General features: G+C 38.0%; 1 pseudogene; it reads right to left on the bottom strand.

Moving 5' to 3' along the window:
- Positions 1–36,789: 36,789 nt before the first annotated feature.
- LOC130873034 (heterogeneous nuclear ribonucleoprotein F-like) lies at positions 36,790–38,259 on the bottom strand (annotated as a pseudogene).
- Between the last annotated feature and the right edge of the window lie 105,920 nt (positions 38,260–144,179).

Below are 144,179 nucleotides of genomic sequence, written 5' to 3'. Positions count from 1 at the left end.
TGGGACCAGGTCCTTCAAGGTTTTCTACTTCTTGGGTGTCTTTCTTTCTCTCCTTTGTTCCTGAACACTCTTCCATGTTCTCCCTTAAAAGCCTACTAAAATCTCTGAAGGTGTAGGTGAATCCTTTATGTAACTTGTTTCGTTAGGCACTTTATCATAGTGCCAAAAAAACATGACCAATAATAAAATGTACTAGGATTAGAGCTAGGATTGAGGTTTCTGCTTTGACTTTTCCTGGTGGTGTGACTGTGAAGCCTTTGGAATCAGTTTAAATGAAGAATATGAACACATTTGACAATATAGCCTAGACAATAACTAGAATGTTGTAGGCAAAATAATGGCTATTGGTGGTTGGAAATCAGGATAACTATCATTATCTTAGGATTATGGTTTCTACAGTTGTGAAGAGACACCATGACCATAGTATCTTATAACCCTTATAAAGGAAACTTTTATAAAGGAAAATCTTTTATTGGAATGGCTTACAGTGTCAGAGGTTTAGACCATTATCATCATGGTGAGACATTGTGGAAAACAGGCAGACACAGTGCTAAAGAAAAAGCTGAGAGTTCTACATATTGATCAGTAGGCAATAGGAAGCAAACTGGGACAATGGGTATGGCTTGAACATATATGAAACTTCAGAGCCTATCCCTACAGAGACACACATCCTTCAATGAGGCCACACCTAAAACAACAAAGTCACACCTCATAAAGTACCACTCCCTATGAGCTTATGGGAGCCAATTACATTCAAATTAGCACAATGTTTTCATATATGCATATATACATATATATACATATATAATTAAAATTCTTAATCATAAGGTTGCAGATGGCAATGATGACTTCTAAGATCTGGTCTATGCCAGTGGCTTGGCAGTTGTCCCCTTTTTCAATTTCTATAAGAGAAAAATTTGGTATTTTCTTGATGCCCCACTGTACCTGCATATTTTGTTTTATTTTCTTAGTTTGTATATTCTTTGTTTATATGGTACACTACTCGGGAGAAAAACATATTTTCTACATAAACCATTCTACCTCCATATTTTTCTCCTGAGTTTTCTAACTGGGTTATTGAATTTTTCATTTCATCTTTCTATCATTTCATTAAATTCAGTTTTTAAATTATGATTTGTCTTTATTATTTATTTATGTGAAGGTTTTGGTTTTCTTGGTCATCACTATGCAATTTTGTTGAACTACTTGCTCATGTCTTCTTTAAACACTTTGAATCCTTTCATGGGGTTTATTATTATTCATTTAAGTTTTGTATCTTGAGGTTTATCTAGGTAATTCTCATTGGTAAACATTTATGTAGAACTAATCCATTCGGAAGAGACATATTATATAGGCCTTTCTTATTATTTGTATTTTTTAAGGAGACCAGGGCATGTGGATCCTTGTTGGTTGTTTTCTTCTCTTTAGCTATTTAGGCTGCTTGTTCTTTGGGGGTCCTGCCATTCAGCTACCAAATAAATCACAAGGAAGCTTATTCTTGTTTATAAATGCCTGGCCTTGACTTGGCTTGTTTCTTGCCAGCTTTTCTTAAATTATCCAGTCCACCTTTTGCCTCTGGGCTTTTATCTTTTTCTATTTCTGTTTCTTTCCTTCTTATTCCATTTCTTATTGTGTGGCAAGGTGTCTGGCCCTTGGCATTCTCCTCTCCTTGTTCTTGCCCCTCCTTCGTTCTTCCCAGATTTCTCCTATCTTTATTCTCTTTACCTGCCAGCCCTGCCTATTCTTTCTCCTGCCTTGCTATTAAGCATTTAGCTCTTTATTAGATCATTCAGGTATTTTAGACAGGCACAGTAACACAGTTCCACAGAGTAATGTGGAACAAATGTAACATAAAAAAAATGCAACACATCTTTGCATCATTAAACAAGTGTTCCACAGCATAAACAAATGTAACATATCTTAAATTAATATTCCACAACAGTGGACTTCTTTCTTTGTTGTATGTATGACCTGACATGTTACATTGGCTCCATTTAGTGCTAGTTTGCCGGTGGATTAATTTTTTAAATACTGTATTGATTTTGGAATGCAGGAATAGGGTATTCCAATTCTGTAGTAAGAAAAAAAAATGAGCATGGAACCAATGACTAGATATGCTTGGACTGGAGTTCAAGCTGTGTTACCTGAACTGTGCCTTGGAGTGTGAGGATGCCAGAGGTGAAATGAACTCTCAGTCACTCAACTGGTTAGGATACTACCTGGGCTTCTAGGCTGGGTAACTGCAACTTGGTCTACGAGTTTGGGATTTTGCAGGTAGGTGAAGTTTCTGGACTCACTAGCAGAGGCCAGAGTACCTATGACCTGAGCAGGGCCTGAAGATTGGGTATGGCACAGGTGGGTTATGTTCTGGAAGACTCACTACACTGGCCTGGCAAACAAGGGCAAGTCTTTAGGTTTGTAATGGCACAGCCAGGGTAGTATCTCCTGGCCTCACCATACTTGACAGTGTACAGGGTGTGGGACCCTGATTAGGTCTGAGTATTGTGGAGTGTACAGTTGGTCTAAGGCTCAGAAACTCAACATCCCACATCAAAGGTTCAAGGATATGAATATTTTTAACTTATTCAAAGCACTTTAATTTGAGAAAATAGGTTCATGGTTCTCTGTTTGCAGAAAACCACACATAAAAGTACTTTCCTGAGTATAACCACCAAAGCAATGCCAAAGGGCTATGGAGTCCTAATCCAGTGACTCAGATCTTCCTTGGACTAGTAGATGACGTTGGTGTCACATAAATTATTATATTCTTTAAGAATATAGAAAGCAAGAATTATGGAAACATGGATGCCTATGCACAGATATCTAAATATGGCTTAAGAATATATCTAATTTACAACATAACTCCTTAGTTAGCTTCAGCTGCCTAATTGACACAGTTGTAAGAACCATCAATTGAAGGATTACACCCCCTCAACTGTATTGTTGTGTCTGTGGGACATTGTTTTGATTTATAGTCAATGTGGATGTGCCCAACCCAATGTGAGTAGCACTGTCATAGTCAAATGGACTGGGGTTATACAAGAAAGATGGCAGAACAAAGGCCAGGGAGAACAGTTAAGTAAGTAGTGCTCCTTCACAGTTTCTCCTTTGGTTTTTGCCTCAATTTCCTACCTGATATCCCTTGAAAATGAACTATGACCTTGAAGTATAAGAGGAAATGCACCCCTTACTCTTCAAGTTTCTTGTGGTCATAGTGTTTATCGCAACAAGAGACAGAAGCAAACTAATACCCATTAGAAGGATCCATTCATCCAGCTTATTTCAGAGTAGTGACTGAAGATGTGAGGGTGATGTTAGTGACACCAAGAAACAAAGATATCAAGAATGTCAGCCAAGGAAAACTGCAACAAGAGCATAGCCAGACCCAGAAGGCAGTCATTTCACCCTTGTGGATCTTGATCTTGTTCCTTCATGTGTGTGCAACATTCATCCCCTTCACAGCAGAAATATTGTACACATGCCATTGTATTTAGGGAGTATGTAGCTTTAAAAAATACATAGATCTTCATAGGTAACCGTTTTCCCAAAGTTTCATACGACATAATGAATTTATACTTCTTAATAAAGTTGAAATTGATAAAATTATGAAAAGTCTTGAAGATGGACTAAGTGGGTTTTTTTTTTTATTATTTCAGTTGGAGATGTGCAAGAGTGTTTTAGGGGTTAGGGATGAAATGCTGTGGTTTGGATATGAAGTTTATCTCCAATGTTCGTATACTGAAGGCTTGGTCTCCACCTAGTGGTGGTGTTAATTTTTATTTCATGGGCACTTAGATGGTAGGTCCTTGCTGGAGAATGTAAGTCACTAAAGACATTCTTTATGAGGTATATGTTGCCCTAGTCCCCTCTTTCTCCCACAATTTCTTGGATAATGCAATGTAAGCATGCCCTTCCTTCCATAGTGACTGAACCCTTTGAAAATCTGAGGTAAAATTCATCATTTCTTTCTTAACATGTTTTGTCAAGCATTCATTGAGATGACAGAAAGTCTGATTAATAAAGATGGGATTACCATTCTTCCCAAAAATTTGACAATAGAAAAAGAAAAAGAAACATAGAATATTTGTTATCATAGTAATCAATTATGAAGCAAGTAATGGAAGTGTGTAGATATAGAATGACTATGTGAGATTTAACAATCTCTATGGTCATTTGCTGTAGGACAATAGTCTGTACCCTGTCACTTGTATTTTAAATAAACACTGATTGGCCAGTAGCCAGGCAATAAATATAGATGGGGTGACCAGGCAGGAAGTAGAGGTAGGGCAACAAGAATTCTGGGGAGAGGGAAGTTTCAGTCTGCAGTCATCACACAGAAACACAGAAAGCCAGACACAGAGCAAGCAAGATGTGACTGCCTTGCTGAAGAAGGTACCAAGCCACATGGCTAACGCAGACAAGAATAACAGGTTAATGTAAGATGTAAGAATTAATTAATAAGCCTGAGTTACTAGGCCAACTAGTTTATGATTAATGTAGACCTCTGTGTGTTTCTTTAGGGCTAAGACAGAAACCTCTGTCAACAGTCATTCTTTTCTTACAAGTTTTATTATTCTTTTTGAATACATCATACACTCTGACCCCACTATTCTCCCTGTTCCCTTGCATCTCTGCCCTTGCAACCTCCATCTATAATCCTCCCTCCCAAAAAAAACCTACAAGATTAAAAAAATAAAGAAGAATCTTGCTGTGGGAACTGTAGCGTAGCCTGATGAGTCAGACATGGCCCATTTGGTGACTACATAGAGCCATTAGGTAAGGCTTACAAAGTGAATCCACTGTGCATTTAGGTTACTATTTTCTTCCATTGCTGTCGAAAATATTTTAAGGTACATACCTCTGTATTCTACATGTTCAGAGAGGCAGTATTTTTCTAGAGTTTAAGGTAAACCTTGTTGAACAAAGCTCTGGTCATTTACAAAAGGAATGTGTATCATGTCTCCATACATGTTATATGATAATAAAGATTTTGCAGAGAGAGTCTATGTTTTCCTAAGGTCTATCTAACTACATCTTAGGTAATGATTATAAACACATTTCTCTTGTGAGTATCAGTGATATATCAGATGTGTGTGTATGTGAGCATGTGTGTGCATACATGTGCACGTGCATGTATGTCTTTCTGTGTATATATGCATTGAAACATAGGACTTGGGGGAGAAAAGGGCAAAATAGCTGACTAGAACTGACCAAGTAGAAAGGAATCTAATAAAAGCAACATTGACTTTACAGTGATGTAGTGGAAAATGTCATATTCCTACACATCTTCTTGCTTTCAGTCCACAGACAGTATCTCGTAGTTTTTTCTCAGTTATTAATACAGAAGTCTTGCTGCTCTTGATTAATTCTGTACCATAAAATGACATATGGATTAAGTAATTCTGTGAAATGATTTACAAAATTATCATGGTAGAATACTTAAATGATGAAGAACATCTTGTTAAAATTTAAAAAAAAATAAGCTTCCTAAAATTATTATATATTTTTATTAAAAGAAATATTAAACATATAAAGAGATATCTTATGCCTATAAATAAATAAACCGAGTAAATTAAACAGAATGATTAAAATATTACAACTTATTTATGTTACTTAAGAAGACCAACACACCTCACAGAGTAAAGGAAAGCCGATGAGTCCTGGGTGGGATTTGACACAAAGTTGCTCACCTGTTCCTAGATGTATCCGGGCACACTTTGTGTTGCGAGGAGATCCAGTGCCTACCAAATAAATGAATTAAGTCAATAGGGGTCCATAGCTCATAAGTATAGTTTTTCAAATTCATGTATTTTGGGGGGAAAATATATCATATCTGAAACCCTAGGTGCCCCAAATCCCATAGCCTGCCTAGAAGTTACTCTCTGTAAGTGATCACATGATAAATAAACCCAGAACTGATGACCTCGTGGTTAGCAGGAAGGTCTTTTATTGTAAATATGACGAAGAAAACAAAACAAAACAGAGGCATCTGTATATGGCTCGAGCAAAGAGAAAAACAAACTAGACATGGCCAGAGTTATAGTGCTGAGGAGGGGGTATATCTAGAAGCCAGAAAATAGTAAGTGGGCGTGAAAGACAATTTGCTGTTGTAAGAGAGTGGAAAAGCTGTGGAGAGGAGAGTAAACTATAATCCGGGACAGCCTGGGAGCTAGCGTAGTAGAGGAGGAGAGCAAGAAAGAAGGACCAGGATGCCAAGGCTAGCATAGGGGTTTGATATTCCTAACAGGTTCATGTTACTAGGGACCAGAGGAGACCAGAGGTTAGTTTTAAGCTTTAATATATGATCTCAGGTATATGTCAATAAAGAGCCATATGTTTGTTTGTCTTTTACAAGAAGCAAGGGAAGATAATGGAAGTGGCACCTTTTAGATGACAGAAACCCATTTCACAGAATTTAGAGGAATGCTTTCCGTAAGTTTTTATTAAATGTGTAGCCCAGGCTGGTCTTGAACTGGTGATCCTCCTGCCTCTGCATCTTTCAGAAAATTCTACCTGCATATGCTACCACAGCCTGTGAGCTTTTAATTTCTTTGCAAGAAGTCCTTCTGTAGTCCAGTTTGAGCTGAATCAAAACTGCCATCTTGGTCCAAGGAAGTGGGCCTGCCATTTTGGAGTGCTTGGGTGTATTCTCTTTGAACTGAAAACTCTCTGTCATGGTACATGTACTACATATTTACTTGGTACTTAGCTTTTGGTCTTTTTTGTTGTTTTATTTTATTTTTTTGTTATTTTTTTGACTTAATAATTCATTTTTTTCTAATATAAGCACTTATTTCTTTGAATTCTTTTCCCAGCACTCTTTGAGCTGAATATTACATATTTTGAGATTGCTTTTAAATGTCACCAAATTACCAGTATTTTTAACCTTCTCTGGGCTTTGGTTTTTGATATGTGCTTATTAAGAAGTGTGGTTTTAATTGCTGTTGGTTAGACATTCTTTTTGTCTTTCTATTAGTGTGTTTTGGTTTTATTCAGTGAACAACTACTGTCATACCAGGTTATAATTTTGTTTAGATTGATAAATCTAAAATTTATGTGGAATAATTTATTCCATTTTATGTACTCAGATTTCTACTGTAAATTTTATCATTTCTTTTCTCTTGAATATTTCCTTGTATCACATTGTCCTTTATTGGAAAAAGAACTGGGTTCAGAATGCACAGACTATTTTCCTGTGATATTTGGAGAATCAGCCATGCAATTCTGCTCATAGTTCATTGGGATCTGACGGAAATCCATAATTCATACTCAAGTTTAATACTGTTTTCTTTCTGGAAGCTTTCAAATCAATTTCCAAAATGTAGGTGCATGTGTTTGAGGGTTGGATTTATGTTTGGTCTTTCATATGCACTGAATCTCTTGGATCTGTTGTTCAATAAAAGCTTTCACCAAATTTGGGAAACTCAACTACTGCTTCTTTGAATATTGTCCTCAGAACTCTTTCTCCTCTTCTCCTCGGGTATAATGATCTGAATGCTAAATCTCCTGCTATTGCACAAAACCTTGATGCCTTGCTCATTTTCTTAGTGTGCTGTGCTTTTCATTTAGGTTATATGAATTCTATTAGTCTCTCCTCAGTGAGTGCATGCAACAGGATGCGGAGATGAGTGGGATCCAGATGTGAAATACACACAGAATCAATAAAAAGTTGTTTTTTTTAAAGGGGGTAGTATTTTGTGCCTATGTTTCCCATATACAATGGGATGATGCCTGATTAAAATTTGCATAGGACTTCTGCATGCTTTCACAGCCACTTAGAGTTCATATGTGACACTGTACTCTTGTGTCTGGAAATACTGTTTCCTTTTAATGACCTACAACTTCTGGCTCTTACAATCTTTCTGGCCCATCTTTTGCAATGATCCCTATCCCCTTGGAGAAGAGGGTGTGATATTGAGATCCTATTTGGGGTTGAGAATTCCATAGTTTCTTATTCTCCCCACACTGACCAGTTGTGGGTCACTGTATTTCATTACCTTCAACTTCAATAAAAGTTTCTCTGATGGCACTTGAGAGATTGACTGTCTTATTTAGAGTTTCTATTGCTTTGAAGAGACATCATGACCACATCAACTCTTATAAAAGAAGGCATTTAATCCAGGTAGTGGCTAACAATTTAGAGGTTCAGTCCATTGGGATCATGGTGGGGAGCATGGCAGCAGTCAGGCAGACATGGTGCTGGCTACCTCTTGTACTGAAGGCAACAGGAAGTGTTTTGAGACACTGGTCAGTATCTTGAACATATATGAGACCTCAAAATCTGCCTCCACAGTAATATACTTCCTCCAAGAACACCAGACCTACTCTAAAAAGTCCATACATTCTAATAGTACCACTCCCTTTGAGACTATGGGGGTCAATTATATTCAAATTACCTTAAACACTAATCTGTGAGGATAATGACAAGTCATTAGGTGCTAGTTTAATACATGAGCTCTCTTGTAACTGTCATCCAATAAGTTCTAGACCTTTAAGTGACATGTGGGCAAAAACTCATAGTAAATCCCACACTCAGGTAGAATTTGATGCTCTTTAGTTAATCACATTGATAGTGTATTTTAACTTCTCATTTTTTGCTGCAACCAGAGAAAACAATATTGCACACATGGACTACATACATTAATAGAACTGGACAGTTTTATTAAACTGTAGAAAAACACTAATCATTTCAAAAGAAGTTATGCTAACTTTCTTGAACTATATGCCAGTTGTGTTATAACTATTTGCTCTAAATTGGAAATTCCTCCTGTAGGGAGGAGGGAAGTTCAGCAAGCAAATATAATTTAAAAGACTCAGAGAAAAAAACAAAACTTTCCAAGATTCAGGAAGCTTCCATAACTATCATGAGCCACAAGGCTTCTGCTTAGGTTTAGCCAGCAATACTTGCTGAGGAGAAGATCTCCCATCAGTCAAGTTGCCAGCGTGCTGTTCAGGAAACTGGTGATGCAACATTTGTGAGTAACAATGCATGCTTAGACATTTTCTGATGCAGCTTTAAATTTCCATGATTCTGAAAATACCACTCACCTATGCTTCTACATGCAACACTTACAAGTGATACCCAAATCTGAACTTTAGTGCAATAAGTTCTTTCATGCTCTACATGGCAACACACTTGTCCACGCCTATTTAGGATAGATAGATAGATGATAGATAGATAGATAGATAGATAGATAGATAGATAGATAGATAGATAGATAGATAGATAGATGAGATATATCTATATATATAAAGGTTCAACATTCTCTTGAAATATAAAAAGTACTTTTAAAATACACTACACTAAGATTTTTGAGTTTGCAGAACTTGACTATTCGATCTCCAACTCTCTAATTAAACAGATTTGAATTTAATAATCCAGGAACAGAAAAATAGTCTAGATGACTTATTTTGGAAGAAATATGGCATATTGCTAAATCTTATTATAAATGAATCAGTACTTCTGAGAAGTACCAAGTGATAAGTATGACTTCTTCTACCTATTATATTTAATATCATGAGGTCAGAGATATAAAATTAGATATTCCTAAAATAGATTTACTAATAATGCAACAGTATCAAAGGATGGTATTTCTAAATGTCATGTGTTAGCAGTTAATTTTGACATTACTAAGCAGCAGATTGCTTTATACTATATTATAGATTTTATGCTGTAGTGATTTCTGTAATTAAATTTATCAAAGCTTGACTGAGAATAAAGTACAAAGCTATATCTATGAACAAAGTCTTGTCATTTTTGTCACATGAAGTATTACATACATAACCTTTAATTCTGAAGACAGAAACCAGAATGTTAAACATTTTTTAAACTATGTTTTAAGAGCTAGGAAAAGTAAGCAGGCAGTTAACTAGTTGACCTAGAATGGAAAAGTACATTCTTCAATAAAATTTGTACTGTAAATATTTACATCAATTAAGTTAGCAAATGGTCAAAGATGCATATCATGTGATCGCCCAACTAAATAGATAAGAGAAATGTTTGGAAAAGTCATCTCATCGGATAAATCCCTCAGCTAAAAATGGAATGGGAGTTTGACACTTCAGTTAAAAGTACCTAAGGAAAACCTACATCAAAAATTGTTTGTAACAGGTCTAAGATTACTCAAGATGACAACCAAAAAAGGGTAGTTATTATTTCCCCTTCAAATAACACTGTATTAGAATTCCTAGTCAGTAAAATAATGGAAAATAAAACAAAGGCATAGATTCTGGAAATAAATTAGGAACTGATTGTAGTCAGGTGTCAAGGCACATATCCTATTCCAGCGAGTTCTTTTCTATAGATCTCCTGCAGCAGATCTCTCTGTCTTCTTTTTCAAGGCATTTAGCTTCTCGGTTCTTCCAATTATATGTGAACTTACTTTCACATTCCATATACTTGCAAATCCCTATTATTTTAGTACCACTTCAAAATGAGTCACTTATGAAAGTCTACTGATCTCTACACATCTCAGAAGAAAGCATCTACCTCATACCATTGACTACCAAGAATAGCCTCATACAATTGCAAATGGCATGCTGTCTTATCAGCTGTGATAGTTTGAATGTAATAGTCCCCCATAAGCTCATAGGGGCTGTCATATTAAGAGGTATGGCCTTGTTGAAATAGATGTGTCCTTTTGGGAGGAAGTGTGTCACTATGGGGGTAGTGTTTGACATCTCCTGTGCTCAAGATACCACCCAGTGTCTTAGCTCACTTCATAATGCCTGCACAAGATGTAGAAATCTCAGCTACCTCTCCAGCACCAAGTTTGCCTGTATATAGCACCATGTTCCACAATAATAATAATGTACTACATCTCTGAAACTGTAAGTCACCCAGTTAAATGTCTTTTTAAAAAAGAGTTACTGTGGTCAGGGTGTCTCTTCACAGCAATATTCACCAGTGTAATTCCATTTTGCTTTTCCATAATCAAATGCATAAATCTGGGTACTTTGCAAATTAAGAAGCAGTATTGCTTTTTGTACTGTTGTGGCAAAAAAAAAAAAAAAACTTTAGGAAGGAAGGTATTATTTTGGATCACAGTGTGATACTATAATCCACCATAGCAGACAAGTCATAGAAGCAAAAGTTTTAGTAAACATCCATGGTTGAAATACAGAGAAAGATGAATGCAGGTTAATAACTCATATTTTTTAAAAAATCTTTACTTATTTGTTTACTTACTTATTTGCTTATTTATTTATGGAGGAGTGTATGTATACCAGAGTGAATGGGTATTGGTCAAAGAAAAGCACGTAGGAGTCTCTCTTTCCACCATGTGTGTCCTGAGAAACAATTTCAGATCATCAGGCTTGACAGAAAGTTCCTTGACCAGTTGATATATCTGACTGTTTTTCTTTTATCTTTTCATTCAGTCCAGACCTCCAGCTCATTGAACAGTTCCAACTATAGTTATGGTGGTTCTTCACACTCCAATAACCTAATCTGACAGTTTCCTCATAGGCATACCCAGAAGTTTTCTTCCTAGAATATTCTAGGTTCTGCTAAGATGACAACAAATTTTAACCATCACAAGTCTACCTCTTGCCAACTTAGCACACAAATTCTCTTAAATCATAGATCTCCACACCTTGTCTCCACAGGCTTATAGATACTTCATAATACAAAACACATACCCAACTTCAAAAGTCCCCATAATTCAAAAGTTCACAGTTGCTTCTGATTTACAGACAGTCTTTTAACAATTAGCCCTTGTGTTACCAAAAAGCAAATCCCGTGCTTAAAACATACAATGTTACAGAGCAAAAACAAAACAAAACAAAAGTCATTCTAAAGGGTAAGGTATAATTGAGTCAAAGCAAGGGAGAAACTCACCAAGACTAACAAAAGCCTATAGCGTCACGATGATCATCTGGAATTTCTGATGAAATCAGGTGGACTCCAAAATGCTTGAATCCTTCCAGTCCTTCCAGTTCTGCTCCTGCAGCACATGGTATCTATCTTAGGCTACCTCTACTACATGGCAGCAACCTTTCTTGCTCACAATCCTGGAATCTCAAATATCCTGAGATCTCCATTGCAAGTTATGTTTCAGCTTTACAGCTTCGCATACTTGACCTCTTAGGACCTCCTTGTACAGACTCTAACTCGATTATACAATTCCTTACCACAGTGATTCCCTGAAACAGCACTGTGAGACTTCACAAAGGGAGACTTCATGTGGGGGAGTCTTCAAAAGCAGTGGGGAAACTCTTCTCTAGGCAGTTGTTTTAATAGAAGAAAACCATTTTGGTAACTTTCAAAGGTCTTTTAATTTTCACTTTTTCAAGCAATGGAACCTTTGATGAGTATGAGTCTTTTCCTTGGGACACCTTTTCTATTGGTCCAGGGCAGACTTAGAGGTTTCTGTTAATGATGCTAGTACCTTAGACAATTAACGCTGAATTCTTAGCACTTGCTGTGTCTGCAACTTTAAAATACTTGATTCCTTGCAAAAGAGCACATTTTTACTATCCATTTGCACTAGCGTTCTCTCTCTCTTCCTCTCTCTCTCTTCTTCACTTTATACCTCTTTCTTTTGCTGTACACTTGTATAAGAGTGGTGCCAGGACATAGCCCTGATCTTATTCTGTCTGAACAGATGGAGTTTCTAATTTCTAAATAGCTATAATTTTTCAGGACACAGGTAGAGTGTAGCTAGATTCTTTGCAAGGCTCTAACAGAAAGGGCTCTATCTGAGATTCCATTATATTCTTGTCCCCTTCTGAAATCTCCTAAGCTGGGCTTCAACTTGCTCCACGTATCTAACTTTCTAATATTCCAAATTCTGATTCAAATCAGCCACTCGTCCTACTTACAGCGTTATAATACTTTCGTAGCACAAAAATTGTCACCTTTTTATATAAGCCCAATCAAAATAAGATATCCAATTTTCACTTTCTTTTCTCTTTCCAAGACCATTATTTTGCAAGCTTACTTCTTTTTTTTAATATCTTTTGAAAGCAGTAATAATAATATACTTATGTTTTTAGTTATTTATTATATTACACAATTTGTTTTAATTGTGTTTTATTAAAGACTAAAAATTGCTATTAATAAATAGTAAAATAGTCAAAAATATTGACTGTATCTGACTGCTGAGCAGTTTATGTTTGAGACAAACTGTTTATTAAAATTGTGTTCTCTTTCGGTCTACTGACGTCTAGATGACAATGACAGCTTCTACACACGAGTAGAATCCCAACTGTATGTAAGATAAATTTCAACAATGTAAAATATTCCAGTCCACTTGGGGATAAAAAACAATAAAAACATGCAAAAGTGTCTTTGTAACCATTTTTCTGCAGAGGGTACTATAAACTATCAATTGTATTCAAACAATGCAATGACTGTATAAAGTATAAAGGCAGGGACCTGATAAAGTGATATGCCTGGAATTATGGCTCTCAAATGCTGCATAAATGCCATATAGCCAGCCGTTTTAGAGAACAAATAAGACCTGAAGACCTGTAAAGAGAAATACAGCAGAGATGCTTAACTTCAAGAAACAATGCCATAAAAGTGATAGAGGCTGACTCAGCACAAATATCCACAAAATCTCTGAGAACAACAGACTTTAAATGTTCCCCACAAACTTCATTCTTTATTATGGGTATTTTGATTGACTACTCAAACCTGAAAATACAACCCTTAGACAGACCTTGGCTGTTTATCACAACTTAAGCAGTTTGACATGAAATTCGGCAAGGAGAAAATATGGAACATCTCGGATGCAGAGTCACCAAGGACACGCTGCATACAATTATTTGATAAGTTCAAAATGGAACAGATTGCCATGGTTATGTCGCAGCACAGACATTGGTGAATGGCACAGAATTGATGCGCTGCAGAAATAGCTGGTAAAAGACTAAAGTGCAGCCAACACCAATCAAGTGCCAGACTGTAATAGCCCAAGGGAATTCAAACTCTCCCAGCTGGCCTAATTCTAGCCAATGCCGCCAGGGTCATTTAGCAGGGCATTCACATGGGAAAGTGTGTCTGCTAGCGGCACTCATAGGCATACAGCATAAATTATACCCTGTCACCCTCAACAGACCCTTTCATATATCAGTGGGAGGACACCCAAAGCAACCATATTAGAACCTGCTTAGAATACCAGGGAACTAATATTTTGATATTTGATTTTTGAAAACAAGCAAAACTTGTTCCTGTTGTTATACGTTATTAACATACATTAGGAAACAAGTAGATGGATTTGGATTTTTTAGTATGAATCAGTCTTCAGTCAGATAATTCTGGGTGGGTCGTTTACTAAGAAAATACACTCTGAAATATCTAGTAGAAATGGAAGGAAGCAGGATAGTGGAGACAGAATCATTCAAGAGCAATGCCTCAGAGTATTGCAGAGTGCTGCTGTCCTGAGCCTTGAAAAGTTACATTTGAGTGACCTCTGGCCTGGATACCTAGGACTGGATACCAAGGAACTCTATCATCCCTTTCAACACTGGCTAAAAGGCGTCTCCTAGGGAATGTGAATGCTGAGCCAGCAGGTTCCTACAATCTGAGCTTGCTTCTGCTGCAGAACATTAGATATCAGAAAGAAAAGAACACCATGGTAAGAGAAGGATGGGTCTGGAAATATTAAATGAATCTAACAAAATCTAAGCAACATCCTGCTGTTCTTTATAGCAGCTTTTCCTTTAGGGCCAAAGCCTGCCTGCCCTGTTTCATTAACACTTGCTGCATATTAATACAGGCTTACGCTGGTTGTTTTAACTTTTCCATTCACTCTAAAGAAGCACTGAAGACAGAACAAAGTGCGATTTCACTAAAGTCCAACTTGGTAAGACCACTGAGTTTTTTTCAGCTTTCTTACAGGATAAAGAAGTGAGGTTACCCTCATCATGGATAAAAAGAAAAAGATAAAGACAAAGAAAAAAATCTCATGGAAAGTGCATGGAAGAGTTTCACTTTCAACTAACCTCATATTGCCTACATACTCTAGAATCTCTAATGACCACTTCAAACCTATGTTACCTAACTTAGGGTCACCATCTGTACCCCAAGAATTCAGGTTCAGTCATTCATCCTTGAGAAGCCAAATGAAGCAGCCAAATTAATAACAAAAAGAAGAAAAATGTTACCTATCCAGTGTGACTGAGAGAAAAGCACAGCTCGCAGACAACCTCTTTCCAGGCTGAATAGCCTCCCCCATTTACATTCCAGCCTGAATCTCAGCCACTCCTTTGGCTATTTCAACATCCCCAGCCAGTTTCCTGAGGACAACATTACTGATACCATCACTAAAGGTCTTAGTTTAGCCATTACCATCATCTGCCTGAAATAGACCTCAGCCCCTATAGCTAATCCTTCTGCCCCATGCAGATAAAACTCCTAGTTCCTTCTGTCTTTTTCTCCTCTCCTGTGGGCAGTCACTACTCTACTTCTGCAGCCTTGCATTCCTTATCTCATTATTCTCCTTGCTCCTCCATCTGACAAACTCCTCCAGCTAACTAGATTGCCCACTTATCACAAATCAGAAAACCAAAGAAGATCCCTTTACTTCCAGGAAGAGGTTCTATTTTTATTTCCCTGCCTTGGGCCCTTCCTTTGCCACTCAAAATCTTCCTCTATTTCCCTGACTCCCACCTCCACCTGCTGTCAAATTCACACACATTACTCCTCCAAACGCCTCTTCCTAAACATCAATGCTGAGCCCTGGAATTACCGTTCCACCTTCAGAGGCAGGCCACCCTTTGTATCCTGTTGAAGTCTAGCTTGTCATTTCTGTTCTCACGATCTCATTCTGCTCCTAATATACTCATCCTGGTCTTAATCATCAGGAGGTACCTGACCTCCATCAGGACATGCCTGACCTCCATCAGGACATATCTGACTCCTCATCGCAATCTTAATGGTTCTGACAGGATAAATATGAGAGTCTCCAGCTCAGGATTAACTTTCACCAGTCAATCTTACTTTCTAAATAGTTACCAGATGGCCTCAAACATGTCACCACTTTGTTCTTAGCAATCCAAGACTAGAAAGACTAGAAAGACTCACTAGCTGCTATTGTTCTTCAGAACCACTCCTGATCCATCTCCTGGTAGATCAGCCAATAGATACATCTGTGCATTTCTAATTGAACATTGCTGCTTCTTTACCAATAAGTCAACTGTGGCAAGATATAGGACACAGGGGCTAAAAGATAGGGATACTGCCCTTCAGTAAGCCTCCAGCTCAGACTTAACCACTTTGTTCTCTTGGTTGCTTTGGCTGCCTCCTTTATTCCTACTGTTCTGGGAATACTCTTTTATTAATCTCTTATAAAAGTTTTTGGCAAACAGAATTATTGAAACCTCCCTAGTGACCTCCTAGGAACACATTAAAACATTTTGTTCTTTTTTATGCCCTAAGAGAAATTGAATAGAGTGCAAGACACCTACAAAATCTCCTCTTCTCCCTGCCTCTTCCCCAAGGAGAAACTCTACTCATCCTATAATTGGGCAGGGTATCTAATAATGGGTCAGGATAAATCTGAGAATTATTCACTTTTAAACAAGCTTTAAAATACCTGAAAGGAAAGGACTGTCTACATTTGCTTTAGAGGGGTCTATAAGTTTATTAAAAATCATGTCAAAACTGAGTCTCATCATATCAAAGGCCAGGACTTGATGCCTGTGGAGATAATCATCCAAGTAGTTTTAGATAAGTTAATGTTACCTGAAGAAATAGTGATGGTCCATGGTATAGGACACCAGAAAAGACATTCTCTGGTGGTCAAGGGAAACGGTGAAAGAAGTTGCCTTCCAAGCAGAAGATGCCAAATTTATCTCTTCCAAGGATGCCAACTTTCACCCCTAGGAAGAACAACTAAATTCTAGTCTCCAGAATCCCAAAGGGAACAAGCTCCTCCACAATGCAAGAGAAGCACTTTCAAAATCTGTAATAAAGGAGGTTTTGACTAACATACCTCAAGGGAGTCATTGGAGTTCATGAATCCGACCCTAAATACCCAAACAACCAAAATGGTCCTATAAACAATGCCTTCCAATGACCCTCCTGAGTTTTGAGTAAATATTCCTCTTTTGGATTGTCCTTTCTGAATCAGTTTCCCGACTTCCCTATATCTGAGATCAAAGATCAATTCTTGTGAAATTATGGCCCTGGTTTGTTTTCTGTTCTATTGTCTCTCAGGTGGAAGGGCTTTCGTATCCACACCTTTCTCCTCGACTTTCCTACATTATCTGCTGAAGCAGAAGCCTATGGCCTGATCAAGTTCTGGAAGGAAAGCCAGTGTGAGATTGTTAGGGAAGGACACAGGTACTAAACTTCTGTGTAGGTGGTAGGAAGTGGTTGGCTCTGTTACATCTGGTTTAAAATGTTGGCCTAGTCAGAACTCATTAAAGAATACAAAGTTGTTCCAGGAGCTTCCCCACCAAATTAACTTCAAGGTAGACGTAGTGCTTGCCCTTCTTTATGGTTCTATTTTGCCCTTAGTGATTAGTGATTTCTAAAGATTGGATAGTAATGCAAGTGGACTACACTATACCATTGTGAAGGGAAGTGGGTCTTACTCAACCCACTTTGCATTAATTGTTATCATTACTAAGTATAAAATAACAAATAAGCTTGATTCTTATTGCGTTAAACCTTGTGTTGATGTCTATTCCCCACCAAGAAAGCTCCAGTGTTTAGGTATCTATTTGCCACAATGTAAAAAAACAAAACAAACATACAAAAAAAACTAGAGCATATTTTAGTAAGTGAAAAAGGTAGCCCCCAAAAGATGAACAGCATGTGATCTCCATTAAATGTGTAAGCTAAAATTAATCCCAAAGAAGTAAAAATTAGGTTGGTGGATTTTTGATCTTGGCAAACTGTGGAGAGGACAGAGCTGGGAGAAAGGTGGTTAATTGCTACAGCAATGAGGTTGTATTCAGAGAAAAGCATCTAATATCCTGTAGCACAGAAAGATAATTTTACGTGACAAACAAATATTTCAAAATAGATAACAGGATTGTGAATGTTTAGAACACAACATTAACAATAGAGAGAAACTAGATTTTTAAGCAATTACCTATTATTATGATCTACCGTTCAAGAAAAATAATTAAATAGTGCTTTGGTGGTGAATTTGAAGGTGATCCAATCCAAATCCTAAGATTATGGTAGATACTTAGAGAAAGGGAATGGAAGAATAGAAACATTGCAGAAGCAAAATGACATCTTTTCTTGAAAAAGAATTAAATGTGATCATGGTACACTTGTGAAAATATAAAATTTGGTAATTAAATCATGTTTGAGAGGATCGGTAGTGCATTCCTTTGTGTATTTGTTTTTACACACACTAGTATTTGTAAGACTGATTTCAATGAGATTATATGTTAGGAAAAAGTAAATTGAAAACTAAGTCTTAGCTTTCATTAATGGGAAAAATGCTTTCATCCAAACACAGAAACACCAAGTAAAAATAGTTTTTAATCATGTGACATTAACTCCAGCTAGTGTCTACTACAGTCATTAGTCAAAGTCTTCTTGCCAGAATAATTTTGATCACTAGACAGTGTATGAATGGCACAAGCTGAAAAGAAAACAAACTGGCTGGGGATCATCTCTAGGGACAGATGCCAAGCACAGAAGACAAGAGCACCATAACACTGAAGCAGTCACATTGACTGGTTGGCTGATAGATATGCATGTATGTCTGTGAAGGTAAACTTTCATATTTTAATAAATGGACCATGATCACATTTAATTCTTTTTCAAGAAAGATGTCAAATTATATTTTGCTTCTGGAATGTTTTAATATTCCATTCCTTATCTCTGAGTACACCATAATTTTAGGATTCAGATTGGATCACCTCTCGGGCCCACCACCCAAACACTATTAGATCATTTTCCCTGAAGTGTAGATTTTAACAGAGTTGGATTGAGAAGGAAGATGAGAAAATTATTACAGGAAAACACACACACACATATACTTTTCAAATAAAGAGCTTCTGCTCTTTATATGGGTTGCAACATTTGTATTAATTCATCAATCTAAAAATTGATTTAAGAATGTGAGAAAATGAATGTGTTACTATTTGTCTTTCTAATCCTCCATGGAAGCAAATAAATTCAAGGGTTGGGTAACCACAAAGCAGAAGCTTGATATCTGGTGCAGCAGTTCAGAGGTAAAGCTTCAGGTTATTAGATTCTAAATGACCTAACTTCACAGGTGAATGAATGCATTAGTTCATGATGTAATAGACAATTCACAGGTAGGTCCTAGATGCAGGGAGTAGAACACTGGAATATAGCTCTGAAGGGTAAATAGTGATATGCTCTTGTTTATTCTCTGAACTCTCTCTCTTCCTTCCTCTATTCACCACCCTCTTTTTTTATGTCTCCATGGTAATGATAAGAGAAGTCTCAAATTCTGATCTCCTTTGGGAAAGGCTCTATTATGAATCAACTGATTACAATGTTTTCCTCCACCTCCTCTTTATCCTCCTCCTCCTCCCATTCCTCCTTCTTTTATTCTGTGAGATTCTCTCCACTCATTTTGTATCAAGTCTCGAGTAGTGCCATGAAAATCTATGATTTCTTTGTATGTCTAGAATAGTTACTTTTTCAAAATTGTCAACAAAAATACCTATAACAAACATTTAGATTAACGATTTTTGACTTCCTGTTTCTGAGCGTATTGTTAGAAATAATGTCATGAGCCGGGCAGTGGTGGCACACGCCTTTAATCCCAGCACTCGGGAGGCAGAGGCAGGCGGATCTCTGTGAGTTCGAGGCCAGCCTGGTCTACAAAGGGAGTTCCAGGACAGGCTCTAAAGATATAGAGAAACCCTGTCTCGAAAAAACCAAAAAAAAAAACAAAAAAGAAAAAAGAAAAGAAAAGAAATAATGTCATGGATGAAGTATATAGAGAAGGAGGCTGCTCACAAAAAAAAAAAATCAAGGAGGGGATTGAGAATCAGATAAAATCCTCAAAATGGTATTCCCAATGACTTATTTCCTACAGCTAGACTCTGCCTCCTGAAGATTTCAGAATCTACTGTAATAAAGCTATTATCTGAGGACCAACTTTCTATAACCTGAACTACTAGGGGATATTTTGTGTTCAAATTACAGAAGTGTATTCTGAGCAAGGTTAAGATTTCAGCTTATGTCCCCTCTACCATTTACCATCTTGAAATGGAAGTCATGAGAGGTAATATTGATTATATTGCTCTTGCCTAACAAAATGTCCCCTTGGGTTTCAAGGTAACAACTTACTCATTCTGTTTTTATACTGCACTAATTCCTGGATTGAATATCATCTCTCAGTAATGGTGTCACATTTCCATTCGCCTTGTGGATAAGATGATGTGTAGTAAGAAGGCCCCTTGTTCATTTCGTGGCTGCCCAGACTCCTGAAATAACCACACAGAAACTGTATTAATTAAATCACTGTTGACCAATTACTTAAGCGTATTGCTAGTTAGCTCTTACATGTAGATTAACCCATCTCCATCATTTTATATTTTACCACAAGGCTCATGGCCTACCAGCAAGGTTTCAGCATATCTGTCTCTGGTGGCAACTCCAAGGCTTCTCCTTGATTCTGCCTCCTTTCTTCTCCTAGCTTTCAGTTTAGTTTTCCCATCCTACCTCTATTCTTTTACCCTATCACAGGCAAAGCATTTCTTTATTAGCCAATGGTATTCACAGCATACAGAGGGGAATCCCGCATCACTGATGCGGTTAAAATTTTTCCATAATTTGGTTAATATTACCATAACCTGCTTATTTCTTTTGTATTGTTATCTTTTAAAAAATTATTCTTTCTGGGTGGTCTTGACACACACTTTTAATCCTAACACTGCAGAGGCAGAGGCAAGTGAATCTCTGTGGGTCTGGGCCAGTCCAATCTATAGATAGAGTTCCAGGATAGCCAGGTGCACACACAGAGTAAACCAGTCTGGGAAAAAAACAAAACAACAAAAAAAGAAACAAGTAAACAAAAAAATGCAAAAAAAAAACTTCCTTGATAATTTCATACATGTATATAATACTGGGTTTTGGTTTTTGGTTTTTTTTTTTTTTTTTTTTTTTTTGGTTTTTCGAGACTGGGTTTCTCTGTAGCTTTGGAGCCTGTCCTCTGCCTCCCGAGTGCTGGGATTAAAGGCGTGCACCACCACCGCCCGGCTAATACTGGGTTTTGATTCTACTGCATGGACGGGATTTGTGGGAGCCTAGTCTATTTGGATGCTCACCTTCCTGGACCTGGGGGGAGCAGGGAGGACCTTGGACTTCCCATAAGGTAAGTAACCTTGACTCCTCCTTGGACTGGAGAGGGAAGGGGAGGGGAGTGGGGAGAGAAGAGGAAAGTGGGAGGAGGGGAAGAGGTGGAAATTTTCAATAAAAAAAATGATAAATAAATAAATAAAATACATTCTAGTCACATTCACAGCTCCACCCTCCTGAAAAACTTTCTGTCCTTTGCTGAATAAACCTTCTTTCTACATTCATGTCTTGGTTTTGATTTTGTTTTGTGATCCACTGATTAACCAGAGCCAGTTCTTGTGCATGTATGTGGAACTATCCACTGGAGCAAGCATAACTCACCAGTGATTAAACAATGGGAAAAAAAAATGACTGGGAGTAGAACTTTGTGGGTCTTGTCTATTCTATTAGCTTCCTGAGTCTTCCAAGGTTCCCTTCTTCCTGAGGCAGGGTATGTTTAGACTATAAGGGAAGAGTTAAGTAACAGACATAAACAGCCAATGCATCTACTTAAGATGAGAGTACTCTGAGACTCGGCTAAGCCATGCTTTTTCACTCACTCAAATAGACAACATTCAGCACAGTGTGAGTTTCTAAAGGACTTCGTGTCATAGAAAAAGATGACATAGTGTTGGTTGTGGTTAAATCACTGAGAAAGAGGCAAACTTCCACTTTAAAATATAGCCACATAGAGACATTCTGGGAGACATTTGATGACACAAGGTGCAAGTGAGTGTGGAAATCCTTCTGTGCAAAGACTGCCACCGGGTCAACCTGTTGCTATGCTTAGTTGGAACTTACTGGGTGCTGAAATGTTCAGGCAGTTCTCTCTGGTTTGCTTTCTAAAAATGTCTGTCAGTATTTTTAATGATTTTAGCTACAGAGAAATTTATTCACTTATCTTATTTTGTATTTCATAATAAAAACTTTACTACTTAGAATTTATTTTTCACCGTTAACAGCGCAAAAGTGGCTATTTCATATTACCTAAAGTAAAATGGTTTAGAGAATTTTAACTCCAATAGCATTTTCATGCAAATACCAATGCCAATTCTTATTCGTTTCTTAATTAAACTACTGAACATATAGCAGAATTACCACCACATTTTAAAAATATGAAAAAATTACTTGAAAATCCATTCCTTCATCTGACTTTCTGATATTATAAATTGTTTATTTAATAGTGTATTCATTGTCAGGAAAACTTTTAAATAGCAGTTTATAAAGAAGATTATCCAACTGTGAAATTGGAAGTAAAATTGGTGCAGCTGAACTGCATTTTATTTTTTACTAGTTTGCCAACTGTAATCTGCACTTTCCTTTTACGGTGTCTCCAACTAAAAAGGATTATCTAGTCAGAATATATCAGTACATAATAAATGTGCTTCATTTCTTCCCGGTTCTTATAGCTGACAGTCACAATGAATGTTTGTCTCGGTGCTGGCACCAGGGGTACTTTTGCAGAGACTATTTCATGGTCCATTGAACCCTAAAGGACATTGTTTTTAAAGGCATATTATCAGAATGGAAGAAACGAGTCATCAGACAGGCTATTACAGGTACTCCTGAAATCTGAGTAGCTACCTCTACCTTACGTGGTATTGACATCATTATACAAAATATATGAACCATAAAATATAGCTTTACCATGGTTTTCATAAATCCATCCACCTAATAAAATATCCTATGAATGCATGTGGAAATTTGGGCAAAATAGTCAACCCAGGTCAACATCTCTAATCCGGGGTACTTAGCTGATCTTTACTTCTCATCATTCATAACTTTCAAGAGAAATCTGTTCTGCCTGCATTTTCACCCGACATTTCATCCAGTCTTAATAAGTTACACAGTTGGCAAATTTTCCCTCTTTCTAGGAACTGTAATATATGTATGTTATTTATCATGTCCCTTTCACCAAGAATTGAATTTGTTTGTATGTGACTTACCTACAAGATAGAATTCCTTGAGGGCAAAAATTCAAGAGTTGTTAACCTTATATCCTAAGGCCAGTCACAGAGACTAACAGAGTAAATGGAGCTTAGTCTGTTTGAATATGGAGTGGCCGTTAAAATAAATGATTCTGCCTATATCACAGATGCTATGGAAGGTCATGCAAACTTAACATTTTGTATTTGGTACCTCACATGGAGTCTGGATGCAGTTCTGTTCTGGATGCCATGTCTTGTTCGCATATCTATTAGACATTTTTCCTTGATTCCAAGAAACTGAGATGGTTCTACCAATATCAAAGGCAATAGCTACCATTCCAATTTATTAGGATGTATAGTTTTCTTTCATTTTGTCTGAAGCTTTTTCCTAAAGCGTTAATTTAATTTGATGACTCATGAAAATTGCTGAATCTTTCATTGAAAGTTCCATAAAGTTATTTAGTCACCTATACTATTAACTCCCACTCTGTAATGATTTTAACAGTTATAAGAAATGGGGATGAGGGGTGATGGGGAGAGAAAAGTGTGAAGGAGAAGATGAGGGGAACTGGGGGAATCGGGGTGATTGGGGATAAAGGAAGGTTGGATAGGGGAGCAGGGAAACTCATACCTTAGGTAAGGGAGCCACCTAAGGGTTGGCAAGAGACTTGAACTTGGAATGGCTACCAGATGCCCAGGGCAATGTCCCCAGTTAGTTCATTGGGGCACCTGAGGATAGGGAACCTGAAATGAACCTATCCTATAATCATACTGATGAATATCTTGCATATCGCCATAGAACCTTCATCTAGCGATGGATGGATATAGAGACAGAGACCCACACTGGAGCACCGGACTGAGCTCCCAAGGTTATAATGAGGAGCAGAAGGAGAGAGAACATGAACAAGGAGGTCAGGACCATGAGGGGTGCACCCAACCACTGAGACAGTGGGGCCGATCTATTGGGAGCTCACCAAGGCCAGCTGGACTGCTACTGAAAAAACATGAGATAAAACCGAACTCTCTGAATGTGGCGGACAATGAGAACTGACGAGAGGCCAAGGAGAATGGCACGGGAACTTTCATCTGGCGATGGATCGAGAGAGAGACAGAGACCCAATTTGGAGCAACGGTCTGAGCTCTTAAGGTCCAAATGAGGAGCAGAAGGAGGGAGAACATGAGCAAGGAAATTAGGACCACGAGGCGTGCACCCACCCACTGTGACAGTGGAACTGATCTATTGGGAGCTCTCCAAGGCCAGCTGGACTGGGACTGAATAAGCATGGGTTGAAACTGGACTCTCTGAACATGGCGGACAATGAAGGCTGATGAGAAGCCAAGGACAATGGCACTAGGTTTCGATCCTAATACATGAACTGGCTTTGTGGGAGCTTAGCCTGTTTGGGTGCTCACCTTCCTGGGCCTGGATGGAAGTGGGAGGACCTTGGTCTTCCTGTAGGGCAGGGAATTTGGACTGCTCTTCAGTATCGAGAGGGAGGGGGAATGGACTGGGGGGAGGAGAAGAGGAGTGGGGATGGGGGAGGGGAGTGGGGGGAAGGGGCAATATGTGGGAGGAGGGGGATGGAAATGGGAAACGGGAAGCAGTTGGAAATTTTAATTAAAAAAGAATAAAAAAAAATTAAAAAAAAGAAATGCCTATCAATTTTATGTCTAGATATTTTTAAATAATACTATTAGAAATTCTTTAAGATTTTATGCAATGTATGTTAGGCATATTCCCTTCTATCTTCAATCTACTCCCAGATCCACATGCATCTCCCTACCTATTTAACTTCCTATCCTTTTTCTTTTTAAGCACATTAAGTTCAATTTGTGATACCCAAATATTGCTAGTTTTTTTACCTGCCCTGGAGTGTGATTTACATGCCAGAGATAACATTCTTAAAGATAACTGACTCTCCCCTCATAAGCAGCTATCAATGACCAATAACTGCTAACCTAGGGATGAGAGTTCATGTCTGACTTCCCTGCTCCACACTGGGATAATATTGCTCGTTAGATTATACATGTTTAGTGTGTACTGTAAGTACCACAGTGAGTTCACATTGCAAGTAACTGCCTTAATGGTGTCTGGAAAACACTGTTTCATGATAATTATCCACAGTCTCTGGTTCAGGTCTTTCCATCCCTCTTCCACAATAATCCCCATGCATCAGGTGTGTGTTTCATCTCAAGGAGTAAGATTTAAATCCAATCAGAAAATCTTTAGATACCCATCTGACTCTTGTATCACTTTTATAGCAGTGGGCATATTGTCTCAGGTTTGCCACTATTGTGGTTCTCAGGGTTCACTATTGTGTAAGACTGAAGATTACTTTTCTCCTCTAATAGTAAACATAACACCTTCCAGCTTAAGCTAGCCCATAGAGTTGAAGCTTCCATGTAAATGTCAGGGTGCTTCCCCCATGACTCAAATCTTCATCACCAGCATCTTACTGATATACTCTGGATTGTAACCCAGAGCAATAGCCATTAATGCAATTTTTGGTAGTCTATGAAAACCCACTGGACAGAAGCTCACAGAGAGGTAATTCATTCCTGATACTTTAGATTTTTATTTGCTAGCACATGATTACTGGTAAAGATAGTCTCCTTCCATTATAGGATACTTTTGTTCAATCTTTTTAAAAATATTCAATATATATGCTTTTATATTAATATGTTTCTATGTTTTTTCACAATAGCTTAGTATTAGTTATGTCTCCTGACACACCATCCTCTACCCTTCTTTTCCATACTCAACTCCATTTCGTTCATCCTGCTCTATTTTAAATGTTTCCACCTTGACATCCCTGCATTACACTTTCTCTCCTTGGAACTCCCCTGAATCATGACCCTGTACTGCTTTCCTAACCTCTCAGATTCACTGAAGGAAATACACACATTTTCTATGTTATTCATTTTGTCTGTGTTCCAGTGATGAGAGTTGGGCATCTGGAGTTCCACTGTGTTCATATTTCTTTGGTTGGTTATCTGGACCCATTTTGTTGAGTGGGTGCTAGGGTTTTCTTACTAAGTATGTGTGTATTTACATATATATATATATATATATATATATATATTTGATGGGTAAGCATTCTTTGATTCAAATGTATACATTTGCTACACTCTTGGAAGGCTCAAAGATAACTTTACAGAGAATGACTCTGCATATTTTAGACCATTTTTAGATGAAATTTTTAGGAACCCTTCTCAGAAACTAGTTTACATGTACTCATTCTATTTTGTAGTATTCTAGATAAGATAACTCATGTCCACTGTTAGGTTAAGAATAATTTCCCTCTAATATATATCAAAGTGTCTTCAGTCATTCCTTCAATAAGGAGAGAAAAAAAAGAAGGGAAGAGGAGAAAGGAATTAAGCAAAACAGCAACAAGCATGTAACCATTTAAACAAACTAATGACAACTAATAGGAAACTCTCTCACCTTGAAGGATTAATGCCAGGTTGTTAGCACTAAAATTAATGTAAAGCAGAGGTATGCAAAATGTCTTCATAGAATTAATCAGCTGCCTTGGCAAAAATACTTGTTCCTAGCAACTCTAGTAAACTAGCGTTCAGAACTTAGTGACTAAGGACAATTCAATTTTTATGACTTTAAAAATCATCAAATAAATATTATTTTCCCAATTTCAGCAAAAGTCCTGTGTTTAAATGTTTATAACAGCTTTATTCATAGCTGGCATGTTGTGGGAGCTGCGGGCTGTGTTCCTGCTGCCCCAGCTCCTGGTTGCCTGGCTAGCTTATGCCCCAAAATAACAACACACAAACTGTATTCATATAAACACTGCTTGGCCCATTAGCTCTAGCCCTTACTGGCTAATTCTCATATCCCAATCAACCCATCTCTAATAATCTGTGTAGCACCAGTCTTACCAGGAAAGACTCAGCATGTCTGACCTGGCGGCTTGCTTCATTGCGTCTGGCTCTGAGAGGAGCTGCCCTGCATCTGAGATCACTTCCTCTTCCTCCCAGCATTCTGTTCTGTTTACTCCACCCACCTAAAGGCTGGCCAATCAAATGGGCCAAGGCAGTTTCTTTATTAGCCAATGACCTTCCTCCATCACTGGCAAGACTTAGGAAGCAATTTATAAGTCCTTCCCTCGCTAAACTAGTAAGCACACTGAGATGCACTGGGGATATGCTGAACTTTTCAAAGATCAGTTTTAAATAAAATAGAATTATATTTTTGTCTTTTCAGTTTAAAAACATTATTTGCAGATTGTAAAAGCATTTAAGATTCCAAAATCTTTAGTATTATTTTAATGCTTTAAGGATATCTATTTTAAAATTTTCAGAATTAACTTATCAATAAAATATAGAAGCTCAACTTATTTAAAGAATGTGGTATCTATTATAAGCTAGGGATATGGCTCCATAGATGAACAACTTACTTGAGGACTGGAGTTTGGATCTCTGGATCCCATGTACAGTAGGATGTTGTAAACATACATCTCCAGTTCCACCACAATTACCAGGAGGTGGGGGTGTAGAAGGGGAATCTCTGAAAGCTGCTAGTTTGATGTACACAGAGAAAATAACAAAAAATCCTGTCTCTAACAAGGTGGAGAGTAAGAAGCCCCAGCTGAGGATGTTCTCTGACTTCCACATATATACTCTAGCAACTGTACCTCCACACCCTCACACATAAACACACCCAAACACAAACACACACATTCACATTGTACATATACACAACACACACACGCATTATACATGCACAAGAAAAAGGGAAATCAGAACATTGACTATAAAGATATAAATAGAAATTGGAAGATATTGATAGAAGTTGTTAAAGGAGAAGCAATGCAGGATTTCCCAGGGAGCCATGAGGAAGTTTGAGGTACATTATGGAGGCGCGGTAATACAACATGTAGTAGAATATAGATTAATACAAATGGATTAAATTAAGTATTAATTGCTAGTTGGAAACAAGACTAAGCTAAGGCCAAGCTTTCACAATTAATAAGAAATCTCTGTGTCATGGGAATCAGTAGTCCAAAAAATTCTGACTATAGTTGATGCTTGCTTAGGTACATTTTTAATCATATGACATATGATTAGGTTTTAAAAATTATTATCACAAATACTGAGATGATTCTTCAATCCAGGTAATGGACAATTCTTCAGCACCGGAAATATTTTCAAGAGTATCCCTGTGATCTAATACCCCTGGAAGGTGTAAGCAAGTGTTCAGTGAAATTACCAAACTGAACCACTCCTTGGGTATAAAGAAAAATTTATTAAGAGAAAAACTGCTGGTCTGCCTCCTAGAATAGAAGTCTGCAACTTTGTGAGAAATCACGTCTATTTTATATGACAACAAGACAGAGGTCTTTGAGCTGATGCAGGCTTCAGAGATTAATTAGGCACTAGGTACCCTTGCCTGAGGTAGCTGACCTGTAGAGAGGATAAGGGAGGTGATGGAAGAGATTCCTGAGGAATGAGAGATTTAGGCTTGTTTACTCAACAGTTCATCTGGTTAGCATCCTGTATAGGAAACTGACACCATTACTTCCATTTTGATTGCTCACTTTGGAACTAATTATTTTAACTTCTGGTTGATGATGAGGTGTGACAAACCTCTGGCTACTTCCTGAAGATTGGGAGCCTGGGGTTGGAGTCTGGAATGTTGGTCCAAAGCAGGTTTTCTCAAGCTTGCAGAGACATAAGAAAATACCATCAGAAGTATCTGATTTACTTACACTTGGGTTGTTTCACTAATTCTCTCTTGAAACTGAAGAGACAAGGAACAATCACTACAATGGGAAAAAGAGAGACCAGTGGAACAAGGAGAGGTAATAGCCAGGACTCCGTGTAGGAAGCATTTGACACTATAGCCAGTCCCTGGAGGCCTTTGCGTGTAAACCAGTTCATGTAAGATGTTAATACCATCTTCCATTTGGCCAGACTGGTTCACACAATAGTGACAGTCTTCATTCAGAAAGAGGCAAGTGTCTCCCTTTTCAGCCCTCAATAAGTTGAAAGCCCTTTGGTTTGTAGAAACACTGAGGGGAGAGGAGCTGGTTTTTGAGTAGTTGCAGGTTCAACTGAGATAAATAAAGACTATGGATGGAAAGTAAAGTTAAGGCACTTGGGAGGTTCTTTAGCTTAAAGTGGTTTGGGTCAGTGGAAAACTGAAGGTGGACACGATCAGCATATTCCTGAAGAAGATGTCTTAAGAAAGTAAGAGAAAATAAGTGGTGGGGCTGATTACAGAGGAGGTAAATTTCCCAAAATAAAAGACTGTACATGAGCAGAAATGGGCTGAGGAAGGAGGAAAGTCGGGATGCGGCTTGGATGCAAATTAAAGCTAGAGGCAGGAGTTGAGTGCAAAAAAGATGAAGTTCAATAGACAGTTTTGTTAGATGTGTATTCACAAATCCATTAGCCCTTTCTAGCTTTCCCAAGGACTGATGTTGGGAGGTAATATGGAGTTGCCAATGTATTCCTAAGATACTTAAAACTAACTTTGGAGATGAATGAATGTTTGGCCAATACCCAATGATATGGCTCTCGGGGGTTCAGAACTTGACAAAATACCATCCATGTGCTGGGAACAGACTACTTTTCAGTTTCAGCTGCAAGATGGAAAGCTTCTACCCATCCTGAGAAAGTGTCTACCACAGTAAAAAGATATATTTTTTTGGAGACATGTGTGAAATCTGCCAGTTCTCTCTTAAAGATTACCCCCAAATTTGTATGGATTGAAATGAGGAGAGGCTCACAAGGCTCCCTTTGGGGAGATTCTAGTGCAAGCATAGCATCTCTAGGTAGTAGCCTTAAGAAGGCCATAAGAGTTGGGGTGAAGGAAGAAAGGATGAAGGAATTGGTAGAGAGGTCAGGAGTCAATGTCAAGAGCTTACAAATGGCTGCCAAAAATGGTAAGTGGACATTCTCAGATTTTCAATATGTAGACGTCTCTCTGAATATTAGGGACAAAAGTTAATCCTTTTAAGAAAAACGCTGCCGGGCGGTGGTGGCGCACACCTTTAATCCCAGCACTTGGGAGGCAGAGGCAGGCGGATCTCTGTGAGTTCGAGACCAGCCTGGTCTACAAGAGCTAGTTCCAGGACAGGCTCCAAAACCACAGAGAAACCCTGTCTCGAAAAACCCAAAAAAAAAAAAAAAGAAAAGAAAAACGCTGTCCTCAGGTGTGTGAAGACTCCACATGATAGGTGAAATAAAAAAGTCAAGGGGGTGGTTTGCTCTGTTGTGGGCAGAAGGTTGTATGCTATATTCAAGTTTTTAATTGTCTAAATCATGCACACACAATAAAAGGATTGAACATTTTCTTAATTCAATAAAAATCTACTCTTCGAATTAGAGAAAATAAGTGGGAATCTTATTCTATAAGAAGTATGTTTCCAAAATTCCCTTTTGTGGTATTGCACCTTATAATCACACTCAACAAATAATAAAATAACATTAAAAGATTTTTTTAATTAGAAGATTTCTATAGGACTTGAAAAGTCTTTTGTCTCTTTTTACATTATTCAAAAAATTGGAAAGAGTAATATTTTGCAATTATGTTCTTTTTAAAACCTCACTGCATGTGTTTTTAAAAAGAAACTGTTCTACAATGTATTTCAAGCTTTAACTTTGTTTTATAAGATTTTTGGCCTGCAAATATTCTTAATATACATAATTCCATAGAGAAATACACAAAGTATTAATTCTATTATTTATCTTCTTCCTCACAGATTTCCAAAGTAAAATGTGCTATGTGTACTTGTTAAAAATAGCCCCTAGCAAGCTTGTAATGTACATTATGGATGATGGTGGCTGACGGGTTAGTCAAGCATGAAAAGAAGCCCATGAGGCAAGAGAGAGGTAAGGAAATGCAAAGGAGAAGTACAGAAGCTGCTCAGCCAGCACACTGTGTCCTCCCTTCCCACAGATGCTCAGGGTGTTATAATGCTTAGAGCTTGAGCCCTGCCCAATAACCTCCTATTCTCCTTGTTTACTGATGGAGAAAGCCAGTCTGCCCAGCATTTACAACACAGAACAACCATGTAAGTAAGCTCTGTGTCTGCCAAGGAAAACGTAAAGGAACTATAATCACCTTTTCTTTCCTATTTCTTTGTAAGAAGCTCACATATGTGCATGTATATATATACACACACACATGCACGTATACACACACATACACACACCCACACACATGCATGTGTACACAAATACACAAGTTGAATTTTTGCATATCATTTACTTATTGTACTTTTCACAAATTTTTAATCATTAACAGGCTTCTGTTACCCTTGCTTCCTTCTTTCCAGTTTTCTCTCCTAACTTCCCAGTATCAAGTAATGCACCAGTTTTTCCGTAGTCCTTATTTCCTAGACTACTGTTCCATTATATTTACTAAATGAGCTTTCTTAGGAGAAATTAAATATATTTCTAAAATGAAAAAATAATGTATCGTATCCTGAATTTGTTTCCAGCAATGTAATTTATGAATTCTTTGTGTGTTAACTCTGCTGTTGTGCTTTACGTAAATGTACATACAATCGTAACTCAAAACATAATAAGTCAAGAAAACAGTGAACACAAAATTTCCTAGAGAATCCAAATTGATTAACTTTGTTTACTGTAATCACAGTTTGAGGGGCTGGAGAGATAGCTCAGTGGTTAAGAGCATTGCCTGTTCTTCCATAGGTCCTGAGTTCAATTCCCAGTAACTACATGGTTGCTCACAACCATCTGTAGTGAGGTCTGGTGGCCTCTTCTGGCCTTCAGGCCTACGTATAGACAGAATATTGTATACATAATAAATATTCTTAAAAAAATCACAGTTTGAGACATGGGCTGCTAAAATGTATAATAAAAGTCTACTTGGTTTAAAAGGACTATGTGCCTAAAGCAATCTCTTAGGCTTTATCTTAGGTCTCTACTGCTGTGATACTCACCATGATCAAGAGCCACTTGGCAAGGAAGGGGTTTATTTCTGTGTCACACTCCATCACCGAAGGAAGTCAAAGCAGGAGCTCAAGGCAGGGACATGGAGGCAGAACCTGAATGGGACATTGGGGAGGAGAGCGGCTTACTGCCTTGCTTCTCCTGTCTCGCTCATCCTGCTTTTTCACATGACTCAGGACTACTTTATCTTTTTACAATAATTATTAATCAAAGAAATATTTCACAGACTTATTTATAAGCCAATCTTGTAGTAATGTTTTACCAATTGGGTTTCTCTCTTCACCTTCCCTCTAGCTCGCATCAAGTTATCAAAAAATTAGCCAGGACAGGCTTCTTCTGTGGACACTGTCTCCTGGATGTGACGGGCTAGACCCTTCTTGCAGTCAGAGCAACAGTGACTGTCTCACTCACAATCCCCTCACCTGAGACTGCAGACGCTCATTCCTTCCTGCACCTTTCAACTTCGTATATCCTGCCTCAGTTATTCACTATCTTGGGAGGTGCTAAAGTGTGCAGGACCTGGTTCACTGGAGAGGCATCCCAATTATGTACCTTTCAAGTGACTCACTCATGCTGGGAGGAGCTTTACTGTGATGCAGCTGTTTGATGAACTTTTGAGAGTAATATTTTACACATGTTCCTGTGAGTAATTCTAATAAACTCATTGGTTCCCAAGATGGAGTTGGATGAAATGTTTTTTTTCACATCCATGCTTTGCCATACAAGCGTGAGTAGGCATTTGTTCACATCTCCACAGTAGAGTTATGTAACATTTGAGGCCTGAGTGGAAAAACTTTGAGAATAGGAGCAGTACCGCCCCAGTTGTGTGTGATAAGACTTAAGGCTCCATCTCTGCCCATGGAGGTTCCATGGAGGCAAGCTGCCTGATCTGTGTCATTCAAGTGATATGGAATGCCAGGCTACTTGCTATATAGTAACAGCGGAATTGCCCCTGCTCTGGGAGATTTCACATGCAGCCGAGGCAGAGGTATCTGCCCAGAGGAAATGTAAGGGTAGAAAGTGTGTGAGGGAAATGCCATTGAGGCCACCTCCCTCTGCTCTGGGTGTTGGTCAGCTGCCCCTACTTGATGAGAAAATAGGCAGTGTGGAAGAGGATTTTAAAAGAAATTATGGCACAAGCTGTGTTGCCCTGTAATGGGTAATAAGATATGTTCCTGAGGTTTGTCTGTCTGTCCAGATAAGCAGGGAACTAACATGAGAAAACCAACACTATAGTTGCATCCTCTGTGTTAACCTCTGACGTGACAGACAAATGGGAAATGTAAAAGGTAAGATAGAGTAAGTGCCTGTCATTTCTCATGGTGGGGAACTGGCAGCTAAGGAACAGAGAAATAAAGATTACCTCTATGTGAAATAGTTCTTCCATGATCCAGACCTTGTAATCTTTGGGAAGAATTGAAGAATAAGGAGGGATAAAATGTGGTGAAAATCAAAACGAAGTGGGCAGACATTGTAGAGGTGATACATGCTGCTCATCTCACTGGACCAGACACAACTGCACTCCCCTGAAGGTGAAGACAGAGGCTGACTAGGGGAACCTCAGGACTCAGGTGGCAATTTGTGAATTTGCTGAGCCCTGTGGTAGGTCATGGGTTTTAGGAGGTAGGAAAGGTGATGGGTAGTTCTTAGTGTCTTAGACTGGAATATTATTCTGGTCCATAAAACACTAAAACAGCCAAAAGGGAAGAGGACAGGGGTGGAGTAATATATATACAGATGTTAAATCCTGTCTCTGTCACTCAACAGCAAATGTGGCAATATTTTCGTCAAGATGAACTTCCTAAGGTGAAAAAAATGACAGAAAGCTAAATGCTGAGCCTCTGACCTTCATTAAGGCGTATACTGAAACTAGGGAAATGGAAGTGGCCTCTACTGTGCTCACAGCTATAGAGATAAGTCTCAGGGACAGAAACCTCTCTAGACACTTCCATAACCAGTTTTTAAGGTTTCTTGCCAGTAAGAACCATTCAATGTTACTAGCGGTCTCATGGTTAATTGTATGCTCATTGATCTCCCACTAATACGTAGTGTTTGTTCTTAGACACATGAGTAGAATGGGTGTGCCTTGGTTTCTAGAGACCCCCATGAGTATTAGTAGCCGTAGGTGCCAGTGATCCCTCTTAACCTGGTAGTAGGTGTCAGTGATCCACAGAGGTAGAGGTAAAAACGACAGTGTTTCCTGTGAGTGGGCAGTTATGGCCCAGCCTCCAACTACACAGTGCACATTTTTCTCTACAAGAAAGTTTGCTAGGCTGAACATTGTTTCCTCAGTCAAATGCCCTGTCACTAGCTCAGTGTTGCAATGCAAACCACTGGAGAACTGGTATGGAGCCCGTCAGACCTTTAAAAGGTGAAGTGGATACAACAAGCAAAATTGAAGCCCCACTCCCCTTTGCTGCTAGGGAGCCCTGTGGGGATGCACAGTGGCCCATTGCAGTATCCTAGGATGAGTGAACAGGATTACAGATGGAAAATAGTTATGGGACACACAAAAAAATTCATCTCATCTACACAGATACACACAACATTGCTGTTTTTAAGACAAAACAGTGATACAGGCAACAAAGTCTTCCCATGCTATATTGGACCTTGCTAATGTATATTGTTAGGTTTCTCCTAAGCCACTGACTCCCAAGACCAACTGACATTTGTTAGAATGGACTGCTGTGAGCCTTTAGTTACCCTCTATAAGAAATATTTAATTTTATAACATTAACCCTAAATAGCTTATGGGTTTATGAAATCATTTGGAAGATGAACAAGAATATCTAAATGGGCAAAAATGTGGAATCTGTCTATGCAATGTGCACAAGTGAGGCATAACTGAAATTCTCACAAGTCCTTTAGCCACCACCACCTATGTATAAATTTTGGGAGACAGAGTGTTGGATGAGAGCCCGCTTGTTTGTACCGGCAGCCTGGCTAGCTTAGACCCGAAATAACCACACAGGAACTGTATTAATTAAATCACTGCTTGGCTGATTAGCTCTAGCTTCTTATTGGCTAACTCTTACATCTTAATTTAACCCATCTCCATTAATCTGTGTATCACTACGCTGCAGTGGCTTACCAACAAAGTTTCAGCACGTCTCTCTCTGGCGGCAGATCCATGGCATTCTCTGACTCCACCGTTCTTTCTCCCAGGATTCAGTCCTGTCATCCCTGCCTACCTAAGTACTGCCATGTCAACAGGACAAGGCAGTTTCTTTATTTATTAATGGTAATCACAGCATACAGAGAGGACTCCAACATCAACAGAGGGCCCTGGGAAGGCTCTAGAAGCAAATCCCAAGCCATGCCACCCCTAATGGATGTCCTGACAGTACATTGAGTGGGGTGGAGAATACTGATTATCAAGTTCATGATAGACAACATGTTACCAAGAAAAATCTACAGTAGCCTATGCTTGTAAATGAAAATTTAAAAAGTGTAAAGTGGTTAAATGCAGAAAGTATCATCGATCATTCATCAAAAATCATTTTTCAAAGTTATAAGGTTAATTAATAAAGTTCGCCTGCCAGGACTGGGCTTCCCATTAGGGGGATTAACCATTACCAATAGCCTAAGTAGATTCAGAATCACCTAGGAGACATACCTCTGGACATATCTCCAAGGACATTTCCATAGATGTTTAACTAAAGTGTGAAGATTCACAGTGAATGTGTGACACCATTATCTGGGCAGTACCTGAATTACATCCAAGGGGGAAGTAAATGGAGCATTCATATCTCTCTCTGTCTGTTTGTCTTCTTTCTGACTGTGGACTCAGTGTAACCAGCATCCCATGCTCCCAGAAGCAGAGTTAGATCACCTTTTTTTGTTATACTTTCCCTGTCATGATGGACTGTCCTCTCAAACTGTGAGCCGAGATGAGCCTTTACTTCCTTTTATAAGTTCTTTCTGTCAGATATTTTTTCACCAAGAAAGAAAAAGCCACAAACAGAACCCCACTGAGATGTCAACTAGGGGAATACTGAGAACTTTCACATATACCTGCTGTTGCCACTGCTGCTAGTAGCATACCAAAATTTGATGATAAACTCCTATTGCTGGACATAAAGAAATTGAGCTGAGATTTGTTGTAGGAGAGCTGCTTGTTAGTTCCTGGCTGCTCAGACCAGAAATAATCACACAGAAACCATATTATTTGCAATACTATTTGGCCAATAACTTAAATATATTTCTGGTTAACTCATATCCTAAAGTAGCCCATCTCCATTAATCTGTGTATCACCATAAGGCTGTGGCTTACCATCTAAAGTTCGGACGTCTGTCTGCTGAGGGGCTACATGGTTTCTCTTTGATGCTGTGTCCTATCTCCCAGCATTCAGTTTAGTTTTCCCTGTTTGGCTCTACTCTACCTTATCTCAGGCCAAGGCAGATTTTTTTATTAACCAATGGTATTCACAGTATACAGAGGGGAATCCCACATCAGGAACTGAGTTAATAAAAACCAAAACCTCCCTTGTGGTTGACTTTCCTAATGTTGGAAGGTGCTGTGAAGACTGTTGGGGGAGAAGTGAAGTCGATATCCTACTCACATATGCCCAACGCATGACTTTTTATTTATTTATTTATTTTTTGAAGAGGTAATCTTTTAATCCAGATTTTCACAAACTCATGGTGCAAAGTGCGTCCCCCAGCTTCCTCTAGAGTTATAAAACTGCTCTTGACTGCTTATTGGCTGCCTGTGAAATTTTTGATTGAAATAACTCAAACGCTTCTACAACACTAATCATATCCACCCATGCTGTTTTGACCGCTGTAGCTGGCCCCGTAACAGCCACTCACTGACTGGCTCTCCAGGCCACTATAAGTGGCCTGGGCAGCTGACACTCCCATGCCCTGCATCACCTGGCTGCTATAAGCCCCGTTGCTAGCCCCTGTTGTTGAATTCAGGAAGAGTTCTATGTATCTGTGCTGCATGTTGGCCCTGTCCTTCGACATAGCTGCTACTGCTTCTTCATGGGTGGCAAACTCAACATCAGCTTCTCCCGTCACTCTTCCATCAGGACCAATCTCAATATGAACTCTTACAGGGTTGAGTGGAGAGAAGAAGTTGTAAATGTCGTTCTCCGTTGCTTTGTAGGGCAGCCCTCTCATGTGGACGCAGTGGCCGGTGGTGCTCTGCATTGTGAACTCGCTGTCTCCGTATCTGTGGTCATACATTCCTGAGAGACAGTAGTTGAGGTCTCTCCCAAACAGGTCAGTGGTGAAGCCATAGCCATCACTGAGGCCACTGTATTCTTCATAGCCCCCATAGCCTTTACTATAAGCACCAGACCTCATCCTATCCAAGCCTGCCTGTTTTACAATGCCAATGTACCTCCGGGCTGTGCCAGGCCGGTCATACGGCCCAGGCCTCTGCACAGACATGAACTCCAGAGGTGGATCCGAGTATGACCTAACTTCTTCCTGACTGCTCTTGAACACCTCAATATACCTGTGCCCTATTCTCTCCTTGTGCTTCCCTAGAGCTTTCTCAGCTAACTCTTGTGAGGCAAACTGAACGAAGGCCTCCCCTGTAATCTTGCCCTCCGGGTCCACAGGTAATGTGATCCCGTTTGGCACGATTTCCAACCCTGAGAAAAACTGAACAATTTCTTCTATTGTGCATCCAAATGGGAGTTCCCGAAGCCTCGCAAAGCCATCATTGGCACTGTCGGCGCTGTTTGGACCACTGTGCTTCAACACCCAATCCATTTCGGTTCTGTGTGACTTGAACACCTCAATATATCGGTGTCACATGCTTTCCCTGTCTTTTTTCAGAGCCAATTTTACATCATCTTCTGACTCAAGTTCAACAAAAGCCTCATCACTCTGCCTGCCTTCTCTAGTATAAACGAAATGAACACCTGCGACCCCATCATAAATTTTGCAGTCGGAGAGGAAGTTTTCTACGTCCTCAATTGAGCAGGACCAGGGTAGGCCACGGAGTTTGACCACATAGCCTTCAACTCCCTCAGGGCCCAGCATCATGGACACTTGACAGGGTTGATGTCACACAAGCTTGGGCAATTTTTGGTAGCTTAAAGAACCACCACAGGTGCCTTCTGTAGTAAACTTATGGAAGGTACAAGTTTTCCACGGAGGAAGGCAGAAGTGACTTCTACTTTCGATAAGCAACGCGGCTTACGAACCCCAACTCCAGGTTTCGATCCTAATACATGAACTGGCTTTGTGGGTGCTTAGCCTGTTTAGACGCTCACCTTCCTGGACATAGATAGAAGACCTTCGTCTTCCCGCAGGGCAGAGAATTTGGACTGCTCTTTAGTATCGAGAAGGAGGGGGAATGGGGTGAGGGGAGGAGAAGAGGAGTGGGGGTAGGGGGAGGGGAGTGGGGGAAGGGGGCAATATTTGGGAGGAGGGGAGGGAAATGGGAAACGGGGAGCAGGTGGAAATTTTAATTAAAAAAAGAATAAAAAAAAAAAAGAAAGAAACAAAAAAAAAAAAAAAACACAGAGAGGTCCGGGGAAAGTCCAGGTGCATCTTCTTTTTGTTCTCAACCTTCAGGAAGACGAGGCGCAGTCCGCATGACTTTTTAATGTCATTAACATTTCAGGTAAAATGTGCTTGCTGGTGCAATGCTGGAATAATTGTTATAAGTACATTAGATGACTGTCTTTCAATTACATTTAGGGCCCACTTTATGGAAGAGAGCACATACTTAGTAATTAAAATAAAAACCTATGGCCATATCCCCTAAATGCTCCTGCTATTGTTTTGCTAAATGTGTGTGATGTGCCTATCAATTTGCCCAGAGTGTTTGTATTTATATGCCCATAGATTTTTGCTGCTGTTGGTGTTATCCAAGGAAGCTTCTTTTGTCAGTGAGTGGTAATCACTTTGTAAAATACTAAATGGTCAAATTGCCTAGAATAACTAGAATTGTGTGACAACAATAATCAGCCCTTTAGGGGAGAAAATAATCACACATCTACATTATATCCTCTGAGGTTGAGGAAACAGGGACCAAAAAGAAGAGTGAAAAAAGGGAGGGAGTGTTGTGTAACCCTATTCTCTGGGCATCACATGGCTATTGCCTTATTGAAAACAACACAGTGGTGTTTATCCACAAGTCAGTCCCTCACCTTCTAGTCTCTCCAGTCATTGTCTGCTGCACCTCCCCTAACTGAATGTGGTCTTTCCTCAGCTTCATGAGGTCTTGGGAGGTATTATCAGCTAAAATACATAGGAAGAAGGAGACTTATTGGAAGGGGTAACCCCCACCTATGTAGCTTTGGGTAGACCATCATCTATGTTAAAGTGGGACTAAGGAATATGCAATGTGTGATAGATGAATGCAATCCTCTCATTAGTAGCAATCATGTGACCAACAGCAGGAGTGAGAACTTTTAGCTGCACTTCCTTGTGATGTTGCCGATCTTTAGTTGTGTGAATGTAAACCAGGCATACAATGTTAGCCCAGTCCCCTATTATTCAACATAGATACTATGAGCAGATGACGGCGATCTGTCACTGTGTAGTAAGCCACAAGGTGTCAGAGGAAGGGTGAGGCTTCCTGGGTCTTCTCTCCCTTTGCTGAAGAGAGCAGTATTTGGTTTGGGTTGTATGCAGATTTATTGAATTTCATTCAGTGGAACGGGATATGCTATTGCCAATAGCTGAAGATTTAGTAAGGTTTAAAGATATGTTTATTGTTCACACTGATAAAAATAAACTGTGAGGTCAGTTTGGCTAGGTTATATCTGGTTATTCAGTTGAACACTAATCTCGGCTGGCTCTCTCATGTGAGAGACCCAGAGAGCTGGACAACTGTGTCTAGGAGAAAAAGGAATAGATGAGAGATCTCTCACATTTCACTCAATTTTACTACAAAGTTAAATTTTTTTCTAAAAATCAAAGTCCAATTTCAAAATAGAAACATTTCTTGAGACTTTGCCACTGCAATAATGAGTGTGAAGAACACAAACAAACATGGTGGCTAATGTCACCTTGTTAAAACAAGGGGAAACTGGACCCATCATTTATCACCTTTTAATGTCCTGAATTCAATGATTTGAGATATATCCAAACCCACCAAAATCCATACCACCAGAAACTGCACTATTAATTCCTGTACTTGTAATCAAAAGACAATGAATTACTTTCCTTTGACAAACTTGATATCAAAAAACAATTAAAATGTCCACCAAGCAAGTAACTCATAACTACATAATCAAAACAAATGGCCAACTCAATAAAATAGACTTTATTAATAGTGCATTAGGTTGTGACCTGAATATATATCAAGCTCCACATTAACACTGCACAGCTAACCTAATAAAGCGGTGCCAATATGGCACACTATTTTTAAATGTCAAATATACTTTCGAGAGGAAACTTCCACAATGCAGCCACCCTACTTGCGGGGATTACGTTTCAGTACAAGTAGGCACTTGACAGATTTGCAGTGCTGACAGAACATGACACTTACAACAAAATGAAGTTTTGTTTTCATGAAGGAAGTACATTGAATATTTTAGTTTAGTAACCACAGTGTCAAAGAACTGATTATTTCTTTATGGAAAAGAGGGCCTACCAGGAGCTGAGCTGTCAACACCCAGACTCCGCATAATGCATATGAGACAGTTTGTTGCAGTATCAAGCCCAGATGAATAAGGAAGCCAATTGTTTGTGAGGCTTTTCAATTTCCAGCATTTCCAGAGGAATACACGTCACAGATTCTTATATCACTGAGCTCCAATTCACTGAACTCCTTTTCCATTCTAGGTCCAGTCCAGGAAAACTATCTTTCACTTACATCTAATGGCATCACCTTCAACAAACAACGTCACACTCTACTACAAACAGAGATGTAGTACTGGACTAAGAAAGAACAGTAGTTATTTAATTGATGTGTAGAGTCTTCCATTTTTCTAGACAGCAGGTTATGTTTTAAAATCAAGCAAGAAGAGTATTTACCTTTCTTCCCAGACATTTATTAATTCTGATTTCTATACTTACAACTCGGGTCAAATGTGTTCACAAGATGGGAAGAACATAATCCATTAGAGCAAACTGAAAAAATTGGTTAACTTCTTGTTCTAGTTATTGAAGCTGTGTGATCAGCTACCACGAACAGTGTTAGGGGGAAAAAGGCAAAAATTCTTCTAGCCCATAAATGGATGATTCAGGCTGGTTTGACAGGACAGATTGTCTATACGCTAGCTTTAGCTGAGATGATGGAGGATGTGTTGAAAAGTAACCTTCAAAAGGGCTTGGCAGTTCACATCTGTCAAATGGGATATTAACAAAAGCAAATACACATGGCCTCCCAGTACAGTGACCGGAATCTGAGAGGAAATAAAAATGAGAGAGAAGAGGAGAAAGAGGAAAGGGAAGGAGATAAATAGAAAGGATGAACAGGCAACAGGAAAGGAGAGAGAGAGGGAGAGAAGGAGAGAGAGGTGAGGAGAGATGGGATTCAGGGATGAAGCACTGTTGCCTTGCAAGTGACTTCCATTGTTATTGAAACATTCACAATGTTCTTTAAAACAAGGAAGATGCAGAATGTGCATCTTCAGGATTAGGGACAAGTGTCTGGAAGTGTGCTGTTATAACCACCTTCAAAAAACCAAACTGATTCACTACTCATAACTAGCAGATCAGCCATTAACCTAAGTGCTAACCTCATGAGGGAGAAAAATAATAAGAGCTTTGGAGAAAGGTACCCTCATTTCTTCTTTCATTTCAAACCAGTAGGGATGCAAACAGTCTGTGTTCCTAGCTACAATGCATGTATGTGTGTGTTATATAATATATATTATATTTATTATACACATATATTGCATATTACATCTTATTTAACAAAAAAAAGTACTCCTCATAAAATGAAGAGTGCCTTTAAATTTTTTTCTGCAGGGAAATTGCAAGCTAATAATATTACTAATCACATAAACAGATATGAATTGCAAGAAATTTAGGAGTTGACATTTTCCTTTTTCTCAAAAAAAAAAGTGATGCTTTTGCTGTAAAACAATCTACCAACAATACAGACCTAATCACAGTGAAAAAGAAGATGTTTAGTAGAGTAACCTTTGAAATACTAACCAAAACTACTATCACCAGGTAATACCATGCATTGACATTCTAGAATATGATGTGATCTGATTCAGACATTTTTAAACTAAAGAAACCAAAGATGAAGACAAAACTTCAAGATTAGGAAAAACTTCAAAGTCAGGAAGTATTTACACTAAATATTTATTTTTTGTTTCCAAATACAGATATAAGTATTTAGGAGCCAATTCCAAGACTCTGGATGTGTTACTCTTACATGATGTATGGATTGTGGTGACTAAAATTTTTATTTAGTATTTGCAAAAAAGTGTATATTGTTAATGTGTATTATACATGTTTGTGTATCTATACAAGTATATCATCTATAGAAATTTTTCAATATGTGGTGATTGAAATGGACGCTTAAAAGAAATCCCACACTACCTCAGAACTGAGTGTAATAAAGGGTTATTTATTTTGGGGTAGACTCACAGACCACAGTCCTCTGCACAAATGGGGAACAGGAACTGAATCCAGCAGCCGGAAGAGAGAGTGAACATGCTTGCTTTACATCAGCATTTATAGTATAAGAGTCAACACCTCAGTGGGCGGGTAACTTAAAGGCTTCTGGCGGTAGGATTTCCTCCAGCAGGTGATCTGTGTGAATAAATATCTCTGGTATCTGGGTATCTGAACCTTAACAACATAGCAGAAGCCTCTAGTCCTCCCTCTGTTCCTGTAAATGAGCTATTTTACCCCTAAACATGTTCACTATCCCTTCATGACCTTCGCATATGTGACTTTCCCTGCTACAGAGGTATTCTTCCCTGTACTCTTGTGTGAAAGAGGCCAAGTGATTGTCTTAGATCTCAGTTTTCTCTAGGACAAAGTGAATGGTTGCTGTAGGTCATGTGCTAAGGGTCACCTCCAAATTAACCTTTCATTTTTCAAGATTTTACCTCCTTTAGAGCGATGTAGAAATTTAACAATCAAAAAGAATCATTCCGTGTCCTCTTGGGGCCATGCTTGGGTCAAGTGAGGAATTACAGAATAATAGCTATGGTGAGATTCAACAATTAAATGGACCTTGCTGAACTAATTGCTTCACGAGACTATAGAGAAAGACCATACTGAAAGCTCACCTCACTTTTTAAGAGTTTCTTCTAAGTATTAGCTGCAATTAATCTTTGGTATTTATGTAGGTCATTCTGTATTAGTTAATATATTTCATTTCCCAGAGTGCGTTTTGTGACCATTATTACTAAAACAAGCTAATCTCTTGTAGATTTACTTGTGTAAAAATTATATTTTTTATAAAAATCAATTTTAATCAATTGTCAATATACTCAATGTCAAAAATATATTATATCTTTTACTGAATCTTACCAAGTAATTGTAAAAATGCTATACTCCTAGCTCTTATATTCTGACAAAAATGCTATTCTTCAATAAAACATAGCAACAAAATGTCAGTGGAGAATTTTGTAGTATATTATTATATAGTATATATTACAAAATCTTCTTTTGCTTCACCTTTCAAGAAAAATGTAATATTTTGTATGAAGATGTTATAAAAAATCTAATTTAAAAACATTAAAGTACCTTGAGATTTAGATGACCAGCAATGTTCTCAGTCAAAGCCTCCTCAAATGTGACATGTCAAAATAAAGATAAGTTGAAATTCAACAGGAATTAAACATTTTAATTATCAAAGCTTTTTTTTTCTAGCAAGTTGTTGAAATGTAGGTTATAGCTTACAGCTAAAGATTAAGGTCAAATTTGACAAGAGTTAGGACATCTTTTATTTTCATATTCTCACTTAGAAGTATTAACTGTATAATTAAAGACATTTGACAATAATTATTTTCCCAGTAAGGGAAGAGTGTTGAGTATGACCAGTACAGATTCAGATAGCCTGAAGCATGTTAGTGTAAGGACACTCTCAATTCAAAGGAAAAAAATCCAGCAGGACAGACTGCTGTGCCAGTAGTGTATGTGTGCGTGTGTGCATGTTCACGTGTGTGTAATTTGCTTCAAGTTGATTCATATTCTTCATATTTTTCTTGCTGCATTTGTACTCATGAGCTAGTTCATATCTGTGAACTAATAAAGAGTCATTAAAAAGCTCCAAGTTTATGATTTGGTATTTTCAACAATGGCATTGTGAGATTATTATGTATGAATATTAATCTTTGTTTCAACAGAAAGAATTTATCTTAGGATATTGGAAAGAATAATATGAGTAAAATCATTTAAGGGCATGTTAAGAAGTTTTCTCTTTAACACCATTTTTATGGCAATCATAAAGTCTCAGAAGAGAGTTAGTTTATTTGAGGCAACTTTTTGGGACAAATATGTTAACACATGTTTTTAAGAAGACTTGCTGTATTGAGATTGCTGCTAAGCATTTAGGGTCTTTCTAATATGATTATGTCATAACAATAGCAGAAGTAAATAAACACTGTGAAGATATTCAAGAAGGCCTGAAAGATACAATGGAAACTAGAGTACAAGTACCAACCGCACTGCCTGGGAAGAGCTCAAAGGGAAAAGCACTTGCAATGAGAATGGGGATCTGAGTCCAATCCCCAAAATCCAGGAGAATAAATTCAGGGGGATGTGATTGTAGTCACACTATAGGGGAGGCAGAGATAGGCATATTCCCTGGGGTTCACAGGCCAACAAGAATACTCTACTTGGCCAAGGAAAGACAGTGCCTCCAAGACCAAACTGGGTGACCCCTAGTCCTGAGGAATCACTCCTAGGATTGATCCCTGACTCTCACACACACACCTACATAAACACAAATATCCATAACAACACACACACACATACATGTGCAGTATATCTGGAAATACATCTGGAAAAAAAGACAAATATTGCAGATGCCAAGTATGAAAGACCACTTTTTATAGATGGTTAAGGAACTTGTCCTATGAGGTACTGAAGCAGTAACTGAGAAGAGGGACTGCAGACATCTCTATAAAAGGAACAGTGAAATGCCCAGAACTTTCTCAGAGTCAGAGTGGCCAGTTACTCACTAACCAATTCATCAGGAATCTGGAGATTTAATTAAAGAGAGAAGAAGGCAAAGAAACCTCAGATAAGTGAAACTAAACACTACAAGGAAAGCAGAAAGGGTTACCCTAGGTTTGAGAACTTCTCATAGTGCCCAAATACGAGTAAAGGGGAGTCAGGTGCTCACTTTAATGTTTGCCTCAAGTCATAAGGAAGTACTTCTCTGATAAAACTGTTCTCAAGGCAAATGTAGGTTTTTATACTAATAAAAATTGATCCTTGTCCTGGTTAGCCTGAATTATGACTTGACCCAGCCTAGAGTCATCTGAGAGGAGAGGTAATTAAGGAATTACCTAGAGCCGATTGCTTACAGGCGTGTCTGTGGGGAATGGTCTGTATTGTTGACTGATGTGCCAGCACCCAGCCCATGTAGGCAGTACCATCCCTATGCAGGTAGTTCTGAATAATATCAGAAAGCATGTTATGTACATGCCTACCAGTCATCAAGCAAGCAGTATTGTCTATGATTCCTACTGTACTGCCTGACTATAAATTAAGCTCCTTGGTCAAAAGCCTTCAAGCTCTTGTTCAGCATTCCTGCCTTGATTTACCTTAGGAACAAACTGTGATCATAACTAGAGGGAAGCCAGGTTTCTCTGGAGTCAAAATCAGTGCTTATATCACTTGTCCTGTTTACATGATTTGAGAGGTAGAGTCATCAATTAAAAAAAATGAGTTTGCTTTGCTTTGTATGAGGTAATTTTCATTTATTGAATTTTCTCTGCTTTTATGAGTAGAAATTGTGAACCTTTTGAGTACAGCACAATTCTGATGCTTCTATTGCAGCATAGGAAGGAACGGTTGGCTCCTCAGATTGCTGAAAAATAAATGCTACTAATATGCTTTATACAGAGGTGCTGCCTTCGCTGACATTCCTTCCTTAACAAACTTTTGAAATCACTTTCGATTGGTAACAAATGATTCAACATTTTATGATACATTTTCTATCACATATCATATGCTATCTATGCTTCTCTTTTGAATTCTTAACCCTACTTTACCTATTGACACCAAAGAAAAAAACACTCTATTCTAATGTTCAAGTTTGAAAAACAAAAGGCTGAGTGGAGGTAACCTGTTGCGGGAGGTCCTTCCGCTCCTCCAGCCAATAGGCGCTGAGAGACCACGCCTCCAGCCAATAGTAGCCCACAGCTTTAATCTCAGCATTAGGCTCACAGAGACAGGTGAATCCCAGTGAGTTTAAGATCAGCCTGGTCTACAGAGAATTCCAGGACAGTCAAGGCTACACATAGGAACCCTGTTTCTAAAAACAACAAACAGCCAGGCGGTGGTGAGGCATGCATTTAATCCCAGCACTTGGGAGGTAGAGGGAGGTGGATTCTGTGAATTTGAAGTCAGCCTGGTCTAAAAGTGCTAGTTCCAGGACAGAAGCTAAAGAAAAACCCTGTCTCGAAAAACAAAACAAAAACAAACAAACAAAACAAACTCCCAATTCTTTTACTTTGTAAAAAATATCCTTACCCAAATAATTGAAAAAATTATTTAAAGTCACCTAACTAGCAACTGGGAAAGAAAGCACAAATACCACCTCCTGTATGCAGCTTGATTTTTAATTATATAGCCTTATCTTGTGTTCTTCCAAAAATTCAGAAACTCATCAGAAAATTTAATATTTCCAAAATTAAATCAATATAATATTTTTCTCTCAAATCTAGACTGTGCTTAGTTTTGTAAGAAATCTACAAATGCCTATTTTTGCAACTACTGCTGCATGACACATGACTTTAAAAGATATTTTTAAACCAAAGCATACATTGAATCAAGAGTCCTTCTTATGTAAATTTATTTTAATATTCTTTTTCGTTTCCATTATGATTTCAATTGTCATAACACAACTTTTTTAAAAAAAAAAATGTATGAACCATGAGGGAATTACTTGTAAAAACCATTAATTTTCCATATTTTCTAAAAGAAAAATCTTGTTAACTTCCCCTCAAGATTCCTCTGGAAAAGCACTTTGAAGGGCTGGCTGTTACAGCTCTTTATCCAGTTACCTAGTCACCGAAGCAGAGCTGTCCTAAATGAAGACAAAGTAGAAACATTACTTCTGTCAAATGAAGTTGCCTGGATCTGACAGAACCTGTTATTGCCTTAGCACTGACTATCAATGAATTCCATGCATGATCTCTTTCATTATAGGTGCTTACTGTCAAGAAACACTTTTTCTATAATAGCTAAAAGGTACTTTATTTTATTTGCCTATGTACAATGACAAAATATACTGTATAAATTCTAAAGTGACATTGTCATTGATGTCTATGTGACCAAGACAATAATAGGAGTATCTTATTCATAAAAGAGAAAGCAAAACAAAACACAGTGTGAAATCTCTAACTTACAAGAGACAATTTGGAAAAATATATTGTAGTTGACTCAAATTGGAAGTCATTTAAATTATATTTCATGGAATTTTTATGATAACTGAACAAAAATTAAATGCCAGAAGAACTTAATTGAAAACTAATAATATGCAACATAGCAAATATGTTATATGAAAAAAATAAGATAATTTGTTTTCTCTTGAAGATATAACAGCTGTGTACAACAGGCCTACCAGCAGGATAAATGTCTTTGTAAAGCCCATATGCAAAAGACCATATGCAAAAAAAGTTCATGCTGTGCCCTCAGACACAATGGAAATGTCATAGGAAGACCTGTGAGAACAATAAAGACTGATCAACAAAGATTGATTGTTTGCTGACAGGAAATTGAAAGTTACTATGGGACAATGATCTTGTACCCTGTAGAGATTTGTTACTTGTATTGGTTTAATAAAACACTAATTAGCCAGTAGCCAGGCAAGAAGTATAGGTGGTGTGATCAGAATAGGAGAATTCTAGGAAGAAGAAAGGCTTAGTCTACAGTTGTTACCAGATGCAGAGGAGGCAAGATGGGAATGCCTCACTGATAAAAGGTACCAAGCCATGTAACTAACACAGACAAGAATTATGGGTTAATGTAAGTTATGAGTTAATTAATAAGAAGCCTAAACTAATAGGTCAACCAGTTTATAATTAATGTAGGCCTCTGTGTGTTTCTTTGGAACTGAATGGCTCTGCATCTGGGTAAAACAAAAACCTCTGTCTACAAATGGTATCAACATGGCAACTATATCCACATAAAACCTGAGAGAGAATGAGAAGTAATTCTAGACAAAAAAGAACATGATTAAGCACAGCTTTTTGATAGCAGCATTTTCTTGGGTGAGTTCTGTTTGTTAGAGTCAAGCATATCTCATTTAAGAGATGGTTTTTACTCGGTTTTATCTGCAAAAACCTTGCAGCTCTTTTTTTAGTGGCCCTGCCACCAAACACTTACATGGTGTTCATAAATAGCTGACAGGATGCTTCTTGGTAGTGGCAGGGACTCTGAAACCTCACAGAGTTGTGGCAATTAACATGGTTCCAACCAGTACCTCTGCCATGAAGCTAGACTCTCAGAAAGTTAAGAAATGAGGTGGATCCAGCTGTCAAAGCTATGGCTTTAATCTCAGCTATACTGCTTAGCAAATTAAAGAATCATGTGGTCAGAAAAAGAGAGATACACAGTAAAGATAGATTCAGATAACAAAAAAACTCTAAATGGTTTACATATAAATATATGTAGGCTTGAAAGAGAAAAGAAAAAGGATTAAGTCAAAGGAAGAAGAAGAAGAAGAAGAAGAAGAAGAAGAAGAAGAAGAAGAAGAAGAAGAAGAAGAAGAAGAAGAAGAAGAAGAAGAAGAAGAAGAAGAAAAGATGAAAAAGAGTAGTTGGGTGTTTGGGTGTATTGGCAGACACCTTTAATACCAGCATTTAAGAGGCAGAGGTAGGCAGATCTTTGTGTATTATTACAACACTGTTTGACCTATCCACTCACACTCATTATTGGCTCGCTCTTATATCTTAAATTAACCCATTTCTATTAATCTGTATATCACCACATGGTTGTGGCCTACCTGTAAGGTTCCATTTTGTGTCTGTCTCCTGCTGTGGATTCATGACTCCTCTTTGACTCCACTTACTTTCTCCTCCTCTATCCACTCCCATAGATTCCATGAAGTTTCCATTGCACTGGGTTTCTATCTCATCATTAAAATGGCCCTAATTCCAGTCATTTCTCCCAGCATTTTCTACCTCACCCTGAGTTGATCCCTCCTGTTCCAAACCCCATCCACCAGCCCCTAATCTACCTATGAAATGTATTCTATTTCCCCTTCCCAGGGAGCTCCCTGAACACCCCATTAATCTCTCCTTGTTACTTACCCTCTCTCAGTCTGTGGATGATTTTCTCAAGTTCTATCCATTTGCCTGCAAATCTCATGATGTCATTGTTTTTAACTGCTTAGTATTACTCCACTGTGTAAATGTACCATATTTTCATTATCCATTCTTTGGTAGCTATACCACTCCTGTAGCAACAAAGGATGCTCCATCCTATCACAAGGATGCTTGTTTAAGAATGTTCATAGCAGCTTTTTTTATTCATAATGGTCATAAACAGGATTAGCCTGCTTTCTTATAGAACCCAGGACCACCTCTGCAGGGATGGTACCACCCATCATGGACTGGGCTCTTCCCAAATGATCACTAATTAAAAAAATAAAAGCATTTTCTCAATCAAGGCTCCTTCCTCTCTGATGTCTTATTTTGTATTAAGTTGACATAAAACCAGCCATTACAATGAGTAAAACTTTAAATCTGATCTCCAAAGTCACAAAGAAAGCAAACAAACAAATAAATTTGCTGAGTTTAAGGCTATTTTCTAGACCAACTCCATGCATATGAAATCAGAATACTCTAGTTTGATGCCTAGGTAATTGAAAGTGAGCACCACTGTTTTAATGGTTAAGTCTCTGGAATATAGGATACAGTAGTGTAGTAATAAGAGCGGCAGGCTACGTCCCTGGCACCCAGCCGCCCGCATGGCTAGCTTATGCCCTGAAATAATTACACGGCAACTGTATTCTTTTAAGCACTGCCTGGCCCATTAGTTCCAGCCTCTTAATGGCTAGCTCTTACATTTTGATCTAACCCATTTCTAATATTCTGTGTAGTACCACGAGCTGGCTTACCAAGAAAGATCTTAACCTGTGTCTGTCTGGAGTAAGAGAATCATGGCAACTCCCTGACTCGGTTTCTTTCTCCCAGCATTTTGTTCTGTTTACTTCACCCACCTAAAGGTTAGCCTATTAAATGTGCTAAGGCAGTTTTCTTTATTAGTTAACCAATGAAAGCAACAGATAAGATACAAGACTCAACTCCATCACAGTAGTAGGCTGTGTTGTGTTTGCTCTCTTTTCATACAGTGGCATTTTAACCTCCTTGTTCCTGAGACTGACATGACAGGCACAGACACATGAGAATGTTCCCAAAGCTTATCAAGTTGTATATCTATAATGTCTGTAGGCAATTCAGTTGAAGCAAAATGTACCCATTTTATAGACAGTCCTACCTTTAAGTAATTTGAGGCCACTTTTTCATCTTTAAAAAAGATGAGGAAATTAATCTTCTAGTTGGACACTAGCTTGACTTTTCCCTGTTCATGGATATAAGTACATGTTTTTTTCAGCAATGGGGCCTTGTCATCAAGTTGTAGAGAGTAATTAATAGTCTTAGCCTGTGATGTTTGGGGGTAGTCCATGGGACCTCTTGGGCCAATGAATCAGCAACATGTACATATGTACACTACAATCTGAATAACAGCAAATGTTAGGTATGTGGTAGGGGAGAAATGAGTAAGAAGGAATTTTCCATGGAAGATAAAATACAAAAAAAAACTGTTACAAAAGCATAAATGAGAAATTAGAATAGGAAGATTAAACGGGGAAGAATAGGAGATCATGATAAAGGAGAGGTCATGAGGAAAGTCAACTACTAATATAAGCCATTTGGAAAACTATGTTGAAATCTGCTACTGGAGAGGGTCCCTAAAATACATACATACATAAAAGGGATTTAAGTGGAATCACCATATAATGGAACATGCAATGTCACAATTGGACATCTTATGTGACCAAGTAAAGCATTCAGTGCCAGGAATGAATTACATTTGCTGTTATTCAGATTGTAGCGTACATATGGAAAGCTAGAAGCCAAAATACACATGAGAGAAAATACGTCATTGGAGACCTAGGTGAAACTCACTATTTGTTTTTTTTTTTAAGGGGGATTTCGAGACAGGGTTTCTGTGTAGCTTTGGAGCCTGTCCTGGAACTAGCTCTTGTAGACCAGGATAGCCTCAAACTCACAGAGATCTGCCTGCCTCTGCCTCCCAAGTGCTGGGATTAAAGGTGTGTGCCATCACTCACTATTATTATTCGCCTAAGGAAGCATAGAAATTAAACCCACAGATCCATGCCTCACTCAACCATGATCAGAGAAGTTTCTTCTAGCAGTAGATGGGAAAGAACACAGAGAGCCAGACTGGACAATGTACAGAGAGTGAGAGACTTTGGAGCACTCACTCCAAAATGTAAAGTCTTCATCAAACCACTCCACGCAATCTCAGTGATCTGAATAGGGAAAAGAAGTGGAAAAACTGCAAAAGCCAGAGGTAATGGATGACTCCAAGGAAAATGTTATTTCCCAGACTGAACAGGATTGATGCACATATGAGCTCCGAGAGACTGTGGCAGCACACACAAGACCAGCGCAAATTCGATTTATGCAAATTCCCTGCACTAAAATGAGGAAGTAAACACAGAGTCCTGTCCCTGATTAAGAATCAATTCACAATTGACATTAGTTGTCAAACAGGAAATCAGGTGGATCCAATGGAATGTCACTTGGTATATTAGCTTCATACCAGGCAGGTCCGATGCTTGTAGTTGGCCAAGACTCTGGGATCTGGGGGATGGGTAAGGGCTTTGTTTTGTTTTGACATTTCTTTGAATATTGTGTTTTGTTTGTTTTGATTTTCTGTTTTGTTTTTTTAACTTATGAGAGAGAGGGGAAAAATCCTGAAGTTGAATAGGTAGGAATGTGAGTAGGAATAGGGTAGGTAGGAATAGGGAGGAATAGGGAGGAGTGAGATAGGAATAGGGAGGAATAGGGAGGAGTGAGATAAGATAAAAATATTTTATATAATTTTTTAATTAAAAAACAAAAATATTGGTCATTTAAAACAAAAAGAAGTCGTCATGTAAACATTCTACAGTGCCTTTTTTCTGTGCTGTTTAATAACCTGGACCTACCATCTGCTGAGTATGCCAATAAATTTTATGAATATGAAATGATGAAAAAAATCCTTAAATTCAACAGAACTCAGAGGCTCCATCCTACCAATTTCTAACATGTCTTGAGAAAACTGATGTCCTTGTTCAAATTTTAGGAGACAGACCAAAAACTTATAAATATCAATTTTAATTTTTATATATGTTTAGTTGAGAATTCTCCAACTTAGTTTGTCCTTAGAAATCCTTTTATAACATATATCAACTAACAGTCTTCAAAAGCTTTGTTTCCTGGAACATATTTTGGGAAGTTCCGAGGTCCATGAGTCTCCCACTATGACTAATTTATAACCAAGAAATAACAAACCAAAAGGTCTCAGATCCAATGTTATCTTCATCTTCCCACTTTTTTTTTCATTCAAATTGGCATAAGACCTAAAATAAAACTACCCCATGTGATTTAAACACATCCCAGTGTTTCCTGTAACCCTGCTATTTCAGCTTGACCTAGTTCAGTCTCTCCTTTCAATCACAACGCATCTAGCCGAGAAAAAAAAGCATCATATTTAATTTCGCTTGCAACTTGATAATTAACAACCATTGCCCTCAAAATAAGATGCAAATAATTAAATGGTCTCACACTAAGGCACCTGGTGGTTTAATTAGCTGTGTATGTAATTTTGAAGTTATGATTAATGGTGAACCTAAGTTCCAATCTACACAGTAAAATCCAAAGCTGAATATGTATTCTATGTGCTTTCTATTTCCACTGGCTGATTTACACCCCGTACACCTGGATTCTTCTGAATTGGAATTGAGTGTCCAGCTGGCCCTGGCAGTGGAGCATGGGAATCTGTAAACAGGTATGATAATATTGGTCCTCCAGCTAGGGGAATAATGGAATTTAAATGGAATACATGACTAAGCAATAATAACCTTTGCACAGTGGTGCTCAGCAGTTAATAGTCACAAAGATCACATCTGAGGGATGCTGCTTTTATTACCTAAAGGAGACTACGAGGCGATAAGAAAATTCTATTTACATATCCATTATTTCTCCCTGCTTACCTGTAAATAGTAAGTCATATGACATTATTGTAAAGCTAGGTTTGCAATAGAAAAACATATCGTGCATAACTTTGGCCAAATGTGCTTGTCTGTATTTACACGTATGTTATTTCAATATGAAGTCTGTGGTACTTAGAGGACATTGTCAGTAATTGGGAGAATTACTTTATCAGAAATACAAGAAAGGTGCTTATTACATTTAGGGATAATGGAAGTATAGAGAAAACTGAATATTTTGACTTAAAATGGTTTTCAACTCAATCATCATTGAGAAGGAATAAGGTTGTGTGAATTCATTTAGTTTGCATTTAATTTATGACACCAAGTCTCTGTGATTCATAGAGTGTTCCTCTTAGAGGGTGATTCTCTACAGAAGGTGGTGTGTGAATCACCAAGCTTTTCCATCTACATCACAAGGAAACAACCCAGGAAGTGAAAGTTTTGCATACAGCTTCTCACTAGGGGAATTTCAAAGTTAGAAGAAGCAGAATATAATACCTAAATACAAAACTCTTCTGCCTGGACGTACCTTTGACAGGAAGAATCTCAAAACACAGTATATTAGGCAAGTTAAAGGGGACTTTGAAGAGAAATGCATTTGTTCTCCCTTATAGAAAAAGAACTAAAAGAGTGTTCCATTTGAGATAGGGAGAATGTAGACCTAACAAGATGCTTAGTCCAAAATGAGAAGATGTGGTCAAGTGATGTGATCAGAATGTCATGTACATATAACAAAAGGTGTCACTTTGACTCCAAGTCCTTCTACATTGTGTTAAAAGAGTATCCAGAATCTCCTGTGCATGGAGTGTGGTAATGACAAAGTTAAGGACTGAATAGAAGAACCTCATAGTCAAATATTAACTCGATCACTTAAGGATAAGGTTGAGTAAAGGAACATGATGTTGTCATATAGAAAGATACATAAATACTTTCTTCCCTATACTTTGTTTTATATGTTACTTCCATCTGGTTGTTCTTGTAACACATCACAACAAAATAGTAACAGTAAGTAGATTTTTTTCCTCATAGTTCTGTGAGCCCATTGAACAAATTATTGAATACAGTGATGGGTTTCATAACTAGTGAAGGCATTTGTTTCCCTGTGATAAGAAAGCCAGGTAAATAAATAAATATGTGGAATATTTATGACCTGTCCGGAAAGATATTACAATGCCTCCAAGAAATCTGCCTTCTTCTCGCTTGACCATGCTTGGGCAGTTCTGGCAGAGCTATGAGCATCATGGAGCGGATGGCCAGAAACAATAAGGAAATATATGTCTGTGAGGTGTAATTAAATTGGAGAACAGCCAAACCAGTTTGAACCAGCCTCATTCTTCAGAATCCAACATCTTATTTTTCAAAGAAACTCCTCATCAGGATATAAATTAGACATTCTCCATGCAATCTACTTTCATGAAGAGAGGCTTGGATCAAGTCTCTTGAAATATGCATGTAAATGGATGAAGCTAGAAAAAGAAACTCCTGAGCGAGGTACTTCAGACTTAAAAAGACGAGCATGGTATGTACCCACACATAAGTGGATACTAGCTGTAAAACAAAGGATAACAAGTTTACAGTCCACAAGTTCAGAGAAACTAAGTAACAAGGAGAACCCTAAGAGAAACTTACATAGATCCCCCTGGGAAAGGGAAATAGACAAGATCTCCCCAGAAAATTGGGAATATGGGGGTAGAAGGAGAAGTGAGACAGGAAAGGGAAAAGGAATGGAGAAGGAGAGGGGTAATGAGAACTTGAGGAAGCAGCATGGTTGAGATGGCGGAAGGACAGAGATGGAAAGCAAGGAAAGAGATTGAGGGAGCCCTTATGGGTCAAACAAGATACCTGGCACTAGAGAAATTCCCAGGAATTCACAAGGAATTCACAAGACCTCCAGCTAAGCAATAGTGGAAAGGGTGCCTGAACTGGCCTTGCCCTGTAGTCAGATAGATGACTACCTTAAATGTCATCATCGAACCTTTATCCAGCAACTGTTGGAAGCAGATGCAGACATCCACAGTGGAGCGCTAGGATGAGCTCCCAAAGTCCATTTAAAGAGTGTGAGGAGTGAGAATACAAGAAAAGAGTTCAAGACCAAGATGGGGACACCCAGTGAAACAGCTTACCTGAGCTAATGTGAGCCCACCAACTCCAGCCTGACAGTGAGGGAACCAGCATTGACCCTCTGAATGTGGGTCACAGTTGTATAGACATACAACAGTCTGTGAGATCATTGGCAGTGAAACCAGGACATTGCTTATATCTGACTTTTTGAAACCCATTCTCTTTGGAAGAATACCTTGCTCAGCCTAGATATAGTGGGAAGGGCCCTGGTCCTGCTTCAAAGCAATGTGTTAGACTTTGTGAATAGATGGGGGAGGGGGAGAGGGGAAGGTAGAGGAAACAGAAAGATGGTAGGGTGTGGGAACTGGGATTGGTATGTAAAATGAGAAAAGATAGATTTTTTTTAACTAATTAATTTCAAAAAAGACTCTGGATGTGACTCAGGTAGAAAGGAAAAGAAGAGTTACCTGGTATTTTAGGGTATTTTATTGCTGTGAAGAGACACCATGACCACAGCAACTCTTATAAAGAAAACATTTAGTTGAGTGGGTTTGCTTACAGTTTCTGAGATTCAGTCAATTATGGTCACGCAGGGAGCATAGTTATGCTGAAGCTGAGACTGCTACATCTTGCAGGCAACAGGAAACCAACTGACTGCCACACTGAATGAAGCTTGAGAAAAAGACCACAAAGCTCGCCCCCACAGTGACACACTTCTAGAGAAGGTGTGGCGCAGAATAAAGGTATGCCCTCTAGCTTCCTGGTCGAAATTAAAGGCCTGTGTCATCCAACCTCCTCCAACAAGACCACACTTCCTTCAACAAGGCCAGATCTCCTAATAGTGCCACTCCTTATGAGTTTATGGGCACCAGCTACATTCACACCACCACACCTGGTGAGATGGGAAAAGGTCAGAGCTGTCCGTAGGTAATTGAGTACCAAAAGAGTGAAGCAGTTCGGAGAAACTGCTATGAGGTGAGGCTGGACGATGCAGTCACACTGAGGGCAGGGAGGGCAGAAAGCAGAAGGCACTGGTAACAGGCCAGGTGCGCATGGGAAGTCTGAACAGAGATTATACAGACCATGACTCTCACAGTATAAACTCTTCGAACACATATTAACAGACAGGTCAGACTTATGTTTGCTCTCCACTTACCTTGTTACCTATGTGGAGTCATCACTTAACCGTACCTCTAAAGACTAGATGCTGAAAATCATCATGGCAGAGAACTCTGTATTGTTCGGGACATCTAAGGCCGAATGATGCAATATTTGGCACACATTTGCATTCTTCCTCCTGGTCTTTGTTTTTCAATTCTTATTTGAGTTCTGAATTTATCTCTGATTCCGCCACCATCAAGAACTCTAATCACCAATATCTTCAAGGAGAAGATCACTCTGCAAATTATTCTGCACACCTGGGTCAGCATTTTAACCTTTAGTTTTAATTAAGAAACATATGCATACATCCATTCTGATTGGTAGCTTTGGGTCAGGAAATGACTGTATTATAATGACTGACATTCAAAAACCTAACATGTAAATTATATCAATTTGCATTTAAATGTAAATGTGTTGCACATTTAAATATATTTACATAATGTATTTCAATATATTTACATTGAAATTCAGCTGGGAGTGAAATCTAAATGTGTAAGTTGCTGACATTTTTATTTTCCTGGCTTCCTTCTTTAGCAAAAACTCCGTGTGAGTGAGAAATATGGAACTGTATCTGTGAACGCTAAAGCACACTTAACTAGAAAATCTTCTTACTGTGTCCATAGTTCCAGCTTGCAAAGGTGCAAACATTTCAGTAAGGAATGAGAAACAATTACAGTATCAATCATTTTGCAATTCTGCCTGGAGTCAAGAAGCTCAAAAATGGTACCTGCAACCTCTGGGAACATATTCCATCATTAGATAATTCCTAAGGCAAACACACATTATTAAACTAGATAAGCCATGCCCCATTGAGGCAGGCATAGAAACAGAAGAACTTGTATCACAACAAGGGGGAAAATGGTGAACTTCTTCTGCTTGTGAAAATCGTGTTTTGGAAAAATATAATCACTGCCTCTAGAGATAAGATAATATTAAAGATGAGCCAATGTGTGTTCAACATGTGTGTATACTTATATATGTATATTTATCTAGTCTGTATTGAAGGAACAAATTGAAGACGGAGTGCTTTAAAGTAGTGTCTAGACACAGAGCAGGTGGTAGCACAGAACTGAGTTTTTACTTGTTTAATCTAAACATTATCTTATGTGCCTAGTTTCCCTTTCAGAAAGAGCATCAGTTAAATAATTTGGATTATGATCAATAACTAGTTTGTCTTTCTCATGTTCCCACTTCTAATGAAGACTATAAAGCAGACACTGGTACGCTTCCTACATAAACTCAGTAATCCTTCATTGTAATTTCCTCAGAACTGTTTTTCAAACAATACACATCAACCTCTAAAGCAGGGAACATGGTGGCCTCCTGGTGGGATCTGTAAAACGGGTAATTACAAGAACAAACAGCATCATGTTACCAGGAGCAGTGTACTTCTGGAGTAGACTCACTTACCTCTTCGTAAAACTGCCTGACTTCACCTAGGAATTCAGAAAATTCCTCGACGTTTCAAAATCAGAAAGGGGCATGCTTTAAAACAAATACTCACCTTAACTGAGACACGCAGATGCTTTAAGTTTTCTGTACCTCGATGTCCTCTTATTTCAAACAAAAAAAAATGATATTTACTGATCAGAGGAGATTAAATTCCACTAAATTGTTAAACATTATTACATCAAATTGTAGCAATTATCATATTATTAAGATAAAATGTATGTAAATTGCGTTGTATGAAATAAAATTTCCCTTCTTGATTGCTATCAGTTTTGAAGCTGTATACACCTTTACGATAATAGTGTGTTGAAGGACTGCAATCAGGATGATAAACAAAAATAGGAAAACAGTAACAGGGAAGGAAGAAGAAGCCTGAGGTTACTTATTTTCAAGGTTTCCTAATAAGTAAGTAAGCAAACAAATAAATAGTCTTCATTTCTCTTTCAAATCCAGTGCTCTGGACTACTAGCTGTTATATTGAAAATTCAACTAAAATAATCTGAAATTCTGACTTTAGTTTGCTGCAGTCTTCTTGGCATAATCTACTTTGTTTTCTTCAAGTATGATTTCAAAGGCAAAATAAGCATCCATGTTTTTAAAAAAATAAATAAAAAACTGTGATCAGAAAAAAAGAAGAAGAAATCTCAGTCACATGTAAAGATTCAAATTATAATTCCAGACTAGAAACCTAAAGAAAATAATCTACCTATTCAAAGATTGGGAAAGGAGTATGCATTAGAGAACAACATGAAGTAAAATCTTAGCAATTTTCCTGAAGTGCAAGAGGAAATATAATACTAGTTCTCTAAAACAAGATACATCTGCTAAAATATCTATAAGTATTTAACTTAAAGTTGTTTAATAGCAGTCATTTGAAACTATTTTTAGTTTTGGCATAATTAATAACTTAATTCTCAACCAAGAAACTCATAAATAAAAATAACCAAAAAACAAAGAAGTGAAATCTTTGTCCTCACTAAATATTCCACTTTGATTTATTGGCAAAATACTTAGGAGTTCTTGTCATTGTCAGAATTTAATAGAAGAGTCATTTACCATGTTGCCTCACTAATGTCCTAGAAAGAGCTTCTAATAGGTATTTACCTCAAAAATACTTCCAAGTATTGAAAGAAAATTATTTAGAATATGAGCAGTATATTAAATACTGTTTCTATAAGGTCTTATGATAGAAAAATATTAATAAATCAATAATTAAATGATAAAAATAAATGTTCTTTTATATTTTCTTATATAATATAATAGTTTTTCTTCTCTTGTAACCAGAATATTTTTTCAGTTTTATCTATTTAGTCCTGAGAGATGTAAAAGATGATCAATAAATACTGGGAAGTAGATGATAGGAATTGGAAAGGTAAAGGAGAAAAATAGATGAAGAAAAGTGGAGATAATAAAATAATATAAAAGAGAAATGATGTAGGAAGAATCTGCATTGGCCTGTGATAGGGCAGAGTAGAGCTAAGCAGGAAAAACTAAACTGAATGCTGAGAGTAAGAAGGCAGAGTTAGGAGACACCATTGAGCTGTCAGAGGAAAAAGATGGAAGCTATCAGCTAGAACCTTGCCAGTAAACCTCAGCCATGTGGCAATACACAGATTAATGGAGATGGGTTAAATAAAGATGTAAGAGCCAGCAAATAAGAAGTTAGATATAATAGGCCAAGCAGTATTTTAATTAGTATAGTTTCTATATGATTATTCAAAGTCTGGGAAGCCTCCAACAACAGATTGCCACTCCAGTATGTGCCAGCTAAATCCACATAAAGACCTAAGAAATCTTGAAAAGGAATAATTCTAGAAAAAAAAAAGAGTTTAACACAACTTCTTGCTCTATTGCTGCAGCTCCTTTAAGAGAAGTCTTTCTGATTCCATGGTAGCAGGAAAAAATATCTCTGTAGTTTCAAAATGGGGGCTTCCTAGTTTACCAGCACAAAGAATTCTGACTGTTTCAGGAAGTCTTACCAAGGAGAATTTAAATGGTGTTTGTAAGCAGCATGTTACAAACTGCTTAATGGCTTGACATAGACCTGCCAAATACTTGGAACTAGGGTGGTGTATGTGGCTTGCAGAGGCAGTGAACATGACTCCACCATGTTTGACTTGGCAGAGCCAAAAGGCAAAGGAGTCTTGGTCCTAGTCACAGTTCCACTTAGCTTTTTAAGAAGTGCTTAGCATTTTAAGAGGCACTCCTGGGCAGAAAAGGATTACAGACACAGAATAGAACAGATTCCAACATAAAAGAATAAAAGACTGTTGCGGGTAATCATAAAAAAAAAAAAAGAGGGATAATGGGATGATGGGATAATAGATTGGTACTTGTTGGTACTTGTGAGTTATTGTTTTGAGACAAATATATTGGTATCGATTCTTATATATATTGATACAAAGTGAAATTATATTGACTATTGTATGCATGCATGTTTCTACCTCTGTTTAAAAACATTTTTATGTATTGACATATATTGTATTAATATATATATATCTATATTGTATATATTTACCATATTGCAGTGTACATTTCTACCTCTGATTAAGATACTTACATATTGTTTGTGTATTGATATATATTTACCATATGCAATGTATATTTGTACATTGTTTATATTTGGAGGTCATTGTCCTCATTTGTTTCACAGTCATTTATTGTCTTAGTCTTTAAGTTAGACAGGTATTGAGAATTATATAGATCAATAGTATTCTAAGTTTGCCATTTATAATTAGACTAATCAGGTTCTTTGGATACATAGAGATTATACTCAGTATAGATAGATAATCTTCAACCTCTTCAAAGAGCTGTAGAAAATGGCCTTTAATCTAACTCAGAGTTTTGTGGTCGTGAGACACAATTGCTCCTGGCAACAATGCTCTATTCCCGAGAAAATGTTGAGCACCAAAGACACTCCACCTGGAGCCTTTTTTCTTGGCTGAACTGGCCTTTGGGCAAAGAAATGCCCATACCTCAACCACTGACAAAAATACAGAGTATCTGTAAATAAAAAAAACAGGACTGTCATATCCTGCCAAGACAGGGTAAGATAGTTTTGACAAGTTTCTTGCCTTTAAAAATGGTATGTCAGTTATGTTAGGCCTTAGCCAAAGTTGGTTGCTTCAAGGTTGCAAACGTGACCTTGGGTGATTGCCCAGGTAGCTAGTTGTCTCTGTGATTTGTTGCATGTTTTGGAAGTTGTTTGATTGCACTTCCTAATTACTCAGGTAACATTATTTCCCTTCTCATATCTTCGATGGGGTTAAAGACTATATAAATGTAGTTACTTTCCACTCACGACTTGGCCAAGCTATTTATTATACAAGACCTAAGCTAGTTAGAATAGGATATTTGTACTTATTGTATATAATTTCGTAGTAGGTTTAGAACTCTCTTACTTAAGCAAAAGGGGGAGGTGTTGCGGGAGGTCCTTCCGCTCCTCCAGCCAATAGTCACTGAGATACCAGCCCATTGGGGCGTGGTCTCTCTCCCTTTAAAAATTCGGCTACTTCCCTCCTCACTCTCTCTTTACTTCCTGCTCCGGTTCGGCGACTAGACTTCTTCCTGATTGCGCAAAGGGCTGTTGTCTGGGACGGTGATCTGTAAGTTTTTTCCCCTTTAAATAAATACCACCCTATTAATCATAATTCCAAACTGGTGTGGGATTGTTTATGACTTACGCCTTCAAAAGACCTCTATATAAAACATGGTGTGTTTAAAAAAATGTACATAGGCTTGGTGGAAAGAAAAAAAAGAATAAAGGGACAATAAACTTAATATAAAAGAATACCGAGCCAGGCGGTGGTGGCGCACGCCTTTAATCCCAGCACTTGGGAGGCAGAGGTAGGCGGATCTCTGTGAGTTCGAGACCAGCCTGGTCTACAAGAGCTAGTTCCAGGACAGGCTCCAAAGCCACAGAGAAAGGCTGTCTCGAAAAACCAAAAAAAAAAAAAAAAAGAATACCGAAAGTCATAGATTAAAGGGGTACAGATAATAAAATAAATATTAAACTTGTAGAAAAAGTAATAAAGTAAGAAAAATAAGCCATATAAAGATGGAATATATACAAAGAGTCTGGATTATGTATACTATTGTGTTTTCTTTAACGTATTTAACTGTGAATGAGTTAAGTACAGAGAGACATTTCATTATACAGGCTGCCAAACTAAAACAGTATCTATACTTTAAAGGTATCTTGACTTCAAAATTTGGATCTAAAAATAAGTTGCTTTGAAAAAGAGGTTCTTCTTTTGTTTCCACAGAGGATGAGAACCTGTGGAATCTTACCTGACTAATGTGATTTGATGGACCAAGATTCCCCAAAAGGTCACTGTGAATACCCTCAAAAATACTTTGCCCAAAAAAAGTAAAAAGCAGTTTGGAGAGAACTACGCCCAAATTTCCCAAATTTTGTTTGTAAATGTTTGTTTACATTTAAAGGGGAATCTTCTATAGAGATTTGATTTCTTGTGGATCTTGGTTTATTGATACAATTTTAAGATCAATTTTGTTATATGTATATTTCTGCTCTTGATTAAGGTATTGTGTTTGTGCAGCTCGTTTAAAAATGTAATGTATAATTAAGAAATATAGGTTAATAGAGAGTCATCCATAATAGTCAAGCTTATAGTCATGTTAGTTAGGTTTTCTAAATGTACAGAAATGTATTTCAGATAAATAGATATTCTTCAGATCTTTCAAACAACAGAATATGGCATTTAAAATATTTAATAATTTAGGACTTTTCATGACAATGAGACACATCTGATCCAATCTACTTTGAGAGGTTCCTCATGGAATTTGTTAGCCATTTTGGGCAAGAAACTGCTCTTGCCTAGACTGCTTGAGGTTATCCTGTATGAACTGGACATGCAGAACCCACAGAAAAATGATAGCTGTAGTTGCCTAAAGAAGGTGAGACAGTCTTTCTGGGTTTGTGCTTCATGAAAGAGTCTGCCAGACATTCTACAGGACACAGAAGAAAGCAACTGATGGACTTTGCCCTTAAAAGGCAGAACAGATCTTCAAATTTCATGCTTCATGGAAAAATCTGCTGGATACTTTGGGCCTGTAGGCTAAAAATTGGATGCCCCAATGTTACAGAACTTTGGATGACTGTTCAGGCAGTGAGATTAATCACTTTGTCAATTCTAAAGTTTTGGAAGTTGCTTACAATTCACTTTCTGTTTACTTAGGTAATAAAACTCCTTCTGGAGTCTTTGATGGAATTGAAGATAGATAGTTTTCCTTAGTTATGATAAAAGATAAATATTGTAACTATAGTTCTTACTTGTTACCTGTTTTATTTAAAACTTTTCTTTTTTATTTAGAAAGAAAAAGAGAGATGATGTAGGAAGTCTTTCTGTACATGCATTGCTTTTATTGGTTTATGAATAAATAATCTGTCTTGGCCTGTGATAGGGCAGAGTAGACCTAGGCAAGGAAAACTAAACTGAATGCTGAGAGAAAGAAGGCAGAGTTAGGAGACACCATGGAGCTGCGAGAGGGGAAAGACGTGAGCCACCAGCCATAACCTTGCTGGCAAGTTACAGCCACATGACGATACACAGATTAATAGAAATGGGTTAAATTAAGGTGTAAGAGCTAGACAATAAGAAGCTAGACCCAATAGGCCAAGCAGTGATTTAATTAATACAGTTTCAGTGTGGTTATTTAGGGGATGAGCAGCCGTAAACAAACAAGCGGTCTCCTACTACTGGAAAAGATAAAAAGGGAATTTCATGAAGGAAGAGTAAAATTTATGAAGGCATATAGACTTGAGGCAATATAGTGTTCTTTATTCTTGATTTCTACTTCACAATGAAGTAAATTTCTATACAGAAAATAAAATATGTAGATTGATCATTTAAACATTAAAATTCAGAAAAGAAACTTTAGATATACTGGCAATTAAACAGATATGTTTAATTTCAGAAATTATTTCTTATGATAGACTCATTGTTGTATCAATTTCAGTTACGAAAATAAAAGGGACAATGGGTGGTTGAATGTACTCTTCTCCATATCTGATAAAACATATTTAAAATAGGCAAATAAGCATGTATTCTAACAAGGAATAATGAAAAGCTAAGAGACGTAAAGAAGATGCTAGAATGGTGTAGCTTCCATTTTTCTCCAATTCACTGCTGTAATAACCAAATGAAAAAGTACTAATGGTAAATATCTTGGATATTATCAATGATTACTAAATTAAAAAGACAAAAGTGCATAAAAGCACATTAGGTTAATTCAAAGAAACTTAATGGGCTAAAGAGAAAATGGGGAAGAAGGTGACAGACTGGCTGGGGGAATGAGATAGTGAAATTTCTACCCTGCCTGTCATTTGAGTTTCAGCAAAACTGGAAAAGAAAGCAGCTCAGCGTGTAATTTATCTTAATTATAATCCATGAACATCAAGCTCTCATGTGCTCTGCAGAAGGGAACTAAGCACACAGTCTGGACTGCCTCTCTGACCTTCATAAGGGCTTGATGCTGCATGTTGAGTGGAGACAATAATCTGATACTCCAGAACATCACCTAAAAAAATAAAGATAGAGTCTTCAAACCAAGCAGGGTAAATCTTGATAGAGAACAATAACAGAAGCAACTACTGCAGGCAGGCTTTGGTAATAGATTCTTTTGCATACTAGGTCCTCTGAACATGGGAAGTAAAGCAGAAGAAATCCTATTTCTCTCATGGACACTAGGAAGAAAAGTATATAGGATGAATGTCTTGAAACTATTAACCCAAATTTATGTGCTAGAAATTTAATTTCCAACACTACAGTGTTAGGAGGTTCTTCACAACATCTACTCAATTATTCAATAATGGTTCATCAAATCAAGCGTGCTGAATGATGTCATGTCATCAATCACAGATATTCATACATTCTACTCAGAGAAAACATTACTTCTCAAGAATTAAGAAATGTTTGGATGTTGTGAGGAAGAAAAAGCTTAAATTAGAAAAATGATCAGTGTTCACCTTAATTTTTATAAAGTATCATTCAATTCTCAAATAATGTGGAATATACATATGTTTATATACATAAATACATACATACATACACGTGGGTTTTGGAGACATAATTTCTCTTTGTAACATGCCTAGATGTCCTGGAACTAACTCAGTAGACTAGGCTGGCTTTGAACACACAAATATCCCTCTGCCTCTGCCTCCCGAATGCTAGTATTAAAGACATGCACCACCACATTCCAGCGTTTCTCTTTATTTTTAATGAAATGAAAGGAATCATTTTATTTACAATGATACCAGTCTTTATTTAAAAATAATTTATCTAATTTTCCTCCCCAATTTTTTCTCTATAATTTTCTTTCACTAATTAGAGGCATAGTCAAAACTGCACCTTTACGAAATTCTTTTTTTATTGAAGATTTTTTTTGCTTTTCTATTAATAATTTTTAACACTATCTTTTCTCATTTTGTATAGTTCTCTCTGTTCCCACTTCCTCCCTTTATCCCTTCCCACCTTCTCCCTACCTTCCATCTACTCCTCAGAAAGAGTAAGGTTTCCCACAGAGAGTCAACAATCTGACACTTTTCGGGGAAAGATCAATGCCCTCCCTCCCTATATCTTTTTTTTATTTATTTATTAAAGATTTCTGCCTTCTCCCCGCCACCACCTCCCATTTCCCTCCCCCTCCCCCATCAAGTCTCCCTCCCTCATCATCCCTAAGAGTAATCCGGGTTCCCTGCCCTGTGGGAAGTCCAAGGACCACCCAGCTCCATCCAGGTCTAGTAAGGTGAGCATCCAAACTGCCTAGGCTCCCACAAAGCCAGTACGTGCAGTAGGATCAAAATCCCATTGCCATTGTTCTTGAGTTCTCAGTAGACCTCATTGTCTATTATGTTCAGCAAGTCCGGTTTTATCCCATGCTTTTTCAGACCCAGGCCAGCTGGCCTTGGTGAGTTCCTGATAGAACATCTCCATTGTCTCAGTGTGTGGGTGCACCCCTCGCTGTCCTGAGTTCCTTGCTCGTGCTCTGTCTCCTGCTCTTGATTTGGACCTTGAGATTTCAGTCCGGTGCTCCAATGTGGGTCTTTGTCTCCTTTCATCGCCTAAATGTTTTTCTTTGGGTTCACCTTCTTAATTAGCTTCTCTAGGATCACGCATAATAGGCTCAACGTCCCCTATTCATGGCTAGAAACCAAATATGAGTGAGTACATCCCATGTTCCTCTTTTTGGGTCTGGCTCACCTCACTCAGGATAGTGTTTTCTATTTCCGTCCATTTGCATGCAAAATTCAGGAAGTCATTGTTTTTTACTGCTGAGTAGTACTCTAATATGTATATATTCCATACTTTCTTCATCCATTCTTCCATTGAAGGGCATCTAGGTTGTTTCCAGGTTCTGGCTATTACAAACAATGCTGCTATGAACATAGTTGAGCATATACTTTTGTTGTATGATAGGGCATTTCTTGGATATATTCCCAAGAGTGGTATTGCTGGGTCCCGGGGTAGGTGGATCCCGAAATTCCTGAGAAACCGCCACACTGTTTTCCAAAGTGGTTGCACAAGTTTGCATTCCCACCAGCAATGGATGAGTGTACCCCTTTCTCCACAACCTCTCCAGCAAAGGCTATCATTGGTGTTTTTTATTTTAGCCATTGTGATAGGTATAAACTGAACAATATATCCCTCCAAAGAGCATGTGTTCTAAGATGCCAGTTCAAGCACTAGGGATAAGTACTGGTCCCACTGCCCGCGGCCCCAGAGACTGCCCAAGCCTCACAACTGTCCCCAACATTCAGTGGGCCTAGTTTGGGCCTATGCAGGTTCCCCTGCTATCAGTCTAGAGTCTATGAGCTCTCACTAGCTCAGGTCAGCTGTTTCTCTGGGTATCACTGTCATGATCTTGACCCCTTTGCTCGCATATCACTCCTCCCTCTCTTGGATGGTATCTAGACTCAGCGCTTTGTGGTAGATCTATGATGTGGGACTTTCCTCTGCATTATGTGATTACCATTAATGAATAAAGAAACTGTTCTGGGCCTGTGCAGGGAATAGAGGTAGGCAGGGAAAAAAAAACCTGAATTCTGGGAGAAAGAAGGCAGAGTCAGAGAGAAGCCATGGAGCCTCTGTCACAGACAGACATGCTGAAACTTTGCCAGTAAGTATTGCCATGTGGCAATACACAGATTAATGGAGACAGGTTAAATTAATATTTAAGAGTTATCTAATAAGCTGGAGCTAATGGGCCAAGCAGTCTTTCAAATAATATAATTTCTGTGTGATTCTGGGCTAAGCGGCGAGGAACAAACAAGCGACCTCCTTACTACATCTATACCTGCTTCCATTAGTTGCTGGATGAAGGTTCTAAGATTACTGTTAGGGTAATCATCAATCTGATTATGGGGGAAGGCCAGTTTAGGGGTCTTCTCCACTGTTGCTTAGTCACCTCTAAGAAATTCTTACAGATAGAAATTCCTATACTTACCTTAAATTCATTAATCCTGCTCCTAACCAACTTGATGTCATCTTTCCAATTTTAATGTTTTAAATTATTCCTTGGCATGGTATTGACATGTCTTTTAAAAAGATTTATTTTTAATTCAGTGAAAGCCAGCTGTCAAGACAACAAACATTATGATAGAATTTTTGAAATCATAAATCATGCTTATATGTATTACATGTTTATGGAATGTATAAGCCATTCATGAAGACCTTATTTTCATTTTTAGATTTTATTCATAAAGGTCAATTATTGTTTCTCTTAATTGCCATTATTTGATTTAAAAAAATAAACTAACTTAATTTGCTAGAAAAATGGAAAAAATAATGTTCACTGTAAAATAAATTTCTGCTATGTAATAAAATAATTACTACACAGGAAAAACAAAGCTGGTTTGAAGAAATGCGGAATTCCAACACTTTCATGGATGTCAGAATAAGAATGAATGAAAAGTGAGAAATATGGAGGTGAAATGTATGATTAGAATGATGGAGTAAGGCAAAAGTCATCAGCAAGTTAAATTTTCAGAATGCAAAAAACCATAAAGTTCACTTTAACTGTAATGAATCAAGACAAAAGCATAATTCTGTAATTATATATAACTGTGGGTTAAATAGAAGCATTGTCCAAACTCCCTCTTGGAATAAATATGAACCACTACCGCTCCTTTATTAACTATGCCTTCTGCTGCTCTTCATCTTCCCTTCTACGTACATGTATTAAGATACCCCATCATAACCAGGTAGTGGTGGGACACACCTTTAATTCCAGCACTCAGGAGGCAGAGGCAAGCAGATCTATGAGTTCAGGGCCAGCCTGGCCTACAGAGTGAATTCCAAAACAGCCAGGTCTACGCTAAAGAAACCCTGCTCAAACCAGCAAAATAATGATAGCCTCTCATAATGTATCCAATCTAGCAGCATCCAGTTGGACAGTAAAAGATGCTCACCTCTATCCAGGAAACTGAAATCCCAAGAATTAACTTTTTCCAGTATCCCTGTACTCTGATGTCCAATGGTTATGCATGGTGAACATCATCTCTCCAAAAATTGAGTCTCCTGCTCAGCTAGTTCTATGATAAGTTTATCACCCCTTGTTTTGAGTGGCTAGATGACAGACTATAAATTTTTTTTTTTTTAAAAAAAAGAGAGATCAATAGCTAGAAAGTGCTAATTGGTTGAGCTTGGAAGGAGGATGAAGACTCAATGCAGGACACTTGAAACTGAGATGGTGTCCAGTTCTGAAGAAAGATAAATGTTGGGTACTGTAGAGTGGGGGGCGGGACTAAAAACAGAGAAAATGAGACTCTTAGGGAGCTGGGATCAAAACATTGTATACAAGTACTGAGGACAAGCAGTTGTCTAAGGGAGCCATTGGAGTATTCCGCCTTGGGAAACCTTCCTATCCTAGTGGAGTGAGTGAGGAAGTGTAAGTGTGGGGAGGACAGGAGGCACACAGAATGTTTTTAAGGGATGAGACAGAAATCAGAAGTTACTCAGAGGTGGGGAGCCTGAGAAGCATGGCGAGTAGGATATGCAGGGGTATAGACTCTTAGGAGGGAGAAAATATGTATGACCAGTAATTCTATGTCCCCCAGTTACCATGGATGCAACAGGAAGGATTTTAACACTGCTGCCACCGAACACTGCAATCTTTAAGATGTCCTTGACACTGTTATGCCTATTAACTTTGTTTAGTCATGATGGAAATCTTAAATGTGAGAACTGTATTTTGAAGAAATGAAAATTAACTTTGGATCAGATTGTGTGGTTTAAGAGTAGTTCATATTTAAAAATGCATTTATCTACCCAGCAACAAAACATGAAGAATTGGCAATTTGAAAACATTACCATTTCTGCTCTGCATCTTGTTTTTCAAGTACCCTTGAGAGAGCATTAGACATGAGAGAAACTGGAATTCATTTCACACACTCTTCCATGTGGTGCTATGAAGTAGGTGAGAAACACTTCCTGCATCTTGGAGCTGCTATAGATACTCAATGTGTATGAAGTCCAATGTCCTCTGTGTAAGGGATTCTCAACTAACATTTCCTCATCACCCATTGTGTATCCGCTTCTCTTATGAGGCATTTTGCACTTGAATTCAGTACTTCATACAGAAATGTCAAACACAAAGTTTGTGACCTCGAAGGATAGCACTGACAAAGAAAAGAATGCCTTCTCTCCCACAGAACAATTATTCAGTTACTGAGGCACTGCTGATTGAAGCCCCACTCCAGCTAGGTCTCAAGAATTACTGCAGGATGTGCTAGAATTCTGACATCTTCCGTTAGATGGGGGCTTCCAAAACAGCCCGATGTTATCCCAATATCTCAAAAAAAAAAAAAAAAAAAAAAAAAAAAAAAAAAAAAAAAAAAAAAGGTAAGTAAGTCAATAGCTTATTCCGAGGCTTTCCTGTGCCCTGAGGTGTGAAACAGGTGGGTTTCTTGTCCAGATCTGTAAGCTACACTGTGAGGAGAATTGTGCAGGCATGCGTTCATCCTCTGCATGCAGAACCTTTGGGACCCAGCTCACAGTGAAGCCTGGATCTCTGTTGTCCTCTGTTGTCCAGCTGTAAGCTCTTAATAGGCCCAATACTATTTCAATGGGTGAAGTATGAGATGAGGGAGGGAGTGTCTGTCCCAGCAGATTTAAACAAATGACTTTGTCAGTAAATTGCTTAATGAATCATTATTAAAAACTAGCATAACAGGTTTTAATCTGACAGGACCATATTTGCATATATATACATACATATATATATATATATATATATATATATATATATACTCTTGCTGTTTTGTTACTATTGTTATATTAGTCTTAAGACTATTTTCATTTTGGTCCATAGTATTTGATATATTTTTGATTTGATACTAAGAAATTTTATTTTGAATTCTTTTTCAAGGTCTCAAACACCATTCAATAGTATGTTGTTTTATCTTTACGAGATTATGTATATCCTAGGATTTTAAAGCTTTTAATTTTTAGTCTTATTATATTGTTCTAAAATAGAATACTATTATTTTAAGTTTCTTATATTTTTATACCTGTCTTAATAACTATACCATGTTTTATAAAAAGTTCCATGTACTGCTGAGAATTTTTCTTCTGTTCTTGTAGATGTAATGTTCTGTAGATGTCTTTAAGTCCATTTTATTTATAATGTTATTTTATTTTGATATTTCTCTATATTGTTATTATAACATGTAAATTGGTAAGAATTATTTACTGAAAGGTGTATATTGTTTCTTATCTCCTTTTTGCAAATTTCTGTGTGTGCCTGTATATATATGTGTGTCTGTTACCTCTTCCTCTCTTATTTATATTCTACCATGGTTTATTCTTTGATGTGACCTCATGGATTAATTTGCTTTTGTTTTTGTTTTTGTTTTTTTATACCCAAGGGATTACTTCATATCTTCTTAGAACTGGCTTGTTGGTTATAAATTCTTTGGTGTATTTTTTAACCAAGCAGTGTTTTTGTTTCTCCTTCAATTATAATGGATAACTTTGTTTTGTGTAACTATCCTATATTCGTAAGTGTTGTCTTTCATAGTTAGAAATATACCATTTCAGAGACTCTTGGCTTTTAATGTTTCAATTTATTAATCGGTTATTATTCTGATAAACCTGTCTTTATGAGTGCCTGTTTTATCTCTTTCTACTTTTAGTATATTTTCCATGTTCTCTTTGTTTTGTATATTTAATGTTTGGTTATATTTTGGTGAAAAGGGGGTCTTTACTGGCTTTGTTTTCTGTTTTAAATGTCTCCTGTGTAAGGATTGGAATCTTCTTTTTCTAATTCTGGGAAATCTCTGTTTTCATTCTTTTGAAAATGATTCCTATGCTGCTAAATCAGGTTCTGAGCATTCTGTGAGCAGGGAAATCACAGAAGGAAGAAAGATTGTTTGTGTCCAGAATCCACTGACATTCACTTACATGGTCCTTGACTTTCCTGCAGAGGAGTTATAATGCCTGCACTTTGCTTAGCGGACTTTACATAAGGACATGGTGTTGGAGAACTACAATGTCCTGGTATTTGTATGTTTTACTATGTCTAAGTCAGGTGTTGTCATCTGTATTGAGCCAAAGAGTCTATGAAAGGAGGAAAGACTATTGTCCAAGAAATCAGTTATGTTGTTTCATTACAGCCAACAACTTTTTTCATGGAATCATACAAAATAAATTCCTTCCAGTAACCTATCTTAGGAATAAATGGAAACAGTGGCCTGGGAAAATCTATATGAGCGAGAGATGGAGAACACAGGTATGAGTACGGAGAGCACAGAGTTTGCAGGAGAGGGAGTAACCAGTGTACAAAAATGGGTCAAGATGTTCTCAGAAAAATTCATCAATTTTGTGCTCATCGAAGAAAATCTCAATCATAAACCTATAGTGTGTGAACACACCAGTACCAGAACTAAAGTATTTGGTCTTCATTCCTTTGGACAATCTAACAGCAGTTTTACAGCTTCCAGGACCCTACACCTCCTTCTCTCCTATGGCTTCTTGCCTGATAAACATGTTTCAGATGCTAAAGAAATCTATAAAATGTCTGGTATTAATTTTTCAAGTAGTTTATACATTGAATTAAAATAGTTGTTTACAGGAATATCTTCCCACAAGGCCCAAGTGAGTCTTCAAGCCCAGTATCTCCTCTCAGCCTTTCCCCATTGTTTCAAATTACTATCATTGCAGACAGTTGAAGATAAACTCAGTGATATCTTACACAAAAGTGTTCTGTGTAAGTTAAAAGAGGTGCTAAACCCAAATAATGGACAAATCTTAACCTAAACACAAACATCAGAAAGTTTATCAGTGAGGACAGAATCTCTCAATAGAAGTGATAGGCATTTAAAAGAATGGCCCTGTCTTACATAAAGACCTTTAGCTACCTATCCAATCTCAGAGATTCAGTTCAAAATCAATTCTGTGTGAAGGGTAAAGGCCTTACCTGATTCTCCATTCTGTCACAGTACAAATCCCAGCAAGTCCGTTTAAGTGCTGAATGATTTGGGACAAATTACTTAACTGCTTCTACTCTCAGTTTTCATAATGATGGAGGATTTAAACAAAAGTTCCTTAAATCTTTTATTATGACAAAGAGATCTAGGGATACAAAGCCATACAAGAGAAAGTACAAAAAGCACCCAGCATGACAGTTGATACTGTGATTTAAAAACTTGTAACTGTCATTACAATCATCATCTTCATCATCCAATTAAAGGGACAAGATGCAGATGAACTAGTGCTTGACTTGAAAGCACAGGAGAATTCGTGGCCGTAACAAACTCTGAGTATGCCTGGTGCTCACAGTCTTTATTGTCATGGTAAACTGGTGTTGCTAATATTTCTGTCTCAAGGTGGATGTAAGAGTTAAAAGTAATCTATTTTAAGTGCTCAGCATGAGCACTTGTACTGGCTAGCACATTCTTCTCAGCTCTGTGAATGTCTGCTCAATTTCTGGGCACACAAATGCATGAACACGCCACTTGGAAGTTCAATAGGGCTTATTGAAACCTATTTCCAAACAATCCACGGGACTTTAAGTCTTTTGATGCTTTGACAAAGAATCCTATCGATTGCTTCTTGAATATCTTAGGTGTGTTGCCTCAACGCTTCCTGAAGTACAAAAGCCAAACAAGATTTTGTGGCATGTTTTGTCCTTAACAATGTTTCCCTGCATATAAATCATTGGCAGAGACATGACTAGACCATTACTCAACAATACTCCATAGTTTGTCTTTTGAATTAGAAATTTCTTGTAGTCAGCTGCCATGGTTTAAAAGGGTTTAAAGTTACTTCTTCAAAGACTCAAGTGCTGGGATCTTGATCACAGGTTGGGGATGTAGAAACATGATTTGACTATTAAAAAGAGAACTGGCCTAGTCTGTTTGGATGCTCACCTTCCTAGACCTGGATGGAGTGTGGAGGACCTTGGACTTCCCACAGGGCAGGGAACCCTGACTGCTCTTTGGACTGGAGAGGGAGGGGGAGGGGAAGTGGGGGAACGGGGAGGAAAATGGGAAGAAGGGAGGAGGTGGAAATTTTTAATAATATTAATAATAATAATAATAATAAATAAGAGGGCTGGGTGGGGATGATCAGTTTATGGAGGGCACCATGATTTGCAAGGGTTAATGTATTGTCCTGGTACCTAAGTGATTTCCAAGAAAGCAAACTCTTTTGAGGAGTGGACCAGGCTGCTGAATTACACAAGCTCCCAAAATCCTCAGTGGACCCCTTCCAATCACAGTCTCACTGCTTCGATGACTTCTGCCTAAGGCCATCAGCAGAGGCACAGCCATTTGAGATTTTCAGCCTCCAAAGTAGAAGGCAGATAAACCTCCCCATCTTCATCAAGCAGTCAGCGGCAGGGATTTTTCCCAGCTATAGTAACCAAGATAAGACTTTATCGAAAACCAAAGCAATTAGCTTCAAAAATATTTATAAATTAAGCTTACTAATTCACTGATTTTATCTTTTAGGCATGTTTAATGTACTGTTTATTTTAACCTTTAAACAAAGAACAAAATGTCTTTGGAAGCCTGTGACTCACTTTTTTCCCAAAGAAGAGAGTGAGCTGGTATGAAGTTTGTCACACTCATGGTCCTTTCAAAACTGGGTTACTGTCTTGTAACACAGAGGACTGGTTACAGTCTTTCAAACCCTGACCGTTTCCTGCATTCAACTTTGTCTGCCACAGACCAGAGAATGCTTCTATGGCAAAAAAAAAAAAAAAGAAAAAAAAATGTATTTCAAAAATAAGAAATACCAGCGTTCCACATTAATATATGACAAGAGATATTTTTCACTTATATTTAATCTTAAATTTATTTTTTTATCAAAATGTATAAAAGATGTTTATAAAATTCATGTTTTAAAACCCCATTTTCTGTATAATGTTCTCACCGACTCCTTGTGCATCTGTCATTCCAGTGGAGAGATGCTTCCATGTTCTTTTCTGTGCAGAACTTGTGGCAGGATACAATGTTCTCCACCCAAGGGTACTTTCTCTTTCGTCCTCTAGCGAGGTCTTGGGATGGTATTATCTATCCTGTGTTTCTGTTCACAAGTCGAAACCTTACCCAGTTTTGCTAACAGATCTTAAAGACTATTCTCAATAAAGATCATTTCTCAACCTGTCATAATTCAATAAGAAACAGAGAATTTGCCAAGAATTTTCTTTAAATTTGGAAAGAATTCAAAATTGGACAAGGTTTAGCAGCTGGCGCTAACAAGACAAAATTAAATTAACTCAAGGGAACTGAGTATATTCAAGAAAAATGGAGATACACAATAGCAGCAGTTGCTCTCCTGACTGAGTTAACGTAATTTTCAAAATATGTTTCATTGTTTGTTTTGTTTTGTTATTTTTACAACACCAAGTTCTATGGGAAAACTGCTATACTTAGTTTCTCAGATAAAATAAACATCAGGACTATGGAATCCAGGTTTTAGAATCAAGAGTCTTCTAAGGCTCCTAAGCTAGTCTGTGTATGTTCCCACTTCCTCACACTCAAATATGCCATTTGGTATATTTGATGTATTGGTGCTTGTCAGGGAGAGGCCAGTATCAGTTGATAGTACTTTCATTTTCAAGCTGCAATTGAGTTGATGCTGCTTCAGCAGCTCTCCTGCAGAATGTGCATACGATTATTGTCAAACCATTTTGGAAGGGAATTTAGTGTATTTTTCTTCAAGACCAGGATTAGTAAGTTATTTACTGAATGCAGGGTGCTATCACTCCTCAGAAATAACATCTTAAGTACCATGTACTGAGTACCTAGAACTGAGAAGTAAAACACAAATTATGCACTCACCACACACACACACACACACACACATTCTCACACATACACCCACACAACTGGAGGACAGATATTGAGGGTAGGAACCATGATTGACACAATGGGTATCTTGAAGAGCAGAGCAACAACTGGTACACAGACTCTGAAATCAGGGTCGGAGATGAGCTTATTCCTGAGTCAGGTGTGCTGCATTGCAGGGAGTTGGTCAGTCTCAGAACCTGCTTTCCCACATTATGGATCACTGACTTTGTTCTGCTGAGGCTCCCTTGGTTTTTATTTAAAAAAAAATCAATACAGTTTTCACTTCCTGTTCGCAGGCTTTCAGGTATACAAGTCAAACTTTTATTTTATTTTTCTGTCTCTGCTATTTCTTATACAAATGAGGCCACTATGTTCAAAAATATTAAAGCTTTGTGACTATCACAATTTATATGATACCATATTAGACAAACGCTTTCCCATCTATTGTTAGCCTTTCTCAACTTCTTCCACATGAAATTCTGTAAGGCAAATTGGCACACAGGTCCTAAAAGTCTCCTAATTATTATTTGTGTGGGACCCATTGTGATGCATTTCCAAAGTGCTCCAGATCTGTGAAGCACCTCTTTCAGTCACTCTGAGATCTCCAAGGGTCCAAGATCTCTCTGAATGGGATGCCTAAATAGAAGTTATTTTCTAATTTTAAGACCGCTTGCCATCGGTAGAGTATAAAAATACAAAAGTTTTCTGATTTAATCCCAGACCCATTAAGTCTTAACTCATTTATAGTTCCTTAAAATTCGAATTTTGTTTCAGAATGTTGCAGAGTAGTTTTTAATGTATCTGAAGCATGATTAATAAAAACTCAGGGTCAGAAATTGGAATTCAACCTGAAGATGCAAAAAGCAAAACAGCCAGCCACTGGCTCTTACCTCAGTCTAAAATGGCTATCCTGCCTCCAGTAATCTCAGAATGAGACTGTCTGAGAGCTGTCTCCCTGCATCTCATATTTCTTTCTAGGGCTGGGATTAAAAGCATGCACCACTGGGATTAAAGGCATGCACCACCCAATTTCTATGGCAACTAGTGTAGCTACTGGGATTAAAGGTGTGTGTTACTATAACCTGGTCTATAAAGCTGACCAGTGTGACTGTTTTACTCTCAGATCTTCAGACAGTCTTTACTTATTAAAATACAATTGAAATGGCACTACATGTATCTTTCTGTCCTTTCAGTTTCCTATATAAAGCTGGATGCTGCAGCTTAGCAATAATGCATTCTATTTTCTTATATAAAGCTGGATGCTGCAGCTTAGCAATAATGCATTCTACTTTCTTATATAAAGCTGGATGCTGCAGCTTAGCAATAATGCATTCTATGCATTCTACTTTCAAATTTTCTTATCTGCATCAAGTTCACGACGTACACTTTCCATACTCTATCTCATGCAGGTGACAGTGTTGTCAGATATTTGGTTTTGTTTTGAGTCCCCCCGTTTTTGAGTGGGGGGGATCACCTCTCTCTAACAAAGATTCCATTTATCTTGTTCTCTGTCTTAGCAAGGTTTTCTATTGCTGTGATAAAACACCATGACTGAAAGCAGCTTGCGGAGAAAAGTTGTGGGTTTTTTTTGTTTTTTTTTTGTTTTTTGTCTTTGTTTTTGTTGTTGTTTGTTTGTTTGTTCATTTGTTTCATCTTTACAACATCATCTTTACAACTCGCCGTCCATCACCCAGAGAAGTCAGGGCAGGAGCTCATGACAGAAACCTGGAGGCAGGAACTGATGCAGTGACCATACAGAAATACTGCTTACTGACCTCTTCTCCAGGGCTTGCTTAGCCTGCTTTCCAAAATGACTTTCCTTGCTGTCAAGTTGGCAGAAACTAGCCAGCACTTGCCTTTTAACCCTTCCTATGAACATTGTTTTTAAAGCCTTCTTATATTCTTATTAGTAATTTGCAACAGATTATATGAAGGCCATCCCCTCTCATGGTGACAACGTCGGTAATCCTCTAGTTGGTTTTTGTCATGACATGTTCTGTGACATGACAAACATCAGTTCTAATCACTGATCCCTCTGAAGGTAATTATCAACAAAGCAACACATCTTAGCTCAGTGATAGAGCTTTCTTTAACTTAAAAGGTATAGTGCAGAGAAGGCTTACAGGGAATGAATTCCTGATGAGGTGGGGTATAAGGAATGTAGGACCATGAAATGGACCCCTGTTGAAGAGGGGTCTCTGCAAACACCAGGGCTGGCAGAGTAATAATCTGCTTGCGGCAAGAAGGAAATCTGTTCAGCGCAAATCAGTAGCTGGTATAGGTTCAAATTTCTAGAGATTGACCCCAGGCAATTTATTTTTGACAAATAAGAATAGGACAGATTTATTTAAACATATTTCCTGGTGACAGTTACAGTTATCAAATAAAGCTTAAGACGTAACTACGTCAAAACATTTTTTGTAAAGTACATGTGACCTCTTTCATAAAAATGAGTATTGGCTGAGAAACAATGCTCAGAGTAAAGATCTAAGGAGAAATAATTTGGAATAAACATAGTCTGGGGAATTCAGATGAGACTTGGCCCTGTAGATAGCACAGATCTTCAGGCTATTAACTACATCCACTCCCAGCTTTCCTGGTGGACACAGGTATTTATCCCTTCTGTGGGAGAGACAACCCTGTATGTTCAACATTCCTAGCTTCCCTAGTGCCTATCTTTGGTCCGTGGGAAAAGCACTTCTCACTATCAATAGCGCGTTACTGTGTTAAAGGAGGAAATGACCCAACCCATCCACTAGAGGTGCATCAAATTCATTTTGTAACAATAATGTACAATTGGTTTTAAGGCTACTTCTGGAATATGTAGTCAGTCACACCACATAACACCATACTATCTAATCAGCTACCACATTACTACATGAACCAATCATTGAGTTATAAAAGATATACAACAATAATTGTCAATGCTCATTTAATATGAAATATTTTTGCTATACTTATATTAACAAACTTAGCAGCCTGCTTTTTTCTGCATTCTTCCATTTTTAAATGAAAACGCACCAATTTTAATGTTTATTGCTATATAAACAGAAGAAATATTAATTATCTATTTGATTTGTAAGGGATTTTAAAACCCTTTTTAACAATTTCATTCATTTATAGAATGTATTGTGATTATATTCACCCATTTTTATTGTTCATTACTCCTCTTTTTTCTCTCTGAACCTCTTCTTTTTCCAAATAACCCCCCTCCCAGTAACTGTAAAACTTAAAAAAAAAGTATTACCCTCCACTTTAGCAACTGTGATCAGTCATAAGATCCTCAGGAGGGGTGGAATATAATGCAAGCCTCCTCCACCCATTATGGAATGTTGCATGACCCGGCTCTTACACAGGTATCCGTAATTGCTGTGTGTTTATAATTGCAATCTCTGTGTTTGATTCTTAATTTCTTTTCTTATTTCTTTTATAGCTTGAGAATTACAAGCCTTATCATAAATCCCTGCTCTATGAGATAGTGGAAATGGATTTTAATAGAAGGCATTTGCAAAAGTTTTTAGTTTCTGATTCAAGTTGAAATAAAGTTTGACAGATTTCTTTTTTAAAGTAGATATCTAAAATTAAGATATGCTTCAGTCTTTGTTTCATTCTTTTCATCCCCTAAATCCTAAAACTCCTAACCAAATATAGTGACTTACTAAATAGCTGGTATAGTCAAAATGGGATTTGATTTCTTTTTATGTTCTTTCTCTAAGAATAATACATTTTATTAGAATTTGAGAATAGTTTATATAAGTGTATGTGTGTGTGTGTGTTTGGGTGTATGTGTGTTTGATATCTGTAAGTTTGGGCATATTTATATCTCTTATAATTCTTAAGAGGTGAGTATAGACCTCTACAGAAGCCAAGTTCTCTGCATACCCAAATCCCTTAAATAAAATGATGCCATATTTTCATATAATTTGTACATACCCCCTATGTATATTAAATCAACTTGAATTTATTTACAATATGTTTTACAAGGAGTTGATTTGCTGTATTGTTTAGGAAATAATGACCCAGGAACAGGTTATATACTGTTATTTCAGATTAGACTGTTCATGTGATACATTTGAATTAAGAATGTGTGGAAATGAAACCTTTGGTGCTTTGCTGGGGCAATGGATATTGGTGAGTTGAGGATAGGATCAAATGTGATTAATAAAAGTCCAATATCATTGAAGTGAAATTTTCTGGGAATTGTTCCTTGCAATGCAGAGGCTGTGACCCAGTGGAATTAAAGTTGCATCTTAAGGTAGCAGCAAAATTTAATAATGTGATAGAGTCTCCCATGTTATACTATTTTTGAAGGTATGGAAGATAAAAGATTGAGGGGTCAGAGACTGCAGCTGATACCTGGTAACAGATGATATGATCAAAGTCCTGGAAGAGAACTCAAAAGAGGCCTTTTGGATATTCGAGCGCCTTGATTACTGTGGATGTTTCAAGATATTAGCGATTCCAGGACCATGGGATGACCATCAAGGACAGAGTCAGGCGTAGAGTAAAGGCAACATAAGTCTGCTAAATATGCTGCAAACGGCAGAACTGGAGAGGCAGCAGTTGCTACCCAACCATTTAAAGCCAGAAGATCATTTTATATTATGGTATTAGGGTACAAAGCAGAAAAGAAAACTTACACTTAAATTGATATGTTTGCATGTCAAAGTTGACAAGGGGTAAAAAAAAAATGCCATAGTTATCTTCAGCTGATAATGGGAGAGGAATCTTCAGTTGAAGAATTAGTCAGATCTGATTGGCTGGATGCCATGTTTGTGAGGCATCGTTTTAATTGTTAAGTGATATAGTCTGGTCTATACCTTTGTGGCGAGGTGCCATACCCCACCAGGTAGACCTGGGCTAGATAAAAATGTTAGCTGATCGTTGACCAGAGAGCAAGCAGTATTCCTCCATGTTTTCTGCTTCCAACTCCTGCCTTGATTTCCCTTGTGAACTATAAAGTGCAAAACTAAACAAACCCTTTCCTTTCCGAGTTGCTTCTTGTCTTAGTGTTTATCACAGAGCAGAACACAAATGAGATCACAGGGTGTGTAACAAGAATGCAGATGTGTGTGTGTGTTTTCTATATCAACTCTATGAAAGGGAGGAAAGTTAGACTCCAATGCAGGAAGTCTAGGATTACAACATTATTATTTTCTAATATTGGCATCATAATATCTCTTATAGGCATCTATATATAAGCCTTGTGTCTTGTACTAAACTTGAAAATGGAATTTTCTACTTCGATATGAAAATTTGAATTTGAGATAAGCTCAGAGATATTTTTGGCTGAAAGGATATGATTATATCTTTATCTTCCAGGGTGGCTAAACATGGAAGCACATAAGACGCTGAAAACTACACCAAATATTCACTAGGCAATGAATGACAAGATGCTTGTCTTTTCTACAGTCCTAAATATATCGAGAGAGAGAGAGAGAGAGAGAGAGAGAGAGAGAATATCTCATTAAGAGAGAGAGAGAATATCTCATTTTGAGTATTCAATCAGACAAATTGCAACTTAGAAACCTTCACTCTCTTAACAACTATTTTTGTTTTATAGGTTTTAATGTTTTTGAGAGAGTTTTCTTCCTATGTGTCATTTATTAGTGAGAAATTGACTACCTAGACCGGACTAGACTAGGTCATCCTTCTTGCCTTTGCCTCTTGTATTATAAAAGGGCCACCACCCAGACTCAGATCTTCCATGCCTACTTGGTTCTTCTGAGGAAAGACTTCCACTTCTTAATCACATGTTTGTGTGGGAGAGAGAGACATTTTAATTTATTCATGCAGTTCTTTCAGATCTTAAGTCAATATTCTCTTCATCTTCAAGCCCAAGTTAACAGCTAAAAATATTTTATGATTTTCTTTAGAAACAACACTTCTCCAAAATTTTCACTTCCTTCTGTGCCAAGAGTCTTCTCACTTGGGGTGTGAGATTTTGAGTATTTTGAGGAGATGGCTCACCTTGCCTCAGATCCTGGCAACTGCCTCACATGGGAAGAATGTCTAGCCAGTCTGCATTCTTTCTGCATCTGCAAATTACTGCACAGTTATTGCTGTTCTCCTTTCTTGAAGGTTGGTCTACAATTCACCTTTGCTCTCACAGTACCACTGAGAGCCTGTCCCCTGAAAAACCGGCACGTATCTCTGGATCCCTGGGAGAGTTCTCAAGCTTTCACACAGACTTCAAACATGTCCAGCACTGTGGCCCATTTTAAATAATGGTAATTGGTTACTCTAGCACTTCCTTGAATGTTTTTCACTTAATTTTTAAGAATTTTTGACAGCAGTATCTATCTGTGAAAAAAAAAAAACGTTCATCGTGATAGCGTCAATGTATTTTTTTCTTAACAAAGAAGCAAATGTTTTCCCGGAGCCAGGCATTGATGAGCCAACACTAGTGCCTCTGCCAACAGTCCCTCCAAGACAGGCCTTTACATTGTCACATACAGAGGCAAAACCTTAAACTTTTGCTTCTCCCTGATAGCACTTTGCAGAACGCAAACTTTTTTTTCTTGAAATTTATTATCACCTCTGAATTTCGCAATTGCTAAACTCTAACATCTATTCAGAAAACCTGATGAGTCATTAGCCTGGAGAGAAAAGCACTTCAGTGACATGCCATCAACATGTCAGCTTCTGGAGCTGTTTGACAAGGTGACTACAAGTTGCGGAGATATAATTTAGCTTGGCCCTCTCCTAGCCCAATGCATTCACATCATAGCTGTGAGAAGCGTGTGGCTTTTCCCTTAGGGGAGGGCAGTGGGGATAATTTAATTATTCTGCTTTTAAAATGATTGCAGATTTTAAATAATTGTCCAATTCTATTTTGAGATTCCAACTGCTGTTTAGACTAATCATCAATACTCAGCAAATGACTGATCTGTGTAGCAAGTGACATTTCAATTTTTATGGTACTAAAAAATGAATTTTAATTCAATGTCCACAAATGATGTCTCGTGAAATAGGAATAATTGATAGATCTATGTTGAGTGCTCCTCTGTGAAACACAGACTAGATGACATGACATCCTTAGCTGCACAGGTAAACATGGTGATTCAAAATGTGCTTTTTCACCTTTAACAGCAGGAGTGTCAACATTCCTGGGCATAACATCTCTTCGACACTTCTAAAGCTATGGCATCAATAGACAGAATGCCATAATAAACAGTTAAAGGAGAAAAATTGCAAAATACATGAAAGCATCACTGAGAAGACCACAGTTGTGAGCCTGTCCCACCTTGACTGGAAGTCAAAGAGTTTGAGCTTTCTTTTGCTCTCTCAAAGTTGTTGACAAAGGAGAGATTCTGACCTAGGGTGTGGTTAAATAGCATTTTGGGTATAGAGGTGGATGCACTCCAAAGGTCTCCTTATATCATGTTAATGAAGTCTGTTGCAATCACACCCCCCGACACACACACCTTTTGGAGTGAAGCATATAAGACTGTGGAAAATAAATGAGGCAGAGTCAGTATTCACTGACTGTCCTAGTGCTTTTCTGTGTTCCTATCTTTTATTTCCCTTATACTTTTATTCCTTTTGCTTAATAGTTCTAATCCTCACACTCCTACCCTGGAACGTACGAGTTTTGTTAAAGCTGGTCTTCAGCACATCACAGCATGTTTCATTTCCAATCGGCAGAATCTACATTTTGCAATGTTTATAAAAGCAAAACAAGGGGAGCTGAGCCATAAGTAGAAATGTGTTTTTAGAGTAGACATCTCCCTAGGTTTACCTTCAAACATTCTACTAAGTCAGCTGGATGCAAGCAAATCAAAAGATAAGCCAGGCACCATCTGCTTGGCCATCCTTCCCTCCACGAATTGGCACACTCAGCATGTCCCAAAGATGAGAACTCAAAATTAAACCCATCCATTCTCCTTAGGTGTTATCTAAAGGATTTCTAAAGGAAACACTGGCAGCAGCATTGCTCAGTTTTTGACGCCCCCCTCCCCCGTATACAGCAATGCTAGAATTTTGTAAAACATGAAGTGATGCTAAATAGTTGTTTGCTTTGTTTACCTTTTGGTCATATTCTCTCAAGGAAAAATAGCAGTATATTGTGGAACTGACATGTTCTGTGGGATCCTCTCTGAAACTAGCAATGTTTAAGCACTTTTCTCCCTGTTCCTGCTGAACTCCTATCATGAAGAGATCTTTAAATATTTTGAGTGTCTTACTCCTGTTGAACATTCAACCTGCTGTTCTTGACCTGAGTCTCAAGGAAATATAGTGGTATGTTATGGAACTGATATGTTCTGTGGACTCCTCGCTGAAACCAGCAATGTTTGAGCACCTTCTCCTTGCTCCTGTTGACCTCCTATCATGAAGAGATCTTTAAATATTTTGAGTGTCTTATTCTTGTTGAACATTCAACCTGCTGTTGTTGACCGGTGTACACTGTAGTGCGAGGTAGTGGAATGAAATGCTAATAAGGAGAAACATGAAAACTATGCTATGCTCTTAAAGAGATGGCTTCCTAGAGAAAACAAAGACAAGCTCGAAAACTAAAGAAAAAGGAGTGTTACACTACTCTGAGCCACAGTCTGTGCCCAGGAAGCTGGGTTCTGCTACTCACCCTTACAAAGCAATCAAAACAGCCATCTAAAAAGACCTAGTCAATGTACCCACATTGGGAGAGGAGACAAAGGGATCCAGGGGCCCCTAAATGCATCTTGGTGGCTTTGAAATGAGGTGAGGATTTAGGTAGTGCACTAGGGTTACATACCTAAATGCTGATTTCAGTCTCCTCTCCAGCAAGCTCTTTTGACAATTGCGAGCTCTGTGAGAATTTTTCTTTTCATTATATTTTTATGTTTTTATTTTTAAATTTCATTTTACATTTCAACCACAGCTCTCCCTCTGACCCCTCTCCCTGCCCCTCCTCACCTACCTGCCCCAAGCCACTCCCCATCCACTCCTCCCAAAGGGCAAGGCCTTCCATAGGGAGTCAACAAAGCCTGGCACATTAAGTCTAGGCAAATCCAAGCCCTCCCCCTGCATTAAAGCTGAGCACAGCATTCCACCATAGGGAATGGGCTTCAGCAAGCTAGCTCATCCACCAGTGAAAGATCCTTATTCTACTGCCAGGGTCCCCTCAGATAGACAAAGTTATACATGCAAAGGACCTAATTCAGCTCCTTGGAGGCTCCACAGCTGTTGGTCTAGAGTTCATGAGTTCCCACAAGCTTGGTTCAGTTGCCTCTATAATTTCCCCTTCATCATCTTGACGTCCCTTGCTCATAAATTCCCTCCTCCCATTCTTTGACTGGATTCCTGGAGCTTGACCTAGTGTTTGGTTGTGGATCTCTGCACATGGTTCCATCAGTTACTGGATGAAGGCTCTATGATGACAGTTAGGGTATTCACCAATCTGATTACAGAGACGGCAAGTTCAGGTACCCTCTCCACTATTGCTAGGAATCTTAGCTGAGGACATTCTTGTGGATTCCTGTGAATATCCCTAGGAACAGGTTTCTCCCTAAAGCCATAATGACTTTTCTATCAAGATGCCTTTCATTGCTCTTCTACTCTGTCCTGCCTCCAACTTGACCAGGGCCCAGCTCCCCCTCTGGCTATCATCAGGAGGAATACTGGAAAGTCAAGCAAGAAGAGCCAGGTACACAGATGAGCATAATCAGAATTTAAGCATAAATACTCTAACAACAATGATTGGACATTATTAAATTTTACTAGAGCCTGTGATCCTGGAAAACAAGAAGATTAAAACATCTTCCCAGACCTTTGTGTTCTGGGAAGTCACCTCTGCAGACAATGTCCTTTTCCTATGCCACAAAGAGAAGACTAGAAATCGACATTGTATTTACCTTAGAAAAGGCAACCTTCAAACTTTCCATTTTGGACGCATAAATGATTAGCCAAGCTTGAAAAAGGAATGTGTATAAATTACACTTCATAAAAGAGAATCCCTGGAAAGAAGCCGTGTCCACAAAACCTGACTGACTATGAGAACATCTGTGTTGTGGAGAGATTTGTCATGGTGTAAGTCCATAGCAAATTAATTTAGGGCATGGTTAGTCTGCTTAATAGTCATGTATTTCCTTCTTCTGTACATAACCTAATATCTTTTTGTGACTATTAGGTAAAACTTTAGATTATATGAACAGACTCTAGATTTGGTTTAAGGCCATTTACAGAGTTTTCCCTTCTTTGTTGTAACCCTCTTAGTTGTTTTTGATCACTGGCATTTTGCTGCAGGATAAACTCTCTCTCTCTCTCTCTCTCTCTCTCTCTCTCTCTTTAAGCTGATTCTTTAGTTGTCTTGTTCAAATTTAACAGAGCTTAGAGATCATTGTAATGTAGCATAATTCACCTGAATGGACCCTGACCTCAAAGAGGATCACCTGACCTCACTGAAAGGGCATCCTTGGTTACTTTTCTGTTAATTCCTCTGCTCACTCTATTTTCCAAACATCTGTTCTTCTTATCCCTGTTTACTGCTCTTTATTGGTGAAAGGTTCTTTCTGTCTATTTTGACGCCCTTAAGGTCTATGTTAAGCTACCTTCTAGTGATATCATTTCCTTTCTCACTCAATGGTTTCATTCTCTCCAATGCAGGAGTCTTGCCCAAAAGACTCCCCTCATCCACATCCATATTTTGGTATGAGAATATTGAAGAGCTTTTGAGAATGACATAATTTTTCTTTGTGAGCAAGCATCCTATAAAATCAATGACCACCAAAACTGCCCTAACCAATGTCCATTTTGGTCTAAAAACTTCAAGAAATAAAATAAAATCCATGGACCACAGAGTGTCAGTTTTAGAGAGAAGTTTATTATAAGTTTATGGATAGAAAAGAGAGGGGAGGTGGCGAGAAAGAGAGCGGAACATGGTATTTAAAATAAACATGGTGTCAACTACATGGTAGACAAGCATCCGAGTTACATGAAGAGGTAGATACGCTTTAGAGAAAAAGTAAGGAAGCACACAGTACAAAAACTAAACAAACCTACACTTAGGTGTTGGCCAGTACCTAGGAGGAAAAAGGTAGGAAAAAGAAAACTTACACCTTTCTAACTTAAGGTGGTCAGACTCAACGGAACACAATGAAAGCCAGGGACAATTGTACTGAGGGGCAGGAATTCTAGGAAAAAAAAATATATTACCTCTTTAAAGGGATAGTTGTGTCTTCTCTATGTTTAGTATGACTTAAGGTTGATCAACCTTCCTAGGTGTGGTTCCACATTCCTAAGAATGGACCCTTAACCAGGTAATTAACCTGATCACTTACAATGACTCCTCTACGTTTTAGGTAGTTTGAAATGTCAGACTTTCACCCAGAAGTAGTTTTCCCTGATGGGCTTTCACAGAGCAAAACTGTGGGTTATACCTCATATGTTTCTGGTATAGCTTAATTCTTCATGAACATCAGGTGTCAGGCCAGTGGAGCCTTATCTGTGCAGTGCTAAATGCCTGCCATATTGGGGTGTCTATGTGCTAGTAACTTTAGGGCCTGGTTTCTCTGATACAATTCCAGTATGTCCATGTGCCCTTATAGACTTAACTCACCCAATAAACTTATAGAATGGCTTCCTTCTATGCTCAGGAAGAAGTCATTTATCAGTCTGTGCTGTATGGGTGGTACCTGACAGATGGTGTGATTTTCAGGTCCAAGAAAGAAGAAATGCGTTTTGTTCATCCATACAAGATTTATTGCTGAAGACCCTATATCAAAGTACAGAAAGACAAGAAAAGAATATCATACTCATTCTGGCTTTGTAGACTTTATGATCCATGAGCTCTCCTGGGTTTCTATTGCTATGATCAAACACCAAAACCAACCTGGAGAGGAAAGGGTTGATTTCAGTGATTTCAGTTTGCAGTTGCTCTTCATAGTTCATCTTCCAAAGAAGTCAGGACAGGGAGTCAGGAATCTGACTTCAGGCACTGTAGTGGAAGCTGTGGAGGTGTGCTGCTTACTGGCTTGCTTGACAACTTGGATTTTAGCAAATTTTAGCTGTAGTCAATAACCACCAATATTAGCCACATCAGGAGGCGTCATAAGGAAATTGAAATCTGATGAAATAGGCCGCATCATGCATCTCTTCTGCTAGTCTTAGGGAAGAAATAGACAGTTATAAATATGTAATGGGATGAAAAGTATCGTCTAGTCATAACCTGGAGAAACACAGGCAGTCTGTTGGCTCAAATTCATATCTGTACTGTCTTCAGAAATAAGAACATTCCTCTTCTCAGATATAGCAGGGATGTTTGACCTATCATATGGTGATCAGAAAACCGATCCTAACGGGTTTTGGCTTGTTTTTCTCTCAGATGAAAAGGCAGAAATATGACTATTTTCCCATTATAAATTTTATGAACGCTAAGGGTCTGCATTCTGGGGTATAGAGTCGTATATAGATTCACCAACACTGATCGCTGAAAAGTTTTTGCTTCCCTAATAAATCTCTCCGCTGATGCAATAATCTGAATCAGACCAAATCAAACTGCATTAAAAAAAGAAACAGGCTTAATGGATACCATCACTCCCAGGTGGTCTTCTATTCCCCAAGAGAGGAGACAGGGAAGGAAGACTGGAAAATCACATTTTTTTCCCTCTGGGGCACAATTTAAATACCCTGTAGGAGTGGTCTTGAGCATCTCTGGGGAGGGGTATCGTTTGGGCAGGCTTTCTTGGAGGTGAAGTCTGGACTGAGGCAACTCCCAGGAGAGGGGGCTTGGGATGGAACTTGCACCCAAACATTCGAGACTCTTTGAGTATATGAATGCCAGGGCCTGCTGTGACGCTTCCACCCAAACAACCATGTCCACATGTATGCATAGGCCTCTGACATAGACTTCCAAAATACATCATAGGACAGTAAAATGACTTTTGCCTCCTCAATAAAATAGGTAACTATGTACAAGGACACATTATTTTTAACTCTATAATTTAAAAATAGATTTATTTCATCTTTATATGTGTGTTTTATGTATATGCGTATTATGCATATCATGTGTAATCTTGGTGCCCATACAGCTGGAAGAGGGTATTGCATAGTGTCTTAGTTAGGGTTTCTATTGTTGTGAAGAGACATCATGACCACAGCAACTCTTATAAAGGAAAACATTTAATTTGAGGTAGTGGCATACAGTTTCAGAGTTTTAATACTTTTTCATTATGGCGTGGAGTACAGTGATGGAGAGCTTGGCAGCACGCAGGCAGACATGGTACTGGATGAGGTAGCTGAGAGTTCTAAATGTTGCACAGGCAACAGGGAGTGGTTTATCTCTCTGGGTGTGGCTTGAGCATATATGAGACCTAAAAAGTCTGCCTCCAAAAGACCACATCTCTTCCAACAAGGCCACACCTCTTAATAGTACCACTCTTTTGGGGGGCCATTTTCTTTCAAAACACCACAGACACCCTGGAACTGGACTTACAGGTGGCTGTGAGCCATCATGTGCATACTGAACCAACTGAACCCAAGTCCTCTGCTAGAGCAAGGGTCCAAACTAGAGGGTCATCTCTCCACACCCTCTATCCTTTTCTCTCCCAATTTTTAAAGTATTCTATTATGTGAATATACAATATAAAATTCTATTTTTTGTTCATTAAATTATCTTCACGAGAATAACATGAATGCAGAATAATAGAAGCTTATATTAATAAACATGATTCAGTATGGGTTTCGTTGTTCCAATATACGAACTTCAAACTGTAGTTTTCTGATGTCTCAGAACCTCTCCTCATTAGGGAATATTCTCCTAAGAGTTGCAGGTAAATTGCATCCCAAAATACAAAAATCCAGTTTCAATCTTTTTTAAGGTCTGGGTCAGTTTTCTGGATATGTAGGAGACGTTAAAGAAAACGTGATAACTCAATAAAGATTGTAGTGAAATACAATCAGGATTACAGAACCTTTCCAGTTTTTTAGCCAAATACTTTTATTTAAGGAAATAACTATTTTTTTTTTAACTTGAAAAGCAAAGCTTTTTTGAAAGCCAGTTGTATGGAAGTTTGGTGGTAATGTAAACACTTTTCTAATAGCTCTGATTACTTTCATTTTCTCAGTTTTGTGGCCTGAATATGTTTTCTCCCACATCTTATGGGCTAGCTAAGCTCCCTGGAGGGACATTGTCTTTTCTCAAAACTTATGGGGTCTGAGTGTAGAGGAGGATAAGCACCTGCTGCTCAACAGTGTACTTAATACTCAGCATCCAGACAGGAAGCAGTCAGGCATCTCCTGCACTAGGGTCCTACAGCCATCAGCGGCACTGTTTCTGCTGGGTAAATTTGCATCAAAATGCTTAATCCACAGGGAGCCCAGCTTTCCCTCTCAGCTCACTGCCCAAGGAAAACAGCTTTTATGCTCATTTCCTAGCCTTTCAAGGCAGAACAAAAGGCAAAGGAAAGGGAAGAAAGGGGAACACTACCAAAGCTGGGAGTGCCAGGAGAACCAAGTTGACAGAAAGGAGCACAATTCTAGCTGGAGGCAGTCCTCACTTGAAAATGTATTATTATGGAATAATTATTGTGCATTATTATTCTTTTGCTCATAGGAAAGAATATTTACAGACTGCTTGGTGGGGAAGGGGAGACAGTCCTGTCTGCTTCTGCTGCTTTACTAAATACACTTTATTGCTTTAATTCCTTTGAACTATTTGTTTTCAATTATCTAATAAAGGGAATTTGAGGAGTGTGGGGTTTTTTGCAAAAAACAAAATGAATGAGTGAATGCAAGAAAGGGAAGGAGGGGCTTGGGGATACAACTTGGAGTTAGCTCTCAAACACATGCACTTCAGAGTTGAAAATTACACTCTCCCATTTACATATAAATACCACAGAATAATATTTCTTTTACCTTTTGACAAAGAGCTTTCGCTTGGCGGAATGTTAGTCACACACCTCTGAATCCATTCTGCCAAGCAAAGAAAAGGGAACACTACTTACTGTAAACCAGAGTGCGGGGAACCACACTAGACTGTCTTTGCATTGCAAAAGTTTAAAAGCAATCCTCTTTAAACTGCATTGAGGGGGCCTCCAATGTCTAAATTTAATCATGACCTACATATCATAAGTTTCACCAGCTTCCACCATTAAAAAAGCTATATCTCATCACCCTGTCCTACCTTCAATAAGAATCCTGTTGAATCAAGTTGGGCAGGTGAATTTTTCTAGCTCCTAGTATATCCTCTTAGAAAATTTCCATTCATTGACCCTACTAGCCCTGGGATCTGGGTGCACACTTCACTCTTGTGAACTCCACTGAATGAATCCTGATGAGTGGCAGCATGCCATGTGGAAGACAGAACAGGACATAGCAAGTCCAGGTGATTAATATTCTGTCCAGATAGACAATTCCAGAAAACCTCTTAATGAGACAGAGTATAAAACAATATGTGTTTGTTCTATATCAGGAAGCCTTCTGTGATCTAATAATATCTTGATATGATGCTTAGGCTTTCCAGGTATAGATATGTTTTCATTAATTGCCCTCAGGCAGTCTGTGCTATCATGTCTCCGTGCATAATCAGAGATATCACTCAAGTCCCATTCTTCTGACCAGTAACTAAAACCCACACTGCTCCAGTCTTTTGTGTTCCAGGCTGCAAACTACTAATGAGGAAATCCAGCTATACTGTCTTATAAACCCATTTGGAAAGAGCATGGTCCTGAGAAAAAGCTTCTCTCCACCTTGGAGTGTGCTTTCATTTACTCCATTGAACTCTGTCTGTTTTCCATGTGGCACTCTGCCACTCAATGGAATTCTTTCAATGGAGATCACAAGTACTAGAGACATAAATAGAAGTATGGACCATGATCACAGGGACATTGAGGCCAATGAATGGAAATTTTCTAGAAGGATATATTAGGAGTCAGTGAAACTCAGCTGCCCAACTTGAAGACTGAACAGGATGGTGGGACATACCTTTCGGAATGCTGTAAGCTAGTGAAACTTGTCAGATGTGGAACGTTATTAAAATGAATATAGGAGGCTCTGAATGTTCTACTTTCAACTGGATTATTTTTAAATTTCTGTCGTACAAAGATAGTCTAGCATGGTCATACTTTGGTTGCAGCAAGCAGTGGTCCTTTTTCTTTGCTTGAGAGAATGTTATCCGAGGTCTGACTAACATTTGTCAAAGGGAAGCTGCTTGCTAATTTTTCTGTTTTCTTTTGTTTTTGTCATTACCTACATAGCCACCTGATACCACCATGACTGTACATTCCCATTTTTCTTCTGTTGTATTCAGAGTTGAGTATACTTTCTTCCCTAATTCAAATCCCTGCTGCAATGTTCCACATATATATGACAGAACCCTTCATAGAATCATCCTTTCCACTTTATTAGAGCTCATGAATGTTTGTTTCATTGACACCGCAATGTTCTTTCCTCTCTCAACAGGCAAATCAAATAAGGTTTAAATTTAAAAGGAAAGTAATGTTTAGTCTTCCTAAAAAGGGTTCTAGGGCAGACAAGATCACGTGAAGTGAGATTGCTGATAATGGTGCTGTGAAGGTCAGTTGACATGGTCTGTTTGCAGGTAGGTCACCTGTCTGGAAAACACAAAGAAACAAACCTCTCAGGATAAACAGATGTGACTGCAACAACGAAATATTTGAACATGCTAGCTATCAATAATTTATTTCTAGGAAATACAACAGAAAACTGGGAGCTAAGAGGAGTTCTGACTTGAGGTATTCTAGGACTCTGCCTGACTTGTGACAACAGATGTTACCTACCACCCATGACTCTGGGAGGAAAATAGAGAATAATAGGTTTTGAGACAGACCAAGCCCGAGTCCTCATTGACAAACCTCTGCTTAAACCTCTACTCTCTGCTCACACAACTTTTCAACTACACTCTGTACTGTTCAGTTATAAGTAAAACCTAAAGGGAGTCTGCTATAAAAAGAGACTGTACTTCCATTTCCTGGCTGTCCAGACTCAAATAATCACACAGAAAGTATATTAATTACAACACTGTTTGGTCAATGGCTTAGGTGTATTCCTAGCTGGCTCTTACATCTTAAATTAATTTCTGTTAATCTATGTATCACCATGTGACTGTTGCTTACTGGTGATGTTCTGGCTTTTCTTTCCTTCCCTGACTACATGGAGTCTGTTCCACTCCACTCCAAGTACATTCTCTCTGTATCTTTGTTTGGACATCCCATCTAGCTTTACTCTGCTAAGTCATTGGTCGAAACAGTTTTATTTATCAATAAAATAAACACATATACAGAAAAACATCCCACATCAACTTACATTCAAGCTAAATTTAAATAGAAGAAAGAAATAAAGGCAAACACATGGACTATTAAAAGAGTAATCTCAAAATCTAAGCCACAAGGGCTAGAGAGATGGTTCAACAATTAAGAGAACTGGCCGTTCTTCCCTAGGAGCTAGTTTCAATCCCTAGCACCTACATGGTGGCTTACAACTGTCTGCAACTCCAATTCAAGGAAATGACAGTCTTCTGGCCTCCACGGCACCAGGTATGGACATGGTGCACATATATTCATGCAAGTTGAACACTTATACACATAAATGAAGGCGAAGGTGTAAGTCACAACAATCCCACGCTAGTTTGGAATTATGATTAATATAATGGTTATTTATTTAAAGGGGAAAAAACTTACAGATCACTGTCCCAGACAACAGCCCTCTGCGCAATCAGGAAGGGAGTCTAGTCGCCGGAAGCGGAGCAGGAAGTAAGAGAGCGCGAGGAGGGAAGTGGCCTCTTTTTTAAAGGGAGAGAGACCATGCCCCAATGGGCTGGTATCTCAGCAGCTATTGGCTGGAGGAGCGGAAGACCCTCCCGCAACACATAAAAGTAAATAAATCTTTAGAAAAATCTAAGATACAAAAAAATTAAATATATGGTATGCTTCAATTACATGATTTAATTTGAGGAGATTATATTCTTCCTCAAAGAATCTATTAAACTGTTGTTGTGAGATAATCTTTCTGTACACTATGAAGAAGTGTATTTGCCAAGGCCTCTTGTGGTTGGTTTAATAAAAAGCTGAATGACCAATAAGTGGGCAGGAGAAAATACGTGGGAAATTCAGGCAGAGAGAGGAACTGGAGATGAAGCTAGGTACAAGAGATGGCAACAAGTTGTGGAGCAAGTTAGAAGCTCAGAATGGGAAAGAGGTAACAAAGCCACATGGCAAAATATAGATTCATAAAAGCAGGTTAACTTAAATTGTAAGACCTAGTTGGGAACTAGACTTAGCTAAAGGCCCAGCTTATATTATTAATAAGTCTCTGTGTCATTATTGAAAAGATGATGGTCCAAGAAAGTACAATTACTTATGACACCCAGTGTGTGACCATGTATATCTACATAAGGCCTGAGAAAGCTGAAAAAATTTCTAAACATAGAGTTTGACATGACTTCCTAGCAACATCTCTCAAGTAGGCATGGTGTTTGCAGAGAACAGAGGCATGAATATTTTAAGAAGCCTTGTTATACAAATGAGTACTTTAGCAGCTGGAGTGCTATTCAAGTGTGGAACTAGATTGCAATGCCGCCTTTGTATACATTGCAGCTTCCCAGAGATAGCATGGTTAGGTCTAACTGGGTTTGTTAGGCACAGTTGAATGGCCAGATACAGCTAAGAAGATAAGGTCAAGTTGAGGGGTGGGAGCCAGCTGCCAGTGCCATGTGCTAAAAGGAAACATGCAGCAAGTGGTCTGGCCATTTAAAATTTGTCTCTTATAGTCAGAGAATGCTGCAAGAATGCTGCAGGCATGAAAAAAGTTGGGTCTAGACTAGAAAAAAAAAGTTCTATACCGGAACAATATTTTTAATAATATACTTAGGTGTTGAAACAATGAGTATAAACAGTTATAGATAAAATAAATAAATAATTTAAAAATAATAAAGTCTTTAAAGAGAGAGTAAAGTAATGTATAAAAGTAAAGAAAGATAGAAGGAGAGACAGAGAGAGAGAGGAAGGAAGGAAGGAGGGAAGGAAGGAAGGAAGGAAGGAAGGAAGGAAGGAAGGAAGGAAGGAGGGAAGAAAGGCATTTAAGGATGGGAAATACTAAGGGCATCTGGATCATCTAAGCTGTATTGTTGACTTTGAATTGGAGGTGAATCTAGGCAAGAGAGATGCCAGAGAGATGTGGATCAAGTCAGACATACAGAACCTGAGAGAGGATAAAGCTATGTTACAAAACATACATTAATAGAAAGAGGTTAATTTAAGTTATAAGAGTTAGCTGGGGAAAAGACTAAGCAAAAGGTCAAGCTTTCCATTAAGACAATTAATAAAAGTCTCCGAGTCATTATTGACTGGCCATCCAAGAAAGACCCAAAGAGAGTCCAACTGCATCAAGCAAAGAAAAGCTCTAGTATAGAATAGCTAAAAGATGCAGTAAAATTTGGTTACTGCCAAGAAAAAAAAACAAAGCAAAATACAATTTTACAGTTACAGCTAAATAAATGATAGGCAATGCCAAATAATCTCAAGCAACACTACTAATGTCTACATACTGCAAAGATGCTTTTTTTATCTTTTTTTTTATCTTTTTTTTATTATTCTTTTTTACTTAAAATTTCCAACTGCTCCCCGTTTCCCATTTCCTTCCCCCTCCTCCCACATATTGCCCCCTCCCCCCGCTCCCCTCTCCCTATCCCCACTCCACTTCTCCTCCCCCTAGTCCACTCCCCCTCCCTCTCGATACTGAAGAGCAGTCCAAATTCCCTGCTCTACAGGAAGACCAAGGTCCTCCCACTTCTATCTAGGTCCAGGAAGGTGAGCATCCAAACAGGCTACGCTCCCACAAAGCCAGTTCATGTATTAGGATCGAAACCTAGTGCCATTGTCCTTGGCTTCTCATCAGCCTTCATTGTCCGCCTTGTTCAGAGAGTCCAGTTTCAACCCATGCTTATTCAGTCCCAGTCCAGCTGGCCTTGGAGAGCTCCCAATAGATCAGTTCCACTGTCACAGTGGGTGGGTGCACGCCTCGTGGTCCTGATTTCCTTGCTCATGTTCTCCCTCCTTCTGCTCCTCATTTGGACCTTAAGAGCTCAGACGGTTGATCCAAATTGGGTCTCTGTCTCTCTCTCGATCCATCGCCAGATGAAAGTTCCCGTGCCATTCTCCTTGGCCTCTCGTCAGCTCTCATTGTCCACCACATTCAGAGAGTCCGGTTTTATCCCATGTTTTTTTCAGTAGCAGTCCAGCTGGCCTTGGTGAGCTCCCAATAGATCGGCTCCCCTGTCTCAGTGGTTGGGTGCACCCCTCATGGTCCTGACTTCCTTGTTCATGTTCTCTCTCCTTCTGCTCCTCATTATAACCTTGGGAGCTCAGTCCGGTGCTCCAGTGTGGGTCTCTGTATCTATCTCCATCCATCGCTAGATGAAGGTTCTATGGCGATATGCAAGATATTCATCAGTATGATTATAGGATAGGTTCATTTCAGGTTCCCTATCCTCAGGTGCCCCAATGAACTAACTGGGGACATTGCCCTGGGCTTCTGGTAGCCATTCCAGGTTCAAGTCTCTTGCCAACCCTTAGGTGGCTCCCTTAACTAAGGTATGAGTTTCCCTGCTCCCCCATCCAACCTTCCTTTACTCCCAATCACCCTGATTCCCCCAGTTCCCCTCATCCTCTCCTTCACACTTTTCTCTCCCCATCTCCCCTCATCCCCATCCCACCCCACCCCCCAAGATTCCCATTTTTTGCCCATCAATCTTGTCTATTTCCCATAGCTGGGAGGATATCTATATGTTTTTCCTTGGGTTTACCCTCTTGTTTAGCTTCTTTAGGATCACAAATTATAGACTCAGTGGCCCCTATCCATGGCTAGAAACCAATTATGAGTGAGTACATCCCATGATCTTCTTTTTGGGTCTGGGTTACCTCACTCAGGATCGTATTTTCTATTTCCATCCATTTGCATGCGAAATTCGAGAAGTCATTGTTTTTTACCGCAGAGTAGTACTCTAATGTATATATATTCCACACTTTCTTCATCCATTCTTCTATTGAAGGGCATCTAGGTTGCTTCCAGGTTCTGGCTATTACAAATAATGCTGCTATGAACATAGTTGGACAAATGCTTTTGTCATATGCTAGGGCATCTCTTGGGTATATTCCCAAGAGAGCTATTGCTGGGTCCAGGGGTAGGTTGATCCCAATTTTTCTGAGAAACCGCCACACTGATTTCCAAAGTGGTTGCACAAGTTTGCAGTCCCACCAGCAATGGATGAGGGTACCCCTTTCTTCACAACCTCTCCAGCAAAGGCTATCCTTGGTGTTTTTGATTTTAGCCATTCTGACAGGTGTAAGATGATATCTCAAAGTTGTTTTGATTTGCATTTCTCTGATCGCTAAGGAGGTTGAGCATGACCTTAAGTATCTTTTGGCCGTTTTAACTTCTGCTGATGAGAATTCTCTGTTCAGTTCAGTGCCCCATTTTTTAATTGGGTTAATTATCCTTTTAAAGTCTAGTTTCTTGAGTTCTTTATATATTTTGGAGATCAGACCTTTGTCTGTAGCGGGGTTGGTGAAGATCTTCTCCCAGTCAGTAGGCTGCCTTTTTGTCTTAATGACAGTGTCCTTTGCTTTACAGAAGCTTCTCAGTTTCAGGAGGTCCCATTTATTCAATGTTGCCCTTAATGTCTGTGCTGCTGGGGTTATACATAGGAAGCGATCTCCTGTGCCCATATGTTGTAGGGTACTTCCCATTTTCTCTTCTATCAGGTTCAGTGTGTTCAGATTGATATTGAGGTCTTTGATCCATTTGGACTTGAGTTTTGTGCATGGTGATAGATATGGGTCTATTTTCATTCTTCTACAGGTTGACATCCAATTGTGCCAGCACCATTTGTTGAAGATGCTTTCTTTCTTCCATTGTATACTTTTAGCTCCTTTATCGAAAATTAGTTGTTCATAGGTTTGTGGGTTAAAATCCGGGTCTTCTATACGATTCCATTGGTCGACTGCTCTGTTTTTATGCCAGTACCACGCTGTTTTCATTACTGTAGCTCTGTAATAGAGTTTGAAGTCAGGGATGGTAATGCCTCCAGAAGTTCCTTTATTATATAAGATTGTTTTGGCTATCCTGGGTTTTTTTGTTTCTCCATATAAAGTTGATTATTGTCCTTTCAAGATCTGTGAAGAATTTTGATGGGAATTTAATGGGGATTGCATTGAATCTATAAATTGCCCTTGGTAGAATTGCCATTTTTACTATGTTGATCCTCCCAATCCAGGAGCAAGGGAGATCCTTCCATTTTCTGGTATCCTCTTCAATTTCTTTCTTCAATGCCTTAAAGTTCTTGTCAAATAGATCTTTCACTTCCTTGGTTAGAGTTACCCCAAGATATTTTATGCTTTTTGTGGCTATCATGAAAGGTGATGATTCTCTTATTTCCCTCTCTGCTTCCATATCCTTTGTGTATAAGAGGGCGACTGATTTTTTGGAGTTGATCTCGTATCCTGCCACATTACTAAAGGCGTTTATCAGCTGTAGGAGTTCTTTGGTGGAGTTTTTGGGGTCGCTCATGTACACTATCATATCATCTGCAAATAATGCAAGTTTAACTTCTTCCTTTCCAATTTGAATCCCCTTTATCCCCTTATGTTGTCTTATTGCTATTGCTAAAACTTTGAGAACTATATTGAAGAGGTATGGAGAGAGTGGACAGCCTTGGCGTGTTCCTGATTTTAGTGGGATGGCTTTAAGTTTCTCTCCATTTAATTTGATATTAGCTGTCGGCTTGCTGTATATAGCTTTAATTAAATTTAGGTATGACCCTTGTATCCCTAATCTCTCCAAGACTTTTATCATAAAGGGATGTTGAATTTTGTCAAATGCTTTTTCAGCGTCTAATGAAACGATCATATGGTTTTTTTCTTTCAGTTTATTTATATGATGGATTACATTGATAGATTTGCGTATGTTAAACCAGCCCTGCATCTCTGGTATGAAGCCTACTTGATCATAATGGATAATTTTTCTAATGTGTTCTTGAATTCGGTTTGCCAGAATTTTGTTGAGGATTTTTGCGTCGATGTTCATGAGTGAGATTGGCCTGTAATTTTCTTTCTTGGTAGGGTCTTTGTGTGGTTTTGGTATCAGAGTTACTGTAGCTTCATAAAAGGAATTTGGCAATGACTCTTCTGTTTCTATATTGTGAAATACCTTAAGGAGTATAGGTATTAGGTCTTCTTGGAAGTTCTGGTAGAATTCCGCATTGAAACCATCTGGTCCTGGACTTTTTTTGGAAGGGAGGTTTTTGATAACCACTTCTAATTCTTCACGACTAACAGGTCTATTTAGGTTGTTCACCTGGTCCTGGTTTAACTTTGGTATATGGTATTTATCTAAAAAAGTGTCCATTTCTTTTACATTTTCCAGTTTTGTGGCATACAGGCTTTTGTAGTAAGATCTAATGATTCTCTGAATTTCCTCTGTGTCTGTGGTTATGTCTCCCTTTTCATTTCTGATCTTATTAATTTGCAAATTCTCTCTCTGCCGTTTGATTAGTTTGGATAGGGGTTTATCAATCTTATTGATTTTCTCCAGGAACCAGCTTTTTGATTTATTGATTCTTTCAATTGTTTTCTGTGTCTCTATTTTGTTGATTTCAGCCCTCAGTTTGATTATTTCCAGTCTTCTACCCCTTCTAGGTGAGTCTGCTTCTTTTTTTTCTAGAGCTTTCAGGTGGGCTGTTAAGTCTCCAGTGTGTGCTTTCTCTGTTTTCTTTAAGTGGGCAGTTAGTGCTGTGAACTTTCCTCTCAGGACTGCTTTCATAGTGTCCCATAGGTTTGAGTATGTTGTTTCTTTATTTTCATTGTCTTCAAGGAAGACTTTAATTTCTTTCTTTATTTCTTCCTTAATCCAGGTATGGTTCAGTAGTTGACTATTCATTTTCCATGAGTTTGTAGGCTTTCTGGGGGTAGCATTGTTGCTGAATTCTAGCTTTAATCCATGGTGATCTGATAAGATACAGGTGGTTATTAATATCTTTTTGTAACTGTGAATGTTTGCTTTGTTACCGAGTATGTGGTCGATTTTTGAGAAGGTTCCATGAGCTGCAGAGAAGAAGGTATATTCTTTCCTATTTGGGTGGAATATTCTATAGATGTCTGTTAAGTCCATTTGATTCATTACCTCCATTAATTCTCTTATTTCTCTGTTAGGTTTCTGTCTAATTGACCTGTCCATTGGTGAGAGAGGAGTATTAAAGTCTCCTACTATTAATGTGTGCGGTTTGATGGCTGCCTTGAGTTTTAACAATGTTTCTTTTACGTACGTGGGTGCTTTTATATTAGGGGCATAGATATTCAGGATTGAGATTTCATCCTGATGAATTGTTCCTGTTATGAGTAGAAAATGTCCCTCTCCATCTCTTCTGATTGATTTAAGTTTGAAGTCAACTTTGTTAGAAATTAGTATGGCCACACCTGCTTGTTTCCTAGGTCCATTTACTTGATAAGCCTTATCCCAGCCCTTTACTCTGAGTAGGTGCCTGTCTTTGTGGTTGAGGTGTGTTTCTTGTAAACAGCAGAATGTTGGATCCTGTTTTCGTATCCAATCTCTTAGTCTGTGCCTTTTTATAGGTGAGTTGAGTCCATTCACATTAAGTGATATTAATGACCAGTGGTTGTTAACTCCGGTCATTTTTTTTAGTAGTAGATTTTGTGTGTTTCCCTTCTTTGAGATGTGCTGGTAAAGGGTCTCTAGATGTCTGAGTTACTGTGGTCATTGTTGGACTCCTTGATTAGTGATTTTCCTTCTATTACTTTCTGTAAGGCTGGATTTGTGGCTACGTATTGTTTAAATTTGTTTTTATCCTGGAAAATTTTGTTTTCTCCATTTATAGTGAACGAAAGCTTGGCTGGGTATAGTAGTCTGGGCTTGCATCCATGGTCTCTTAGTTTCTGCAGTACATCTATCCAGGACCTTCTGGCTTTCATGGTTTCCATAGAGAAGTCAGGTGTAAGTCTGATAGGTTTACCTTTATAAGTAACTTGGCCTTTTTCCTTTGCTGCTCTTAGTATTCTTTCTTTATTCTGTATGCTTTGTGTTTTGATTATTATATGGCGAGAGGATGTTTTTTTTTGATCCAGCCTATTCGGTGTTCTGTATGCTTCTTGAACTTTCATAGGTATATCTTTCTTTAGGTTGGGAAAGTTTTCTTCTATAATTTTATTAAATATATTTTCTGGACCGTTGAGCTGCGCTTCTTCTCCTTCTTCTATTCCTATTATTCTTAGGTTTGGTCTTTTTATTGTGTCCCATATTTCCTGAATGTTTTGTGATGAGAATTTGTTGGCCTTGCTGTTTTCTTTGATCAGCGTGTTTATTTTCTCTATGGTATCTTCAGAATCTGAGATTCTTTCTTCTATCTCTTGTATTCTGTTGGTTATGCTTGCTTCTGTAGTCTCTATTCGTTTACCTAGATTTTCCCTGTCCAGCTGGCCTTCTGTTTGTGTTTTCTTCTTTGCCTCCATTTCAGTTTTTAAGTCTTGAACTGTTTCCATTATCTGTTTGATTGTTTTTCCTTGGTTTCCTAGAGTATCATTCACTGATTTACTCAATTCTTCAAACTTTCTGTTAAACTTCTCATCCATTTCTATAAGGGCATTTTTTACATGCTGTTTAAGGGCGTCAATCACTTTCATAAAGTCAATTTTATCTACTTCTTCATGATTAAGGTGTTCATGTCCTCCTGTTGGGAGGTCGCTGGGTTCTGGTGGTTTCATATAGTTTTTCAGATTGTTGGGTGAATTCTTGCATTGGCGCCTGCCCATCTCTTTCTCCGAATGCTACCCTATGGATCTTCTTTACCGGATCAGGTCTCCTTGCCTACTGATGTACCTTCCCAGTGATGGCACCCTGCAGTGGTAGCTCTCCTGGTGCTCCAGTGATGTCTCTCCTGGTACCAATATCAGATCTCCGTGCCCAAAGACGGCTCTCCTGGTACCCAGATTAGCTCTCCCACTGATGGCTCTCCTGGTGCCAAGATCAGATCTCCGTGCAGGTTGGGTAGTTCGTAAACAAAGCTCCTACCTTGCTTGGTGCAGGCAGGCCAGTGAACCAAAGGAAGTCTCGCCTGCCTACTTGCCCTGAGGATTTGCCCCCAGCGCCAGACAGACTGAGCTGGATGGTGTTATGTGCCCAAAGAGGAAAGGGGGCAGAAGGAAGAAGGCGCAAAGATGCTTTTGATGTGCAACATTGGATATTTTGTTTTTCAGCTTTATTTTGGCCCAAATGAAAAATGAGAGTTGTATGTATTTTAGGACTCTGAACTGGTGTTTTGACACAGAGATCAATGGTGGAGTGATCATATAATCAGCTGAGCCACATATCCAGTACTTCATAGTTATTGCCATACTCTTCTGTATGCCTGGTGATATTTATGATCTGCTCATTCAGCAAATTTTAAATAGGTAGCATAATATTGACTTTACTGTACTCAATATGCTGCACATTATTGCACTCTAAGTAATTTGTTTGGAATAACAAAAGGTTGGTACGATTTGAACAATCTACCCTTATTCTCCTCCTCTTCAACCATAGCAATCACAACTCTAATATATTTTACTTCTGTGAGTTTAACTGACTGAAATTTCATGAGTGAGACAATGTCATATCGCAACTGACATAACATTTTCAGGAAACACTGGTGAAGTACATGGCAAGGTGGCCTTCCTCCTGACGTCTTAAGAATATGACTGTGTGTACATATACTACATTTTATTTATCCTTTCATTCATCTAAGGATATTTGCATGGTTTCTAAGTCTTTTCTATAATAAATAGTGCTGCAAGAGACATGAAAGAATGGATACATTATCAAGATATTTATTTTATTTGAATTAATTAAAAATTGTAACAGTTACATTTTAACTTTTTGAGCAGTTTCCATATTGATTTCTGACATAGATACAACAACTTTGACTCAGGGTGCTCAAGGACTTCCCTCTCTTTAGGTCTTTTCCAACATGAGTTTTCCTTGGTTTTTCCATCATGAAAATTAAGAAAGTAGATCCATTTATGATAACAAAGGGAGAGACAAAATACTTAGGAGTAAATTTAACAAGAGAAGGAACATATTTATGGACTAAAACTAGGGAGTATTAATTGACTAAACTAAAGAAAATGTCAATAAATGGAAATTCTTTATTTATGGACATAAAGAAATATTTTGGGAGTTCAGTCCAATGTCTCTGCCTTTGTTTCCATCAGTTGCTGGATTGATGGAGGAAGGTCATTTGTCAATAAACAAGCTGCCTTGGCCCATTTGATAGGCTACCCCTTAGGTGGGTGGAGTAGACAGAATAGAATGCTGGGAGGAAGAGGAAGTGAGCTCAGATGCAAGGCAGCTCCTCTTAGAGACAGACGCCATGCTCTCCTCTCCAGAGCAGACACGATGAAGCTCTGACCCAGGATGGACGTAGGCTAAAATCTTCCCGGTAAGCGCACCTTGGGGTGCTACATACATGAACAGAAATGGGCCAAGCAGTGTTTAAAAGAATAGAGTTTGTGTGTCGTTATTTTGGGGCATAAGCTAGCCAGGCAGCCATGAGCCGGGCTGTGGGAAGAGGCCCGCAGCTCCCTACTACAGATGGCGCTATGGGTGATATTTAAGATATTCTTCAGTTTGACTACAGGGAAAACCAAGATCAGGCCCCTCTCCTCTATTGCCTAGGGTCACAGCTGGAGTCAGCCTTGTGTATTCCTGGGAATTTCTCTAGAGCCAGATTTCTGCTAACCCTATAATGGTTCTCTTGATCAAGATATCTCTTTCCTTGCTCTCTTCTTTGTCCTTCCTCCATCTTGACTATCCCATTCCCTAAAGTTCTCTTCAACCCTCCCTTTCTTCCCTGCTCTTCCCCTTCCCTCCTCCATTTTCCCTCCCACCCCCATGCTCCCAATTTTGTCAGGTGATCTTGTCTGTTTCCAATTTCCAAGTGGATCTATATATGTTTCTTGGGGGGTTCACCTTATTACTTAGCTTCTCTAAGATCATGAACTCTAGGCTCAATGTCCTTTGTTTATAGCTAGTATTCACTTATGTGAGCTCCCAAAGTCCAGTTGAAGGAGTGGAAGGAATGAGAATACGAGCAAAAAGGTCAAGACCCACTGAAACATTTTATCTGAGCTAATGAGAGCTCATCAACTCCAGCCGAATTGGGAAAACAAAAACAAACAAACAAAAACAAAAAACAAAAAAAAAAAAAACATAGGACCAAACTCGTCCCTCTGAATGTGGTTGACGGCTACATGGCTGGGGCAGACTGAAAGGCCACTGGAACTGGCACCAGGATTTATCACTACTGCATATGCTGGCTTTTTTGGAACCTATTCTCTTTGGTTGTATACCTTGCTCAGCCTAGATATAATAGGGAGGGCCATGGACCTTCCACTAAGCAATGTGCCTTACCCTCTAAGGATTGGATGCGGGTGGGGTGTGTGGAGAAAATGAGAGGGTGTGTGTGGTAACTTGGATTGATATTTTTTAAAATCTAATAAATTAAAAATAAAATAAATAAAAAAGTAATATTTTTCAAAATCAACTGCTCAAAATTATCTACAGATACAATGCAATCTCTATCAAAATCCTGATTAAATTCTTATAAAAATATAAAAACAATTCCAAAATCATTTGGACTCCACAAAAGCCAAGACATTCTTGGATAATTTGCACATGTAACACTGGCATCATTGGTCTATATCTTATAAACATTACCCAGAAATGAATATTTATGTTTAAAGACAATCAATCCTAAGCAAATATACCGAGTGCAATCAAGTAGCAATATTCTTTTTAGTAAATGGAGTTTACTAAACTGAATATCACCAACCAGAAAGACACTGAACTTGAACTTACATCATAGAAAAAAAAAAAAACTAGATTAAAGACTTAAATGCACCATTCCAAACGGTAAAAATTCAAAACAATAAAATACTTCTAAGTGGTTGCTCTTGTAAAAGATCCAAGCTTAGTTCCCAGTACCCCTACGGCAGCTCACAACTGTTAATAACTCTAGTTCTAGAGGATCTATGTTGAAATAAGAGCGGCAGGGCTACGTCCCCAGCACCCAGCGTCCCGCATGGTTAGCTTATACCCTGAAATAATTACACGGAAACTGTATTCTTTTAATCACTGCCTGGCCCTCTTATTAGTTCCAGCCTCTTATTAGCTAGCTCTTACATATTGACCTAACCCATTTCTAATATTCTGTGTAGCACCATGAGCTGGCTTACCAGGAAAGATCTTAACCTGCATCTGTCTGGAGTGGGAGAATCATGGCAACTCCCTGACTCGACTTCTTTCTCCCAGCATTCTGTTCTGTTTACTCCACCCACCTAAGGGTTGGTCTATCAAGTGGGCCTAGGCAGATTCTTTATTAATTAACCAATGAAAGCAACAGATTAATACAAGACCCACCTCCATCAGATCTAATACCCTCTTCTGACTTCAGGGACCAGGCATTCACATATAGTACACATATATACATTCAGGCAAAATATGAATACTTATAAAATATAAAATAAATAAAAACCTAAAAGTAGAACTTCTCTGAAAATGTCTTTTTGATAATGGATGAGAAATGTGCTGAAAGCTACATAGCAAATAATGTGTCATGGTTATTCTTGGCTATCAAATTGACTGAACCTGGATTCAGCTAAGAGACATGTCTCTTGGGCATGGATCTGTGAGGTCAATTCCAAGGAGGGTGAACTGTGGGCAGAAAATCCCCCTCCAGAATGGGCAGCATCTCTCCTGCTGATGGAAAGAGGTAAGAAAAGCAGCAATGTTTACCTGCTCCATCTTGCTAGTCACGTTTGTGTCTACTGCTGTTCACCACTGTTGACAGAATTCTGGGAGCCTCTAGAAATTTCTGAGGTCTAAAGTAACAGATTGGGACTGCTGAATTGTCCATCTCCATGGACTGAGAATTGTAAGTATCTCAGCCTTCCCAGGGTGCAGATGGGCAGAGTTGGATCACCCGACGCCATCTTCAGTAAACCATTCTGGGAACTCCCTCTATATTCTAAAGAACACTGCCAAATAAGTATCTGATAAAAAGCAATATTAAAATAGATAAAATCCTCATACAGATCAGTTGCAAAGCAAACAAATTCAAAAGACTCAAAGTAAACAAAGATTTCTCAAAAGACACATGCAAATGTTCAATAGCCCAAAACCCTCTGCAGACAAACAAATCAGCACAAGGAGCTCTCACCCTCCCTACCTTTAGAATGGCTACCAGCTGGCGGTCAGCGTATTTTAAATGGTTAAGAAGTCTCAAAAAGCATGAAGCTGTATACTCAGAACTGAAAAATAAATTTCTTCTTCACATTTTATTTATGCAGCATACACTTGATATAACACTAAAGCGAAAATATTTTCTCCCTCATATAGGAGAGTTTAGTTATGATGGTTTGGCTTCATGGCTTTAGGGTCTGGAGTAAAGCATTATATGATAATGAGTGGTAGAAACATTCACCCCCATGCCAGGATTAAAATGCTTGCAAAAGGAAGGGATATCTTCTACAAGCGCAATGTTTTCAGTAATGAAAGGACTTCTCACCAGGCTTCACCTCTTGAAGGTTCTGGCAATGGGAACACATTCAGGAGACCAAGACATCAAACTATGAACCTCTGAGAAACATTTATCCAAACCACAGAAGCAAGGCTTCTGCACTGAGTTAATCCTACACCCTCAGAGCTTTGCCTCACATCTCAGTGATCCTGATTTCAGGATTTCAGCAGTTGCACATGATAGCCTTATACAAAAAAAAAAAAAAAAACCTTCAACAGAAGTTGAAATGCAATGGACTACAACATTTGTGTCTTAAAATTTGGAGGATTTAGAAATTTCTGTAGATGGTAACATTCTCTTCAACATACAACTCAAGGCAGGCTCTGAGACTCCAATATCCCAGGTCACTATTTCAATGTACCGACATGCAATAGTTTTTTGGTAGTAACTACATTAACTTCCTAAGGCTTCTGTCAAGAGTTTAATGTCGAGAATGTCCAAATCATCTCATCTTGGACATAGAAGTGCTGTGGGAGTCAGCCAACTCATTGAAGTCTAGAGCATAGTGTTTAGCACCTCAAAGCCTGATACAACCAATCATACACTCAGGCTTCAGCAAAACATGGTGAGGAGCTTGAAAAAATGAACTGGTCACCCATGGTCTCAGGTTAGGCCTCAGTTTTCATCTCCCATTGGATGTCAGTTCTCAAATATTCAAGAACAATGAGAACTCATATAAATATGGGATGAGAGCTCATAAAAAATGAGAGCACTCATTTATGAACTGAGCTGGCTTTGCCTTCTTCACTGATACGAAATGACATAAACTCTTCATGACATATAGAAATTTCTTGGAGAAGAGTTTAAAAAAAGTACTACCAATCGAAACCAGACAACTGGTAAACTGAGATGGGAGTAGCTTTAAATTTGAAGATAGCTTTCCATGAAATTCAGTGTGATGATCCCATGTAAGCTTATGATTATACATAACATAATGTAAGACCCCAAAATCAAATTGTTTTATACCGTATATATGATGCACTACATGATGGTATTATATTTTTCTGATATTCACAATGCCATACTTTCTGTGATATATTACACTGGATCTTTTATTTTTATGAAGAAAGAAAGGACATATGATAAAGAATCAGCTGCTGAGGGAGGTATTATGATATATTGTGATCCTTCTCCATCTCTCTGGTTCAAGTTGTCACTTTCCTTGACAGTGAATAAGTGCAGTTAAAGGTTTGTATGTCCTTGCATTGAGGATACTCTTTAAGCAGGGGGAGTTAGGAACATTTAGAAAGGCAGATGAAACAATGTGAAAACAGATTTAAAGAGAATAAGTGTTTCTGAAAAGCTCTTTTAGAAGTTGAAGACTAGCTATGATTCAGTATCAGATAAGCACAGAACAAAATATATGCACTATGCTGTAGTGTTTTCTTGACTTTGGAGGCATGATGAATCTGATTTTTCATCTACCTATTTTTCTCCATAGTCCTTACAAATCCTCTCTAACAAACCTATATTTCCCTATTCATTTCATAAACTTTAAAAGGAATTTTCTATATTTCTAAACTATTATAATTTTAAGTGCAAATGGATTGTTTATTTTACGCCATGAAATGGATTGGTAATATCTTTGAATTCATTATGCTTCTCCAATGCATTTGCCACGCAGTACCCTTTTATTTTAGCTAACAAAGGTAATCTTTTATTAAAGAATCCAGTAACAAAATTGAAAAATAAATAAATGAAAATGATTGCTGTGTTTGTGGATAGGAAGAGTTAACTGGGTTTTGTTTTTTGTTTAAATAATAAATTGCAATTCAATTTGTGTTTTATGATAAATAAGTATATTTTATTTGTTATTATTAAGAAATTCAATATCTGCAACAGCTCCACTCCATGCCATGTGTGTGGACAGGAAGTACTCAAACAAATGAAGCCTGGGGTTTATAGCCCCGGGCCATGAGAGGACTCCAGCAAAAGTTCTGTACCAATTAGGCATATTATGATATGCCTTGCTTATCATAATAGTTAAGCACATGCTAATAGTGCCTATTATGGTAAGTGAGTATAGGGTGGAGGTGAAACAGAGAGGTGGAGATGGTCATGAACTGGGGAGAGAGGCAGATCTGAAAGGTGAGAGTGCTGAGTAACAGGCCGACATGAATGTTCAGAAAGGGACAGAACTCCTATGGGTATCAAAAATCCATGGGATATCAAGTTGAAGTAGAATCAAGCCCCTACCCTTGTATTAAGGCTGGGAAAAGCAACACAGTATGGAGAATAGGTTCACAAAAAATAGTCAACACATTAGGGATAGCCCCTGCTCACACTGCTAGGAGTCCCATGAGTAGACCAAGCTATCCAACTGCCACATGTATGTATAAGGCCTAAGTTTGTACCATGCATGCTCCCTATCTGTTGGTACAGAGTCTATGAGCTCCTATGAGCCCTAATGACAGAAAGTGCTCTTAGCCATTCAGACAACTCCCCAGCCCAGAACGCATTTTCTTAATTATTGATTTTATGTGGGAAATCCCAGCCCATTGTAGGTGGTGCCACTTCTGGGCAGATCATTCAGGAGTATATAGGAAAGCAGACTGAGAATGCCAGGGAGAACAAGCCAGTAAGCAGCATCCATTCACACTTCTTGCTTTTGTTCCTGCCCATAGGTTCCTGTCCTGATTTCCTTCAGGGGTAGGCTTTTAACCAGGAAAGGTAAAATGAAATAAGCACCTTTAGCCCAAAATTGTTTCAGTCAGCGTTTTATTATAGCAACAGAAGCCAAATTAGGATACTTTGGTAATCTCCTGGGAAGGGTTTCTATTGGATTTAAATAACATCATTAATAGGTTCCTTTTTTCTTGAAAGACGATGCCTGTTGGTGGAGACTTCATTTCCCAGCCACCTAGACTTGAAATAATCACACCAAAACTATATTAATTACAACACTGCTTGGCCTATTAGCTTGTGCATATTTCTATCTAGCTCTGACATCTTAAATTAATCCATTCCTATTATTTTATTTCACCATGAAGTTGGTGAACTGCCGGCAAGCTTCCAACTGGTAGCTCATGTCTTTCTTCTCTGGCTGCTACATGGCATCTCACTGATTCTGCCTACTTTCTTCCAGCATTCAGTTTAGTTTTTGCACCTAGCTATATTCTGTCCTATCACAGGCCAAAGCAGCTTCTTTATTCATTAACCAATAAAAGCAACACATATACAGAAGGACTTCCCACACCAGTTGCCACTGCTGTAAAGGATGGCCAGGGGTGATGATATACAACTGTGATCAGCACTGAAGAGACTAGAGCAGCAAGATATTGAGTTTCAGGCTATCTTGAGCTGCATAATAATACTCTAACTCAGAAAGAAATAAATCAATAACCCTGTAATTAAAAGCTAACTTTATAATAATCCACTGAATTTTTAATATAAATAAGATTTAGAAAGCTATCTCTTTCCTACAGTATTTCCAGAGCCTCAAAATGACTTCTTGTAATAAGTAAACACAGAAGGGATATTTGTGACTAAGTGAATTATATAAATTAATATTGCTATCTCTTTCCTCTCCATCATCTTTAATATTCAGACACTTCAATAACATGCTTCCTGTGTAATAGCTTTTCTTTGGGGATGTGCTGGGTATAATGAATTGTTTCTAGCAACTCAAAATAATATAGCCAAATTAATGATGGTATATCCAAGATTAAGTTATCAAAGAACCTCCCTCACAATCCACACATACACACCACACTTTGCTAAACTAAGTGTTGTGTGCTGAGATACCCTACTGAGATATCATGAAGGTAAGAAATTAAGGGCGATTTCTAGCCAAGAGTAAGTGCTTCACTGGAGATCTCAATTCATTTTCCCAAAACTGAATTTTACTGTCCATCGCTGAAGGAGTCTGGAAGCAGATCTGTCCTCAAGTTTATCCCTGGTGGAAAAAGGATACAGCTAACACATTAATTAAATTCTTGCAAGAAGAGACTCCAACTTAAACTCAGCTGCTGTCCCACAGAAATGGAGACAGTAAAGCATGCTTTGGTTTTTTTGTTGTTGTTTGTTTGTTTTTAAGTTGCTAAGGTTTGGGGCAATCTGGTACACAGTGGATTGATGAACCCATGGGGTAACCCACAGAGCACACTCTGCTCTTCTAAACACCAAAGCCAGGAATGAAAAAAAAAGTGAATATGAAGCCTGACTTCAAGGTAAAGTTCTCTATCCCTCCCACCATCCATTCTAATATAATTAGTCCACGGGCACTCAACTGAAAGCATTAAGGTAAGTAGCTCCTGTATTTTTCTGGCATAATTCACTGGAACCACTATGATGAAAATTGCTCATAAATAAAAAAATAATGTTTTAGCACATCCTTTTATAAAATTAATTGGCATTCAAGCATTTTCTTTGTCCTCTCCAATTTTACATCTTGCTCAGCAAGCAATATTTTGATGTGTAGATATGAGCATAGTTAGTCTCTCAGCAGGGATTATTATTAATATAATACAATACCTGAGAGTAGCTGTTTATTATTAATATAAAGCAGTACCAGAGGCTAGGTTCTTTATAAATAAAAGAGAGCTTTTGCTTTACAATTATGATGACTTAAAATTCCCAAGTAGCAACATGGACCATCTAGCATGGTCTCTGTTGACTGTATCTGCAGAGTTGAGAAGAAGGTTTTTTTTGGGAGGGGGGGAGGAGCAAGCATGTTGGATGTCATTCTCTTATAAATTACCAGGATCACAAAACTGATCTATTCCTATGAGAGCTATGCTAACTCCCTCTAAGACTGATGCATTAATAGTCTGATCAACTTCTAACAGATCCACATCTTAAGAATGAGTATAAGGACTGCACTGTGCTAGGGATGAAGTTCCTGGCACATGGACCCTGAGGACTCACTGAAGTTATAGGCAAATCATAGCAAAAGTAATGTTTGATATGTCTTACTGAAATGTGTGAAACTCTGTTAGCTTTTACACAATTAATTGTAATTTGGCCAGGCTTTATATGGTTTATTGTGGCTGCCACGGAGAATACCAGATTTGGAGTTTGTGAAATAAAGACTTATGTTCTCATATTTTTGGAAGCTGGATGTTTGGCTTCCTGAGAGACCCCATGCTTCCTTTTCAGACATCTTTCTTCATCTTTTGTTTTCACATGGAATTCCTTCTGTGTTTTAACCTTCAATTTCCTATTCCTAAGAGGATGTCCAATGTATTGGATATGGGCCCTTACAGAAGACCCTTTTGCCATAATTACTTCATTGTCTCTTACATAGCTAGATTCTAAAGATTCTGATCCAACATACAAGTTTTGAGTGACACGGTAAAGTCTATCACAACACATAACCCTTCCATGCTAGTACTACAGTGAACACAGATACATCATAATACTTGCTCCCACCACACAGCAAGTGAAGGGAAACAGTCATCTTGTAGCATCATTTTGGCATAAATTCAATATTTTAATCCCTACTCATAGGATATAGAATTAATCTGAGCATATCTGAACAGTAGAGGGGCTAGAGCAGACACAGAGCATGAAAATAAAACAGAAATCATATTAGTTTTAGTCTCAGATGTCAGTCTTCTGTTACCAACCCTTTTTCTATTAGTTATAAAATTGAATTGATATTCTTTGACACTAATTAGACTGCAAGTTTTCACTATACTGAAAAAAAGTCAAAGTCAACATGTTTACTCTATTTATGCTTGTACTTCGGAAGCTCCCTATCTTAGTTAGAGTCTCTATTGCTATGACTATGGCACCTCATAAGAAAAACATTTAGTTGAGATAGTTTACTTAAAAATCAGAGGTTAAGTCCATTGTCGTCATGGTGGGACATGGCAATATGCAGGCAGATGTGGTGCTGAAGAAGGCTTCATACATCTTGAAGTCAACAGGAAATTGACTGAGATACTAGGAGGTATTCTGAACATAGAACACCTCAAAGTCCACCCCCAAAGTGACACACTTCCTCCAACAAGGCCATACCCATTCCAACAAACCATACCTCCTAATAATGCCACTCCTTATGATGTTATGAGGCCCAATAACATTCAAACTGCCACATTCTACTCCCTGACCCCATAAGCTCATAACAGTATCATCATGCAAGATGAATTTAGTTCAAGTTCAAAATTTGCCATATTTTATCACAGTCTCAACAACGTTTTAAAATCCAGTGTTCAAAATCTCTTCCAAGATTCATCCAGTCTCTTAACTGTAATCACCTTCAAAAATCAAAATAAAAAGTAGGTCACATACTTCCAACAAATGATGGCAAAGTGTATATATTACAATTTCAAAACACAGGTAAGGAAGCATAGTAAGAAAATACTGGACCAAAGCAAGAAAAAAACAAGTTGGGCAAACCCCAAACTCCATATATCCATGTCTAATATCAAAATGCTCTTCAGATCTCCAACTCTATTCAGTATTACTGATTGAAACACACCTTTTTCTTTCAGTCTGGTTCTACTCCCTATTTGCTGCTCTCTTCTGCAGATATTACAGGACTCTGGCATCTCTAACATCTTGAGGTATCCAAGGAATTCCAGGTTTCAACTTCACCACTTCAGACAATGACCTCCATTCAGAGACACCCCTGACACATGCCTGACTTCAGTGACTTTCCTTAGGTGTGGCGACAAATTACATTGCCTGTTTCTTCTATCTTTAACTCTAAACCAGAACCATGTGACTGCAGCTGCCAAATTCTGATGCACATTCAGTTGGAACATGGCCCCTTATTCAATTATATCTTCATTAGCTTTCTCTCTTTCGCTGCCTAAGCTTGGCTCTCTTGAAACTGAATCTCTAGATCAGACTGACCTAAAACTCAGAGATCAGCTAGTCTTACCCTTCTGAGTGATGGACTTAAAGGCATGTACCACCACACCTGGATCTAAGCTTTACTTTAGTTTCTCTTCACAAATTAGAAACTTAGATGGATGGGAACTTGTCCTGAGGTCACCATTTCTTTTATTCCATTTCTTAATATGTTTATCTACTTGAACACAGAACTTAGCTCCATTCCCCTTTCTGGGCTACTTTCCCACTCAAATATTTTTCTTTGTTCAGCTTGCTTCTTTTCAATATAAATCTTCATCAGAATCCACACTGATAACCACACAACAGAGTCTATACTAGACTGTTTTGAGATAATATCTGTTAATGGTATTAATCCAAAACTCTTCACTTAGCCTCAAGCAGACCCTTTGGAAAAGAGCAAAAAGTAGTCACTTTTTGCACCAAAATATCATAAGACCACTGTCTAGGCCACATATTAACATACTTCTTCTGAAATCTCTTGATTCCCTACAGTTTATCAAATCACATTCAGCACCACTGTCTTCCATGTTCTTCCTAGGATTGCTCATTAATGCTTAAAGCATTCTCCTGCTTTCCTAAGCCAAAGACCCAAGTCCATATTACTCCAAACAAACAAACAAACAAAAAAACATGGTCAGGCCTATCACAGCAATATCCCACTTCTGCTACCGACTTGTCTTAGTTAGGGTTTCTGTTACTGTGAAGAGACACCTTGACAAAAAAAAAAAAAAAAAAAAAAAATTGGGATTTCTCACTTACAGTTCAGAGATTCAGTTCATTATCGTCACGGTGGTACATAGCAACATTCAGATCATGGTGATGTTGGAGAAGTAACTGAGAGTCCTACGTCTTGTAGGCAGCAGGAAGTCAGCTAAGACTCTGAGTGGTATCTTGAGCATAGGAAACTTCAAAGCCTGCCCTCATAGGGACACACTTCTTCTAACAAGGCCGTATCCACTACAGTCAAGCCACACCACCTAGTAGTGCCTCTTCTTATAAGATTATGGTGGCCAATTACATTCAAGCTACCATACCCCTTGATGATAAACTTTCCACACCCTCAAACAAAAGAGTAACAGTTACACCATGCTTCACGTAAATCTTGCTTTTCCTTGAATACTTACATTGTTAGGGTTTCATCTGCATTTACTATTTGCTGAATGCATACACATTTTCCCCACAATCTATTTTCCTGAAAAGGCAAGACCTACCTAGAAGAAGTAACGCCCTTCCCTGCACTAGGTATAAAAACAGAATTTGAAGAGGTTAATTTCCAAAACTTCATGCAAAGTCTATTTCTAAATGACCTTCAGCTGAATTCAAAGTGTATTTTTTTCTACTGCCCCATGGACAGTGAAGTCACAGAGACTGCAGACCATCTCTTTAATAAAGCATCCTGGAAAAGTTGCTTCACTCCAGAAACAAACATCAGCCCAAACAAAGACCACACGATTGGGGTCTGCACACAAAATATACTAACTTTTAAAAATTGTTATTACAGTAATTGATCTACTATTAAATGAACTGTTTATATTAGAATCTTCCCTTACCTTGCATCCATGTAATAAAATGTGATCAAACCATATGTAGTGTTGGCTCCAAGAGGAAGATATCATTTGAAATATGTATTTGGAAATGAGTCTCCTATCCCTACCTATGCAAAGATAGAAATGCAGAAAATGTGTAGGATCACGTTACCTGGCAGTGAAATGGATCAGAAATTGGGGAGGTATACATAGACTTCCACTAGAAACTAAAAGCTATTAGTTTGTCTACTAATGTCGTGAAAACATTTGTATAATATATATACAAATATATATATGGTATTTTTCACTTGTTTCATATTCATTGTAATCTGTGAAAGCATCTATCAATGACATCAGAAATAAGAAGAATAGGCCTTTGGCTATAGATCCTGTCCATCATTCCTCACTCGACTACAACTGTGCCGCTGCCAGCCCCATCACTACTTCTTCTCATTGTCCAGGAAAGCCCCAGGATCCTGAGGACTTTACACACCTTATGGAGTGGGAATGCTTTGTCCTTTGTACTCTCTGGACATATTTTTATGCTTATTACCAAAGTAATTAGGCAACTTATGGCATATGGTCTTCACAATTTAAATGTTTTCACTGTTAGCTTTGATTTCATTCAGCTCACTTATGGATCTTTAGGCTCATGACTATGAAACTGGATTCCATACCAACTACATTGCTGAAAATGGCAATGCCTGATTACATACCACCCAGATAAAATTCAAAGTAACCTTTCACTGCTCTTGATGGAGCCCTTGCTCCCTGTATGCACACTGAGTCACATCAGGTGGTAAGCTCAGGAGATGTAGTAGTCGATCATCAGACAGGTGTTCCTCAGACTTATCACCTGCGTTTGAAAAGAAGTATCAATGGAAGAGAAACATAGGTTACTCCTCCTGTAAAGAGTAACCAAGACTCAGTCTTGGCAGGCACTGTAACCAAGAAAGCAACTGGACTATAAATGAAACTTGTTTACACGGTCTTCTAGGTATATGAATATTTCATCCAGTTAATTATCTATTGATAAGAAAAAAAATAAATTAAGAAATCCATTCGTGAAAATGTAGTAGGACATAATTAAAAAAATAAATTTTAAAGCCAGTGAAAATACTTGACTGAAGAAGAAAACTTGAGTGGAAGCTGAAAGATGTAACAATTCAACCCCCCCCCACCCCCACCCCCACCCACCAGGGCAGGTAGCAGAAAGACACAGAACCCTAGGGAATGTGAAACTACAGAATTTCCCTAGTGGACAATTGGAACTGTGTGAAATAGAGAATAAAATGCCCCTTAAATAGCAATGTTGGAGAGATAAAGGTGGAAAATAAAGTTCATATAACAAAATCGTAAACAAGATGCTGATTTAAGTATGCCAAAAATTAAGAATTTCTATTTAAAAGAAGAATATTATAAAGAAAAGAAAAGATCATAACTGGGAAAATATGCACAACACACACAAAGGAAAATAATTTATGCTGAAGATATAAAAACAGTAATACAAACTAACACCATTTTGTACAGGAATAAATATTGTATATCTATCACAACATAATATTGCACTATTTACTCTTTCTATGTATATGGTGAATGTACACAAGTGTCTCTTCGTGGAGGTGTGGGTGAGAAGCCCTTGTCCATGCACGTGGAAGAGTTTGTCACTGAACTAAAAGCTCACCATTTCATATAGGCTACTCGCCAGAAAGCTTTGGGATCCATTTTACTGTCTACCCAATGCTGGGGTTATAGGCATGAGCAACCATGCCTTGCTTTTGATGGGTGCTGGAGGTTAGAAATAAAGTCCTCATGTTTTCAGAGTGGGTAGTGGTTTTATCCAGTAAGCCATTTCCAGCCCCTAATTTTTGATACTTATGAAACCTAAAACTTAACTAAGGCCTTCTTTAGCCATTTTCTTTGAAAAAAAAAATCAAGATGTTCAAAATACCATCATTCAGGACTAACCCTTTAAATAATTCAATTTTCCACTGATAACAAAAAAGAAAAATGAGATATGGTAGCATCGATATGAAGCTAGCAAAAGGCAGTGCAGCTTCCATAAGTACTTCATCTACCAGGAACCATTAAAAACACAGCCAGTGCTGAGTGAAAGAACATCACTTAATAGTACATGTGATGGTTTGAATAGCAATGGTTCCTATAAGCTCAAATATTTCAATGCTTGGTCACCAAGGAGTGGCACTATTAGGAACTGTGGCCTTTTTGAAATAGGTGTGGCCTTGTTAGAGGAACTGTATCACTGGGAGTGGGCTCTCAAGTTTCAGAATCCCAAGCCAGGCCCAGAGTCTTTCTCTCTTCCTGCTGCCTGCAGATCCAGATTCAGACTTCTCAGCTATCTCTCCAGCACCATGTCTGCCTACATGCCACCATACTTCCTGCCATGGTGACAATAAACCACACCTCTGAAACTGTAAAGCACCCCCAATTAAATGCTTTCTTTTATAAGAGTTGTCATGGTCGTGGTGTCTCTTCACTGAAGTGGAACACTGACTAAGACAGTGTTTCATTTTTACAATCTTCACAATGTATAAATTAAACTAGGTGGTGATAAGGATTCATCTTAAACCAAAAAGAAAAGTAAAAGAATGATAAACACACAAATTAAGAACTTTGGGAAAAAGGGCGTGTTGACAGAAGAGAATCAAATAGAAATCTAAATGACAGATGACTTATAGATGAATGATAGATATTTAGATAGAAAGATGACATAAAATAGACCATCAGCTTGCTTGTAAGGTGAGCAAAACCACATAAGTCTGCCTGGAAAAAAAAATGCCTGCTTTATCTTGCAAAAATCACCAAGGTAGTAAGTGTTAAACCGTGTTTTATAATTAAAATCTCTTCAGAAGAGTATAATGAAAATGTTTGAAGAGTTTTATAATTAAATAAATTAAGCCAACCATATTTACATGCAAATCTGCAAACGCTGCATCTTAGAAATTACTAATTTTTTAATTTGATGATATCTTAGTTGGTGATATAATTCTATACTGAACTGCTTTTCAGACTTTTGTTAATTACCTTTCCATATACTTAAATTTTCCGTTGCGTGTGAAGAGAAAATAAAAGGCAACCAGTTTGAATAGAAGAAACAGCTAGTTAGTGAAGCTTATTTTAGAAAGAAAAACTATTCTAAATAGATTCAAGAAAATGAAATACTTTAAATAAAAGTACTGGATTCTTTGACTGGATATATTTAATAATAAAAAATAATCTTTTAAAACCTTTTTAACTGGAATTTTACTGTTAGATGCTTTGTGTATGGTATGTATATGGTGCCATATATGTATATGCCTACAGGAATCGGAGGAGTTTGTGGGCTGTTTTCCTCTGTCATTCTCCCCATCACCCATTTGAAATGCAGTCTTTCAGTGAAACTGACTAGGAGAATAACCAACAAGCCCCCAATGAACCTCCAGTTATCTCCATCCAAACAGAGCTCCAAATATACACTTTTGTATGGCCAAGTCTTCGCATGAATACTAAACTGAATATTTAGTCTTCACTAAAATACTAAACTCTGGTCCTTATGCATGAAGACATGGCTGTAAGCACTAATTTTCCTCAATGAAGTGTATATAAACTTGTGCCTAAGGACTCCTGTGTGTTGTTGCATTTATAGCCCATCTGACTGGAAACAAAGGAGACCCTTAACCATGATTCTGATTCCTATCTTTTCCTTTTTAGTTTGTTGATATGTTATTCTCAACATCCAAAGCAACCTGAAACACGGTGTTTTAATATTGGTCATTATTTTATCATTCTGAGGTTATAATACTTATGCCCAAATAACCATAAAATTCCACAATGTTAAATTTTCTCTTTCCTTTAAGATTTCTGTTAAATCCCAAAGAAGGAAACTGGATATATCAAATATAAATACCTGAAAAAAATCAACTTAAAAGAAAGAGTTTAGGGTTTATTTTGTCTCAGGGAATGTGAGGCAGCTGGTCACAGTGTATCTATAGACAGGAAACAGAGAGAGATGTATGCTGCTGCTCATCTCACTTCCTCCTTTTTAATTAGTACAGAATTCCGTCTTCAGAAATGGTACCTACCATATTTAGGGTGAGTCTTCCAAACACAACTGAGCCAATCTAGAATTTCTCTTACAGGCTATTTCATAACGCAAAATAAATTCAGTCATTCTCTGAAAGCCCCTGTAGTACTGAATAGCTTGTTGGTGAGCCTGTCAGAAGTACCACAGAAAGCAGGTGGCTCATGAGGATTGCGGCCTCACTGACTACGGAATGTGAGTGCAGATCTTCCTGACGGGATGTAGGCCAGGCTTCACAACTTGCTCAGTATCCAGGAAACAGAACGTGATTTCCAGTGGCTCCAGATATTCTTCACATCGCTCTGTGAAAGGCCATAAGATCACAAGGGAGAAATTCTCAAGCAACAATTTCCATTTTATCTGAAGGAACAGAAACTATTGTGCTTTCAGGTGTGTGTGTTTCTGAAAAACATGTATTATTTACTGTTTTATAATAATGACCAAATTATATGAAAAAAAGACTGAAGAGGAAAAGGTATGTTTTGGCTCAGAGTTTCAAAGGAATTTTAGTGCATCATGGCAAAAAGCAGAGTGAACTGGACGTAACTTGAGAGTTAAAATTTCAAAACCAAGCCCAGCGACATACTTCTTCCAGCATGGCCACAACCCCTAAGCTTCCACACTCAGCACCATCAACTGGGAGGCCAAGTTTGAATAAAACTGAGCCTAAGGACATCTCTCTTTCAAACTACACAGAGATGATGTTTGTTAATATTGCAACAATTCTATGCTTGATTTCAGTTGTCTAATTTCAGAAAATATTAGAACTCAGATTTTTTAAAAACAGAAAATACTAATAGAAATACAATGCATTTTTAGATATTGGTTCTGTTTCATTACTTGTATAGGTTTCTCATAATACATTTGGCTAGCAGAACTATGTCCTTGAATTTCAATTTTTTCTGGGCACTCTAAAAAAATGCTTTGTATCCTAGGTGATAAGAATGAAGGACAACAGTACACAAACAAAGTAAGCCAAGAGACCACTTCCTAAAATCACTGAAGCATCTATTTCTTCAATTCATTTCTAATATACTATGATAATTTTCTTGATATTCAAATTAGTTTCTATAAAATTTTTAGAATTTTACATGAAACATAATTTATCTTTACAGGCAATAAATTAAATCTTTGTCAAGATTGCAAGCCAAAAGTGGACAAATGAATTTATTTTTGCCTGCTAACTTTTTAACTCTTTGCTCCTATTACAAAAAAATGTAGTGGAATAGAAAATTTTTATTTTAACCCAGCTATTTAGAAAAAAACATGTAATTTGTGGGTTAGAAGAATGGCATTAATAATATGTTACTTGAGTATACACACACACACATACACACACACACACACTACAATTACTAAAAAAAGTACAAGGCATCCCTGAATCAATTGGTTGTCAAGGAGACCTCTACAGGCATCCTGTTCATTTGATTAAGAAAAATATATCTACTGAAAAAAAAAATCAGGAGAGCTGTAATTAGACCTTGTTTCTAATAAAATTATAATAACTTTCCTTTAGTAATATTTTCAGTATTATCATGTGATATCTTTAAATAAAAAGTTTTAGATTTCTAAAACTTTTTCTTTTTGTGTTTTATGAGAATAATAATTTCTTGATGATGTTAGGATTTAAGTATTTAAAACACAACTCATTGTGTATAGTTGACGCTCCGAGAATTATATCTCTCCTCCTTTTCCAATTATAGAATTACAAGTATTTTTTATTTCCCTTTCTATTTTTACCTCTTTCATTTTGATGTTATTTCATTTCAAATACATATTCATAAAGCATGGTGCCAAGGAAAGAAGACATTGTTCTTGCTTTTTATGGTATGCCACTTTTACTAGTTATTGTGACAAGAATTTACCTCTGTTTCTTCAGTTGCTCTTCTCAACACTGGTGTAGTTGCTATAATTCCTACTTGACTAATGGACAACATAGCTCAAAGGTCTGATTTTTCTAAGACAAAACAGTCATTAAATGTAAAGGCCATATTTCAAACTCCATTCTTTCTGACCCTATACTCTGAGCTCACTTATTTCTAATTTGATTGTAAATCATAAACAACATTGACACAGTGTTCCAAGAAGTCTCAAGTAGAAATCACCAAGATAGTTTTAGGGTTTGACTAAGAAATATATCCTGTGGACTCGTGTATTCAAATCTTGTCCCCTCTCTTGCTGGAGGAAGTATATCACTTAGGGAGGTCTTTGAGATTTTTACAGCATCACCCTATTTCCAGTTCACACTCTGCTTCCATTGTGAGCATAGAGATGTGATCTCTCGGTTTTCTGCTTCTGTTTTTATGCCTTCTGCCTGCTTCCATAATGCCCCACTGTCATAGGTTCTTATCTCTCTAGAATTGCAAACGAAAACAAATACTTTCATCTGTCAGCTGCTGTTTATCATGGCAATTTTATCTCAGTATTAGGAAAGCAAACTAAAATAGATGACTTCACACTTGCAACATTCATTGTGGTCTACGGGGAAACTAAGACGTAAAGTTCAAGTGATTGCCTACAAGAGATGCTGCATGTAGTCTCTTTATTAGCTTTTATAACTCACTGTATCCATCAGTGATAGGTGGGCCATGAATAGATATGAAGTTTCAAGTGGAAAAGAGGTTATTGGCCTATCTACCAGTCCAGATGCCCAAATTACACACATAAAAGAAACAAACAAATCCAGTGCTAAGTTACCTAACTGTGAATCCTTATTCTTTATCCTATTAGGGATGCCCTGTATACAGAGCCTTGCAGCCTTTCAGTGGAACCCATCATGATCACGTAAAATAGTGGTCATACGATAGGCAAAGGAAAAGAATTCCCCTTTCTGCTCATTGAATAGAGTCGCAAAGGCTCTCCAGGGACCCATGCCTAAAAGACACCAATTTCAGCATAGTGTCATCTTGTAAATGGTTGAGGGGAAAGGAAGATAACCATTTCCTGGGAGAGAGATATATGTCACTGAGATCATGATTGACTCTATTCTGTTGCAGAATGCCTTAGTAGTAATACGAAACCTGTAGGGTTTGCTTTCATCACCTGTCTTTGAGTTTTTATTGCTGTGAAGAGGCCACGACCACAGCAACTCTAAATATTTTACATTGGTATGGACTTTTGTATTTTGATACAAATTTGAGTTTTTTTGTTAAATTGTATATATTTTTATTCTTATTTAAGATATTTTTGTATATTGATACAAATTTAAGGTGGTTTTTTTGTAGACAGTTTTTGTCCCACCCAGTCCCACAGCTGTTCAGTCCCAAAGACACACACAAAGGCTTATAATAATTATAAACTGTCTGGCATCTTATCTCAGACTTATTATTAACTAGCTCTTACAACTTAAATTATCCCATAATTCTTGTCTATGTTTAGCCACGTGACATGGTACCTTTTCTCAGTGAGGCATTCTCATCTTGCTTCATCTGCATCTGGTTGGTGACTCACTCTCTGGCTTTCTTCTTCCCAGAATTCTTTTGGTCTGGTCACCCCACCTATACTTCCTGGGCTACTGATCAATCAGTGTTTTATTAAACTAATGCAAATGACAAATCTTTACAGTGTGCAAGATCATTATCCCTCAGCAGAGCATACTCTACATATGTTTCTACTCCTGTTTAAAGTATTGTACCTATACAGCAAATTAATTTAATAATGTAATGAGAACCATAAAAAGAATTTTAGGGTTGGTGATACAAATTAGGATAGAAAGAAAATTAGGTATAATACTTTGAATTCACCAAGACAGGATAGATAATGAAGTATTTTTCTTGAATTTGTCAAATAAATTGACTGGACATTGTTAATGTAATTTATACATAATTATTGTACTCAATGTATATAGTTTTACCATGTTAGAGATAAAACCTTTCCTTTCATTTAGACAAAAAGGGGGAAACGTTTTGATCACATTTTAACAATGAAGTTTGTTTTGAATCAGAGGGCAGAACTAACCACTAGCTGACCAACATTAATCATAGAGGTTTTGGGGAACTAGTAAGGTGAGGCTTAAAGAGAATCTCTGCCTTTTGGGCTGTGGAATGGAAGAAAGAAGAGGTGAACTGTGGCTTCTCTGCTTCTCTGATCATTCAGGTTCTTACCCCAATATCTGACTCCTGATTTTTTTTTTTTTTGGTAAGGAATAATACTTAATCCATAATCTTGTAATATTATAATGCAAAATGTATTTGGTCTAACTTCAAATACCCCCATAGTCTAACACAGTTTCAACAATGTTTTAAAATCCAAAGTTCAAAGTCTCTTCTGAGATTCATGCAATATCTTAACTATAATACCTTATAAAATTAAAATAAAAAACAAATCACATACTTTCAACATATAATGGCACAGGATGTACATTATCATCCCAACGTTCAGGGCAGGAAGCATAGTGAGGAAATAATGGACCAAAGCAAGACCAAAAACCAGCTGGGCAAACTCCGAACTCTGCATCTTTAATTTCTTTCAGTTTTGTTGAGTGCAACACATTTCTTTGTCTTGAACTTATTCCAATCCATGTTAGCAGCTTTCCTCAGGAGGTATCCCACAACCTTGGCCTCTCTAAATCTTGGTGTCTTCAAGGCAATCCAGGCTTCAATTTCACAGCTTTATGAAAAGGCTTCACTGCTAGGCCTCCATTCAGTGATACCTCTGATACATGGCCTCAGTGGCTTTATTCCAAAACTTTTTTCTTCTGTTCTTAACTCTAAATTGAGAACCACATGTCCAAAGCTGCCAAATTCTTCAGCCTGCTGGAACTGGAACATGGCCCCATGTTCAATTACATCTTCACCAATTTTCTGTCTTTCACTGTCTAAGACTGGTTGTCTTGAAACTTGCTCTGTAGACCACTCTTGCTCCAAACTCAAAGAACTGTGAGCGTCTGCCTTCTGAGTACTGAAGGCATACCCTACCACATCTGGTTCTAAGATTTTCTTTCTTTTTTTTTGATTTAAAATTGTTTTTATTGAGTTATATATATTTTTTTAGTATTTATTTGTTTTTTTTATTCTTTTTTAATTAAAATTTCCACCTGCTCCCCGTTTCCCATTTCCCTCCCCTCCTCCCAAATAATGCCCCCTCCCCCCACTCCCCTCCCCCTATCCCCTCTCCTCTTCTCCTCCCCCCACACCATTCCCCCTCCCTCTCGATACTGAAGAGTAGTCCAAATTCCCTGCCCTGCAGGAAGACGAAGGTCTTCTATCTAGGTCCAGGAAGGTGAGTGAAAAACTCCAGCAAAGATTTTCTTAAACTATGCCAGGCAGTGGAGGCTCACACCTTGAATCCTAGCACTCAGAAGGCAAAGACAGGGAAATAACTGTAAGTTCAAGACCAGGTGTGTCTACAGAGAGTTTCAGGTCAGGCCCCAAAGCTACAGAGAAACCCTGTCTCAAAAAACAAAGAAGATTTTCTTTAACTCTCATTCTTCTCCTCTGAAACTTCTCAATTCCCACAGTTCACCAAATCACACTCAACACCACTCTCTTCCATTCCCCTGCCCATATGGCCTATTAAGCAACACTTAAGACATTCTACTTCTTTCTAAACCCAAAGTACCAAGTCCAAATTCCTCCAAACGAAAACATGGTCAAGCCTGTCACAATACCCATGACTGGCACTAACCTTTGTCTTAGGGTTTTTGCTGTTATGAAGATATGTCATGACCATGGCAACTATTAAAAGAAAAACTTTTAATAGAAGTGTCCTCCTAACAGTTTCAGAGGTTCAGTCCATTATCATCATGGTGGGTAGCATGGTGGCATGTAGACAGACATGGTGCTGTAGCTGTGGCCCAGAATCCTACATCTTGAAGGCAACAGACAGTCGAATAAGACGCCAAGCAGTATCTTGAGTGTAGGAAAGCTCTCCTACAGTGACACATTTCCTCCAACAAGGCCATGCCAACTCCAACAAAGCCACATCTCCTAATAGTGCCACTCTCTATGAGATTATGGTGGCCAACTACATTCAAACCATACTACTACATCACTCAAAGCTTAATTGTCCCTGAGCACAGAAGAACATGTGATCAGAATCTGGGAGAGATGTTCCTTTCCAAGAGATTCCCAACATGTGGTCCACAATTGCTGTTCTAGTGTTCATTGTTCAAGGCCAAAGGGGTGTTGCCATACTATAATCTTACTTTTTTGTTGCTTTCTTATTAAGTGACATGGCTTGACTGGTCAGTGGCTTTATTTTCATAATTTTGTACATTGTAGAACTTGAATGTGTACCTTGTATTTCTGACCACTAGGCATCACTGAATCTTTCTTTCAGTCTTTTTTCTTGCTCTCATATGGCTCTGGGAGTCTTCTGCTACTGGTACTATAACAACTGTCAGCATGTTGACATTTGTATGATTATATTTTTGCATTGGTTTCTTTAGTTTTGTTGTACAATTCTTTGGAAAATTAATTACAGCATAGCGTAGGTCGACGTAAAATTGGGTAGGGTGCTCTTGTTTAAACAGTGCTGTGGTTAAGGAAGGAAGCAGTGAGGAAAGAAAGCTCTGCACTCTCACCCACCCCCTGGAGCTTCCATGAGAAACCAGAATGCTGAAGAATCAGTCTTGTATATACAGCTTGATGGCATCTGGTTACCACTACCCAGTGTGGATTTTGTGGCATCATGAATAGTATCATCCAGCAGTTGATAATTATGAAGTCTCTCTGAGGCAGTTTTTCTGGGAAGTAGAGAAACTGAGAGTCATCAGTTACATAAGCTAACTGGAACAATTTTTCTATAACAAAGGACCATGTTTGCAAGGCATACATTGTTCTTAGCCAGTTTTTCTTTCATATTCTTCTATATGAATCAACCAGCAATGTCACTCTCTTACTGTCCTTCCATTTTGCTGAGGCAATCAAAGATTATGGAAAATATTGTCTCTTAGGTTGCAGAATCAACCCTATATGCTTCTTCCACACAGGAAGCAGTATGGGGATGCCAAAACATTTTATAAAAACTCTTTAGAAGAGCCATTCAGCTAAACAAATGTAAAAGTTCCAGATTAGTCTTTTTCTGAGACCATGGCTCCCTTGTTCTTGTTGAATTTCCACAGATTTTTGTGGAATAAATAATTATGCATCCTTTAGAAATCCTTTTGTCACTACCAAAAGACAGTGAGTAATTATTAATTCTTAACAACTTAATATAATAGTGATTTATGAGAAAGATGTCATAAGTCGCTTGCCATTTTTCTGCAATCTCTACTCTATGTATATGCCTTTTGCAATTCTTTGAGTGATACATCAGAAAGTTAGAGGACTATTGCAGTTGGCTAGTCATACCTAATTGTCTATCCATTTGCCAAAATGTTGCCACTTTTGTATGATTAGATTTTCAGAATAGTGCCTTCATTAAAAAAACTGTCACCAGAAAAATTTATATGTTCAGCATTTGCCTTGAGAACTATGTTATTTTGTCTCAATTATATTAAAATACCATATGTTCAACAGTAATAACAGTGAAGGAAATGAATGTGTTGACATTCCTATCTCTCCTGCCAAAAAATTAAATTGAGTCAACGGTATATTTTCAACTAACCATGAATTATTAAAATAAGAGAATCAGTAACAATCTTGGGAAACTTTTGTCATTGTTTTATATTTCAGACATATTCTTCATTATCCAGTTAATAACTTAAGCTTTCTGAACAGTAGAATTTAGATGAAAGATTAACATTTATGAAAACCTACTATATATCTTAATTTACAGAAACTTTGGGAAATAGAAAAGTACATATGGACACAGAACTTTTGAAATAGATATAATTAAATAAGGTTATTTCTTAGTTTTCAATAGTGAATGGAGAAAATATCCAGTGATCAAAGGTAAAGAATGGAGGTAAAGAGAGACACAGAGAAGGCAGGGAGCAGCTGAAGTCATGTTTCTCTAACGTGTCAGGAAGATGGTTGCACATAAAATGCACCATTTTCCAAGTTAGCATGTGGTATGGGTACAGAATCATCAAATGGCAAGAAGAATGCAATGCTCATCTCCTCACTCATTTCAAATATCATTTTATATCTTCTAATTTACATTTTCAGTACACCAGTGGAGTAGTACACATAAACATTGGGAGGTTTAGGGAATGTCATAGACTATTTATTATCTATTTATTTATTTATTTGGCAGAATAAGATGTAATTATCTAATTAGTCTGAAGACTTCAAAGCTAGGGACTTTGGCTAAAGGAAATCTGGCAGTAACTGGGCATTTTATTTGTGCACTTGGAGGACAATATTAGTGAAGAAAATAACAAGAAAGTTACCTATCTCAGATTATAAAATACAATAAGAGAAAGTATACCTGATTAAACAGATAATACAATATCTTATGTCTGAAATGCATTCGAACACCAATGAAACAATAATCAGAAATAAAATTTGCCATTAAGTTAAATTTAAATATTTGTGAGATTATGCTTTAGGTTAAGTTATATATGTGTTTATATTTTCTCCTTGAGGTTTCTGTAATTTGAAACATATACTAAATTATCCTTATTATTAATTTTCTATTTCAATTTCAATACTTATAAAGCTGAAGTTATTAAATATAATTATGAACAATATGCCCCCAAATATAAATCAATGACAAAATTATCACCTTTATTACAGATCTTTAATTCTAACTTTTATAGCAAGACTACATAAAACAGGTCAGGTAATGTTGGATTGTAAATGTACTAAATGCTGATGATAATAGAAGCTTTATCAAAATAATATAAAGTTTAAATAATATAATAATAAATGGAATTATTTTAAAAATCACTCAAACTATACATTTATAATATATATTATTATACTGTTCAGAATTTATAAATCAAATGCTAATACAGTAGAAATAAAAATTGAAAATGTTGTCATTGTTTGGGAATTGGAAAACAAGCTATACAATAACTGAGTAGTCAAGGAGATTAAAAAATTTAAAGGATATTTTAATATATTACCATAAAAATGTTTAGTATACTTATGAAGAATTTGACATATAGGACCTAGAAAACCAACCTCAACACTAGAAATTTCCTTTTGGTGATGAGGCCATGGTGTCTATTAAATTATGCTGAGGAGTGGGCATGTAAGGGGTTTCCTTACCAGATTCATATGCCATGTATCCACAAGTACATCTTCTTCACAGCCCTGCTTACCCCAGGAGGGAGTTAGGGCAAGGTTTTGGATCATTTCTTAACTGTATATAGCTTGAAGTCTACTGAGTAAAAAGTTGTTCTTTTCATCATTAATTTGATTCCCAAATTATAATTATGGGGCATACTGGGTATGAAATTTTTATGAACTACAAGCAAATAGTATTTCTCATAGAGCCAAACGCAGGAAGGACTGAACTCTGAACTTTTCAGTATAAACACCATAACTCTAAATTTCTCATCTCTAAGTCAGATATTAGGACAGCTCATTCCACAGGACAAGGAAACCAATGCATTCTACTTTTCCCATTCTATGCTTTTGCATTTTTCAGATTACAACTCACATGACACCTCATAGCCTGATGTCTCAGAAAACATTAGAGATTCTTAGTGGACTATCCTATTAGTGAAAACAGCTTTGTGTTGGCATTCAAAAACAGACAGGAGGACCAATGGAATTGAATTGAAGAACCAGATATCAATCCACACACCTATGACCACCTGATTTTTGACAAAGGAGCAAAAATTATAAAATGGAAAACAGAAAGCATCTTCAACAAATGGTTCTGGCATAACTGCATATTGACAAGTAGAAGAATGCAAATAGATTCATATCTATCACCATGCGCAGAGCTCAAGTTCAAATGGATCAAAGACCTCTACATAAGGCCAACCACACTGAACCTCACAGAAAAGAAAGTGAGAAGTAGCCTTGAACACTTTGGCACATGAGACCACTTCCTAAATATAACTCCAGTAGCACAAACATTGAGAACAACAATTAATAATTGGGTCTTCTTAAAACTGACAAGCTTCTGTAAAGCAAAGGGCACAGTCAACAAGGCAAAAAGGCAGTTGACAAAGTAGGAAAATATCTTTACTAACCCCACATCTGACAGTGGACTGATCTCCAAAATATGCAAAGAACTCAAGAAACTAGACATCAAAAGAACAAACAATTCAATAAAAAAAAAAAGTGGGTACAGACCTGAACAGAGAACTCTCAAAAGAGGAATCTCAAATGTCTGAAAGACCCTTAAAGGAATGATCAACTTCCTTAGCCATCAAAGAATAGCAAGTCAAAATAAGCCTGAGATACCATCTTAGACCTATCAGAATGGCCAAGATCAAAAACACTGATGACAGCTTATGCTGAAGAGGATGTGGAATAAGAGGAATACTCATCCATTGCTGGTGGGAGTACAAACTTTTACAGCCACTTTGGAAATCAGTATGGAGGTTTCCTAGAAAATTGGGAATCAATCCACCTAAAACACAGCAATACCACTTTTGGGCATATACCCAAAGGATGCACACATTTTTTCAACTATGTTCCTAGAAGTATTATTTGTAATAGCCATAAACTGGAAGCAACCTAGATACCCCTCAACCAAAGAATGGATAAGGAAAATGTGGTACATTTTCAGAATGGAAAAACGTATAGTCATCCGCCTGGATAGGGGAAGTAGACAAGATTGCCGGGCAAAAACTGGGAACTTGCGGGTGAGGTAACATGGGGCTAAGGGGGAATGGGGTGAGAAACTTGAGAAGGGGCGGATGGGGGCGGAGATTGGGGGAGTAGGGTGGTTGGGATATAGGAAGGATGGATATGGGAGCAGAGAAATAGATATCCTAATTAAGGGAGTCGTCTTAGGGTTGGCAAGAGACTTGACTCTAGAGGGGCTCGCAGGTGTCCAGGGAAATGGTTTTATTTTTAAATTGTGTTTTTGTACATGTGTATGCATGCTTGCCTTACTCCCAGAAGCTAGAAGAGCACATCAGCATCCCTACCAGAGTTAAAGGAAGGTGTCAGCTTCCTCATGTGGGACCCAAAAACCAAACCCATGTCCTTTGCAAGAACGGCAAGAGTTCTGAACTGCTCAGTCACTTCAGTGGTATTATTTTAAGGAGTGAAAACCACTTTAACATGTGCAGAAGATCGACAAGAGAGTATTTTAGAATTTGTCACCATGCTAAAATCTTCTGCAGATAATTAAGTATAATTATTGCTCTGATTGGAGGAAACCACTTTATCAGCAATGACTGAATAAAACTGACATGATAAATTCAATTAAAAAGTAAAGTTTCTTAGTATTTCACATATGAAAGTAAGTTTTGTTTACCTAAAGATACGGTTTATCATATCAAAATTTATTTTTTTTATAAATTGAAAATTCTACAATCCATTTTTATTTTCTTCCTTTCTTTCTTTACTTGTGGTCATTAATGTTTCTGCAGTCTAACATATAATAAAAATATACAACAATGCTAAATTTATAGCTATGAAGCAATAAAATGGATCCCTCTAGAGGACATTCTTATAATGATTCGTATTAGAAAAACTATTTTTCTGCATTCTGATAGCTAACACAAATTTAACGTATTTTAAAACAAAGTGGAGGGTTTAAAACAGAAAGCAGCAGATTTCAACATGTTGTTTCTTTATTGACTCATTAAAGATGACAATATTTAACACTACTCAAGAAAATATCATAAAACTTCATAGGACAAATGATAAAATCATGGAAGAAAGCAAAATCAAAACTCACACTGATTATTGCAATTTATTAATTATGTTTATACTGGAGCTTATCAGTCCTTTCATTCTCTAGATGAGAGACACCAAGGTTGCATATCAAGGTAATATGGCCGGCCATTGTTACTGCACAATGATCAGTATTCAAAGGATAGCTTTCTTCACAGCTGCTGATTTCAGCTAACAGTCAAATAGTTTTCACACAGAAGCAGCAAATCAAGACTTCTTACTGTGTATGCCACAGTAAAAATGAGCTCTGATCCCAAGAATTACTAGCAAAACGTCATTCAAATTGATGCATAGGTATCTTCTGTAACATACACTCTTACCTCTTAAGTAAAGATACATATTCATCTTGACTTTGGTAAAATGGATGTCAAATATTAGGCTAACAGTTTTCACTATGAGAAAAGTAAAAAGTGATTAAGCAATAAGAAGGAAGGAAGGAAGGTTCTGACCTAGAAATCAGAGGCACTATGACTTGTTATGTTAGCCAGAAACTTCAACAGGAATACTACCTTCACTGATATATTGTCTATTATGTGGGAGATATAGCCTCCAGAGGAACTTACCAATTAAAGTAAATTATTCATGAAGCAGAGTTCAAATGAAGCACACTGGACATGATGTGTTTGGGAGTAGAAAGGGAGGGAGGGGGGATGGGAAAATGTTTAAAATCCACCTCTCAGTGTCATACCTGACCTGAGCATTCGCCCTGTGTCAAGAAGCTTCTAAATCAGCAAGGTACACTGTCACCATTCCCCCAAACCTTTATAAGCTAGCACATGAAACAGTGGTCTCTTCAAACTGCTAAGACACTGAATAAAGATGAATAATTTTTTTCTATAGAGTTGATCAGTCCCACAAAGTAGAAACCACTTGACTTTGTCTTCTTGCAAACCTACGCTTAGCACAATGCAAGCCCCATAATAGACACTCAATAACTACTTACAGACTGATGAAATTGCTAATGATTTTGTAATGAAGAAGGAGGAAATTGGATTTATTTTCAATTTTGAGAGTTTGGCATAGCTAAGATGTCACAAGACCAAAGATTAGGTCATTAGAAAACATCAAGCAGGGAGGAGGATTATGCTTGCTTTCTGCATATGCTTCTCATACTGTAAATTATGCTTACAGATTGGGCTATAGAATCCCAAAATCATCAGCTAGAGTTCTGGAATATGTTCCTAGCTGCTAGTGTAGGGCAACAGCCAGACATTTGGTACCATTTTGACAGTGTTAAGAAAAGGAACACTAGCTTATATTGCATCTTTATCAATGTAAATGATCCGATTCTGCCTTCTCATGCATCTGCCTTATCTTGGTCATTGGTTTTTTAAGTCTTCCATTCCAATTCCTAGGCAGTTCTTATCCACAGAGCACACTGTTCTTTTTCATTGAGGGAACATTTATCATGAGGCAGAAACTTTTCACCTCAAAGTTTCTGATCATTTGGAATGCCTTTAGTGAAATATTTCTTGTTAGTATCAAGATGAACATCTTCAAAAACCTATGACATATGACACATCCAATTGAATGAGCATGTAGCAAAGTCTGTTGAATGTACTACTCAGAAGACAGTCAACATGGTTATGAATCAAGACAGTGTCATACAGAGATAGAGACAGAGAGAAGCATGCAAGTGCAGATAGATAGATAGATAGATAGATAGATAGATAGATAGATAGATAGATAGATAGAGAAATTAGAAGTAGATAGATGTAGAGAGAAAGAGACAAAGACATGAGAGGAGAGAGACACAGAGAGAGACATGTGGTGGTTTGAAAGAAAATGACCCCAAATGGAGTGACACTATTAGGAATTGTGAAAGTTTTTGAAGTAGTGTGCCTTGTAGGAGGAAGTGTGTCACAGTGGAGGTGAACTTTGAGGTCCAATATATCCTCATGCCATGTCCAGTGAGACAGTCTACTTGTTGTCTTCTGATCAAGATGTAGTCAGTACAATGTCTGCCTGCATGCTGCCACGATCCCCATCATTCAGATAATGGACTGAACTTCTGAACTGTAAGCAATCACTTCAATTAATTTTTTTCCTTTATTCGAGTTGCCATGATCATAGTATCTCTTCACAGCAATAGAAATCCTAACTAAGACAGAAAGTTGGTACCAGAAGTAAGGTATTGTGATAGGCCTGAGAATGATTTTGTTTGGAGGAATTTGGCCTTTGGTACTTTGAGTTAGAAAAGCAGTGAAGTTATTTAAGCACTGATTAATGAGCCAAACTAATAAGAGCATGGAAGACAATAATGCTGATAATGATTGAATTGTCTGGGGCTGGATCAAAAGTTTCAGAGGAGAAGAATTTTAGTATGTTGCCAAGAAATATTTCTTGGTGATATTTTGGTAAAGAATGTGGCTGGATTTGCTCTTTTCCAAAGAGTCTTCCTGAGGCTAAGATGAAGAGTCTTGGATTAATTCTACTGGGAGAGGAAATCTCAAATCAAAAAAAAAAAATCACACAACTTTGTTGTGTGGTTATTAGCAATAATACTAATGGAGATTTATAATGAAAAGGAGCATTCTGAACAAATAAAAATACATAATGTACAAATCGAGAAAAAGTCACCAGGACATGGAAGAGAGCTAAATCTTGTGTTCAGGGAGATAAAGGGAATAAAAAATGGAATAAAGGGAGTGGGGACCTCAGGGCAAGATCCCACTCAGCTAAATTTCCAATTTGTGAAAAGGAATAAAGAGAAGTTTAGAGCCAGGTGTGGTACTTCACACCTTTAATCCCCACACTGGGAAGGTAGAGGCTGGCAGAGCTCTGAATTTGAAGCTAGGCTGGTCTAAAGATCCAGTTTCAGGATCTAAAGATCCAAGCTTAGGAAATGAAGGACAGAAAGCTAGTGAAGATGTAATTGAACAAGGGGGCGATGCTCAAACCCCAGTAAGCAGCAGAACTTGGCAGCCTTGGCCACACGGTTCTGCAGCTGAGGATAAAGGAAGGGGCTATGTAATCCCCCACCCCTACAAGCTAAGGAAAACCACTGAAGCCAGGCATGTGTCAGGGGTGTCCCTGAATGAAGGCCCAGAGATGCCATTGTGTGAAGCTGTGAAAGTGAAGTCTGGATTGCCTTGTAGGACCCAAGATATTGGAGATCCTAGAGCCATGAGATACCTAGGAGGAAAAACTGCTAACAGGGAGTGGAACCAGCCTAAGGGAAAGAAGTATGTTGCAGTCAATAGAGCTGAACAGAACTGGAGATATGAAGTGTGATTTGACATCAGACATGGAGAGGCAGAGTTTGGAGTTTTCCCAGCTAGTTTTTGTCTTTCTTTGGTCCAGAATTTTCTCACTATGCTACTTTCCCAGCATTTTAGAATGGTAACGTATATCCTGTGCCGTTATATGTTGGAAGCATGTAATCTGTTTCTTGATTTTGATTTTTGTAGACTATAATGAAAAGATTGCATTAATCTCAGAAGAGGCTTTTAAACATTGTTGAAACTATGATAGACCAAGGTGCCTTTTGAAGTTGAACCAAAAGCATTTTAGCTTCAAGCGTTTAGAGATCATGGAGTGTACTGTGGTTGTTTGAAAGAAAATAGCCCTTGAAAGGAAGTGACACTATTAAGAGGTGTGGCATTTTTGGAGTAGGTATGGCCTTGTTGAAGGAAGCATCTAACTGTGGAGGTTGAATTTGAGGCCTCATATATGTTCAACCCATGCACAGTGCAACAGTGATGTGACATGTCCTTTTACATATGTGTTGCTTTATTGGCCAATGCATAAAGCTGCTTTGGCCTATGGCAGGGCAGATTATAGCCAGTCTGGAAGGGATATAAAGAGAGAGAGAGTAGGTAGAGTCACAGGATACCATGTAGCTGGTGAAAGAGGCAGATGCCATGTAGTTGTTCAAGAAGCAAGAGGTAATAATAGACCATGAGCCTTGTGCTAAAATATGAAATAATAGAAATGGGTTAATTTGAGATATAGGAGTTACTTAATAAGAAACCCAAGGTAACAGGCCAAAGAGTATTGTAATGAATATAGTTTCTGTGTGATTATTTGGGTCTGACTGACTGGGAATGAACAAGCAGCCTCCTTCTACAAAATGATACCTATACATTTGGGGCTAACCCACATGATCAGCCACCCACTTTGGCTTAATGATGATACTTTTCCTAAATTTGTTTATAATCATGAAAAGTTTTCTTTGATTAATACTGATAGCTTTGCTGGGTATAGCAGGCTGGACTGGCTTTGGTGCTTGTAGAACACTGGTCTGATTCCTCCTGACTTTCAGGGTCTCTACAGTGATATCTGCTATTATTCTGATGTTCCTGTCTTTGTATGTGAGTTGATGTTTCTCTCTTGCCACTTTCTATATTCTCTCTTTTTTATGCATATTTAGCATTTGGACTGTTACAAGATTTGTGGAATTTCTTTTTAAATTCTCTTTTTGTCTTCTGTAGGCCTTTTGGACCTTGACAGACATCTCTTTCCTTAGGTTAGGGAAGTTCTCTTATATGATTTTATTGACAATATTTTCTGTGCTTTTGACCTGGTTCTCTTCTCTTGCTGTGCACATTTCATTGATTTAGTCTTTTATAGTGTCCCAGAGTTCTTTCATTTTGCATCCTTTGTTTGACAGGGATTTGACATTTTCTTTGACTGAGTGATAAAATTTCTCCCCCTTGTCATTATGACTTTATAATCTCTATTCTAATTGTTCCACAATGGGATGAGTCTTCCTACCTCAATTAAGGCATTATCCCACAGACATGCCTCCTGGAAAAGTCAATGTAGACAATTCCTCATTGAGACTCTTTTCTGAAATGATTTTAGGTTGTGTCGAGCTATCAAAGAAAGCTAACCATCAGAACATATTAATTCAAGCAACAACGTTTCACTGCATTATTTGAATGAATATCAAGACCTTTTTAAAGATACTTCTAACCATGAATGTTTATGAAATTTTAATTATAAATAGCCAGAAAATAATTAACATATTTTTGGCACAATAATGTTGGGAGTCTGGCTCCAGATGGGTCTAATGACCTGGGATGGATGCATGAAGTGACACAATTAATAAATTGTGACTTCTGTTATTGTTCAAACAAGTAGCCCCAGATAGTCTAGACTATCTTTATTTATACAATTTCAGAGGTTTTCATGAACAGTTTTGCAATTTGTTTTTAATTAATGTTTCTAAAAATAGTTACAATTTGTACCAGTTTCCTTCTTGCCTTGTTTTCTAAATAGGCACAACTCCAGGTAGAATAGTGTGCCCATTCTACAGGTAGAATAGTGTGCCCATTCTACAGGTAGAATAGTGTGCCCATTTGGCAGCATTTGAAATTATAGTGTCATGAAGGGTGAAAGACAGTTTTGTCTCTAGTGGTTAATATTTACATCTGGTAGGGTCTGGGTTCTCACAATAAACTCACAAATCGAAGCCAGATCAATCCATTCTATATTCTGTACTACTCTATCTCCTCTGGGGATATACCAAGTTTTTCCATTTATTTTATAGGCAACATAACTTGGAAACTTACTCTTAATAGCTGGCACTGTTTATCCCTTGTCTTTATGTCCAACTCGCTTCACTCCTTAAGGTAGTGCCACAGTTATCAGAAGCTAGGGGACCGTGGGTTTCAAAGATTCTGCTCATTCTCTGCTTCTTGACTGTTCCCATTAATTCTTGATACAATCTATTTAATAACATTTCTCAAAGATTCTAGTGCTTAAAATCATTCTTTCCAGATCAATTATGCAAGTATATAATTTTAAACTTCATAGCCTACTGTGACTCATTCAGGCCAACATTGTAGCTAACATAGCAAAAACAAGAGAATGCAAAGCACACACACTTCTGGAGTCATGCCCAGAATCATGCAGTGAACTGCCCACAGGTCTTTCACAAGTGGGTCAGGGTCACCAGGGTCTTGCCACAAGGAAAGCTGTTCGTGTTATTCTCAGACTTGTTCCTCAAAGAAGTTCCATGGCTTCCATCATAATAATATTTAGGAAATCCTCCAGAAAGAAGAAGTAGAGATTCAGGAGTAAAAAAACAATAATTAAAAAAAATTGTTGAGATGAAATGTGAAGGCCTAGTTTTCAGTTAATAACAATTACAAGAAAGGAGACTATATATCATATTTGAAATAGAATTAATGCATAAATACTAAACAACATTTACAAACTGGCATTATTCTTGAGAGAGGATGACTTTTGAAATATCACTACAAAAGAATGACAGAAGATTTCAAGATAATAACAAAATTTTACATTGAAGATAATAGTAAAATTACCCATGAGAAAAACAAAACACATATAAAGTCAAAGATTTCAGCATGAATAGTGCAAAACTGATTTACAGACACATTAGAAATATTATAATCATGCAATGCCTTCAAAGTTACAAAGAAAATCATCTTCAATCTCGATATTTGTACTCAGAAAGAAAGCTAATCAAGTCATAATCTAAAACTATAGTCTATTAAACTTTCAATTTCTTAAACACATTTTCTCAGAAAGCTTCTTTTTAAAAACAGAGTGAAAGATAGTGTGTTTGTGTGTTTGTGTGTGTGTGTGTGTGTGTGTGTGTGTGTGTGAGAGAGAGAGAGAGAGAGAGAGAGAGAGAGAGAGAGAGAGAGAGAGAGAGAGAGAGAGAGAAGAGGGAGGAGACAAAACTCAGGAACCAGAAAATTCCAACAAACATGGTCTGAAACAGGAATCTGAAGTAATGGTAGTCTAAGGAGATCTTGGATGTACTACTTCACAGCTGGTAAACAAAACAGTCAGGAGTAATTAAGGGGTAAGGGCAGAAGGCTTCAGGTACATGACTTAAAGTAGCTAAGGCCACTATTCATGCACACATAAGTCTGGCATTATTAAGAGGGGCTATCATCATGCCTGCACATAGTTTTCTTTGCACCAATGAGAACTGTGAAGAATGTCAAGTCAATGAATAGAATTAGTTGGCTTTTAATGCTTACAATATAAAAAGAGAGAAAACATATCATGATATAAATGAATTTATCTAATGTATTTGCATACAATTGTAATGTACATACTAAACCTTGAATTAAAAAGTTAGTGGTCAAATAGAGTTCAAGCTGGGAGTTGTGCCATTGGATGCATGATATCCTGCAGTACCAGGAGAGTAGAAAGATAATAGGTGATGTATTAAATGAGAAAGGCCTAAAATAATGGTTATAGAGAGATAAATGTCAAAACCTGTAAAATCTTGAACTGTATTCTTTGAAAATGGAGTCATAAAATAAAAATACTAGAAAAGGTTTGTTGAAAATTGTCTGCATTTGCTATTTAGGTAGATTTTTTCGTTATAGCTATCTAAATTATTGAGAGAAATCCAGAGGCAAATCTAAATATTCTACTCACATACTTGATATGATAGAGGCTATTCTGATACCGATAAAATGGTTTCATGGGACCATTTTATTAGTAAGTGAATTCCTTATTGGAATAAGAAATTGAGAGACTAAAAAGCAAGGAAACAAGGGACAGGAGTTTATTATAATGAGCTGCAGACAAGAGGGGTGATACAAGAAGGGACACACATGTTCAAAGAATCTGTCTTTAAAATTTTTAAATATAAAAATGGATATTTTTCCAGTAGGTATAGACTTTATAGCACATTAATTGCTTTTTTTAACCTCTGAAAATACTGAAAACGTCCCCATTACAGTTAAAATGTCATTCTTTTCGTAGCCTCTGCCTTTCCCTTTGTACTGAGGCACTGAGTGGAAGTGTTTGGTTGAACCATAGGATATGGGGAGAGTTGCAATCAGGACCTGGTTCTCCATAATGCTAACATGCAGCACCAATACCAGCACCTTTTTCCAAACACCATGTCTTACAAAGTAAACTGACCACAAACAGTATTCATTTCATACCACAGGACTTCCATAACAGAGACTGCCTCTCTCACATCTGTCAAATGGAGACAAGGACCTCACCCCTCCTTTGCAAAACTACAACCTGTCCGGCCACATGATGAAACTCTCTGAGAGTGTAAATATTAGCTGACAATGTATGCGTAGATGTTGTTGCGGACTAATAAACAAAATTAATTCTCTCAGTACATTTTCTATTTTATTTTTTTTCTGAGGTAATGTATTTGGTTTATTGTTTAATTTCTTAGCAGGAGGGTGACTGTTGCTCACGTCCTGGAACTTTGTATCTTTCTCAACACTCGGCACTATCTATCATTCATGCAAGAAAGCAATATTTTAATTTATTCTAATAAGCAATCTAATTTTAGGTTGACCAGTGAGATGCTTGGGTTCCAGTGATTTTATCTTGTTATTTGACAAATTTCAATATACACTAAATTACAAAGAATAAAAGATTGGATGGATGAGTGGCTCAGTGAAATTCAATTTTGGTCTGTACAGTTCTTCCTGCTGGCACCTTTACGACTGCCTGTGTAAAAGCATCCTACATGATTTACTTTTTGTGGCCATGCAATTTATTTGCCTACAATGTAATAGATTATATGTATAATGCTGTTGGAGCTGTAGCATTTGTTACGTGTCTCTTTATGTTTAAGATTTATTAGGTCTTAAACCATTGCCCATTTCAGCTATTTAAGGACATAATATAACACTTGGAGAAAACAAAAATGCAAATGTAGAGTTACAGAAGTTAACCCACAGAAAACACAAGATATATTGGCTAAGCTACATCCTTTTTGTTTGCTTTTGTTAAGATGAAGTTTCATGATCCTATAGATGACAAATACTTCAGGGCTAAAGTATAGGTCTGAGGCGTAGTTTATATGGAATGATGTCTGTGGACTAACCAAGCAATCATTTTTGTCTACTCTGTGAGCACACCATAGAGAATTTGAATTCTGTAGGCAGATATTGGCAATGGCAAATTCTCAGAAGCACCCCCAGATGGAGGTCTGTATGCAGAGTGGGTCGTCAGTAAAAATCTGGAGATCAATGCCAGTGGAGGAAAAAACTTCCAAGAGTGGTGGTGCCTGTGTATAATCCCAATGCTTAGGAGGCTGAAGCCAATCTCAGTTGTGCAGTGAGATCCCATTCAAGTAAGCTGAATGGATAAATGAGTGAATGAATGAATGAATGAATGAATGACCATCCAGAGAGGCTAGTGGAAAGTGGCTTGGTAGAACAGAAAAAGCAGTGTTCTCAGTGGCTGTCTCCACAATTACCACCAGGCTTGTAAGGAGTTCTCATAATGGAAGACCCCAAGGACTGTGCATACCCATGTGGTGAAAGAATGTTCCTGAATACAAGTATGTAAGGGACTTGACCAGATATCAGAATGATTTCCACTTGCACTAGTAGGAGTCTTAAAGTGGCCTTGTGTCCCTGCTAAGTCTTCACTCAGGAGTGTCCGATGCTGCCACTATGCAGCCTGTCCCTGTCCTGCTGTTGATATGCAAGGCTGTTCCTCTTCTTTCCCATCACCCATTCCCCAAAGCTCCACACCCCCATTTTTCTTAACTTTTAATCCTGATAGCACCTTTTTGTTATTCTTCTGCTTCCACCAAGTTTCCTGACTTGATTAGAAGTGAACACAGAAAGACTGACATTATCTGTTTTACTCTAGTTGACTGATAAGTTGACCTTGCCAACGAAGCAGATGCAAGGTGCTGTTTCTCTTTCAAACCCTCCAGAAAAATTCTGAGTAGAGAATTTACTGCCCACTTTATAAGGATTATCCCTGAAATTGGGCATAGTCACACACTTTCTACACTCAACATCAACTCAAGAAATAAATACTTGGCGTGTGGCAACCCAGTTCCCATTTGATATACTTCTGACTCGTTCCTCACAATCTCAAACTGTTTTTAAGATTATAAATTATTTAGTGGGGGGGTATATGTGTGAAAGTGTGTACATATGTGCACATGTGCATACTGGTGCCCATAGAACATAGAAATATCAGAACCCTATAGATCTGGAGTTATAGGCATAGCCCATCCCTGGCTCAGATTGTTAATAGTAAAATAATAATAATAATCTCAGGGCCCTCTCCCAACAGAGTAAGCCAATTATTTCTATAGAGTTATTTCAAAGTAATATAAATTAAACAAGTTAGAAACAAGACTGAAATCAGCCAACTAAGTAACTTTCCAAGCCTACTACTAGATTTTGAGATCATAAAAACTAAAATCAAGAAAAAAAAGCCACAATTTTGGGGGAAGATTCTGAATTTCTCAATTAGAATAGATGACCAGATAGATCCTTTAAATCTTTCTCATAAATGCATGAAGTTTTGATCACAAGACAATTAGTAAAATATATTGTGGTCACATCAGTCTCACGCAACTATAATGTTTACTTCCAGTAATACAAGCCCTCTTTGCAATCATAAAGAACACCTAGCTTTTAAAAAAATTCTCACACAAGAACATCTGTTCAGAGAAATAAAATTTGTATCTTAAGCCAAAAAACAATAAATTTTTTTTCTAATGTTCAAATAGATGCAGAATTCACAAACAGTGACAAAAGCATCCTTCCCTCAAGACACCAAGTCCTGATGGAATCAGTAAATGTAAGTGCAGTGTAAAACAGTACTGAGGTTTCTGGTCTACCATCACTTAGCTCTAAGATCTGGAGAAGGTGACAGCCCTACTTTGAATCTACTTCATGGTATGCCCGACCATATTTATATCTTTTATAAGGATAAAATTGGAAATATATACATACATATTTGCAAAAACTAGTAGGGTACTACAGCAGACATGGCAGAGGCAATAAGAAAACCTGTCTGATCGTTAAAGTCTCCTGGGAATACAATGCCTTGCACATCACACAGAAGATCTGTGAGATGGTTCTGCTTTCCCACCTGCCAAGTGAGAAAACTGCACTGGACAGGAACTCTGTAGATGAGGCTGACCTCAAACTCACAGAGATCTGCCTACCTCTGTCTCCTGAGTGCTGGTATTAAAGTCATGCACCACCACCAATCGGCTGGATAGGAACTCTGCAACTTTGCCAGAGTCTTCTATTGTCGAAATCCAGTGATTAATCTTTACTTTTAGGGGCTCAGGAAACCAGTAGGCAGATAGATAGGTGAATGACAAAGCTATGTTTCTGAGTTTTGGGGAGCAACATGGAAAGGACCAGACTTGAGGGAAAGGGAAAGAACAGTCACCAGAGGAGCAGGAAATGGAAAGGGTAAGCCCTGTATATGATGGTTACGGTACTTTCAACACTTACACTTGCAACCTGGTAGCCTGCTTCTGCCTATTTAGAAGGCAATGAGAAGATGAGTACTGAGCAAAGATGAGGTTCAAAATGGGAATCAGAATTGGAGATAAACAGTTTGAGAACTTGTTGTGCCTTAACTTACCCACTGTGGACTATGGCCCTGATGGTGAAAAGCCAGGAGTAGAAGGTGCTAAACATGCCAGCTGTGGCTCTCATTTTGCTGATCAGTATATGAATCAGTGCTCTTGAAACACACCTCTTCTAACTGGCCTCTGCTTTCAGTGAGTTTAACAAGCTTCTTTTTCTGTTCCTCTCTTTCCTGATTGTACTAGATTGTTTTATGTCAACTTGATACAAGGTAGAGTCATTTGAGAGGATGGAACCTCAAATAAGAAAATGCTTCCATAAGATTGGGTTGCAGGCAAGACATTAGGGGAATTTCCTTAATTAGTAATTAATGGGAGAGGGCCCAATTCAGAATGTGTGTGGTTACCCCTGGAATTGTTGTTGGTCCTGGGCTAAGCAAGCCATGGCCAACAAGCCAGCAAGCATCACCTGTCCATTGCCTTCGAATCAGTTTCTGCCTCCAATTTCTGCCTTGTTAGAGTTTCTGCCCCGATTTCCATCATTAATGGACAATGATGCAGAAGGGTAAGTCACAAAAACCATTTTCTCCTCAATTCGCTTTTGGTCATAGTGTTTCAGCATAGTGATAGTAAACTCAACTATGACAAAAATTGGTCCCAGTAATAGGGTATCACTGTGAAAGACCCACCATGTATTTTGTGGCTTTGAAGCTTTTTGGTTAAAAAAAGTGATTGAATGTTCAAAGCTTGGTGGGATGTTCTGTGGGAGCTTGGAAGATAAGAATGTTGAGAGCAGTGCAGACAATGGAGGCCTGGGTTGTGAAATTTCAGCGGAACGTCTAAAGACTATATAGCGGTCATTTGCTAATCTGAGTTAAGAATCTGCCATTCTGCTTAGCTGAGGCTAAAGAATCACCTGTGATTAACAGAATACCAGAACCACTAAAGTGAAATCTTTGCTTTGCTGGGATAATTGATGCTGGTGAACTGAAGCTGAAAAATTAGCAGTGATTAAGAAGAGACCAGCATCACTGAGGTGAAATCTTCTGGCAAGTGTTTCCTCAGTATCAGCATCCAGAAGCACCCAAAATTGTACCTCATGTTGAAAGCTGAACACGGTAGTGTGATAGTCATCAAGGTGGTATTAGTTTTGAAGGCACGAAGGGGTTATGAAGATCAACTGAAGCTTGGCACTGGCCCAGAAAGGACATTGGTAAAGGTACCACCTCAGTAGCAGCTGGAGGCTATTGATGAAAGTGCAGTCCCAATTTTAGTAAGAGACCTCAACATTTTGGATATGCTAGTACTGTGTACCAACTACCAAGAACAATATAAGTGATGGAGTAGAGCCAGCTGAAGCCTAGAAGACAAACTGTGCTACAGAGCGCAGAGTCAGAGAAGTTACCCAAGCCTTTTCGGGGAGCTCAGAAGATTCTGAGTGGATCCTAGGCACTGAACACTGAGTTATATACAGATGGAGTTGCTTTGCTTTGATTTGATTATGACTTGCCCTGGTTCTTCCCTCTTCAAGTAAGAAAGTATTTAACTTTCTCGTTTTTTTTTTTTTATAGGAGTTCACAATTGAAGGACTGATATTTTAAAGAAATTGAATTTTAAATTGTTTTAATTTTTAAATACCACTAGACTTAAATTTTAAAATGTTCATGATATAATGTTGAGATTAATGTGTGATCTTAGGGGTGAACAGGAAAGTAAAGGTTTTGACTTAACAGTGATAAGTTTGTGTGTCAAGTTGACAGTGGTTCAATTATGCTGGCTAGTTTTATTTTATTTTTATTTTTTATTTTTTGGTTTTTCAAGACAGGGTTTTTCTGTGGCTTTGGAGCATTTCCTGAAACTAGCTCTTGTAGAGGCTGGCCTTGAACTCACAGAGATCTGCCTGCGTCTGCCTCCGAAGTGCTGGGATTAAAGGTGTGTGCCACCACCTCCCGGCATGCTGGTTAGTTTTACATCAACTTGAATGATCTAAGACGTGGGAATCTCAATGAAGAAAATGACTCCATAATATCATCTTACAGATAACACATGTAAAGAATTTTCTTAATTAATGATTGATATGGAGGGGCCCAGTACATTGTGGGTGGGGTCATTCTAAGATGCCAGCCCCAAGTTCTATAAGAAAGCATACTAAGCAATCCACAAAAAGAAAGTCAGTAAACCCCTCCTCCATGGCCTCTACATCAGCTCCTGCCTCCAAATTTCTGTCTTGTTTGAGTTCCTGTCATGATTCTTTGAATGATGGACTATGATGTGAAAGCAAAAGTCAAATAAACCCTGGCTTTTCCCACTTCGTTTTGGTCATGGTGTTTAATCATAGCAATAAGACACCGATTTAGCATAAATAGGAGCAAAAGTCATTATTTTTGCTTTGGGGTTCTGCTCATTTGAGCTCTCTGTGCTTTGAGAAACAGGAGTGTTAGAAATAGATCTTAGCCACCTGGGTGGTCTTAGTGAGGGGTTGGAGTAGAGGAAAGCTGATGTTCCTTTCCAATGTGCAGTGTTACTGCTGAGATGGTATTGTTAGCATATTTTTAAACTATGAAATAGAATGTGTAACAGCTATGGCTTGCAGTTTGTGGTTAGTCTTTGTTCCTCTTGCACTGAGTGGCAACTCAGACATAATTAAGTAGATACAAGGAGCATGGTTGCAAACAGTGTTCGAGAAATCTCTCCAATGCTAGTCAAAGACCGCTGTGCCTATTTCAATGTAAAAGCCTCTGTTAGCCCAAAACCATATACATACGTATCTTCATATCTTACATGTGGGTTGATTGCACTGCATTCCCTGTGAGTGACTTCTGCTTGGAACTTGTTATGAATAA

This window comes from Chionomys nivalis, chromosome 4 (assembly GCF_950005125.1).
Source record: "Chionomys nivalis chromosome 4, mChiNiv1.1, whole genome shotgun sequence".
Classification (NCBI taxonomy): Eukaryota; Metazoa; Chordata; class Mammalia; order Rodentia; family Cricetidae; genus Chionomys; species Chionomys nivalis.
The sequence above is the reverse complement of the archived record's forward strand: the minus strand, read 5'-3'. Positions and strand labels throughout refer to the sequence as shown.